This window comes from Cricetulus griseus, chromosome 2 (assembly GCF_003668045.3).
Source record: "Cricetulus griseus strain 17A/GY chromosome 2, alternate assembly CriGri-PICRH-1.0, whole genome shotgun sequence".
Lineage (NCBI taxonomy): Eukaryota > Metazoa > Chordata > Mammalia > Rodentia > Cricetidae > Cricetulus > Cricetulus griseus.
In genome coordinates, this window is record NC_048595.1 from 408,743,626 (window position 1) to 408,875,164 (window position 131,539).

Below are 131,539 nucleotides of genomic sequence, written 5' to 3' on the forward strand. Positions count from 1 at the left end.
AGCTACATAAACCAGGACAACCTCAAATTCCCAGAGGTCTGTTGACACTGCCTCCCAAGTGCCACCATAGCCAGCTAACCTCTGGTTTCTCTATTTACTTTCTACCTTATTTGAGACAAGATCTGGCCTCTCTATACTCCAGGCAGGTGGCCCCAGATCTTCTAGGGATTCTCCTGTCTCTGTCTCCCATTTCCCAGTAGAGCCAGAGGGATGACAGAGTCCCCTGCTTTTGTCATAGCAGCTATGATTAACTTACCACAATTCACAGATGCCTGAAAGAGACTAGGTATGAGTGGTTTTGCTCCTAAACTACAGCCTCAGGCCACAATAACTTTCTGTTAGTCAAATAGCTAGGTTTTTCAAACATGGTCTTGTTATCTATCACCAACCAACCTCGAACTTGTATTGATCCTCACTACCTCTGCCTCCTGAGTGCTAAGATTACATATATGTGCCACCACACCCACCCGTGCTGCCTTAAAAGTAATTTTCCTTACCTGAAGACTGTTTTGTTTTTAATGCATTATTTTTATAAACTTCATTCATTTGTTTATTCAAACAAGTTAAGCATCTCAGGGCCTCCCTCAAAGACATGAATGCACTGTGAATAAATTTGTTATTCCATTGGAAAGGCATCATCACTACCAAGGCTTCTGTGGGTGTGGTACTTTGTGTTGTGCCTGTTTCTAATTCGAACTTTCCTTTTTGTTAATAAGAGATCTTTAATCTAAAAGAAAAGCCAAATTAGTGAAATTAATTCAATTGTTTAAAGAGATTTTTGAAATTAATTCTCAATTCCTTTCATTTTAAAATCCTCAGATTTCTACATTTTTCTCCCGACTCTAAGCTAACAGAGGTGACCGCTGAGATTATGTGGCAGCAGCTGTTTTGCTATCCCCAGATGGCCCTGGTAACCTCCAGCATACCTTCTCCATGGTGGGGGTGGCCATCTGGGCCACCTAAATGGAAGAAACTCAGCTGGTTCCACCTCTGGACATTCCTTCATGAAGCCTGTGGCTGTTGAGATTCATCCTCGGAGTTCCCAGCTTGCAAGAGGTTCAGCGTTGTTCCTGGCTTGTCTGGCATCGTCTCAATTGCCACTGTTGGTCCAGACTCCTCTGAACTTCATTCATCTGGGCTAGGTTCATATTCCATGGCTTAGCTCAGCAAATCTAAGCACAGAGGTTCTCATCAGCTGGTTCCCAACACAGTACCTCTTGGATTTGCCTTGAGGCAGCTGACCTCAAGGATATGCCTGTGACACCCCTTACTAATTTTTAGATGTAATCAATGGAAGAATCCCTGCTTTAACATATCCATCCACCCCTCTGGGCCCAACTTAACAAGGGACATATACTTTGAGGACCACATCTGTGGCATTAGAGTCCTCTCCTGTTTCTGCCTGCTTTCTTTGTCTATGATGTGCTCTGTCGGAGATGCTAGTCCTTTCCCTTCCTCTTTCTGTCTCCCTGGGACTTCCTCTAGAAAGCCATCGGGGCATCCCAGTGCTGTAGTAGAATGAAGGGTAGAAGAAGGAGGTCTCAAGGGGGGCCAAATTATAAAAGTTTTAAAAATACCATCATTCTATTAGTGGCAAAATATAGTTGAATTTCTCAATAGGCTCAATATATTACTTCTCTTTTAAAGAACCAGCTTCACAATAGTGGAGAGGCTACCTTAAATGTCCTTCCCCTATAATGAGATTGATGACTACCTTAAATGCCATCCTAGAGCCTTCACCCAGTAGCTGATGGAAGCAGAAGCAGACACCCACAGCTGGAATCCAGTAGTAGAGAGGGAGGAATGACGAACAAAGGGGTCAAGACTATGCTGGGGAAACCCACAAAGACAGCTGACCTGAGTAAGTAGGAGCACACGGAACCAGCATAGGACCAAACCAGGCCCCCTGAACGTGGGTGTCAGTTGGGAGGCCAGGGCAGTCCATGGGACCTCTGGCAGTGGAACCAGTATTCATCCTTAGTGCATGGACTTTGGGATCCCATTCTCTATGGAGGGATACTCTCTCAGCCTAGATATATGGGGGAGGGCCTAACTAAGCACTGCCCCAAATGATGTGACAGACTTTGGTGGTGCCCCATGGGAGGCCTCACCCTCCCTGGGAAGTGGAAGAGGGGTGGAATGGGGAGTTGGTGGGGGACATGGGTGGGCCGGAGGGAGAAGCAACTGGGATTGGTATTAAAATAAGATTCTTTTTAATTTAAATTTTAAAAAAGAACCAGCTTAATAGCTGGGTAATGGTGGCACACACCTTTAATCCCAGCACTCAGGAGGCAGAGACAGGAGGATCTCTGTGAGTTTGAGGCTAGCCAAGTCTATGGATCGAGTTCAAGAACAGCCAAGGCTACAAAGAGAAACCCTGTCTTGAAAAAATAAAAGAATAAGAGGAAAAGAAAGAGGGAGGAGGAGGAGGAGGAAGAGGAGGAGAAGAAGCTGCTTCGATGTTATTACAGCTTAGTGGAGAGAAAAAACGAGACACAGAACAGCTATGTCATTTACCAGGACTATCACTGTGCCTCTTCTGTCTTAGTCACTGTTCTATTGCCGTGAAGAGATGCCATGACCAAGGCAACTCTTATAGAAGGAGACATTTAATTGGGGGCTTGTTTGAAGTTTCAGAGGTGTAGTCTATTAGCATGGCAGGGAGCATGACAGGAACATGGCATCACTCCTGACACTAGAGAAGTAACTGAGAGTTACATCCTGACCTGCAGGCCAAGAGAGAGACTGGGACTGTTATGGGTTTTGAAACCTCAAAGCCCACCCCGCAGTGACACGCTTTCTCCAACTCCTATTCCTTCTCAAATATTATCATTCCCTGATGACTAAGCATTCAAATATATGAGTCTATTCTTACTCAAACCACCACAACTTCAGTGTGCTTTGCATCGTGGTATATTGTCTCTTTGCTAACATAAAATTGCTATTAAATTGCTTTCTAAGTTGTACTTCCTTAAGACACCTAAAGTCAGTCAGCCCCACTCTCATTCAAATCACTCACTTGGATTTCTCTTGCATTTGGTTAGTTTCCTTCTACCAGAGCTGGTAGCACAGGTCTGGAGTCACAGCCTTGAGAACCTGAAGGAGGAGGATTGCAATTCCAGGCCAGAATAGATTGTATAGCAACACCTTGTCTAAAATTTATTTATTTTTTACTTTTAGTCTCAAGAATTATTGTTTTCAGCTTCTTTATGCTACCCCTTTGTACTGGCTGGTTTTATATCAACTTGACACAGCTAGAGTCAAATTAAGAGGAGGGGGCCTCAGATGAGAAAATGCTTCCATAAGATCCAGCTGTAGGCAAGACAGTAGGACATTTTCATAATTAGTGATGAATGGAAGAGGGCACAGGCCATTGTGTGTGGTGCCATTCCTGGGCTGGTAGTCCTGGGTTCTATAAGAAAGCAGGTTGAGCAAGCCATGGAGAACAAGTAAGCAAGCAGCACCCCTCCATGGCCTCTGTATCAGTTCCTGCCCCCTGGTTCCTACCCTGACTTCCTTTGATGATGAAATTCGATGTGAAAGTGTAAGCCAAATAAACCCTTTCCTCCCCAAGTTGCTTTGGTCGTGTTGTTTCATCAAAGCAATAGTAACCCTGACACATTTATAGCATTTTCAGTCATACAGGAAGAGCCTCCACATTCTTGTTGACTGCTTGACTATATTTTCACAGTTCTGAAGATGAGAAGTAGAAGAAATCAAGGTATGGAAAGTTATCACCAAAGATAAAAAGTATTTGCATTATATATCTAAAAATATCATGAATGATTTGCTTATTTTCTTGCTGGTGGACAAATACTTCAGGAAAACCCAACACAAACCTGATTTAAAATTCTAACCCAAGACATGATTCTGTTTACTGAGAAGGCTGTGAGCTATAGGTTTTGGCCAAAAACAAGACAGTTTTTCCCACAAGTTGTGTCATTACTGACAGTTGTGCCAAGAAGTGGTGTTGTGCCTTGGTTCTACGTGACACAGCATTTAGTCTAAGGAGTATTAAAGAGGAATGGGAACATAGAAAGTACATTGTTGCCGGGCGTTGGTGGCGCACGCACTCAGGAGGCAGAGGCAGGCGGATCTCTGTGAGTTCAAGGCAAGCCTGGTCTCCAGAGCAAGTGCCAGGATAGGCTCCAAAGCTACACAGAGAAACCCTGTCTCAAAAAAACAAAACAAAAAAAAGTACATTGTTAAATTAAAAGCAAAGGTGAAATCACAGCAAATATAAGCTTTTTGATTATGGTGCCTTTTAAGTGCTGTCCCCCACTTATGTCCCCAGGCCAATGTGACACTACATGAAACTTACCCTCTGACCCTGGTTTTCTCTGTACTTCAAGCCAATCCTCAGGACTTAGGTCTCAGCATTCTCTGCCCTCCCTTGTGTCCTGGGAGACTTATCCATATAGGCTACACAGTGGCTCCTTCAGTCACTGGCACTGGAGGTCAGAGTGTCCCTCACACCCATCTCTCCCTCATTTCCACTTCAGAAGTCCACCTGCCACTGCTCCGGCCCCTCCTGGACTCCAGAGACATGCCTCTCCGTCCCTCCTTGCTCATGGATGACAGCAACTTTCCATTGCTGCTTGGGTGCCTCAGCAGTCCTGGTTTTCCTAACCCTGACCAGACCTGTGGGAAGGAACTTTTCATGACGGTCCCCACAGCATCCAAACCCAGAAGACTCGTTTTCTGCAGGGTATCCTGGCAACCATTTTCAGGATAGGGATAGTCACACTTTGAGAAATGATGGAGTCATGGAAGTGCATTTGAACTAGAAGTCTTCGTAGTTCAGATCAATAGATTTCAAATCAATGGAACCTTATTCAATTGCCATCAGGTAATCTGAGCTCTAGCTTCATTGAATTTTTACCTGTTTTGATACTGAATTATATGTCCATGTTTCCACTTATTGGCGTGGAATTTTTGCTATTAGAACTTTTAGGTCATTAGGTCATGGTTCTGCCATCCGGTCGAAAATAGCAGAAGATTTTACAGACCAGACGTTGGTTTCATGTTATTATGGTATCACATTCAGAACTAGAGACCTTGGTTATTTTAAGGAATTTAATTTTTTTCATGATTTGCTTTTGTGTTCTTTGGGTGTATTTTTTGTTTTTTAAAAATCAGGAGCAAGGAGGACTTTGATGGCTTGGGGGTTAGAGGCACTTGCTGCCAAACCTGAGAACCTGAGTTCAAGCCCCAGAGCATCCATGGTGAAAGGAGAGAAACAGCTTCTTTGAAGTTCAACATACATATGCTACACACACACACACACACACACACACACACAATCGATTACTTTAATAAATATAAAAATCGCTATTCAAATAGTCAGAATAAGCAAATTACAAACTAAATAACAATATCAGTGATAGCTACAAGCAAGACGTGAATAAAAGACAACACATGCAAAAGGACATATACTGCAGCTTGGGATGCAGTTGGATTGGTAACGTTCTTCCCAAGCATGCACAAAACCCTGAGTTGATCCCCAGCCCCACATATATCAGGCTTGCTGACACACCTGTAATTCCACCCTTGGGAGGATCAGAAGTTCAAAATCATCATTAGCTATAACCTAAGATACACCAGACTTTGTCTCAAAAAACATCATATACTGTGTGGATGTAAAGCCAATCAATGTCATTTGGAAGTCAGAATAGTGGTTCCTTTGGGTAGATGTTATGGGTAGAACAGTGGTCATGAGGGGACTTTCTAGGACACTAGTGATCTCTTCCTTAAGCTGAGTGCTAGCCATGGAGGGGAATCCATTTGTGAAAACTTGTTGGAGCATATTTATTACAGGGTGTGGGTTTTTGTGCTTACATTGTACTAAAATAAAATGTTCTGAAAATAACAACATCACAGCTTGCTCCTATTTTGGACAATGATGTAGAGCCGCTGGCCAATTACCACTCACCTAGAGTTCTCAAATAGGGTACCAGTCAACAATACCAAAAGCTTACATTATATCATCTCAAGTACAAAGATCCCACATCACAGCAGTTTCCCATCAGCATCTAATACTTGTTGGATGTTTTCCAGATGAAATACAACACTCTCGAATAATAGCATTCTGCTCCCATTCAAAGTAAACACTGAGAAACATTTATTCCTTTTTTTAAAAAGTTCCATTGATGTCTTTTAAACTTTTAAAACACCATTTCCTTCTTGGTACATCAGCACAGTGATTTGTAACTGGATATATGCTTTGGAATTTCCTTCTGCACTTACCAGCTGAAAACCTCACTATCCATGGAGTTTCTGCTATGATTTCAATGTTTGTACCTTTTCCATTAATATGTTAAATCCTGATTCCCAGTGAGTTATATTATAAGACCAGCCCATGAAGGCAATCAGAGCATAAGTGAAGAATCTTATAAAAACAGAATGGCCCTTAGAAGCTTTTTTACTTTTTCACTATGTGAAGATGCAGTTAAAAAGGAGATAGTCCTTCATCGGGTACCCAATTTGCTAGCATCTTCATCCTTGACTTTTCAGCCTCCAGAAATGTGAAAACTAAATCTATATTGTCTACTAGCTACCCAGATTATGTTATTTTGTTATAGCACTCCTAACAAGCTAAGAGAGCCTGCTGATATCCCGTCATCCAAATGTGGGACCATGTCCATGCCCTCGTTAACTTGTATTTGAACAGACATATGCACCAGTGGCATAGCAGTTTTATTCACAATAGCCAAATGTGCCAACAATTCACTTCTGGAAATGATGAAACAGATAAACAAACAAATATAGTATATAAAATAAATGTGTTGAATATTATGCAGTCGTAAAAAGGACAAACCTTGAAGACATCAGGCTACAATAAGACAGACACAACAGAACAAATATGAGGTCCTTTAGGTGATCAGAATCAAAGATAGTAAGTGGAATAATTGTTTCCATAGCTGCTGGAGAGGGAGACATGGGAAGTTGTTGGTTAACAGGAACAGAGTTTTAGATTGTAAAGATAAAAAGATTCTGAAAATGGATGGCTAAGCTGGCAAAATTTTATGTTTTCTCAACTCTTAGTCACCTCTTTATATAAAAATAAGCTAAAGATTCATGTTATTAAGTGAAGAACAAAAAAATCAAACCCAAAACCCTCCAAAAATCATGATGCCTGTAGATGCTAGTAGCCCCCAATGTAGAATTTTCCTCACTTTTACATTTGGAGATGGAGTTCATTGAGCTCCTTATTGGTCCTTATTTACTGTGTCTGAATAGAGACATGAAACCAAACTGTATATGCTCACCCTAGAGGCCACACAGGGTGCCTCAGCTTATTGAATCAAAGCCTCTTCCCTGTGAACACCTTAGGAAGCTGGGCCCTACCTGGCAACAGTTGCCATGCCAGAGAGACTGTGTTTAAATGGCACTCAGATACATCACTAATGAACACTAAAGAAACCGTGCAATAAATAATCAGGGGGGATTTTATTCTATTTTGCCTTAACTATACTAAAAGGAAATATTGTTTTTCTCCAAATAGTATCATGGAATTGTTTCTCATAATGATTAGAGTTTATTAGTTTAGACATTTGATTGTTTTGGTTTAGTTTGTTTATAATAAACAAGATTTCTATTATGACCTAGCTATCACGAGAAGCAGAAACGCCATGTAGATTTCTTTGTTTAAGGAAGAATTCTAGTTATGATTTCTTTCATGGATATTCAACACAGAAAAATTCCCAAAATATTTAGTGTCAACATTACAAAATTAGAAAATTACACTGTGATTAAGACTGTCCAAATATCCTCTTTGCAACCATTTATTCATGGCAATCAGGCTTTTAGTGCTAAGCTTTCTAATACAACTAAAAGGTCTCTGATCTACACTTTGATATCTAATTACAAATACATTTTCCCTTTGTTAGCTGAAGCTGTTATTATTACATCCTAATACCACTCTGCGACCACTACCCAGAGATTATCTTCTCTGGGAACTGATGAAATGACATACTATGTCCTTCCCAGCTAATTAGAGTTTAAATTTAAAGTGCATTCATTTAAGACAAGTCTCTTCTTGGGTGAACTATACCTCTATGATTGAAAGAAAGTAATGGTGTTGGTCTTGGAAACTGACTGTCCCCAAGCAACAAGAGGTCTGAAGAACATATGCTATTCTGGATGTCAGTTTCCTTCCACTGCATAAGAAACCAACAGAGCTATTTCTGTGGTCAGAAAAAAAATTCACCTGACATACTTTATTAGTTTCTCATCACCACAGGGACAAAGTGCCACAGATCTAGTTGCTTTTTAACAAAAGCGTTTTATCTTCCAGTAGTGGAGGACAAGTGTGAAGTCAGTTTCAATGAACTTGTCAAGTGAGGGTTCATCATGCCTGTCCTCTGTAGATGTTATTGGGGGGGGGCGGGGAGATTAATCATTTATTATTCTCTTGTCTTTTCCAAACCTTCTAGAGGTTACCTATATTCTGTGGCTTGTGACTCTTTCATTTTCAAAACTATTGGTGCCATCTACATCAGCAAAACCCCTTTTGACATATAGTGTAACATTCTCAGGCATCAGGAATTCGGTCAGTCATTAGATTATCTGCTATAGGTGGCTACTTCTCCAGAAAAAGATACATTTATAAGATGGCACCAGATATAGTTGTAACGTTTTTTACCACTTCCCAATAATGTCATTGAGTTGTGAATCCACCAGTGGATTCATATGTGGACTTGGCCAGAGCTTTTGTGATTCAGTCGCCTCTCCCTGAATCTAGAAGCCTTAAAGACACTAAACATGTCTGGCGTTGGTGGCGCACGCCTTTAATCCCAGCACTGGAGAGACAGAGACAAGCAGATCTCTGTGAGTTCGAGGCCAGCCTGGTCTCCAGATCGAGTGCCAGGATAGGCTCCAAAAGCTACACAGAGAAACCCTATCTCGAAAAAAAAAAAAAAAGACACTAATCATTTTATATCTACATGCACATAACCTGATCAGAACCATTGCAACCTTAGAAGACCTTGCAGGCACTTCAGAAGAGAGATTTTCCTCCTTATTTCTCTATACTTAAGAAAACTGGATATAAGGAAGGTGGTGTTGCTATAATCATCTTGCTCATCTGATGATAAAGCCCAAAGGCTAAAGTCAGGGTATGCTTGATATAGGTTTCAGTAACAGGAGGCCACCCAACCCCTGCTAAATCTACCCCCATACCACAAGTAATACAGAGAGGCATATAGTGTACTGTGAATCTCACCCAACAGTCTCAGAGCTCCTGGTGTGTAGCATTGCCAAGCAAAGTTGTCAGTTTCAGTTAGGTGAGGACTGTTTTGGCTTATAGTAACATAGATGAGAACAGCGGCTTTTGTCCCAGACTTTATTTAGTCGTGTATAATAAATCTAGAGTTTGGCGGTTTAGGTTTGTACCATGGTTTGCAAAGTGCACTTTTTGCTTCACTACTTTAGACATGGGTTACACTCCTCGGGTACCTATACTCCTCAGGTATGGTTACTAGACTGTTACATCTGTTCTGATGCAGAAGTGCTTGAAGAAAGGGGAAAACAGAAGAAGGACTCTTAGCTCTATTCATGTTTTGAAACTACTCTTCCCAGAAGAGTCTCTCCATACCACCCCTGCCACTTAACAAATCATTGACCAAGTTTTTTTTAATGTTTTATGTTTTTAAAAGTTATTTTTTTTTATTTTACATACCAACTACAGTTCCTTCTCCCTCCCTTCCTCCTGACCCCTCTCACCATTCCCCAACACAACCCACCATCCACTCCTCAGTAAGGGTAAGGCCTCCCATGGGGAGTCAACAAAGCCTGGCACATCAAGTTGAGGCAGGATCAAGCCCCTCCCCTGTATCAAGGTTGAACAAGGTATCTCGCCATAGGGAATGGGCTCTAAAAAGCCAGTTCATGCACTAGGGTTAGATCCTGGTCCCACTGCTAGGGACACTACAGACTACCCAACCCATAGCACTGTCACCCCCATTCAGAAGGTCTATTTCAATCCTATGCAGGTTCCCCAGCTATCAGTCCAGAGTCAGCGAGCTCCCACTAACTCAGGTCAGCTGTCTCTGTGGGTTTCCCCATCATGATCTTGACCCCATTGCTCATATAATCCCTCCTCCCTCTCTTCTACTGGACTCTGGGAGCTCAGCCCAGTGCTTAGATGTGGATCTCTGCATCTGAGTGTTGATGGATTGGTGAGAACTGGAGTTATGATCCACAGCACCCACATAAAAGTGAGATAACCTCAGTGACATCTGCTGGGTTGGGGACAGAGACAAGTGGGTCCCTAGAACCCACTGGCTAGACAGTCTAGCTTGTCAACAAGCTCCAAGTTCAATGAAGGACCTTGTATCCGACAGTAATATGGAGAGTGAGTGAAAAAGGTGCCTGACATTGACCTTTGATGCCCATGTTCACACATTTATGTGTTCTCGCATTTACAAACACACACATACAATACATACATAAATAAAATAAAAATTTTGATACTATTCTTTTCCCTTTCCCAACTCTTCCCAACTCCTCTCAAACTCCCTATCCAGCAGCATAGGTTTCTCATTTAACCCTCAAACACGGTATATTATATTTCATTTCTTAATATTTCAGAAATGCAGGAGACATCCATATGTTTATGACTGATATTAAATGAGTAATAACTACTTGCTATGCATGTTTTAGAGCTTGTCTTTTTGAGGTTAAGTATTAGTCTCAAACAGTATAGACTAAATCTACTTAATATGTTTAAAAATCCTCAAAGCACAAGTTAAATCTCTCTCCAAGACTTTTTTTCTTACCTGGTTAAAAAGCACACTAAGGTCAACTAGTAATGCATTTCCTCCCAAGCACTCCCCTAGTCACAGGCCTCAGGAAAGGTCACATATACAGTGGTGAAAGCTAGAAGGGCATGGAATATAAACTAGTCATAATGAAATCAAAATAATTTTTTGATCATTTATGTTTTCTATTATTTCCAGGGTTGGGGCACTTACTGAACTTCACAAAATCAAGATTAATCACAGCCCCAGTGTTTCCCATTTGAGACCTGCATATCTTTCCTTCCAAAACTCAAAAAAAGCAAAAACAGCTAATGATTAGGGTCCATTAGAAGATCATACAGAGTGTTTGACTTGCCTTTTTGCTCATTATGGATAACATTCTCTAACACCATCTCAAACCCTTGGTTGTATTGGTTGGCAGAAGAATTGAGACTATTTAGTTTCCAGCTGGTTCTTGTTTTACTCTTTCTCAGAAAGAACCACTACTTGGAAGTAGTTGTGTAGCATTCCCACCCTGTGTGGATTTGTTGTGCTTTATTTTGTCAGAGTTTTTTTTTTTCATTTATATAGGCAGATACAAGACATATTATGGTTTAATCAAGTAAGTTCCCAGGGGATCAAAAATATACTGTACACTCAAGGTGGAAATCAGGGAGAGGGATAAAACAGAGTAATAAAGGGACTGATAAGAATGGGTACTTTCAAAGAACAAAAAAATGGGATGCCCTTTCCTTCTCAACTTGAAAAGTCAAGGGGAGGGGGTAATGTTTCTGACCCTACTGTGAGGTTATCTATGGGAGGAGGACCTGATGACCTCCAGAAGAGGAGTTAAGGGATCTTGGTTGTGACCCAAACCAAGACATGAGAGAAAACAATGCCCAAACTCTCTTCCTGTCTCCTCTCTGTGCTTCCATTAGTCTAAACCAAGCCTGGAGAGCCTGGATAAAAATTTAAAGAAAGAAAATGATGAAAATGTCCATAAGAAGTTCCATGTGATACAGTCAGGGAAAGATGAATAGAAAATGGATCTAAAAGACAAGCAGATAATGGTCAAGGCAATAGTTGGGTAAATTCAGAATTACCTTGTTGTGGAATATTATTTTGTTTATGCAGTGGAATATTTATTTAATGATGCAAAGATGTGTTTTATGTTGTTTTTGTTTATCTCTGTAAAGATATGTTATTTTGCCTGCCTAAAACACCTGATTGGCCTAATAACTATCTGAATGGCTAGGCAGGAGAGGGATAGGTGGGGCTGCCAAGCAGAGAGAATAAAAAGGAGAGAGAAGAAAGAGGAGGAGCTAGAAAAGGAGGAGAGGAGGATGACAGGGTCCAGCCACACAGCAAGTCATGGAGAAAGAAGTAAAGGAAGATATGCAGAAAATGGAAAAATGTAAAAGCCCAGAGGCAAAAGGCAGATGGGACAATTTAAGTTAAGAAAAAGATGGCTAGAAACAAGCCAAACCAAGGCCGGACATCTATAAGAAATAATAAGATTCCATGTATTTATTTGAGAGCTTCAAATCAGGCCCCCAAAAGAGCTAAGAGTAAAAGAGAAAAAAAGGAACTATATTACCTTGTTTTAAGGAAGCTTAATTTTATAGGCATATATGAACGTTTCCAACCTTAAATTAAAAATTTCAAGTTATTAAATTAGAAGTTGTTGGAGGGAGGAAGAGAGAGAGCAAGAGAGAGAGAGATCATAGTTTGAAGAAAGGTGTGTGTGGCGGGGGGTGTGTGTTTACATTTGTTCCTCTGATATCTTAACACTAAGAATAGAAGCTTCCACCTTCTGTCAATAGATCAACTTCAGGATTGCTTCCCTTTCAGCAATACCTGTCACCTTGCCCTAGTGAAGGACGATGCTATGGCAGCTGAAACACATGCGATTAGCAATTACATTATTTTAGCGGGGGTTTCAAGACAGGGTTTCTCTGTGGCTTTGGAGGCTGTCCTGGAACTAGCTCTTGTAGACCAGGCTGGTCTCAAACTCACAGAGATCCGCCTGCCTCTGCCTCCCGAGTGCTGGCCTGCCCGGCAGCAATTACATATTTTGATCCCCTTTTCACTTTTTAATGGTTTTATTGAAATATAATTTAAATACTATACAATTCACTCCTAAAATGTACAAGTTTGTGTTTTTTAGTATATCCATACCATCATCTAACCATCACCACAATCCGTGTAGGACACTTCTATTAACTCCAAAAGAAATTCCATACCTTTAGCCATTACCCCAATACCCTTCTTGTTCAACTTTTTCATCACTGCTCTAGTAAAAACTAACATTGCCACATAATTTTTATAATTCACAAGTTATATGGTGTATAATTTTCTTATAAATTTAGCTGTCAACTTGACTACATCTGGAATTAATTAAGACCCAAGTGGCTGGGTTCATCTCTGAGAGATTTTCCTCTTAATTAGGTGGGAAGATCCGCTTTAATCCAGATCTTTTGAGTGGGACGATCCACCTATAATCTGGCCACACCTTCTGCTGGAAGCCTATATAAAGGACATGAGAGAAGGAAGCTTGCTCTCTTTACCTGCTAGCTCTCACTCTCACTGGCAAGTCTATTCCTTTACTGGCATTAGTCTACTTCTTTGGGATTCTGGCCTATATTGAAGACCAGGTGAGGCATCTGGCCTCATGAACTAAACATGGACCTACCAACTTGGACCTTCCATTGGTAGACAGCAAATGTTAGAGTAGCTGGACCATCAGCTGTAAGCCATACTGATAAATCCCATATACATTAAAAGTTCTGTTCCTCTAGAGAACCCTGACTAATATACCCATTTAAGCACTCATGAAAAATCTGATTTTATAATCCCAAAATCCTCAGGACGAATGTTCAGACATTTTCTTTACTTCATACTGGAAGTTGTCCAAAGGAAACAGATTGGACTTAGCAAAGTTCACCTGAGACTGAACTGCTACTGAATCCAGCATATTGGTGTTTACATACAGGTGTGGTGATATATTGTTTATGATATAATAAAGCCATTGAAGATCAGAATACAAAGCTAGCCCCAACCACAGAAGCTGGACAGTGGTGGCACACATCTTTAATCCCAGGACTCAGGAGACAGAGGCAGATGGATCTCTGTGAGTTCAAGGCAACCCAGGGCTACATGAGAGTGAATCAGTCTAAAAGAGAACGGAGCTCATGCCTTTAATCCCAGCACTAGAGAGGTATATAAGACAGTAGTGGGGCATTCAGTATTCAATCTCGGTTTAGTCTCCATCCATATTGAGGTCAGGATCTCCCTAGGCCTGGTAAAGGTAAGAACTGTCTGGTGGCTTGCCTCCTTTGCTTCTCTGATCTTCAGCTTGAACCCCAGTATCTGTCTCTGGGTTTTGTTATTCATGCTACATACAGGTTTGAAGGGTAACAAGTATCTTGTCTTTCTTTTCTAGTATTGGTTACAATTTTACAACTATTTGGCATGCAAGTCCTACATTGGTGTTGGATACTGTGCTCTAAGATGTCATGTTGACATTATAAAGGACATGGCTATCTTCACAGTCTAGTCCTGGAACTAGCTCTTGTAGACCAGGCTGGTCTCGAACTCACAGAGATCTGCCTGCCTCTGCCTCCCGAGTGCTGGGATTAAAGGTGTGCGCCACCACCGCCCGGCCATATCTTTATATACATATATATCTCTCTTACATGGCCATACATCTCTATATACAGTTACACTCTTCATGAATTCTCCACATAGTTACATACCTTCACATTTCTTTTTACATCTCCCTTTCAGCATACACACACTGCACAGCTCTTTTCCAAGCAGCTCCCTACATAGCTCAACACAGCTTCCTAACCTCACAGCCAAACTCTGGACAATTACATGTCACATTTTCAGGGTCCAGCCCATTCTCATAATACAAGGTAAGTCACACAGTTTTTCTCAGGCTTGGGAGGTTACATTGACCAGCCAGGGAGTAACACTTGGCCAGGAACATAGCTCTAAGTTGTCGAGGGTTCCCAGACAGAAAATGACATTGGAATTCAATACTTAACAATAACAATAAATTAGTAGAACCTTGAGTGCAGAAAGTCCACTACTGCATGAAGTTTATTTCATGCAGTAATAAAGTGGCCTTAAGCCTGACCTTGAATCCACACCATGGGAATCCATCCTTGTGTATTCTCTAGCAGCTAGTCTGTTTTGAATTTATTCTAAAATATAAAATAAGCTGTCTCTGTGATTGAAAAAAATAACTATTAATTTTCTATGTCAGTCTGAATAATGAAAAATATCTTAGTACTATTTCTATTCATCAAATTTATACAGTTAGGCATAAATTATCTTCCTGACTATCCACAACTATATGTGTGAGCAGTAGATGGGATATTTTCACAAGATAAACACACAAGCAGTGAGAATAATACCCATAGCTACTTTTAGGAATGGAATGTGTTAGCACACGAGAGAATTAGAGCCAGAAGCAACTTGTCATTTCCAGTCAGTAACTCCACACACCTTCACATTTCTTTTTACATCTGGCTGCAGGGTCTTGGGGGAGCAGGTGCACAGGCAGGAAGCCCTGGCCACAGCTTTGCCAGTGGGGCTGCCCAACAGAGAGTGGATGGTCATTCATCTGGTGGGTCAATCTGCTGAACACTAGTCACCTGCTGTATATTCCCATTGGCTCTAAGCACTGGGGAAAAAAAACAACAACTTAAATGAGGGAAAGCTCACAATTTCAGGGCACAGGTCATTGTGGCAGGAAGTCCTGACAGCTGGAGCCTGGGGAACAGGTGCACAGGTGGGAAGCCCTGGCTTCAGGGTCTTGGGGAGCAGGTGCATAGGCAGGAAGCAGAATATATTGAATATTTGTGCTCCGCTCACTTCCTTCTTTATCTCCAGTTCAGGATCGAGACCCATGGAATTACCCCAATTAACTTAATCTAGATAACTCAAAACCATTCCCAGTAGCCAAATAACCAGTCATAGATGTCTAGAGGATCATTCCCCAGGTAATTCCAGGGTCTGTGGAGTTGACAATGACCACTGCCCAGCACATTCCTAACACTGTCTCAGACTCAATTCTGAGCGATGTGTACATGGGATAAATGTAAAGCAGCATAGCAAAACTTACTGACAACTGAAACACTAGAACCTTCTCACAGACTCTGAGATACAGCACTTGGTGTGAACCTACTTCTAGTTTATTGTTAAAATAATTGACCAACATTTTTTAAATGACTTTAATAGGTTCCAAAGTCCCATCAAATAATATCCAAAATGCCCTAGATGAATCCAAAATCAGTCAACATACAAATTACCAGAAAAATGTGATCAGTTCCTAAGGCAAAAGGCACCAACAGGTGCAAAGTCTGTGATAACCCAGATGCAGAGGAAAACATTTCTGTAAACAGCCAAATGGAAGGAATATTTTAGGGTATAAGGGACATGTGCTCTCTGTCACAATGACTTAATTGCTACTGTAGTTCAAAATGTTATAGATTACATGTAGATAAACAATCATGGTTATATTTTAATAAAATTTATTTATAGAAACAAAGTTTGAAATTCATGCATCAAAAATATTCGATTTTTTTTCCAACTGCTTTAACTATGGGGAAATCACTATTTTTTTTACAGGCTATATAAAAACAGCCAGCAGGTTGGATTTGGCTCATAGGCTTTGTAGTTTTTAATCTCATGGCTGAAAAACTATAAATCAACAATTATAGTCATACACCATTAAATAAAGGTACACATTCTTGGACTGACTAGAACAATAGAAGTTGTCAAATGAGTGAGACAGAGAAACTACTAAAAATAACAGAGTGGGAATTTTGTTTTGCTGAGATGGGGTCTCACATAGTCCAGATGGCCAAAATCACCTTGTAGCTAAGGAGGATTTGAACTCTTGATTCTCCTGTCCCCACCACCTCCCAGGTGCTCAGATTATAGGCGTAGGCCACCACACCTAAACACAAAGAAGAAAACCACCATATCTGAAAATCTATGCTAAGAAACCAGAAAATATCAAATATAGGTGAAATGCTTTCCTAGCCAACATGGACAGGACTAGGCTTTTGCCTGTGGTTCAGTCTGTGGGGAAAGGTCACTTGTGAAACAGAATGAAGCTCTGAAGGGGCAGATCTTGAACCTAAACTTGTAGATCTTACTTTATTTTACCCTTATGTATGCTGTGGGAGAGAGTCATGAACTAACTATACAATGCCTGGAGGATAAACACAGCATTGTTAGTTTCTATTATTTGTTATAGATTTTAAATGATTTATTTTCCTTTATTTCCTTGAAATTTTAATATATTTTTAATAATAATGTAATAAATATTACATTATTTCTCCCTTTCCTTTCATCATGCTAAACCTTCCTATATACCATTCTTTGCTCTCTATCAAATTCATGGCCTCCTTTTTCATTAATTGTCAGTGTATATATGTATATGCAGATGCATATAGATTCCTAAAAAATATAAATACAACCAGCTCAGTCTATATGTTACTTATATGTATGTTTTCATGGCAGACGATTTGATATTGAATAACCAATCAGTGTGTGATGGGGCAAGTCCTTTTGTGTATGTTTGTCTTACTGGTTGATAAATAAAGTACTGTTGGTCAATAGGGAAGCAAGTTAGGCAGGACTAGGTGTAGAGGAGGATTCTGGGAAATGTAGTAAAGAGAAGTCTTGGGATCCAGGCAGGAAGTGACATAGCAGGCAGACTCAGAATATAAACAGGGACAAGCAGGAAATCACTCTCTTCCTCTTCCTCCTACTCTCTTCTCTGGAGCCGCCACGTGAGCCCAACAGGACAGGCTGCATGCCGCCATCGTCCTTAATCAGATAAGTCTTTATAAAATAATGGGTTAATAATTATGGTTGATAATTAAGACAGAGATAGCAGATAAAAAATCCTAGTCATTGGCCAGCAGCATTGTACCTAATATTAATCTTTGTGTGTTATTTTGGGTACCCACATGGCAGTGGGACTCGGGTAGCTTGGTGAAAAGATTTATCATTATGAGTGTGCTCTTCCCTGGGAAGACTATTTCTCCTGCTATCAGCATTCCTTAGTTGCCTGTAGTTTTTATGTAGAGTTGAAGACTCCTGAATTTCCCCATCCAGGTTAACTTGTCCATTGTTGTTGTCCATCTTTGGCTCATGTTTAGACAGTCATATTGGTGAGACTTAATGGGTGTAGTTTCTGACATTTCTAGGAGACATAGTCTCACAGAAAACTTCATATAACTCTGGCTCTTACAATCTTTCCTTCCCCTCTTCCATCCTGAGTCTTAGGTATAGAAGTTGTCTTGTAGGTGTATCAGTTAGGACTGTTGCTCCACAGCTCTGCATTTTGGTTGGTTGTGGTTTTCTGTAATGCTCTCCAACTGTTGCAAAGAGAATATTCTCTTCCTTGCAGGGGTAGGGAGTGAGTGAGAATAGGCAGTAGAATAGCAGGGTCCAAGTGATATGAAAGAGGAAATGGGAAAAATGAGAGAGAAAGGCTCTAACTAGGGAGCAGGCAAGAAGATAAATACAGAAGGAGGATAAAATAACAGTAAGGATATTTAAAAGTCAGGGTACATGTAATACTATAAACTATCCACCTAAAATAAATCAGTTTATAAATATACACATATAGTTTAAATTAAAATTGCCCATCTGATCTGACAATGCTCCCTCCAAGAGCCATGGGCATCAAATAAAAAAATGCACAAGGCATGAGAAGCCCTCTTTTGAGCTGTTGGTCATGGTTTCCAAGAGACTCCCAAGACATTACAGGCTATCACTGTTGTCCTTGGTTAACCCCTTGAAATGGAAGGTAAGTTCCTATTGCTGAAGATCCCATCCACTACAGATGCAGAGCTCAGAGGTTCCTGAGCTGGACCAGACCTAAAAGCCTGAGGACTAGCTTTTATGATTCCAGAAGGCACCATGCAAGTTTCCAAAGGAGGGAGTCAAATACAAGTTGACTATGAGCCACAGCATGACCAGGATGGCACAATAACCCCAAGAGTACAAACATAATATGGTGGTCACTGAAGGTGTTAAACTCTCCCACTTTTACCACTGAATTTAAGTTTCAGTTCTCTGAGAGGGGCAAACAGGTGTCTCTCCCAACAAAGGGCCATTTATCAACAAATTATATTCATAGCCAGGGGAGAGAATATGAACAAGTCCTACAGTCAGCCCCACAATGTTTTAAGGACAAGTCCTACAGCCCCACTTCTGGGTCATGTCTGGACTTGCCCAAGGTCACACAAATGTGTCCAAAGTAAAGCCAAGTCAATTAAAAGCATACTAATGTAACTGATGTTTGCTTAACCATCTCAAAAGTTTGAGATGACCTCATTGTCCCTGAAACGGCCATTTAACGATGCTTAAAAGAAGCCTGTGTGGTCTTTTCAGGGTTGCCATTTTGTCATGTGGTTGAGCCCTGCACACTAGAATTTTTACTCTCAAGAAAGAAATGCTCTTGTTGATTGCATGTGTGAAATGTGGTCTTTTGTGAGTCATCCCACATGACTCTCAGACCCTAACAGTAACCAGCTCTTTATTTGGACGTAAGACCAGTTCCATGAGAGGAGAATCAGGTCACAGATCTTGGAGGAGAACTTCAGCTGCCACATGACTAAACCAGCATAATCCCTAATTACATCATAGATGCTTGTTCTTATACCCTTCCTTCATTAAGGAAATTTCTCTTTATAATCTGTTTAAACCATAGAAGTGATGTGTCTACATGAAACAAGTCTTTTGTCTCTGCCATTTCATGTCTTTAAATAACAATGTCAGGGCACATTGTTAGCTTGCTAGTAGGTTAAAATAGACCATTTATAGTTCTTGTTGTATATAAAAGACACAAAGTCTGGATATAGATGATGCTTATGAAATATTATTTTCTATGGCCATCCACATTATTTCCTTCTTTATCTGCTGATTATAATTCCCCAATAATACAAAGCACATAATGTGTGAGATGGCAGTTATTACACAAGTCCAGTCCTGGAAGACACTCTCAACAGTTTACATATTTATCTTTGCCCTGCCTGTCTAAAATGCATGTACTCAAATGTTTTTCTTTTCGATGAAGTAGATGATAATGTATGTCCTATCACTAGTTCTTTCGTTTGATGATGTGCTGTAAACATTATTTTTAGAATATCAGGCACTTCTTTTTGATGGCTGCTTAGTGTGAATTATAGTTGGCTAAACAGCTTCTTACATTTACAGTAGATTGGATTCATTTTTTCTAATTTATCAATCTCCCATAATATATCTTGCCACAGTTTATGTGTGATCTCAATATTATTATTCTGTGCTCTATGACAAAGGACATCTCATTAGATGTGATACAAACAGGTTTGGATTGTGCTTTGAGCTCTCACTTGTCTTGCTGCTTTTCTATTGCTGCTAAGAGAATCATGCCTCATGAAAGTCACTGCCTGCTTTTGACTGGACACAGAGAGGATACATGTGTTATATGACAAAACTTTTCCAGTGGAGAAACAACACATGTTACTCATCACAGATAGGGAGCCCACAACAGACCAAAGTATGGATACCACCAAAGTCCAGTTTGGCAAACCAATGAGTTTTATTGGGATAGCTTATAGGAATATGGGTAAGGGGTTACTTATAGGAGCAGAATGACTCAAAGACAGCCGCATCACCAAAGCCCACCAAGTATGGGTGACAGCTCCCAAAGCTGGGAACCTGGAGCACACTGCACAGGCTGCAGGCAGCTCATCAGGCTTGAGAGTATCCTATCCAGGTGCCTCAGTTGTTCTAAACCTCTCCCAGGCAGCTGGTCTCGTATCAGAGTCTTCTTTGTAGCTTGTCTTCTCTGAAAGGAATGCCAGTTTTTATTACTTACTCTGGCAGGGAGGACCCTAGTGAATCTGATCAGTTTCAGGGACTTCCTGGAGCTGTTTTGAGTTATTTACCTTCCTGCTTAAGGAGCTTCCCAGAAGGATGGAATGTTTTAATCTCAGACAAAACTGTTATATATATACAACAACACCCAACAGGGAAAGTCCATCCTATCCCACCTGTAGACATTTTATAAGAATAAATACTATATATGGTACTGTTTGAGTAAATTTGCTAGTATTATTATGAAGATTAATGTCATAGTCATTTTTATTGATTCCAATTTTTATTATAAACATTTGTTCAATTATTAGTCATCCTTTTCCACAAATTTTGCAATTTTTAGTCAGATATATTCCTAGAAGCATAATTAATTTTTGAAGCTAAATAGATAATGTTGATGGTGATAGAAATACTAATATATAGCAAGAATTTTCCATATCCGGACTTTGTGTTTTTTTATATGACAAAAACTGTAAAAGTTTTAAGATTTTTACCCTATCTTCAAGGTAACAACTTATTCTGACATCATTATATGGAGATATGGAACACCCATGTTAGGAACAAAAGGCTTTGTTTTCCACAGCACAGCAACTCTTTGCTTTTCTGATTTTCTACTTGAACCTCAATATCTGTCTCTGGGTTTTTATTATTTGTGTCACACAGTTCTCTCCTTCCAGCATGTGGGGTCTGGGGGTTGAACTTGGGTCATCAGAGTTGGCAAAAGACATCTTTACTTGCTCAACCATTTCACAGGCCCGTTTTTTCCTTTAATGACTATGTCAATATACCGGAACTAAGGAGGTACTTCAATCTTCAAAATGTAAAACAGCTGTAGCAATGTTGCTATAACATGGCTTTACTTATAAAAACAAAAGAAAAATCTACGTGACCATAAAACTTAATTGGTGGAGCTAAGGGACAAAACCCTCATAAGGACCACTATAACTGTTGGACAATTCAACTCACAGGTCTATATTTGAAGCCTGGGGTTGATTTGCTGGTTCATTAACAGTCAAAGATTCCTCCAAGTCCTAATGTCTACATCCAATGCCAATACTCACCAAAAGATCTGGATAGCCTACATAAAGTGAGGAACTGGCACAAGAGATGAATTATTTGATTTCTGTGTTTGCATTTCTTTGTCCAAAGAATACAATTCAATCTGAGGGAAAGTGTTGGAGGGAGCTTTGCTGCCATTTTGTGATTATAACACTGCCAAATCAGTGACATCTCTGGAAGAAAGCAGATGACTTTTCCCAGCCTAAAGTCAAAGAATAGGTAGTCAAAAGAACAAAACAATAGTTTCTTCTAATAAAAGCATTTAAAACTCAGTAGGTTACCCACTCTAAAGAACTTTCTGTGCTTACACGGGTTTTTCTCATAGAGAAGTCAAAGGTCAACCCAGTTTTCTCCTTCAACCATAAGGGCCTTGGGAATTGAACTCCCCTGTACTTGTAATTAGGCTTTGTAGCCAAGATGCTGACCCATCTGCTATATGTAAGCACAGACACACACACACACACACACACACACACACACACACACACACACGAGACAGACAGGAGAGACAGAGAAAGGGAGAGAATGATAATTTAAAAAAATTATAAGACTATCCGGGCATTGGTGGCGCATGCCTTTAATCCCAGCACTCGGGAGGCAGAGGCAGGCGGATCTCTGTGAGTTCGAGACCAGCCTGGTCTACAAGAGCTAGTTCCAGGACAGCCTCCAAAGCCACAGAGAAACCCTGTCTCAAAAAAACCAAAATAATATATATATATAATATATATATATATATATTCAAATAGTTTAAGTCTACTTAAGAGGAGACTGTGGTGATATCTTGCTTGTATAAATAAAGCCTGTCTAAAGGTCAGAGAATGGAGCTTTCCAGTAGCTAACCAGAGGCCTGGAGGTCTATACAGACAGACAGGAAGTGAGGTAGCAGGGCAGAAACAGGATATAAGTAGGAAGAACAGGAACTTGCTCTCTTGTCTGCTGAGACGCTACAGAGGTAAAGTGTGGCTGTGGCTTGCTCCTTCTCTCTGCTCTCTCAGGATTTTCCTCTATATTTGACTCTGGTTTGTTATTATCTAGACTAATTAAGAACTCCATTTACAAGAGACAAAATGCACTGCAATTAACAATGGGTAGAGAATATCATCTTAGGAGAAGTAAGTCTCAAAGGCAGGCTGTGCTCAAAGGCCTGAGTTCTGGGAATAGGGACAGAGGGGTGAGTGGGTGAGGTTGAAACCATAAGCAGTTTAAGCTTCATCCTGTTTAGTGGGAAAGTATTAGTTCAATGAATGGAACTATTAAATGGTGTCAAGTGGAGACTGAGATGACCAGACTTACTTAAAAAAAAAGAATCACCCAAGTAACTCTATGAAAGGTACATTGAAAAGCCAGGTAGGAGGCAATTTCAGTGTTGTGACGAGATAGTCTGTGGTCCGAAAGGAATGCCCATGGCTTCCATGAATAAAATGACCTTGTTTTATGAATGGAATTAGCATTTTAAAAATTAGTTGAGAATCAGGAAGGAAACCAGAAAGAAAAAAGTATGTCCAATTGCTTCAAACATAAAACCAGAAGCTAAGTTTGGTAGCACATGTTTTAAATACTATTATTTAGGAAGCTGAGACAGCAGAATTTTGAGTTCAAGGCAAACCCGAACTATATTATCATGACTCTGAAAAACAAAACAAAACAAAAATACTCATCAAACCCACAAAATTAGATGGATAAGTCACAGTCTTATGAATATGTCTTAACAGCTGTGGCTTGATGGGAAGTCATTGTTCCCAGCTCAGGCGGTCCCAGTCATCACAAGAATCAAGAATCAGAATAGCAAAATTAATTCTGTCACGACACCTACTAAGTAAAAGAGACAGCATCTAGGATTTGACTAGGTTTATTGGAGAGCTGATTTATCAGCTAGAATGAAGAAGGGCTTTAATTGCCCTGTGGGTGTTACCAAGTGCCCCGAAGCTCGAGTGAAGTTGAATATCACGTTCTTTCACTATAGGTTTTTTACAGAGTGTAAACACTTACACAGCAAAACTGAGAAACGTGATTTTTATTCTCATTCCCTCTCATTCCCTCTCTTCTTCTCCCTCCCTCTCTCCTCCCTCTTTCTCTCTTCATTTACCTGTCAACAGGTGTCATAATTTCTGTTGAAGAGACAGAAAATTAGAGAATAGCTTTTGTGTGGTTTACTGTCCACCTGATCATCATCAAAGAGGGCTGAGTGGGATTCCTTTTACAAGAACAGCTGTTTGGTTTTTTTTTTTTTTTCATTTTTATTGTCCTTAGCAAAGATCTGTTCATTTCCCATCGCTCAGAAGTTATTTGAGCCTTTGGTCCTCCTACAACTGAAAACATCTGATCTTGGGCTCTAGCTTCCTGCAGAGTGAGCCTAGAGATTCTCGGTAAATCGGACACAGAACTCGTCCACGTGGGAAGAGGACAGCAACTACGTTTCCCAGCATGCCCTGATGGGCGCACAATGGAGTATGGCGTCATCTTGGTCACGTGGCGGCGCGTTTCCCGGCGCGCTGAGGGATTCCGGCTAGGGTCCCTCCCCAGGCGGAGGGCCCTGCTGGGCCGGGAAAACTACAATTCCCGGCATGCCTCACCTCGGGTGCGCCTGCGTACGGGAGCAACCCTGCTGGCGAGCGGGTTGGTTTAAAACGCTGTTCTAGTCCCATGGAAACAAACCTGCTGGCCCCGAGACGGAGCTACAGGCTGGTGGATGGATTAGGGGCGAGGCTGCCCGGCCAGGTAAGTAAACGGAGGTGGGCGGTGCAGGAGCGAGACCACGCCTCAGAACAAGGCCTGGAGTCCCTTTCCCTCCCAAGCCGAGTCCAGTCCCTCCCTCCAGACCTCCAGGTCCTTGGTTTAACCATGCTTCAGCACTCTGTCTGGCTGTGAAAAGCACCTCAAGCTATGTTGGCTTTGGTTGGAACATAGCTGCCGGAGGGTGGCCAGTCGCTGAGACCTCTACTTTAGCCGCCGTTCCCTTTTCATACAGTTAGTTGGAGGTTCCTGGGAAGGCCTTTCGGCATTAACATTGGTTTTCTACCACTGGTTGTCCTCCCCGGCTTGCTTCCTAGACAAGAGTTTTCATTTGTGCATTGTTTCCTGCCCGTGCTGGAATAGATCTTGTTAACTATTGTCATGTTTGTTTGGCACCCACAGCAGCCAAGGCACTGTGATACTAGGCTCTACAAAACAAACAATTAAAAAAAAAAAAAAAAAACTCACAGAAACCTAAGGACTGCAATCCTACTTGAAGACATATTAATCAACACGGGGCACGCACAGACGTCTGGGTTTTCGTGGACTCCCCCAGTGAGAGGGAATGATAGGCAGGGAGGAGGAGGATAAAGGTCATTTCACACCAGCTGCTCTCCAAGCACTGTTGGTAGTAGTGTTTTGGGTTTTTCGAGACACAGTTTCTCTGTGTAGCCCTGGCTGTCCTGGAACTCTCTGTAGATCAGGCTGCCCTAGAATTCAGAGATCCACCTGCCTCTGCCTCCAGAGTGCTGGAATTAAAGGCATGCGACACCACCGACTGGCTCCAGACACTATTTGGGACATAACACTTATTTTTTAGTTTTCTCTGATAAAAATTGCATGCTTGTGGTCAGTAAGATCCTTTCTAATACGGAGAGCAGATTTCTACCAAAGTTGGAGACCCTTTTGAGACTTGAATAGAAATGTGTTGTCGATGCTACAAATACCATGGCAACCCCTTTACAATGACTTAGTCAATAGTTTGATGAAGACAGCAGTAACTTCACCTGCACAAACCAGGTTAAGACCTCCCATGCTTAGGAAAATTTATTTTGCAACCTGAAGAGAAGAACCTGGAGCCAGGAGGCAGAAAGAAACAGAAGACCTAAAGTGGGAGGAACCTGGGGTGTAGCACAGTAGGGTGCTTGCCAAGCCCATTTTTCTGTGCCTTTAATTCTAGCATTGCAAGATAGAGACCTGAGGATGGGAAGTTCAAAGTCATCCTCAGTGCACAGTGAATTTGAGGGCAGCTTGGGTTACACAAGACCCTACCTCCAAGTATAACTAAATAACTAAATAGCTAAATAACTGCCTTTATGAAATGTATTCATCTCTCCCTACCTTAGCAGACTCTTAGTGGTAAGCTTCCATGTTTCCTGAGGTCTCAAGAAGGTAGCTTTTTCCTTTTGCTGCCTCCTTTCTTTCTTCCTTTCTTTCTTCCTTCCTTCCTTCCTTCCTTCCTTCCTTCCTTCCTTCCTTTCTTTCTTTCTTTCTTTCTTTCTTTCTTTCTTTGATATGGACACCAGCCAAGAAAATCTGCCCTTAACCTGGTAGACATTCTCACAGTCTCTAAAAAGGCCCTACCTCTGTACCTTGTATAACTCCTTTTACTAGTCCATGGCTGGGCTTCTGCCTTTTCTTTTGACTCAGAAGCATAAAAGGCTAACACAAGTGTAAGCATCTCAAGATACTGGGCTCGATATTGAATAGATGGTTCAGCAGTTAAGAGCACTGGCCACTCTTCTGTATCTATCTACTGGGTGATAGATACAGGCCTAATGTCGTTCTTCTGCATGTGGACATCCAGTTATCCCAGCACCATTTGTTGAAGATGTTTTCTTTTCTCCAGTATATGTTTTTGGTATCTTTGTAAAATATTAAGTGGCTGAAATTATGTGTACTTAATGTTTGGTTCTTCTATGTTGGTTTTGATAGCAGTACCATAATGATTTAAAGTTTTCATTGTAGAGGTCCTTTACTTCCTTGGTTAGGTTTATTCCTAGGTATTTTATTTTCTTTGAGTATATTGTGAATGAGAATGTGTCCATGATCATCTCTGTATGCTGGTGGAGTATACAAAAGCTATTCATTTGTAGAAGTTGACGTTGTATCCTGCCATGTTTCTGAATTTATTTATTGTTTCTAGGTTTCTCTTAGAATGTTTGGGATCTCTATAGTATCATGTCGTCTGCAAATAGGGATAGTTTAAGGACTTCTTTCCCTATTTATTTTCCTTTAATTGCTTTCTCTTGCCTTTTTGCTCAAGCTAGTACTTTGAGCACAGTGTGGGGATGGTGGGTATCTCTGTATCTTTCATTCCTGACTTCAGTGTGATTTTTTTTCAAGATTTTAGAATGATGTTGGCTGTGGGTGTCTTGTATGTAGCTTTTATTGTATATTGTATAGATCCAACACAATTATATGTAGTATGTATGTATGTATGTTTCTAGCCCTACATTCTCTAGAACTTTTATCATGATAGCATTTTGGATTTTGTCAAAGGCTTTTGCTGTATCTATTGAGGTCATGTGATTTTTGTGTTTAAGTCCACTTATGTAGTTTATTGCATTTATTGACTTATTTATATTGAACCATCCCTGCATTTCAGGGATAAAGCCAACTTGGTAATGATGTATAGTCTTTTTGATGCATGTTCATATTCTGTTTAAAGTATTTTATTGTATATTTTTGAGTCTATGTTCATCAGGGATATTGGTCTTTAGTCTGTCTCCCTCCCTTCTCATCCTCTTCCTCTTCCTCCTTCACTGTTTTATCTTTATCTGCTTTGGTTAATAAAATGTTACTGGCTTTGTAGAAGGAGTGTTCTCTGTCTCTCTGTCTTTCTTTCTGTCTTTATTTCTTTCTGAATAGTTTAAGAAGGACTGACTGTATGTTCTTTGAGACTGTTCTTTGAATGTCTGCTAGAATTCTGCTGAAAATCTGTCTGGCTCTGAACTTTTTTTGGCTGAAAGACTTTTTATTATTGTTTTAATTTCCTCATTTGTTATGGGTCCATTTAAGTTGTTTACTTCTTAGCTTAATTTGGATGACTTGCCTGAATCTAGAAATTCATCTGTTTCTTTTGGTTTTCAAAGCTTAATGAAGTGCAGGTTTTAAAAATATTATGATATGAATTTCGTGTTGTCATTTGTAATGTTTCCCTATTAATTTTTTTTTATTTTGTTAATTTGGGTCCTTGCTTTCTTTTGGTTATGTGGGTTAAAAGTCTGTCAATATTGTTTACTTTTTCAAAAATAACCAACTCTGATTAGTTGATTCTTTGTATTGGTTTGTTGTTTCTATTTTGTTGATTTCTGTTCAGATTTTTATTATTTCTTGCCATTGGCTGTGTTTGGATTTGGTTTATTTTTGTTTTTCCAACTTCTTGGGTTGCATCATTAGTCATTTAGTTGCGCTCCTGATTTTCTTTAGTGTAGGCACTTAGAGCTATAAATTTCCTCATAGGACTTATTGCTTTCATTGTGTCCCAGAGGTTTTATTGTCTTTTGTTGTATTTTCATTTAGTTCCAGTAAGTGTCTCTTTCTTGATTTTTTTTTTCTGTTTCATCATTATTTAATAAGTTGTTTAATCCCTATGAGTTTATATATTTACTAGAGTTTTTTTTCTGTCAGTTTAAAATTTTATTGCATTATAGTCAGATAGGATACAGAGTGGTTTGTTTGTTTATTTATTTATTTATTTATTTATTTATTTGAGTTTGTAAAGATCTGTTATCCTATCCCAGGATGTCATCTATTTTTAGAGAAGCTTCTGTGTGCCACTGAGTAAAATGTGTATTCGTTGGCATTTGGGTGTAATATTCTGTAGATTTTTAGTCCATTTGATAGATGATATCAGTTAATTCTGATGTTTCTCTGTTTATTTTTTGTTCAGATGGCCTATCTTTTGGTGAATGTAGGGCATTTAAATTACCTGCTGTTAATGGGTTGAAGTTAATCTGTTTCTTTAAATCCAGAACTAGATTTTTTAAAAAATGAAACTGGGCACCCTGGAGTTTGGTGTATATGTTTAGGATTGTAATGTATTCCTGGTTAACTCTTTTGGTTAATTTCAGTTGAAGTCTATTTTATCAGAGATTAGGATGGCAGTGCTTGCTTCCTAGTCTACTTTGATTGGAGTACTTGTGTACATCCTTTTCCTCTAAGATAGTATCTGTCTTTAAACTAAGATGTATTTCTTGTAGGCAACAGATGGATTTTATTTCTTGATCCATTTAGTCAGTTTGTATCTTTTAGTTGGAGAGTTGAGGCCATTGTTTTTTAAAGTTATTACTGAAGTGTGTGCATGGGTGCATGTGTTTTGTTGTTTTCTGAAAGACCCCCGAAGAGGTACTTTCGTAGAAGGAGACCCGCACCCAGGAATCAGCGAAACCACGAACTTTGGATGCAAAAGCAAGAGGCTTTATTAGTAGCACGGGTACCTGGGGACTTAGCTTCTGTTCGGCCAAGCCCCGAGCCCCGGAAGGGGGGTCCTTTTATAGGGGAAAAAGGCACAGTACAGAAGCGAAAAGCATCAAATCAGCATTTTCTCAAGGTCTAATAGTCAGGTGAAACGGCCTTTATCTTCTGCCGCGTCCAGATGGCTGACCTTGGGACGGAGCGATCCGGCGGGGGCCGGCCTTGCGCGGCGGGGAAGTGGGAGCCGGCAGCTGTGGGGATCAAGGGTCAGGGAGTGCAGGGGAGGGGAGGATGTATTCGCGCGCGCCCAACCAGCTGCCGACCAGAGGAGGAGGCAAACTTAAAAGAAAAAGCTAAGGCCTGGGGGGTGGGGGGTGGGGGGTGGGGTGGTGTCTTTCATTTCGAGATAGGATTTCTCTGTGTAGCCCTGCTTGGCTGTTATGGAACTTGCCCTGTAGACTAGGCTTGCCTTGAACTTAGAGATCTTCCTGTCAGCCTCTGCCTCCCAAGAGCTGGAGTTAAAAGCATGTGCCACTGCTGCCTGGCATTTGAAATGCATGCATTGATAGTAGTCACTGTATTGTTTTTGATGGCATTTTTTTTGTATTTTGTGGTTTAATAATAATAGCTTTGTATTTCTTTCCACAGTCTCTTTGATGTGCTTGTTCTACTCTTCAACCTGAAATAATGCTTTCTGTATTTTCTTTGGTTGATTTGCTGGATATACATTTTGTTTAGGTTGTTTATGTCTTGGTAAGTTTTTCTTTCTCTTTCAATCATGACAGACAGTTTTGCTAGGTATATTATTCTAGTTTAGCTATAATAGTCTTTTACATTGCTCCAGGGGCTTCTGGCTTTCAAAGTTTCCACTGGAAAATCAATTGTTATTCTAATGGCTTTTCTTTTATATGTGACTTGTGTTTTTTTGCCTTACAGCTTTCAATACACATTCTTTGTTATGTATGCTTAGTATTGTAACTGTGGAATGCCATGGCAGTTTTCTTTTCTGGCCTTGCCTCTTTGATATTCTGTGTGTTTCTTGTATCTGTATGAGTATGTCTTTCCTTAGCTTGGGGAAGTTTTTCTTCTATGATGTTGAAGAGCTGGTCTATGCTACTGATTTGGAATTCTTTCCCTTGTTTATGCCTATAATTCAAAGATTTGTTTTTTTCCATGGTGTCCCATATGCCCTATATGTCTTCTTCTTCTTCTTCTTCTTCTTCTTCTTCTTCTTCTTCTTCTTCTTCTTCTTCTTCTTCTTCTTCTTCTTCTTTTCTTTCTCCTCCTCCTCCTCTTTCTTTTCCTCCTCCTCCTCTTCTCTTTCTCTCTCCTCTCTCTGCCTGTCTTTTTAATTTTTCAGATTCATGGCTTATTTGGTCTAGATCCTCTAGTTTATTTTTGAGTCCTGATATCCTCTCTTCTGCTTGATTCATCTCACGTGCAAGGCTTTTCTTTGAGTTTCTCATTGAGTTATTGGATTTTTTAATTCCATCTTCATGTCAAGGCCTCATCAGTGTTCCTACTCCTAGTTGAATTCCATTCTCATGTCATGGATTGTCTTTCTTATTCCATTAGCTTATGTTTGTATTTTTGGGGGGCATCATTCAGACATTTATTCTCCTTAAATTCTTTCACCTTAATTTCACTGATCTGTTTCTTTGTGTCTTGTTGTATGATGTTTTCATTGTGTTCTGACAAATAAAACTTGCTTGGGAGTTAGAGGGTGGAGCTAGCCTCTAGGTGACCACAGAGGTTTAGAGAACTGTAGAGAGGACAGGAAGTGGTAAGGTGGGGCTGAGACAGGATCTCAGCCTGTTACAATAAGTCTATACTGCATCCACTGGAGCCCCGCTACCACCTGGGCGCCCAGAGTAACACAGTCTTTTATTAGTTTACAATGCTGCTGGTCAATTGACTAGGATTTCTTATATGCTAGCTCAGTCTTAATTACCATAAATCTATATATTTTATAAGACTTATCTTAGAGGATGCTGGCAGCAATGTCCTGTCTTCCTGGGTTCACATGGTGACTGTGGAGCAGAGAGCAGGAGGAAGAGCAAGAGGAAGACTTCCTGTTTGTCCCTGCTTATATATGAGTCTGCCTGCTATGTCACTTCCTGCCTGTATGACAAGACTTCTTTTTACTACATTTCCCAGAATCCTCCTCGACTCCTAGTCCCACCTATCTTGCTTTCCTATTGGCCAACAATATTTATCAACCAATAAGACAAACATATACAGAAGGACATTCCCCATCATCAGCCCTTTTGGTCAGATGAACCACAGAGGTAGGAAGTCACTGGTGGCTACTCTTCTTCTTCTCTGATCTTTCAGGTTTTTACCCTGATATCTGACTCCTGTATTTTATTGATAAGATTAATTAGATTAATCTTTATATCTTCTTTAAATTCCTTGAATTCTTCAATGTTCTTTTAAATTCTGTATCCTGGAGTTCATCCAGGTGATTTGTAGAGAAGATACTGGCTTGATCTTTCCCATTGTCTGTATTTCTGTGAGATCTGGGCATGTGGATTGTTCTGTGTAATGAGTCTATTTCTGTCCTGTCAGCCAGCTTCCAAATAATAACATGGAGAGTTCTTATTAATCATGAAAGCTCAGCCTATAGAGTAGGCTTGTTCCTAACTAACTTAACCCATTTATGTTAATCTAAATTCTATCATGTGGCATTACCTCTCTTCCATCTTGTACCCCCTGCTGCCTCAGAGGTCTCCTGGCATCTTTTGTGTGCCTAGATTTTCCTCCTCTTCCTTTCTCTCCCCACCCCCCACTTCAACCTCCTGCTTAGCTATTAGCCATTTAGCTTTTTATTACACCAGTCACGCAAATGCATCTTCACATAGTATACAAATATTCTACAACATTTCTACCTTTTTAAATTAAAAAAAAAGGTTTTAACTCTAACATAGTAAAATTATATACATTAAGAACCGGGCATTGGTGGCACACGTCTTTAATCCCAGCACTCGGGAGGCAGAGGTAGTTGGATCTCTGTGAGTTCAAGGCCAGCCTGGTCTGCAGAGTGAGTGCCAGGACAGGCTCCAAGGCTACACAGAGAAACCCTGTCTCGAAAACCAAAAAAAAAAAAAAAAAAAAAAAGAACAATTATAAGGTAAGAATTACATTTACAATGTACAGTCCATTTTTATTTGGCAAATTTGGAGAAAGTACTCTATTATCTATCCTATCTTAGTGAGTCTAAAATTTTGTAACTAAACCACTTTCTATCCTAGCTTTTATCACTAACTCAAAACTATCTTTTTAGACCTCAAAACATTTTCTTAGATGAACAATTTAAGCTTTTATGTCTCTCAACCTTATATACTTTAGATCTCTTATGTAATATTTTTCTGAATTTGTTAACAAGGAAAACTGTATAACTATCTTGTCTTCAAATCCATCAGAGACCCAAGAAGTATATAATATTGCTGGAGTAAACAGGAAGTGCATAACAAACAACTTGCAAAATTATAAGAGTAACAGAGACAGCTTACTGTCTGGACAGTCACGCAAAGTTCCTCTGCAGCATTGGGGCATCTATCTTTGGCCTATAGGCCTAGAATATCTGACAGTTTTTTTTGAAGCAGGAATTTTGAAGGACTATCCTACCTTGTCTTGGCAAAGTTCAGCAATTGCCTTCTTTTGTGTCCTTCTTGTCCAATTTGGACAGCATTCTGTTAGCAGTCGAGGCAAGGGCAGGTTCATTTCCTAATGGCTAACTTTGTAATGAAGAAAGTAAACTCCATATGGAGGTTCTTCTACTTTTGAAAAGATTGGTGCTGCTAGTAGCAGATGTGTCTCATTGTCATGAAAAGTCCTATGTTATTGAAACATCTTAAGTGCTGTATTCTGTAGGTGTCTGAAGTGCTTGAAGACCATCTATGTATCTAAAATATATCTCTGTATGGCGGTGAAAACATACCTAACATGTTTGTTATAGGTGACTGACGACTAACCTGCATTTCTTAATTATCTTAAATGGTTCATAATAATAGCTTTCAAGGACTAGAACTTTATATTACACTTTTTTCCTTTGCAGATTTTTTTATTTGAATTAGAAACAAGATTGTTTTACATGACAATCCTAGTTTCCTTCTCCCTCCTGTCCTCCCCTACCACCCCCGAACTAAAATCCTACCTATCACATATCCTTTCTGCTCCCCCTGGATGGTGAGGCCTTCCATAGGGTGTCATCGGAGTCTATCAAATTTTTGGGATAGAGCCTAGGCCCAGCCCCGTGTGTCTTGACTCAGTATTCCTCTAAGTAGAATGGTCTCCCAAAGTCCACACCTATGCTAGGGATAACTACTGAACTACTACAGGAGGTCCTGTAGATTTCTGAGGTTTCCTCACTGAAACCCATGTTCCTGGGGTCTGGATCAGTCCCATGCTGGTATCCCAGCTATCAGTCTGGGGAACAAGAGTTCTCAGATGTTCAGGTCAGCTGTTTCTGTAGGTTTCACCAGCCTGGTCTGGACCCCTTTGCTCTTCACTCATCCTTCTCTGCATCTGGATTCCAGTTCAGTTCAGTGATTAGTTGTGGGTGTCTGCTTCTACTTCCACCAGCTGCTGGATGAAGGCTATTAGGTGGCATATAAGTCAGTCATCAATCTCATTATCAGGGGAGGGCATTTAAGGTAGCCTCTCTGTTGCTTAGATTGTTAGCTGGTGTCATCTTTGTAGATCTCCAGACATTTCACCAGTGCTTGATTTCTCTGTAAACCTAAAATGTCTCCCTCTATTATGGTATCTCCATTCTTGTTATCTTCTCTTCTTCCCCTGACTCAACCTTTCTGCTCCCTCATGTCCTATGCATCCCTTCTCTTTTCCCCTTCTCATTCTCCTAGCTCCCTCCCCACTCTTCCTGTGCTCCCAATTTGCTCAGGGGTTCTTGACCTTTTCCCCTTCTCCAGGGGACCATGTATGTCTCTCTTAGGGTCCTCCTTGTTTCCTAGCTTCTCTGGCATTGTGGATTGTAGGCTGGTAATCCTTTACTGTATGTCTAAATTCCGTGTATGAGTGAGTACATACCATGTTTGTCTTTTTGTGATTGGGTTACCTGGCTCAGAATGGTTTCTTTGAGTTCCATCCATTTTCCTGAAAATTTCAAGATTTCATTGTTTTTGTTTTTTGTTTTCCGCTGTGTAAATGTACCACATTTTCTCTATCCATTCTTCGGTAGAGGGGCATCTAGGCTGCTTCCAGTTTCTGGCTATTACAAATAGTGTTGCTGTGAACATCGTTGAACAGATATCCTTGTATGAATGTGCTTCTTTTCGGTATATGCCTAAAAGTGGAATTGCTGGATCTTGTGGTAGACTGATTCCCATTTTCTTGAGGAGTCGCCATACTGATTTCAAAAGTGACTGCACAAGTTGGCACTCCCACCAGCAGTGGAGAAATGTTCCCCTTTCTCCACATCCTCTCCAGAATAAACTGTCATTGGTGTTTTTGACATTTTAGCCATTCTGACAGGAGTAAGATGGTATCTCAGAGTTGTTTTGATTTGCATTTCCCTGATGGCTAAGGATTTTGAAAACTTTCTTATGTGTCTTTTAGCCATTTTAGATTCCTCTTGAGAATTGTCTATTTAGTTCTGTACCCCACTTTTTAACTGGATTGTTTGGTGTTTTGGAGACTAGCTTCTTGAGTTCTTTATATTTTGGAGATCAGCCCTTTGTCAGATGTGGGGTTGGTGAATATCTTTTCCCAGTCTCTGGGCTGTCGTTTTGTCTTGCTGACTATGTCCTTTTCCTTACAGAAGCTTCTCAGTTTCAGGAAGTCCCACTTATCAATTGTTGATCTCAGTGTCTGTGCTACTGGTGTAATGTTCAGGAAGTGGTCTCCTGTACAAATTAATTCAAGGGTATTTCCCACTTTATCTTCTAATAGGTTCAGTGTGGCTAGATTTATGTTGAGATCTTTGATCCATTTTGACTTAAGTTTTGTGCATGGTGATAGACTTGGGTCTATCTGCAGTCTTCTACATGTTGGCATCCAGTTATGCCAGCACCATTTGTTGAAGATGTTCTCTTTGTTCCATCGTATAGATTTGGATTGTTTGTCAAAAATCAGGTGTTCGTAGGTGTGTGGGTTAATATCAGGGTTTTCAACTCTATTCATTGGTCTACCTGTCTATTTTTGTGCCAATACCAAGCTGTTTTCAGGACTATAGCTCTGTAATAGAGCTTGAAATTAGGGATGGTGATGCCTCTGAAAGTTCCTTTATTGTACAGGTTTGTTTTGGCTATCCTGGGTCTTTTGTTTCCCCATATAAAGTTGAGAATTGTTCTTTCAAGATCTATCAAGAATTGTGTTGGGATTTTGATGGGGATTGCATTGAATTTGTAGATTGTTTTTGGCAAGATTGCCATTTTTACTATGTTGATCCTGCCTATCTAAGAGCATGGGAGATCCTTCCATTTTCTGGTATCTTCTTTAATTTCTTCCTTTAAAGACACAAAATTATTACGGTACACGACTTTCACTTTTTTTGGGTGGTGTTACCCCAAGGTATTTTATGTTGTTTGTGGCAATTGTAAAGGGTCATGTTTCTCTGATTTCTTTCTCCACCAATGTGTCATTAGTATATAGTAGGGATACAGATTTTTTTGAGTTAATCTTGTATCCTGCCACTTTGCTGAAGGTGTTTATCAGCTGTAAGAGTTCCCTGGTAGAGTTTTTTGGGTCACTTATGTAGACTATCATATCATCTGCAAATAGTTAGAGTTTGACTTTTTCCTTTCCGATTTGTATTCCCTTGATCTCTTTTTGTTGTCTTTTTTTATTTTTGTAATTTTTTTATTAGTTCAAATTAGGAACAAGCTTGTTTCACACGTCAATCCCTTCTCCCTCCCCTCCCCCTACCCTACTTCCAGCCTAACCCCCACCCCATCCACCCTCCACTCCCCAGGCAGGGTAGGGCCCTGGAAGGAGGCTCCCCAAAGCCCACCACATCATTCTGGGCCAGGCCAAGGCCCTCTCTCATGTGTCCAGGCTGAGAGTGCATCCCTTCACATGGGATGGGCTCTCAAAGCCCTTCTTACACCAGGGAAAAATACTAATCCACTACCAGGGGCCCCTATCATGCAGAGGCCTCCTAATTATTTGACATCCATGTTCAGGGGTCTGGATCAGTCCTGTACTGCCCTCCCAGACAGCAGTCTGGGGTCCATGTGCTCCCCCTTGAACAGGCCAACTCTTTCTGTGGGTTTCACCAGCCTGGTACCGACCCCTTTGATTTTCATTCCTCCCTCTCTGCAACTAAGTTCCAGAGTTCAGTTCAGTGTATAGCTGTTGGTGTCTGCCTCTGCTTCCATCAGCCACTGGATGAGGGCTCTGACTCCTTTTGTTGTCTTATTGCTCTAGCTAGAACTTCAAGGACAATATTGAATAGGTACGGCGAGAGTGGACAGCCTTGTCTTGTCCCTGATTTTAGAAGAATTGCATTGAGTTTCTCTCCATTTAATTTCATGTTTGCTGTCAGCTTGCTTATATTGCTTTTATTATGTTGAGGTATGTTCCTGTTATCCCTGATTTCTCCAAGATCTTTATCATGAAGGGATGTTGGATCTTCTCAAAGGCTTTTTCGGCATCTAGTGAGATAATCATGTGGGTTTTTTTTCCCTCAGTCTGTTTATATGGTGGATTACATTGATGGATTTTCGTATGGTGAACCATCTTTGCATCCCTGGGATGAAGCCTACTTGATCATGGTGGATAATTTCTCTGATGTGTTCTTAGATTCGATTTGCCAGTATTTTATTGAGAATTTTTGCATCACTGTTCATGAGGGATATTGGTCTGTAGTTCTCTTTAGTAGTTGTGTCTTTGTGTGGCTTGAGTATCAATTTTATTGAAGCCTCACAAAAAGAGTTTGGCAATGACCCTTCTGCTTCTATTGTGTGGAATACTTTGAGGAGAATTGGTATTAGCTGTTCCTTGAATTTCTGGTAAAATTCTGCACTGAAGCCATCTGGCCCCGGGCTTTTTTTGGTTGGGAGACTTCTGATGACTGCTTCTATTTTATTAGGGGTTATAGGTCTATTTAAGTTGCTTATCTATTCTTGATTTAATTTTGGTAAGTAAAATCTGTCCAGAAAATTGTCCATTTCCTTTAGATTTTTGAATTTTCAGGAATATAGGTTTTCAAAGTATGACCTGATAATTCTCTGGATTTTCTCTGTGTCTGTTGTTATGTACCCTTTTTCATTCCTGATTTTATTAATTTGCATGTTCACTCTCTGCTGTTTGGTAAGTTTGAATAAAGTTTTGTGTATCTTGTTGATTTTCTCGAAGAACCAACTCTTTGTTATATTGATTCTTTGTATTGTTCTCCTAGTTTCCATTTTATTGATTTCAGCCCTCAATTTGATTATTTCCTGGAGTCTGCTCCTCTGGGGTGTATTGGCTTCTTTGTGTTCTAAAGGTTTCAGTTGTGCTGTTAATTATCTAATGTGATTATTCTCCTGTTTCTTCATGTGGGCACTTAGCACTATGAACTTTCCTCTTAGCACTGCTTTCAAAGTGTCCCATAAGTTTGGGTATGTTGTGTCTGCATTCTCATTGAATTCTAGGAAATCTTTCATTTTTTTTTTTTCATTTCTTCCTCAACCCAGGAATTGTGAAATTGGGTGTTACTTAATTTCCATGAGTTTGTAGCTTTTCTGTAATTTGTGTTGTGGTTGAATTCTAACTTTAAAGCATGGTGGTCTGATAAGATACAGGGGGTTATTTCAATTTTTTGGTACCTGTTGAGTTTTGCTGTGTTGCCAAGTATGTGGTTGATTTTAGAGAAGGTTCCATGTGGCACTGAGAAGAAGGTAAATTGTTTTGTATTTGGATGGAATGTACTATAGATTTCTGTTAAGTCCAATTGCGCCATAACTTCTATTAGTTCCTTTGTTTCTTTGTTAAGTTTCTGTCTGCTGTTCCTGTCCAGTGACGAGAGTGGGGTGTTGAAGTCTCCCACTATAAATGTGTGTGGTTTTATGTGTGATTTGAATCCTAGTAATGTTTCTTTTATAAACGTGGATGCCTTTGTATTTGGGACATAAATGTTCAGAATTGAGACTTCATCCTGATGGATTTCTCCTGTAATGAGTAGGAAGTGACCTCCTTCATCTCTTTTGATTGATTTTAGTTTAAAGTCCAATTTGTTGGATATTAAGATTGCTACCCCAACTTGTTTCTTGGGTCCATTTGATTGGAAAATCATCTCCCAAGCTTTAATTCTTAGGTACCGTCTGTCTTTGAAGTTGAGGTGTGTTTCTTGTATGCAGCAATAGGATGGATTCTGTCTTATCCATTCTGCTAATCTGTGTCGTTTTATAGGGGAGTTAAGACCATTAATGTTGAGGGATATTAATGACCATTGATTGTTCATTCTTTTTATTTTTGATCTGGTGATGGTGGTGAAATTATGTGTGGGATTCTATCCCTTTTTCCTTTTGGCTGTTGGTAAAGTGGTATTATCTATTGCCTATATTTTTCTGGTTGTAGTTAACTTCCTTGGGTTGCAGTTTTCCTTCCAGAACTTTCTGTAGGGCTGGATTGGTGGATATGTATTGTTTGAATCTGCTTTTGTCATGGAATATCTTGTTTTCTCCATCTATATTGATTGAAAACTTTGCTGGGTATAGTAGTCTGGGCTGGCATCCGTGGTCTCAGTGTAGGTAGAATATCTATCCAGGACCTTCTGGCTTTCAGAGTTTCCATGGAAATGTCAGGTGTAATTCTGATAGGTTTGCCTTTATATGTTACTTGACCTTTTTCCTTTGCTGCTCTTAATATTTTCTCATTATTCTGTTTGTTTGGTATTTTGATTATTATGTGGTGAGGAGACCTTTTTTTGGTTCAGTCTATTTGGTGTTCTGTAGGCTTCTTGTATTTTCATTGGCATGTCTTCCTTTAGGTTGGGAAATTTTTCTTCTATGATTTTGTTGAATGTTTTCTGTGCCTTTGAGTTGGATTTTTTCACCTTCTTCTATACCTATTATTCTCAGGTTTGGTCTTTTCACGGTATTCCATATTTCCTGGATATTTGGAGTTAGGGATTTGTTGGACTTAAGATTTTCTTTGGTTGATGAGTCTACTTCTCCTAGTGCATCTTCAACTCCTGAGATTCTCTCTCCCATTTCTTGTATTCTGTTGGTTATGCTTGCGTCTGTGGTTCCTGATCATTTACCTAGCTTTTCTATTTCCAGCATTCTCTGATTGTGCTTTCTTTATTGTTTCTATTTCAGTTTTTAGATCTTAAACTGTTTCCTTGAGAGATTTGTTGATATCTTGTATTTTTTGATTTGTTTTTTCTTCCATTTCTTTAAGGGATTTTCTCATGTCCTCTTTGAGGTCCTCTATCATTTTCATGAAGATGTTTTTAAGGTCATTTTCTTCTGCTTCATCTGCATTGTGATGTTCAGGTCTTGCTGGTGTATGGTTCCTAGTCTACGGTGGTGTCATATTGGGTTTTCTGTTGTTGAATGAATGTACTTTTACATTGTCCTCTTCTCATCTTTCTTCTGGTTGGTGTAACAGGAGCCTCTTCCTCTCCTGGTGGGTATGGGAAGGGAACCTTCTGGTGGATGCAAACAGTTCCAATACTCTGATGTCTGTCCTCTTGTGGTGGATGGAGGTGGCACTGTTACTGGGGCCTTGTCAGTGTCTGGGTGTGTTGGATCCCACCGCTGAGTTCAGATCCAGTGAGCAGGCCCCTGGTGTCAGATGTTTCTGAGCAGGGTCGCTTAAGGGAAACCAGAAACAGCCCCTGGCCTATCTGGGCCAGTGGATGGAGGTGGAACTGTCACCGGGGCCTTGGCAGTGTCCAGGTGCACTGGATCCCACTGCCAAGTTCAGATCTGGTGAGCAGGCCCCTGGCATGAGATGTTTCCAAGCAGGGTTGCTCAACTGGCGGGAAATTAATATTGTCAAATCCTCCTAAGTGTCTCAGCAGAGAAGAGCTATATTACATTTTTAATGTGCTATATAGTTACAATAACATAAACAAGACTAGAAATGTATATACAGCATACAAAAATGACCTTATACAAATTTATCTTAATCAGCAGTATATATAGTATCTTCTAACAAAAATAACCTTAAATTTGTATCAGTATACAAAAATCTATACCAATGTAAAATATTTGAGACTAGTGGTTTAAAGGTAGTCTCAATAATCCATCCTTTTATCCCATCATTTCAATACTTTATCCCTTTTTCCCTTCAGAAAGAGATCCCTGAATATAATTTCCTGTATTTAACTTTTTCTCTGACCATTACCAATAACCACTTGTAACCACCCCCCTAAACAATAACAAACATCCATAACCCACCAAATGACCAAAAACTACCCATCCCACCCCTGGAATGTGGGTGTCATGTTCTTTAGACTGCTTCCTGTTGTCTAGGGGCTATGGCATCTTTAGGGGACCCTGAGAAAATTGGGATAATGGTCAAGTTGTGGAAGAACTAGCTGTATTATTTTTTATTTAGTTTCTGTGTTATGGTAAAGTGTAGAACTTATCTGAAACTGGCTGGATAGTCTGTGAGGCTAAACCATCTCAGCTAGCAGCTTTGAAGTTGTTCTTGATGCAGAATTTTGAGGAAATAACAACAGAGGAATTCTGAGAGTCTGGATCAACTGGGCTATTTGTCATTATTGGTGTCTGGTCCTTTTGTTCTGAAAACATATACTTTTACTATGTAGGGAGAGACCCTAGATACCTGTACCACTGTACCAAATGGGCGTGGTCACAGGTGCCTAGAGGGGTTTGGGCATGGTCAGTGGTACAGGTATCCAGGGTCTCTCCCTACATTACTATTTTGTCTTATTTATTTATTTATTTATTTATTTATTTATTTATTTATTTATTTTGGAGCTGAGGACCAAACCCAGTGCCTTGCACTTGGTAGGCAAGCACTCTGAATTGAGCTAAATCCCCAACCACAACACACACACACACACACACACACACACACACACACACACACACACACATATATGTATGTATGTATATATATATATATGTATATATATGTATGTGTATTGTATATATTAGCGCAATTATGTAATATGCAGTGTACATAGGTCAGTTAAAGATGATTCTTTTGTTTTATGTTTGAGAAGGTACAAGGCATCTGTTAATTTTGTAAGTTTGTTTGGACTGTGTAACCAAACCTCTATCCATGTTATATGAAAGGATGGCATGTACTAATAATTCATGAGGATTCTGTAACCAGCAAGATTTACCATGTCTCATCAAGTCTCAGAGCTGTTTCCTTGTAGAGGGATCAATATATATATATTTTCTTGGTTTCTTTTTTCATGTCTGTAGCCAAGATTTTTAGGAGGTCTCCCTGAATCAAATTTGATCCTCATTAATTTTGAAGAGAACCATAATGCTTTGTTTCCTATGGAAACAAAAAGGCATAACCTCTCCCACATTGTAGCATATTTTCTGACTTCCATTTTGAAGTAAGACATTTTAAAAATATATAGGTTAGTTCAATTTAGCAGTTTCTATTATCCAATGTCTCTCAGCAGCTATTGTATTTTGTACATTAGCATTTAAAAAATTCAAAGTTAACAAAGCACCATACAGGATCCAGACACGCTATATATTTTCCATCTTTATTCTTTACATTATTTTTTATTTAAAGATGTTATTATTTTTAAACTACTTATTTTTTTCTATGACTGTCTATACCTATTTTCTTTTCTTTAGCATCTAAGCACACTTTAAAGCTTACTCTCCCTATTCAGAGGTTTTCTTGGTCTGAACCTGACTTTCTGTGCATCTGCAACATTCTCTGACCCTGAGACAAACCTTACATGGCCATACCAGGCTGGCTGTCTCCCTGAGAGCCTAGCCTCGTGTCTGACGCATTACTGCCCCAGCCTTGGAAAGGTGCTGTATCCACAATGTGGCAGGCATTTTTACCTAGCACGCTGGCTGCTCTCTCTATTGAACAACAGGACCTCTTAGCTGCTCCTTTATAGGCCAAACCTACCCAAGAGACCACTTTCTCAGGCCCTATATGGATATGCCAGCCTCCATGTTGAATGCCATATGTAGTTTTTCTGTGGGCTTAGTGACGGCACATGAATCTACTGAAATTTTAATTATCTCGTCTGCCACCCCCACAGCCTCTCGGTCAGTGCCCTGCCAGTGGCTACTCAGGCCATGCCTCGTCCTGCAGTCCCAGCTCCGCCGTTGTCATGTTATGTAGGTTTAAATTAAGTCTGTTTTGTTCTATTTATCAATAAGCCTCAGAAGTCAAAGGCTGGGGTAATAATGTGCTAGCTCAGAAAGGCTGAGTAGCATCTAGCTGACCTTGTGTTTTGACCAGAGACATAGCAAGAGACAAATCTTTTCCCTCATTCCAGAAACAAGAGGAAGCTCTAAGTCCCTGCCCTTTCCTTCTTGTGCATCTTCTCTGTCCAAATTGCTGGCATTTCTATTGCCAATTTGGGTAAGCTAGTTACTGGCCCCACCGCCGCCGGTTCAGGGTATAATTTTATTGGGCAGTCTTGGGAGTGTCAGAGTGTGAGAGTCCTGTTGTTTTGGGATCATGGGCCAGTATAGAACTGCTTTGCAGTGAAGTCTCATTTAAGCTGGTGCACTGTGGGACCTAGGCTGTGGTAAGTGGTCAGATTAGGTTGGACAAAGTAGGTAGGACCCAGGGTAGACCCAGGATGAGAATGTGGGAAGTCCGGGTACTGAGTCTAGTTTTATCATATACACAGAAGTTAATATGTGACTAAACATGTTTAATTTTTCCTAATTTTCAGTTTTCTAGCATAGAATCCTGAATATATCTATATATTATGTATATTTTTACCACCCTTTACTCAATATTGTTTGTGATTTGATAATGATGTAGTGTATTTTTTACTGTTATATGGTATTCTTTTGCATAATCCTGAATGGACTCTTGAGTAATTATAGTTTTGAACTATTATAAAAAATGTTTATCAACATGCTTATACCAATACCTTGGTATGCATATGAAAAGTGAATGAATTGTTGTTTTTAATAAAATATTGTGCCAGTATTTATGATTGCTACTGTCAAGCATGCAAATTTAGGATTAAAGCAGCACTCATTCTTGGCAGAAACAATGAGACATGGGTGTTCTAAGGTATTATCTTTTAATTAGAATGTTAGCAATTAAAGACAGATTCTTTGCTTTTAAGGTCCCATTTCTTAGCCTGAGCTTCAGAGCTGTGACTAAGAGGATCAGCCACAAGGCAGTGGGACTGTGGGAGTGTGTGTAGCATTTTGCTGCCCCTGTTTTGGGCTTATCAGGTCCAGAGGATGGGAATGAATAACTGCAACAAAAATGAGAAACACTGACTTTTAAGCTTCACTTCAGCTCTTACATTTATTATATTCCAAGTCTGTATCTCACACCTCCTTTAGCATTCCCCTAGTTACTGAGGGGATCTCCTTGGTGACTGCCAAGGCTGTCCTCTCATTGCTCAGCCATCCCTATGCTACAGTTGCTCCCAAGGGCTCCAAAGCTTGCCATTGAATTTTGTTTCCCCTTGGTGGGGTGAGTCATGTTTCATGGGGGTGGAAGATAGGAGGTGGTTGTTGGGCAAAAGAGTTTTCAGATACCCCTATAAATTCTTATTAATAAACTCATAAAAATGAATTTATTTGAGAGTGTATCTCTTATAGTGGCCCCTTGGTCACTGTCCACTCTCACCTGTTCTGTTTCACTCTACCTGCCTTTTACATTATGTTCCCTGTGTTTCCTCTGAACTCCCCCTTCTCCACCATGTCCTGTGTGTTTCCTCTGAACTCGTCCTGCCTTTTACACTATGTTCTCTGGCTCCTCTGAATTCTTTGATGGAGATCACAAGTACTATGGAGCTGAGGGGAAGCCTGGGAGGGATTCTGGGCATGCATCTTGTTGTTTTGTTTACCTCTTTGTCTATAACCAGAACACTAGAGTTGGTGATGCCTGTCACCGGGGATGCCAGTGAGTAGGGGTAAGAATTTATTCAGAGAGTCAGCAGTCTGGGAGGATAGAGGATTAAAATTGCCCCCAAATCTACTTTCCTGCTTTCATCTGCAACTAGAACCTTCTGTAGGAATGGAAGACAGAGACAATAATTCCAAAGTTGAGTGTTTCCTGTGTGGTGAGTGGTGATCCTTGCCTCTGACAGAAGGCTTGTACTTCTTTTCTTTGGTTTCCTTCACATTTCCCTCATTGCCCCTGTGCAATAGGATTTTCATACTTTGAGGCCACTGAGTCTCACCTTCCTGAGGCACTCCAAACTGTTAAAGGTATACATGCAGATTCTACAGATGTTCCCTTATAAAGAATACAAAAGTGACACTATTGCTCCCTCCTGTCCTTCACTCTTCTCTCTGTTTTCCCATTAGCTATTGACTGAGATATAGCAATATCGAGTGGAACTGACAGACCAAGAAAGTCTCGATATGTGCTGAATGCAACAGAACAAGTAGACCGGAGCTACCTAAGCCTCTTGGAACTCTGTTGATTCTATAGGAAGCCCCAACTGCAAGGCTTAGAGTGTAGAATTCATTTGCCTTGGAGTTTGGCTTTAGTCTGGTTTAATTGTTTTTGCCATACCCCAGTTGTTCCCATTTTGGAATAGGAATATTTACTCTGTGCTGTTCTGTGTTTGAATTTTGCACCTTTTGATGCTGTAGGAACTCACAGTTAAGATAAGAGCCTTTGGATTTTTAAAGTTATACTGAATGAATGCTAACTATAAAATGGTCATGAGCCTTTGGAGACAAGGGTCAAGTTGACAAGGAATGGAATTATGATGCTTAGTGCTACTAACTTGACAGAATCTAGAATAACCTAGAAGATGGACCTCTGAGCCATGTTCATGGGTCATTTTCTAAATTAAGACAGGGTGGCACCATCCCATGAGAAGAGATTTGTATTCTATAAAATAGAGAAAAAGAACTTACCAATAGCTGGATTACCAGGTGTTTTGAGCTGCCACTGTCTTGACTTCCCTGCCACAGTGGACTGTATCCTGTGCTGTGGAAGAAAGTAAACCCCTCCTCCCTAAGTTGTTTGTGTCTTAGTGTTTTATCATAGCAGCAGGAACAGAGACTAAGATGCTGGCGAACCATGTCTCTGTTTTTATGTAAGTACTACATGGCCATGTTACTTTTCAACTGCTGCAACAAAACACCATGACCAACAATAGAAAAGGAGGTATTTAACTTGGTAGTTAGAATCCATGACCATTATGTTGGAGAGCATGATAGGCAAGCAGGCATGACGCTTGAGCTGTAGTTGAGAGCTCACATATCCATCTACTGGCAGGAGACAGAGACAGCTAACTGGGAAAGATTCTTGAAACCTCAAAGCCCACCCCAGTGACACAACTCATCTAACAAGGCTACACCTCCTAATATTTCCTAAATAGTCCCACCAGCTGGGAACCAAGCATTCCAGCTTAGGAGCCTGTGGGGGACATTCTCATTCAAACCAGCACAATTGCTGACTGCAGGAGAGCTTTGAAAACTTGGCCTCATAGGGGAGAAAGAAGTAACAGGGCTATAATTTCTGTTCTTTTAGTCAGAAAACCAAAAGTCTTCCCAGAACCTTTGTTCATTTCTGCTTGAAGTCATATTGGCTGGCATGCATCACCTGGATGTGCCAGCTGCAGAGGGTGCTGGCCATGTCGCCTTGCCAGTGTCTTTTGGAGAGAAGACAAAGGAGTCAGTGGTATCTGTACAAGCCTCATGAAACTCCCTTTCTATATTTGCTCTGCCCCTACCTCCCACTTTGTAAACAAACACAAGATCAGCAGTTGGCATAAAATAGAGTGGCAGTAACTATGTGTTATTTCTCCACTGCACTGCTCTGTTTTCTCTCCATGTGGCTTAGACTGCTCCAGACCTGCAGCCAGTTCTGTAGGGCTACTTTGAGGGCCTGCTTTCCTGCTACACAAGAAACACCATCTGGCTAATGTAGTAGGATGACGAAGAGTCTCCATATCCTATGTTTTTTGTTTGTTTGTTTTTTGTTTTTTGTTTTTTTCTTTCAGGAAATGTCAGTTGTGGTCTGAATGAGAATGGTTCTCATAGGCTCATATATTTGAATGCTTGGATCTCAGTTGGTGGAACTGTTTGGGAATGATCAAGGGGTGTGACCTTATTTGGGGAGGTGTATCACTGAGGGCAGGCTTTGAGATTTCAAAAGCTCACACCATCCCCAGTTAGCTTTGTCTCTCTGCCTCATGGTTGTTATCTCATCATGTAAGTTCTCAGCTACTGCTCAAATGCCGTGCCTTCCTGCCTACTGTCACACTATCATGATGGTTATGGATTTTAACCCTGTGAAACTGTAAGCCCCTTCTATAAGTTGTCTTGGTCCTGGTGTCTTATCACAGCAATAGAAAAGTCAGACGTATGTCCAGACACTCCATTAACATCTGCCTGTGTCTTTGTCTTCTGCTTTACAAATTGAAGACATGAAAAAGAGTTAGTAGATGTGAGCTTTCATTCATGCCCATAAGCTGAAGACACTGGACAATAGATATGATGTGATTAATTATCTTCCTTATAAAGTCATGATGTTCTGTGTGCTTTGTAGTTACTCTGCCACATCTCCATTGGTGACCTTCCTCAAACATTTAAGTGGGGTTTTGTTGTTATTGTTGTCTGTCTGTTGTGACAGGGTCTCGTGTAGGACAGACTGGCCTTAGATGTATTATCTAGCCAAGAATGCCTTGAACTTGTGATTACCCTGCCTTTACCTTCCAACTCCTGGCATGGCATGTACTACCAAGTCATGTTTATGTAGTGCTCATGCCAAACAGGGCTACATTGCAAAATACTCTACCAATAAACTACATCTCCTTCCCCATCAAACATTCTAGTAGTACAATAGTATTTTTTTCTTTGTTTTGTTCTTTTTTTTGCCATGCATAAGTGTATTAGGTACTCTTAAATGAACATCTTGCTAAAACATATCCTACTTCCCCTTAGTTTCACTGATACTAAGGAGATCAGACTAGGGAAATTTGCCTATAAAGAGTTTTTGCTCCTCTTATGAAAATAAGTTTGTAAGGTGTCTTTGAACACTGCTGTTTCAGTGTAGACAAACAGTAAGCTAATAATTGTATGCAGTGTGTCTATTTGGAAAGTGTGTGCATTTGGAGGCCATAGGTTAGCATCAGGTCACATTGTCTGTTAAGACAGATTCTCTCATTTGCCCTGAAATTTACCAATTAGATTAGGCTGGCTGACCAGCAAGTCTTGTCTCTACTTCCCCAGTGCTGTGCTTATAAATGCAAGGCCACCATATCCAGATTTTTTTTATTTTTATGATTTTTTAAGTAAATTTTATTTAAATTAGAAACAATCTTATTTGATATATCAATCTCAGTTCCCTCTCCCTCCCAATGCTCCCCACCAATCCCCATCCCATCCCTCTTCTGCTCCATAGAAAGGGTGAGGCCTTCCATGGGGAGGTGGTCATCCTGGGGGATCATCAGTCTGTCACATCATTTGGGACAGGGCCTAGGCCCTCCCCCATATGTCTAGGCTGAGAGAGTATCCCTCTATGGGGAATGGGCTCCCAATGTCCATTTGTACACTAGGGATAAATACTGTTCCACTACCAGAGGCCCCATAGATTGCCCAGGTCTCTTAACTGATACCCATATTCAGGGGGCCTGTTTTGGTCCTATGCTGATTTCTGAGCTGTCAGTCTGGGGTCCATGAGCTCCCCCTTGTTCAGGTAAACTGTTTCTGTGGATTTCTCCAGCCTGTTCTTGACTCCTTTTGCTCATCACATCTCCCTCTCTACAACTGGATTCCAGGAATTTGGCTTAGTGTTTAGCTGTGGGTCTCTGCTTCTGCTTCTATCAGCTACTGAATGAAGGCTCTAGGATGGCATATAAGGGTTAGGGTATCCAGCTTTTTACATGGGTTTCGGAGCTTGAACTCAGGTCAAGGGAGGAAAACAGAAAGCCTGCTAGTGCAGACATTCTCTTTCCCTACTTCCTGGCCACTGTGTTATGAGCTGCTCTGCTCTGCTACACCCTTCTCGTGATGCTGGGCTGAAGCCTCTTAGTTTGTGAACTAAAGTAGGTCCTCCTTTTAATTTTTCCTCAGTTATTTGTCATAGTAACAGAAAGTCTAATACATAAACTTAAGGGAGAGAAGGATTTATCAAAGCTCATGTTTTCACAGTTTTGGGTCTGTGATCACTTGACCCCATCGCTGTAGTCCTGTAACAAGGCAGAGAGAGCATCATGACAGGATATCAGAGCACCGCTACTCTCTGGGAGGCAAAGGGAAGAGATGAGTGGGAATCTAGGCAAGTGGGCCTCTTGACGGACATGTGCCTAGTGTGCTACTTCTACCTCTAATGAGGTTTAAGTTCCTTATAGCTTATTTAGTGTAAAGTAATCAAGGGGTTAGCTCTGTGATGAAGTTTGTGTCCTCAAGACCAACCTTCCCCAACTGGATCCACAATGCTGGATACCAAGGCTTCAGTATCAGCCTTTTGGAGGATACCTAATAAACTATGATGTTACAATAGGAATAAGTGGTAACAATAGAGAAATGTCCCTCAAATGTCTTAGGTCCCTAGTATGTGACTACTAACAGCAAATAGAGTAGACTAGATTATGATGTGATAGCAAAGTACTCAACAGTCTCAATCACTTACCACAGCTATGTAGGTCTACTGTTTACTCATTGTATGTCTGGATGTTTCATGTCATTGTCACTCTGAGACCCTGGCCCATGGAACAAATCTATCTGGGATGTTGCTTTTCTCTTGAAGGGGGGAGAAAAAAGATGGTGAATGAAAAGTTGGTTTTTAAAACTTCTCTTCATATTTGAGCAAAACAGACCCACATCCATTCCCTAGTAAATAAGGAAGAGCCAGTGACTGTTTCCAACAGTAAGAGAACCTCCTGTGCTAACATTGTAACCATGTGACCCTAGATGCGTATGGAAACTACAGTGCGCAGACCAGTCCTGTCTCCAACCCATATCAATGCTACAGCTTCTGAGACATTCACAGTACTTCAGGAGAAGATGAGAATTGTTGAGGAACAGACCAGTTCTCTGAGAGATGACCTAATAATGCTGGGCTATGGTGACAAACGGTAATGGACAAATTAGCTAGATTGCTTCAGTTTGAAGAATTTTAATTTGATGCTTAGTAAAAAGCAGACAAGGTAGATGCTTTTGGAAAATGTTTCCATATGAACTTTGATGCAAACATATTTTTAGATAGAGTTGCCATCTATGATAGAGATGTGATTTTAACATTTTCTGTTGTTGTGATAAAACACCTTGACCAAGACAACTTACAGAAGAAATGGCTTATTTGGGGCCTAGTGTTCCTCAGGGCTGTGAGTCCATGATGGTAGACTGGAGTTAGAAAGCAGAAGGCAGCTGGAGCAGCAGCTGGGAGCTCACTTCTTGAAAAACCAGGAAACAGTGGGGATGACAGGAGCCTTTTGAAACCTCAAAGTCCACCCTCAGTGACATGCTTCCTGCAACAAGTCCACACTCCTAACCCACCAGTACTCAAATGCCTGAGACTTGTGGGCAAATCTCATTCAGAACACCACCAGATGTTAGTCAGGTCTTTGTTGCTATAACATAATGCCCTTGAGGACATCCTAAGGGAGGAAGGATTTTTCTTTTGGCTCACCACTTCAGAAGTTTGAGTTCTTGGTGCTTGGCCCTATCACTGTGGACCTAAGGTAAGACAAAGTGTCATGGCAGAGAAGACTTAATCAGAGCAGACCTAGTACCTCATGGCAGCCACAAAGGGTAGGATTAGGCGAGTGGAAGAAGACACAGATTTCCTTTAGCAGTCCCCCAGCTCCTAATGGCGTCTTCAGTGTGAACTCACCTATGTTAACTCTCAGTTCTGTTACTTTTGCATTGTTGGGTCCACCAGCTGGGTACCTATGCCTTTAACATTTGAGCCCATGGGGATCACTTTATATACAAATCATAACATACAGCCACAAACACTATTTTAGATTTTATTTGGATATCAGTTTAAAGAAGAACCAAAATGATTCATGCCATTGATTTGGTCTTCATTTTTTCTATCATATTTATTATAAATTAAAAGGCACATTTGAAATCCTTAACCTGTTTCATGCTTTATAATGAGAAACTATTACAGAACTGTTTTTCCCCCATATTGCTAAAGAATTTTTTGTTGTTGTTTTAAAGTTAGTTGCCTTGCTAATAGGGATATACATATTTATGCAGCCAATACAGAATTTATTGGTGTGATTTGTTTTAGAGAGGTCATATGCATTTTCTGTGTGTCTCACATTAAAACATAATAGTAGTATAGTTGCTATTGTAGGACCCATAAATTACTTTTATCATTTAAAGATTAAATTTAGTATAAATTCTGAGTATTTTGATAAAACAACAGGAAATTTCATTATTTTATGTAATATTTTTAAAAATGAATATATTGCTTCTATACTAACTTTAATTCCTAAGTTACCATTATAAAATTAATATTTACCATGTCTTATGTATCACATGTTTTGTGTTGATTTATATAGAATGTTTTTTTAACTTCAGATAAAATAAAGAACCAAAGGGATGGAAAAATGGCTTAGTGTAAATTGCTTGCTGAGGACCTGAGTTCAGATCCCCAGCACCCACACCCACACCCATGCTCCCCATCCCATCCCCCACTTCAGAGCTGGGCATATCAGTGCTTGTAATCCTAGTGCTGGGGTGGTGGAGACAGGAGGATTACTAGCCAGTGAGGCTAGCTTAATTGGTGAGTTATAATTTCAGTGAGAGACCTGGTCTCAAAACAAGGTAGAGATTGAGGAAGTCACTCAGTGTCAACCCTTAACCCCTGGCCTGTGCACATATGCATGGCCAGTTTCCCTCCATGCCTGGGATCCAAACTCAGGGTGTGGGTGTGGGTGCTGGGGATCTGAACTCAGGACATGGGTTTTACTGCTTACAAGGCAGCACTTGGCTGAGCCACCTCCCCAGACCCCTCTTTAATGTCTTCTAATCATGGTTATCTATAGTAGAATGGGACAGTTTAATTCCTTTTCTGATTCAATATCTTTAATTTTTGTTGCTTCCTAATTGCTCTGCTAGGGCTTCTCCAACTCTCTGCTGAATACTTGTGAAATTAGACATCCTAGTCTTAGAGGAACGCCTTCAACTTTTTACAATTGTGGTATTAACTTCGGACCTCTCATTTATGACCTTTACTGTGTTGAGAAACACTCTTCTTATGTGTAGTTTGGTGACAGCTTTTAATGAAAGGGTGTTGTATTTGTCAATTTATTCTGTGTTTATTGAAACAGTCATATGGTTTTTGCAGTAGATAAGAAAAAGGGCAGGCCATTTAGCTGCAGCTAGATTCATGTTCCAGTTCCTCCATCCTCAGGGTGAAGCTGAGAGCAGACATGTATTGCCTATTGTCTGCACTAACTTGCAAGAACATCTTTGTTGAATGTCTGTTGTCATTTACACTGCACCTTCCATCCTGGGAAATAGCTGTTGGAAGTGGGCTCATATGTCCACCTCTTTATTTTTTGGTGGTCTAGGGAGATTCAGAAATTCAGAGCCTAATCAAGTCCCAGAGCTAGGTGGTTAAAGATATAGTTCTTTGTGTAGAATCTATAGAAGTGGAGACACTCAGCCTTAGAATCATTTCAGAAGGATATGTAGAACTGTAGTTGTCACCACAGTGAGACTGGGAAAGGCCCAGGAAATATTGTGCTTCCTTCAGGCAATTGGAGTTCCATTATTTGTTTGCTTTGTACTTCCTGATTTAGTTAGGGTTTCTGTTTTTGTGAAGATACACCATGGCCATGACAATTCTTATAAAGAAAAACATTTAATTGGTACTGCCTTACGATTTCACAGGGTTAGCACCATTATCATCATGGCTGGAAACAAGGCAGCACACAGGCAGACATGGTACTGGAAAAAGGAGCTTAGAGTTCTACATCTTAATCTGCAGGCAGTAGGGAGTGAACTGACTCCCACACTGGGTATAGCTTGAGCATTTGAGACCTCATAGACTCATGAGTCTATGGGGTCATACTTATTCAAACCACCATACTTCTGCATACAAGTTAGCTGCCTCCATAGAGACACACCTATTCCAACAAGGCCACCTCTCCTAATAGTGCCACTCCATGTAACACAATGAATAAAAGACCCAGAGACTGATATTGGAGTTCAAGTTTCAAGCTGAATATCAGAAAAGTAAAGCAGCTGGCCACTAGCTTCTTACCTTTACCTCAGGCTGAATGGGCTGATCCTGTCTCCACAAGCTCTCACCAAGCCTCAGACTGTAACTTTTCCTCAGCATGGCTGGAGAATGAATTCCTGTCTGAGACCTTGTTTCTGTCTTATATACTTCTCTAATGTTGGAATTAAAGGTGTGAGCTATAATTCTCTTTTAGACTGATTGACTCTTGTGTAGATCTGTGACCTTGGACTCATAGAAATCTGTCTCTTAATACTGAGTCCTATGGATTAAAGGTATGTACCATCATCTCCTAGCTTCTGGCTGCTGGGATTAAAGGTGTGTGCCTGGCTTCTATGGCTTATGGCTGACTTTGCTTTTCTGAATCCTCAGTTAAGCTTTAATAAATCATAAATAATATATCACTACAACTCCTTATAGGTCAGGCATTCAAACACATGAGTCTATGGGGGGATCATACTTATTCAAACCAACACATTTCTGCATGCAAGTTAGCTAGAAGCCAGCTCACTGCAAGCATATACAGAGAAATCCTTTCAATGCAGAAACTAGGAGCTGTGTGTTCTAGCTCCTTGTTAGCAAGGATCCCTAGGAGTAGAGACTCTGATTGTGCTTGTACTCCTGTTTACAACTGCTGAGCTTCTCTAGGCTTTGGAGCTCCCAAACTTTGGTCTACTTAACTCACTTGTCAGCAGCAGGAGGAGAGAACACTGGCAAACCCCTTTTAGGATCTTCTTCCTTGGGGAATCAAGACCCCTTGGCAGTGTGCATATCTATAGAACTGTCATTTTGTTCTATGCTCTAGAGGCATGCATACTCTTAATCCCTTTGTTCATATGTCCAGGAGAATTCAGGGCCCAAAGCACTGAGAATGTAAGAGCTAGGATGGGCATATTCTACCTGATTCTGTCCTTAGGGAAATTGGAAAGTTGGAGATTTTGTTCTAGTTGTCCAGCCCTGAGTAGGGGTTGAATCTAACTGTACCTCAGCCTTTTCTTTTTCCCTTTTCTTTTCTTTTCTTTTCTTTTCTTTTCTTTTCTTTTCTTTTCCTTCCTTTCCTTTCCCTTTCTTTCTCTCTCTCTCTTTCTTTCTTTCTTTCTTTTTTTGAGACAGAGTTTCTCTGTATTGCTTTGGAGGTTGTCCTGGAACTTGCTCTGTAGACCAGGCTGGCCTCGAACTCACAGAGATCTGCCTGCGTCTACCTCTCGAGTGCTGGGATTAAAGGTGTGCGCCACTAACACCCAGCACCTCAGTCTTTTCTATACCTCCAGTGTGGATATTTATAATTGCCCAGTGTGGAAGAGGCTTATCTTGTTTCTGACACTCTTAGAAGGAACTGATCTGTTAGATGCTTACTAGGTGCATTCTTGTCTAAGGGAGTCAGGAGCCTCATATTCAACCAGGTTGCTGATGTCACTGCAATTCTAATTAGAAAGGCTACATTGGCTTATGTGACTGGTTTCACCAAGGAGAAACTGCATTATGTAATATTGTTTTGTGGTGCTTTTCCAGAGGTCAGTTGGAAACTTCACACTATTTCGAAGACCCTGCCAGCCAGAAAGTCATTAGTCCTATCCGAAGTGAAGTAATTTGTCCAGATAAAACAGATATTTTATGGAAGAACTGTGAGTTTCTGGTAAATCGAATGTGCCATTTGGAAAACCTCATCCAGTCATTGAAGATGAGCATCTGTCGCCTACAAACTGAACAGGAATTGAATCCACAGAAAACAGGTATAGGTAGAAGAGGATTCCAGAGATTGCAGAGAATTTGGTTCTGTGTAGGTGCTTGATATTTTTGTGATTCTGTGCTTTTGTTCACCCTTCTCCTCTGTCCTGTCTTTCTGTGCCTTTGTTCACCTTTCTGCTCTATCCTGTGCTATACATAGCTTTTCTAAAGGATCAGCTGAATACAATACAGGAAGAACATTCCACAGACCTGAATCTGTTGCACCTTGAAGTGATGAATTTGCGCCAGCAACTGAAAAATGTCAAGGAGGAAGAAGACAAGGCACAAGATGAAGTGCAAAGATTGACTGCCACTCTGGAAATCGCCTCTGAGACAAAGGTTTGTATTGAGTGTTCTGAAGTGCAGTTTCCCTGAAAAAGGCAACAGCTCCTTAAGACTGAGTTACAAATGGTTGATGTTGATGTTAAATTCTTAGCATTTGAAATTTGTCTGCACTGATAATCTCCATTAGTGTGTGTTTTCAGTGGTTATTCATACATCACCTTGCTGTGTATAAAAGATTGTATCCAGGCTCTGTCCTCTTTAAGAGCTACCTGTAGCTGGGAGGTTACAAATTAAATAGGAAAAAGTCAAAATAGTAAACAGAACAGTGAGTGAACATTGCACCGAAAGACTGTGTTTAGGCATGTTTGAGAGGAGGAGAATCTGTGGCCAATATAGATCAGGTCAACTTCAGAAAAGATACACTTGATCTCAAGGCAAAGTGCCTAAGGGCATGTCAGGGAACACATTCACAGGCAGCAAAGAGGACTACTGCTTAGAAAGGAAACCAGCAACGTTGTTCTCTTCCCATCAACTAGACAGGGTAATAAATCAGATTATTATTTTGAAAGGCCTTAAGAAAGAGCACATTATTAAATAAAAGTCTGTTTCATTTAATAGTAGTAGTAGGCCTGAGAGAGGTCTCCTGGCCACAATCATCCTGTGCTTGTCCTCTTCCTGTTACTCAGACTTTTCTGCTGGGTACCATTGGGTAAAAATGTGTAAACTGCAGGTTGAGTGGAGTGAGAATTTGTGGCAAGTAAGCTGAGTACTAGCTAATTTCACATTTCAGAGTATCTAAAAATCATGAATAATTCTTTGGAAAACCCAGTGGGGACTGATTAAGAATTTTGATGCAGAACCATGCACGGACAAGAAGAAAAACGAACTAGATGTTATTGTATCCTGACTATGGAGAGAGGAGAGATTGACAGCAAAGAAACCAAGTAGGCATCTTTTGTGTTGAGTTATGAGTCTCCATAGGTCAGAACTAGAATTATGACATTTTGAAAGCAAAGGATATTTTATGAAAGATATTCTAGAATCAGGTACAAGATAGAAACTGGAGGTAGGAAAGAAGGCAACCACTACTTAAGTCTTTATATCTAGGATGGTGTTGCCATTGATAATGATTGAAAACGCATTTTTCATTCTGAATTCCTAAGTATGAATAGTATTTGAAACTGATAATGGTGTTATATGCCTTCTAAAGTACATTCTAGCACTTAAAAAGCAGCCATATCTCTATGAGTTCTAAGCCAGCCTGGTCTATACATAGTAAGTCTCTCTCTGTGTCTCTTCTCTGTGTCTCTGTTCTCTCTCTCTCTCTCTCTCTCTCTCTCTCTCTCTCTCTCTCTCTCTCTCTCTCTCTCTCTCTGTCTGTCTCTCCATTTACTGGGTTAAGGGCACTTTTTGCTTTTGTGGAGGACCCAGGTTTGATTCCCAGAACTCAATGTTTGATTCCTACAAATGTCTGTAACTCCAGTTCTAGGGGATCCAACACCCTCTTCTGGCCTCTGGGACACCAGACATGTACATGGTACATATATCTACATGCAGGCCAAACACTCACACACATAAAAATAAATCTCAAAAAGAAATGAAGGTTATCTAATTGAGAGGAATGGAGTTTGAATCCCCATGACATATATGAATTGTAAGCAGGCAAGGCAGCTCTAATGTTCAGAAGGCAGGAACAAGATCCCTGTAAGAGGCCCTTACTCAATATGTAGGACAGAAGGTAATCCAGGGATACACCCATTGTCAACTTCTGACCGCCACATGCGCTTGTATATATGTGCACATGTGTACCCATATACACATGCACATGCACATACATACATGTACACCCACATACACACATGTATATGCACACATGTACACAAATGTGTATTCATATGCACATGCACATATATGTACCCATATACATACATGTACACACACACACATACACATATGCACATGCACACATGTGTACCCATATTCACATACACATTCACATACACACATGTAGATACATGTATCCACACATGTAAACATGCATATACACACATGTATACACATGTACCCACAATATGTACACATGTATATGCATACATGCATACACACATGTACCTACACATACATATGCACACATGTACACACATAGGCACGTGCAAAAACTAAATAATAGCACTTATAAGCTGCCAAGAGAAAAGAAGACTGAATTTGACCTGATACAACTAGAGACAGTTTCTTCCTGTCATTTCAGGTTATTAGATCTTTCCTCCTTCTCTTTTTAGAAGAATGCAGCTGTTATTGAGGAGGAGCTAAAGACCACAAAGCGCAAAATGAACCTTAAGATTCAAGAGGTAAGAGAAAAGACAGGAGATGTTGAGGTGGTGTTGGAATTGCAAAGGGAAATCAAGAAAGTGCAAGAATTAAAGAATCCTTTGAGAAAGAAAGCATGTAATTGAAATATGCCACATATAACTGAAGCAAGAGTATCTACCCTCAGTTGCTTAAAGATAATCATATGTGTTAAAACTGCCATAAAACTGGAACTAAACCAAAACAAAACAAAACAAAAAGTTGATCCTGTAGAGGAACAGTTACTAAACTTGGTGGCTCATTGACTGTTGTTAAGTAAACACCTTCACCTTTGTGTGACATTTAATATAAAGTTGTGTTAAAATGGAAAACACTACACTTTTTATTTTACCTTGAAACCTTCATGTCAGCTTACATGTTTGGAATTCAGAAGGAGTGGCTGCTAAAAGCTATTAGTTGTGGGTCTCTGTGTTAGTTGTCATCTATTCAAAAGGAAGCTCCACTGATGAGGCTTTAGAAACATGCTGATGTGTGGGTATAAGGATAAGTCATGGGATCCAGTTTTCATTCTGTCCCTTTAGCAGTGTAGTAGTAATAGGTCCTTCACTATAATGTAACTAGCCCCAGGTTCTTGGTCCCAGTGACGTTGCCTGTACTGCATGGGGTTTTGTGTGTCAACTTGACACTAGCTAGTGTCATCAGAGAGGAAGGAGCCCCAGTTCAGGAAATGCCTTCATGAGATCCTGTGGTAAGGCATTTTTTTTCTATTAGTGGTCAGTGGAGGAGGGCCCAGCCCATGGTGGGTGGTGCCATCCCTGGGCTTCAGATCAGATCCTGGGTTCTATAAGAAAGCAGCCTGAGCAATCCAGGAGAGCAAGACAGCAAGCAGCACCCCTCCATAGCCTCTGCAGCAGCTTGAGTTCTTGTCTAACTTCCTCCATGGAGGGACTATAATCTGCAAGTGTAAGCCAAATAAACACTCCTTAACTTGCTCTTTGATCATGGCTTTTGTCACAGTAACAGCAATCCTAACCAAAACAAGCCTATGTTTTTATTTCATTGGATCAGTTCTATTCTGCTAGAGAACTCTGACTGAGTTGGCCTTTTTTAGATATCTTAGTATAAACTTCAATGGTTTTTCTTTATAGGAAAATTATATAATTATGTACCAGCTCTCTAAACTCCCAGTTTTTTTCTACCATTACATTAGTGAGGTATTTTGGCCACAATTTATGAAAATGATAATGATGTGTCACTAAAGTACATAGTTTACACTACAGAATTTCACTGTAGTACTGTAGAGTTCTAGGAATTTTAGCAAATCTGTCATGCCATGTATCTGCTATTTCACAATCCAGCACAATAGTTTCCTGCCCTAAAAATGCCTTGTACTCCACACACAAACTCATCCCTTCTGCTAGCCCCTTGATGAGCACTGATCTTTGCATTGTTTATGGTTTCAGTATAGTTGAGATAATCCTTTTGGACTGTACATTTAAGTTTCACGTCTCCCCAAGGCCAATAGTTCAAACCTTAGAATTGCCAAACAATGATGTACTATGTTAGCACATTTTCTTCATCCATTCACTGATCAGAGAACATCCTGGTGTCTTACAGGTTTGTGTGAACATACAATTTCCACTTGTTGGCTTGTACTGCCCTCTGGGTCCATGGTGCCATCTGGGTCCAGGCTGCTTTTGAGGACCATGTCTAAGTCTGTGGTCTTACAGAGGCCGGAGTCTGTGGTGATGACTTTGTTGCCACTAAAGGGTTCTGGGTTACCACCTGTGGCCATGGAGTTTGAGGGACATGTCACTGCTGGGACCATCCCAACCTCAGTGGCCTGTCCCTCACCTGAGAATAGTAGTCCCAGTGGCCTGGACTGACCAACTCAGTTGCCACCCTGGCATACTTCCAGGACTTGTAGTGGACACACCCCAATATCTACCCCATCTGTGAGCTGCTGGAATGTGTGAAGGGACTGATCCTGGGGAACCATAGCTGCAGGATCTCTACAACTAGGGCCAACAGCAGGATATCAGAGAGGAATGTCAGTGGGGGTCAAGTATTGAAGGTGTACCAAAGCCATAGGCCTTGAACCTGACCAACAAACTTAATACACAGTGAACATTTGCAAGTGAAGCTGTTTGGACAGAAGTATAGACTGAATGATACAATCTACAGCAGCTCCTAATGCCACTATGATGAATGAAGAAGCAATGGGGAGATGGGAAAGATGGAGGAGTGAAATGTTTTCCTTTTTATTATTATTGTTTATTTTCCTTTTGGGGGACACTACAAGAAGGAGAGGTGGATATAGAGGGACTGGGAGATGAGTAGGATTGGAGTACATGCTGTGAAATTCTCTCAGAATAAAAAAAGAAAAGATTTCCACTCATTTGGGTAAATAACCTCAGAGTATAATTACTGGTTGTAATGCAAGCCATATTTAGCTTGTTAAGACCCACCAACTCATCTTACAATCTAGTGAGACCATTTGTATTTCTGCCACAGAAGAATGAGAATCTTTGTTGCTGCACATTCTCCTCAGCATTTGGTGTCAGGGTCTTGAATTTTTGACATTCTAATAGATGTATGGATTATCTTGTTCTAATTTGAATACCCCAATGTTACATGATATGAGAATCTTTTTGTATACTTATTTTTCTTGTATATATTTACATTGGTGAAGTGTATTTTAGATTGTTGTCTCATATCGAGGTGACTTAGTTTTGAGTTTGTTACTTGGTATATTTGGGGTCTGATTTGAAGGTTCCCTGTGAAGACTCATATGCTAACAGCTGGATCCCAGTGGTCTTGGACAATGGTCAGACCTTTAAGAGATTCTGCCTAGTGGAAAGTGCTAATTAATTGAGAATAATCATCCTTGGAGGGGATTCATGTAGTTTCCATAGAGCCCCGGTTAGTTCCTATGAAAGTGGAGTTACTAGAGAAATAAGTAAGTCAAATGTGGTGGCTTCTCTTGCCTGTGTGATATCACTATGTGTTGCTTCTGTCATGAGGCCCTCACCAGAGCTGAACTTGTGTGGTTGTCCAGTCTTGAACTTTAGCTCCTAAAACATTGAGGTAGGGGCTAGAGAGATGGCTCAGAGGTTAAGAGCACTGGCTGCTCTTCCAGAGGTCCAGAGTTCAATTCCCAACAACCACATGGTGGCTCACAACCATCTATAGTGGGATCTGATGCCCTCTTCTGGCGTAAAGGCGTACGTGCAGGTAGAGCACTCAAATCTTTAAAAACAATTAAAAACTATGAGCTAAATAGGCCTTAATTCTTCAAACATTATCTAGCCTCAGATATTTCGCTACAGTAATGTGCAAAAGACTAAGAGGGTATATAAATCCTCTGTCAAAATATGTCAGATTTAAACATTTTCTGCCAGCCTATAGTTTTCTTTTTCATTTTCTTAGTAATATCTTTCAGAGAATGAAAACCCTTCATGAGGTCTAATTAGAAAATGTCTTTTCTGAACAAGGGGGAGCTCTTGGTCCTCAGCCTGATTGCTGGGAAACCAGCATGGAACTGATCCAGACCCCATGAACGTGGGGTGTCAGTGAGGAAGCCTTGGAAATCTATGGGGCCTCTTGTAGTAGATCAGTACTTATCCCTAGCATAGGAATGGACTTTGGGAGCCCATCCCACATAGAGGTATACTGTCTCAGCCTATATTCACGGGAAGGGCCTAGGCCTTATTCCAAAGGATATGACAGACTCTGAAGACCCCCGCCCCCATGGAAGGCCTCACCCTCCCTGGGGAGCAGAAATGGTATGGGATAGGTAGGGTGTTAGTGGGGGACAGGGGAGGAGGAGAGGGAGAGGGAACTGGGATGGACATGTAAAACAATCTTGTTTCTAATTTAATAAAAAAATAGAGAAAAAATGTCTTTCACAGATAGTGATCTTGGTATCACTTAGGCATTAGCATGATGCTTGCTTGTCCTCAGGACTTGCTGTGTACCGTCATTTCTATTACCTTCCTTTTCTATATGCTGCTTGAAAGTTACTAGTGGGTCTTGACCCCCAATTTTCAACAACAGAAAGATGAGGGCAGCAAGCTTGACTTGATTTTTAAAGAGGAATGAGCATGCTTCAAAGTAATGTGAAAGTGTGGGAATGAGAACGTATCTTGTAAACTGCTGTGGCATTTGCATCTTTGTTGAACTGGAGTGATGCTCATTGGTCTCTAACTGCAGAGTTGCTCTTTAGCTAAGGAAACAACTGGCTCAGGAGAAGCACTTCAGGGAATCTATTGAGAAATCTGCATCATCCATGCTACTCAAAATACAAGAAATGGGCTCAACGGTGGAGGCAGAACGGAAGCAGGTAGAGATTTACTTCCCTTGTTTGTTAGAGAAGTGAAACACAGAAGGGAGAGCTGGCATTCTTGCCTACAGGCTCATCAGTTTGTTTATTTCCTCTAGATTTATTGAGGTCCTTTTCCTTAGTGACCTGTTAATGTTCTTACTATATACAGTCTTCAAAATATAGTGCAAAATAAGAAACACTCTGCTATCTAACACAACAGTCTTTCATGAATGAGAAAGCCAAGGTCTAAAGAAGTGAGTCTCTCTCAGGTTTTATAGAGGTGAATTATGTTGGTACAGTAGCCTTCTGTACCATATAATCTCTGCTATGGGCATTGATTGTGGAAGCTGTTACCCTAGCTAATGTTATATGTATCTGATCTGCTTAGAAAAGAAAGACTGAATGGTACTAACCTTTGAAGCAAATAAGTAAAATAACCAGGAACATATTTATGTTGCTGTTTCCATGTATCATATTCATATTAACATGATATTTTGCCTTCATTGTCTTTATTATTTGAAGTATTTGTGTGTTTAAGGTACTTTAAATTTGCATTTTAGTATTTATTGAGTGCATAATCTTTAACATTTTTTCCAATGACTATACTTCACAGCTGAATTATAAAAATGAGTCTATTATGCTTAAGGAATTTATGAAAGATCCTATTTAAATCAAAATTAGTTAAATGTAAATAAAACTAAAGTTGCAATTCTTCTCTTGCTCTGCTACCCTCATGTGCTCAGCAGTCTGCTGTGGCTGGCGACTGTTGTGTTTAAGTGTACATAGGATGCTCCATTGGACAGTACTTCAAGTAAGAAACTGTGGTCTGCTGAGATTTCAGCTGGGACATACAGGCACGTCCCTTTGCTCCCAGTGACACTAAGGTTGAAAATTCCGCATTCTGTGTGTTCTGTCAGACCATGCATTCATTATCTTACAGAGATAGTTTTTCTTAACACAATTTCAGGTGCACACTTTGCAGCAGAACTGCACTGCCCTACATGACTCTATACAAACCACCCAAGAACTGTTGGCACAGGAGCAGCAAAAGAATGGAGAGTTGGAGATGATTACCTCACAGCTCAAGTCTGATCTAAGTATGCAAAAACTCCTAAGAGCCTGAATTCTTTAATTGACCAGCATTGATGGAAAAAAAATGCTGGGCTTCTTTCTATACGGTACAAAAAGAAAGATAAATATTGGTAATAAAATTTGATGTTAATTTTCTGTGTGTGTGTGGTACAAGGTTGGGTAGGGCCTTACCTATACTAGGCAAACTCTTCACTGAGCTTGCTCCATGGCCTTCTTTGGGTTTAGTTTGTTGGTGTGTTTATTTGCTGAGATGGGGTCTTACTAAGTTGCCCAGGTTTGCATTAGATGTGTAATCTTCTTATCTAAGCCTTACACATCTAAGATTACAGGTCTGTGCCACTAGGCCTGGCTGAGCCCCTTCTTCTTCTTCTTCTTCTTCTTCTTCTTCTTCTTCTTCTTCTTCTTCTTCTTCTTCTTCTTCTTCTTCTTCTTCTTCTTCTCTTCTTCTTCCTCTCTCTCTCTCTCTCTCTCTCTCTCTCTCTCTTCTCTCTCTCTCTCTCTCTCTCTCTCTCTCTCTCGATTTATTTATTTTGAATACAACGTTAGGCCAGAAGAGGGCACCAGATCTCATTACAGATAGTTATGAGCCACCATGCAGTTGCTGGGAACTAAACTCAGGATCTCTTCAAGAGCATCCAGTGCTGTTAACCGCTGAGCCATCTCTCAAACCCAAGCCTCTTATTTATAAGCCATTCTCTTTAAGTTTTCCCTTCTGTGTGTAACATTAGACACTGGATACAAAGGTGTCAATAAACTATTAATAAGGAAATGAGGCTTCTCTTAGTGTAGCTAGATTCACCATTCTTCCACTTGTCGATCTGTTTGGGTGAACCTGTATTCATAGAGATGGGTTTTTGTAATGCACCAGTAAGAAGAGCTTAGAGTAATTCCCTTCTTTTACAGATTAGTTCTCAAAGGGACAGAGTAGTGAATGGAAGAGTCTTGACCCCAAGTCTAGGTGCACAGTCATGCTGTTTCAAGCCCATCAACCCTTTTGGCTCTACTGTTGTCAGTATGCCACTGTAAAGCAGCATTAGACAATCTCCACTGCAGAGACCATGAGTTCCCACATGAACAATAGCATACATAGAGCTTTCACATAGATTGTATCATTGAATGCTCAAAGCTGTCTATAGCCATTCAAAGTTCCAAAAGAAATGGAGAAGAAAAACTTAATCCTGGGTCTTCTCTAGTGTGCTACCTGCAATGAAAGATAAAGTACCAACGGAAGAATAAAGATGACAAAAAAGTGTAGAGGAAAGAATAAACCAATGCCTTTCTACAATTTTCTTGGGGCTGCTGAGTGAGTCACTGTGTCCTGCAGGTTTTCACTAGCAGTGCCCTGAGATAGCCTTCTGTCTTCTATTGTACACCTACACACATTTGTGTTACATTTCATGTTTCTTCCCTTTGTTAGAAAGTAAGAAGACATACCCATTGCATACAGTAAAAAGATCTGGATTCCCTGCCTGAGGACTGGCTCCACATAGATCATCCTGTCTATGAGCACTCTGTTCAGTGGGTTTGCTGTTACTTAGATTAATGATTTATTTAGCATTTGGATTTTGTAAAGCATATGTGGAAGACCACTAGATGAAGATTAAACGCAGTAATTTAAGATAGCATGAGGGAAAGGAAGCCTTACTGAATACCAACTGTATGCTCAATATTATTGACTCTTTATGTACAGTTTTATTGCTTTAAGGTGCAAATAGCTATATGGCTATGTTAAGAAAAAGAAATGCCTTTAAAATTTTTTTCAATGTATTAAAAACAAGCATATTAACAGTAAACAGCACATAGCTTAAAGTAATTGTTCTCCGAAGATAGACATTTTCCCTTAGCTCATACTTTGAGTATAACTTTAGAACAGATCACAACATTTATCTCTTTACATTTTCACACATTTTAAATTAGACTTCAGTGAGTCATTGATTCACATCTTTATAAAACAGTTTCTTTACAATATAGCCTATGCAAAATAAGTTTTTAACATGTTTTGTAATTGCCTGGCTTTAAATTTTAAGTATAACAGCACTAATATAGTTCTAAATTTTTCTATAAAGTCAAAACATTAATTTCAAATGTTATACAATGCCAAACTATTGCCCCATTTTCCTTCCTGCATGTGTGTGACAAATGCTTTAACATGGAATCACAGCTCAGCTCTGTTCCCTAGTTTTCTGTCTTCAGTTATAGCCTGAGAATGGTTTCACATCTAACTCTGAAGTCACCCTTCAAAGCTCTAGATCACTGTCCTGCTGTCAAATCAACACCTGCAGTTGGATGCCAGGCAGATACATCAGAACATTAAGAAAATGACAGTGTCTGTTCATTCATTTTGTTCTGTTTCTGAAGTCTGCTCGTTCCATGCAGTCCTTCTGTAGCTGGAGTCCAGCATCTACCCTGCTGCCCCTGTCTGCATTCTGCATGCTCACCCGGGTCCCAACAATCTGCTGCTCTTCTTTTTTTTTTTTTTTTTTTTTTTTGTTTTTTTCGAGACAGGATTTCTCTGTGTAGCTTTGGAGCCTATCCTGGCACTCGCTCTGGAGACTCGGCTGGTCTCAAACTCAGAGATCCACCTGCCTCTGCCTACCGATTGCTGGGATTAAAGGCATGCACCACCAACGTCCAGCCCGCTCTTCTTTTTCATCAGTTTGTTTTCCCTCCTCTGTTTTCATTGTCATTGCCAGGAGGAAAATAGCCCTTATTGTTTTATGTGTGTGTCCCTGCTTTTATTAAATCTTGGTTAGAATATTTAACAAAAATATTTTAATTATTATCCCTCCCAGAATAATCTATGCATTGAATAAAATATAAAATATAAAATTAAAAATATTTTAATTATATCCCTCCCAGAATAATCTATGCATTGAATAAAATATGACTTTATTATTAAAGTAACAGTGGATCAGGTTCTTTTTAAGTTTACTTTTTGTCCAATTGATTTTAGCCTTTAAAGACAAGTTTTCCATGTAGCCCAGGCTGGCCCTGAACTCATGATCCTGCTGCTGCAGTCTCTAAATGCTGAGATTACAGACATGATGTGTTGATAATTGTGTATATTCTTGTCTAGCCTATGAAAAATGATAAAAAATACATGTGCTATTATTTCCACAAAACATTGACTAAAACAACCAAAGTTTCTAGGAAAAGTGCTGTGTGGTTTCTGTGTGCTAAGTCACCATCATCATCATGTGGACTTTTTGTTTTTAGTGTCCAGAGATAACTTCATCTGCAAGTTGGTTGAAGAAAATAAGGTATGTGTTCCTGTGACAGAATACAGAGATGGTTTCTCTCTTTATTATGTCATAGCCTTCACTAGTGCTAGTATATAGACTTCAGATTCTTCAAAAAGCTTTAGGAACAAAAGGATCACATAAATAAGCTGAACTTCATTTTAACTAAATTCAGAGGAAAAAAAAAACCCTTTATATCTTGTTCACTTTTAAGTTAGTCTCTGTACTCCCATCTAGAATAGATTTTCTGTTACCATCTCACATGTTGTGTGGTATTCATCTTCCTACTTCTGGGGAAATTGAGAAGTAGTTTTCTCGGTGGAGGAAAAAGCGACAGTCTGCCCATCCCTCTTCTACCAAGAAGCTCTTAAGGGATCTCCAGTCACACCTCACTTGTCTCTCCCTCTCTCCGAATCCCAGAGAGAACTTAGTTCTGTTCCTGAGAGCTCAGGTGCTTGCTTGTCCACCACGAGGTCCTTACTGGTGAAAACATCTTGTAACTTTTAAAGGGTTTGAATGTGTTCCCTGGGAATCACAAAATCTTACTGGTAGTCAAAATGTGTATAAAAGTATTTATTCTTGGAGAGAACTGACTCAGTGTAAGAATATAAGTGAGTAATTATGGAATGGTTTTAGTCATTTTTTTCTAGTCAGAATCCTAACATGAAACTCTATTTAGTGAAGTCTTTAAAAATAAGCCATAAACTTTTAGAGAGATTTTACATTGACCACCACACAGAACATAAAGTATATAGATTTCCTATGTACCCCCTGCCTCACATGCTTGGCCTCCCTGGCTGTCAACATCTCCCACTGGACTAACAGGATTACTCTAGATGAATCAATATTATTGTATCATTTTAATCAAGTCAGTAGTACACATTAAGGTTCATTCTTGGAGATTTATTCATTCCTTAGATTTAATGTATAACAACATATTATCAAATATTATTGTATATGGAGTGATTCACTTCCCTAAAGTCCTCTGTGCTCTGTATACTCATCCCTCTTTTTCCCTACCCTTGGTAACCATTGATATGCCCTTCCCAGGACATCATATGGCTGGGATTATATATGTAACATTTTAGATTGGCTTCTTCTGTTTAATAAATATTTAAATTTCCTTTGTATGTTTTTATGGCTTGGTAGCTTATTTTTAGTGTTAAATAATATTACATTATCTGTATGTACCATAGTTTGTTAACATAGCACAGACATTTTAAAACAAAAGGATATATGTATATAAACACACACATATGCATGTAACAATAATTAATCAGAAAAAGAGGCCATAAATTGGAAAACAAATGAGGGGTATATAAGCAGGTTTGAAAGGAGGAAAAGGGAAGGGAAATGATGTAATTATAATCTCAAAAAATAAAATAATTTTAAGAAACAAAAGGGTATTTCTCTTAATAGAGTAATTTTTCCTTCTCATACATTTTCTGATTGAATTATTGTATTTCATGATCAGTTTCACTTGGGTGAACACTCCCCTAATCTGTGCTATAGGGACTAGAATGCAAAAGTCTCAGTATTCTGCTGAAAAAAAAAACAATAAAAATATGTGGGCCAGGGAAAGTTAAGTAGTTTTGAGTTGAGCAAGATTCTGAAGGACATCTTGGTTGCCTTTAAGTTCAGCAAAGTAAGAACCGAGATGATGCTAATACCTACATGAAGGCTTTTGCATGAGCATGAGCTGTTCAATCCATGAGAAGAAACCTAGGAGCAAGGCTGCTGGATGAGTGCAGTTTTAGTTTTGTAAGAATTTTCAAACTGTCTTCTGAAGTGCTCCATCATCTCATTTCCACCAGCAGCCAATGAGAGTGCTCTGCATCTGTATCAGCTTTGTATAAGCCCTTTGGTGACTGAAAAATAAAGGATGTTTGGAAGTCAAAGATACTAAGACTCTGTCTGCACCTAGAGATGTGCATGATATCTTGCCCGTGTGAAAAAGAAAACAACCCTTTCTTTTTTCTTCAATAGAGTACAAAAATGTCTTTCAGCAAGGAACATGAAGACAATACATATTTGAAATCTGAAATAATATCCCTTCGAGACATATCGGAAAAAACAAAGGTAAATCTTTGCCTCTCTCTCTCTCTCTCTCTCTCTCTCTTTCTCTCTCTCTCTCTCTCTCTCTCTCTGTCTCTCTCTGTCTCTCTCTCTCTCTCTCTCTCAAGAGATTAGTTTCATTAAAGAACCAAGAGTACTCTTGGTTATATGAATTCATATCGTTTTTTTCCTCTAGCTCTTTATTTCTGTAAGATCAACTCCATCTATGAACTATTATCAAATTAACTACATTTTGGATTTCCCCCATCAAATTCCTTTGATATTGAAACAAAGTACATGACTAAATCAGTCACAAGTACACTTTGCTTTCTAATTTAGTCCTTCTATTAGGCCTTTTTTTCTATGATAAAATACTTGCCAAGCAATTTAGGGAGGTATTTATTGTGGCTCACACTTTAGGATGAGTAGGTCATAGCATCTGCCATGGAGGAGGAGAATGAGCAATGTTTGTCCTCAGCTTGCCTTCCCCTTTTTATCCAGTGTGGAACCTCAGCTTGTGGAATGGTGTCACCCACACTTTTTTTTTTTTTTTTTTTTTTTTTTGGTTTTTCGAGACAGGGTTTTTCTGTGTAGCTTTGGAGCCTATCCTAGCACTTGCTCTGGAGACCAGGCTGGCCTCGAACTCACAGAGATCCTCCTGCCTCTGCCTCCCGATTGCTGGGATTAAAGGCGTGCGCCACCAACGCCCGGCCTTTTTTTGTTTTTGTTTTTGTCACCCACACTTAATGTGGGTCTCAGCTTCATCTAGAAAATCTCCCACTTATATGTTTAGAGTTTTGTTCCCATGGTGATTCTAAAGCCTATCAGGTTAACAAGATTAATCACTGGGATTTCTTTTCCTTTTCCCAGTGCATTTCTAGGGAGCTCCATCGCAAGGGCTATCTACTAAACTTTTTTGGTGTGATCTGTATCAAATAGTACAGTAGGAACATAAGAAATGCTTGTTAGATTTGGGATTTATGTATGATCATTTTCTGTAAGGTGTTGCATCCAAATTTAACTTATATTTTATATTAACATATGAATGTATATTGAAAACAGTAACTGAACACACAGGCACACTATTTCACAGAACCCAGTGAAGTGTTTATCCTTAAAATAACTTTTCTTTTGGCACAATTTGATTGATATAGTGTTAGTGTCATTGTACCACTGTGCTTTATAGTAAAATTAAATAAAATGAAAAGAATATCCTTTTACAAAACAGTCACCACTCTTTCTATACCAATGGTTAACATTAGGTGAACCCTTTCACATTCTGGGTACAACTCTTAAGCACCTCACATTACTAACATTATAAATAACCCTTGCCAATGCACTAAGGACTAGAAACTGTCACTCATGATTTGAAGCTAAGGAAGCTTGTACACAGAAGGTTTGCCAACTCAACCAGCAAAGTGGCAGAGGACATTTTGCTTTTTGTTCGGGTTTATGTAATCTGGTTATAAACACATTAGCTATGTTTTTTTTTTTCAAGAATGTGCCCTTACTAGTAAACTTTTTCACCAAAGTCCACAATCTACAGTGAGTTGTGGCAGCATTTACCAGTGAGCCCCATACTCTACTCTACCCATTTTACTTTAAAAAAAAAATTGTGTTTATCTGCTACAAGAATATGGATTTCTGGAGCTGAGGACAGGGGTATAGTACAGTGTTGGGACAAGTTATTTACAAGGTTAAAGCCCCAAGTTTAATTCAGAACCTCAAAAAAAAAAGTAAATTTTGATGTCAGAGAATCATTAACTACTGGTATGATTGGGGAGATTTTTTTTTTGTTCTGAAGGATTAATCTTGTGGGATTAAAATCTGTATTTTGCTTTTGTAAATACTATCTTTGATGGTAAAAGAACATGGATATTTGTGTTACTGAGTAATTGTCAATGATGATGATAAAATTTGGGGAACGGATTTTTTTTATATTATTAGCTAGACACTTTTATTGAAATTCTATTTAGAATTCTTGCTTTTGACTTGTATTCAAAATTTTGAAATGAATAAAATACCAAATGCCTCAGGAGCTCTAGAAATAAAATCAGTCAATTGATATTGATCACTTCTGCTCTCCCTTTTTACCCCACCTCCTTTTATGGTCACTTGGTATTGATTACTTCCTCTCCCTCCATAGTGACCCTCTTCTGGCTGTAGAATCCAAACTCCCGATTTTTTTAAAATAATTGTTGGAAGTTTGAGTCATTTGTGGAAAGTACATTGATCACATCCATCTACCACTACCTCCCGCCACTTCTCCTTGTGTTCCCTCCCCACCTCCCTCGTAGTTTCATTTTCTCTTTCTTTATTCTTATCACCATGAACCCAGTTAGTGCTGCCCATATGTGCATGGGTGTGTGGCAAACCCCTGGAGTGTAGGTAACCTACCGGCAGCCACATCCCCCAAAGAAGTCACTGCCCTGCTTCAGTGACCGTCAACCTGCAGTAGCTCCTGACTGGCTTTATCTTGTGCAGGTTATGTGCAGATGAGCACCACTACTGACAGTTGTGTAACAGTTATGCCACGTCCTGAAGTTGCATTTCACACCTTTCCTCCACATCTGCTGCTTCCCCTTAAGTTCTCCCTTCTGCTCTTCTGTAAAGCTCTGTGAGCTGTGGGTGGTGGGAGGCTGATACAGGTGCACCACAGAGCCCTTGAAGTTACTACACTTTGCATTGTATGTTATAATTCTCTTCGTTAACCACTGTCAGCTGCAAAACACACTTCCCTGACCAAGGTTGAGAGCCGCACAAACCGGTGGGTATAAACATAAATATTTAGAATAAATTTGATTGCAAGAGCATTTAGCAAAACAGTAACAGTGGGTTTCCTCCTAAGGCCTGTTATTCCCCCAGTCAGGAGCTTTAAACCAGGTTTGTAGTTCCAGGCATGAAATCCCTCCTGTGGAACAGACATATGCAATCAAAACGGTTGGTTACTTCTAAAACAGTCATGCATCAGTGGACATATCTAGCAGGTCAGTATTGTAGCATTCAAGATTCAGTGCCTTGTACCTTCTGGCACTGTGAAAGCTAGCTGGTAGGGAGAGTTTCCTTCTCAATTCAGGTTGATTTAGCTATGTCCTACATCCAGAGTGAGCAGTGTCTTTAGCAATAGGGTACTGTTTAGTTATGCTGGGCAACTAAGAACAGAGGCAATAGCCTGTGTTGTTTTGGTTATATCTGGAGATCCCATTACTCATAGGAGAGTATTTGAAAGTAGTTTTCAAACTAATGAAATATTGATGATATGTTAGCTAAATAGGCTTACTAAATAGGCTTAGTATGTTACTGTGAAATCACTAAAAATAATATAAATACAGTAATTATTAGAAGGACTTATGACTTGCTGTGTATGTTATCTTAGGTTCTGAATGAACAGCTCTCCACAAAGTGTTCAGAGCTAACCAACATGCTTCGGATTGTTAAAATGGAAAATGCCAGGGTTATTGCCGAACACAATGCTATTCTGCAGGTATTTGCTTGGCACTCAGACTTCTTTTATTTGCTTACTAGTCTTTCTTTCTCTCTCTCTCTCTCTCTCTCTCTCTCTCTCTCTCTCTCTCTCTCTCTCTCTCTCTCTCTTTTTTAAGACAGTCTCATTTATCCCGTGCTGGCCTCAAATTCAGTATGAGTAAGAGTGACCTTGATTTGTGATCCTGCTGGCTCAACCTCCAGAATGCTAGAATTATAGGCGTCTACCAGTACTCCTTTCCTTTTTATTTGATTGTTTGTTTCAGCAGGATCTTACTTTGTAGCTCAAAGGCTGGTCTGAAATTCACAGTCCTTCTGCCTCAGCCTACAGAGTTCTAGGGTTACAGGCTCTTATGACCCAGTTGTTCTTTTTTTCATTAGTAGTTTCCTCCTTTTTTGCAAAGAGGTGATTTGGCCTTACAACTCAATGGTTTTTAATGCTTTCTTCACAAATATCACGACTTTTAGGAAAATTAATATCACAAAATATTGTCAAGGCTGGTAAGTAATATGTCTTCATTTTTGTGTAGTAGAGCTATAAAATGACAGAATTGAGCCAACAAGAAGGCTGGTTCCTTAAACTACTTTATCACAGACTTTATTTGTGAAAATTAAGTTTTGGAATGAGCATAGTGTCTTTAAACAGTTACTCTGCCTATTACCCTGTCAAATGGCATCTCAGCTTTTACTACTCTAACTCTCAGGTGGAGCAGAAAATGATAACAGAGACATTTCAAGAGCAAAATTTATTGTTAGATGCAGCTCATGCCAGCATCACCAGCGAACTCCAAACCGTTCAGAATGATAGAGCCCAACTCCAGACACACCTGTAAGCAAGCCAGTGCCACGAGCAGCTTTTATTCTCTTTGTGTTTCCTGCCCTTAATGAAAGTACCTAGTTTCCTATTTATGAGCCAACCACAGGGATAAAGAATTCTGTCCTGAGGGTCCATTTTCCTAGAACATTGTGATAACTATTGTCAGGCAAGAGTCATGTTCCATTAAGAAAATTTATCCAGCCTGGCAGTGGGTGGTGCCCTCCTTAACCCCAGCATTCGGGAGGCAAAAACAGGCGGATCTCTCTCTATGAGTTTAAGGCCAGCCTGGTCTACAGAGTGAGTTTCAAGACAGCCAGTTCTGTTACACAGAGAAACCCTTTCTCTGAAAACAAACAATAATAATAATAAATAATAATAATAATAATAATAATAATAATAAAAAACAGGGAGAGAGAACATTTATCATCTGGGCCAGCAGGACTTGTTTAACTGGTTGACTCTTTGTTCTCTTCTTCCAGAGACCATTTAATCCTTGAGCATAGTCAGTGTCTCCAGAAAGCACAGGATGCTGAAAAGAAGACAATGGTGCAAAAAGAACTTCTGGAATCAACTATTGCTCGACTGCGAGGTGAACTGGAAGCATCATTGCAAGAGAAGTCGTCTCTGCTAGAGGAGAAAGAGAGGTTTCAGCAGGAGGTAGGAGCAGCTGTCCCTCCTAGTTGAGGCAAAGCTGAACTTCAATAAAGACGTGTCTGTTCTTGAGCATGTAGAAATACTACAGCATACTCTTGCTATAGCATTAGTGTCAACTGATACCTCACACACCCTCCTGTTAGTTATGGGGTCAGATGTAAAACACTCGTGTTTCTAAAGGAAGCTGGGGAGTGAGAGTGTGAGAGTTAAAGGACAGAGCCTATCTTTGAGTTAGGAGGGAGGTGGCAGGATCTGATATGCAGGCCCCATGTCTCCTGTGAAGTCTGTTCTGCCTCATAGAAGCCCTGCTGACCCCTTTTCTGAGGGGCTGTGTTACTTCTGCAGTGTAGGTATTAACTGATGGTGTCACCCGCTCTTGTAAACCTGTGTCTTCTAAACATTGATCCATTTCTTTTCCCTACCTGCACAGGTTAGCAAAACAGAAAAAGAAGTCCAAGAAAAATGCAATTTGGAAAAGGAATTAGCTAAAAGCAAGGTATTTGGGTTTGATTTTTGATGTTTCATTCTGACCCTCTGTATTGCTGGCAACTGTGTTAGTAGTGTATTTAATAAATAGGGTAATTTTACTGATTGTCAGGATAGGGGGAGGGGCACAAAGCCAATGTCACTTAGGGCCTTCTAGTGCTCTGTGAGGGGAGGAGTGTTGCTTGTTGAACATTTGGAGCATTTGCCCCTGTAAGCCATCACTGCCTCTGTTCCTACTGGTCACTGAGTACTTCAGGCAGAAGTCCCCTGAGACTTAGTTAGCTAATGGGTCTAGAGAAAGCAAAGGGTGACCACTGATACTGCTTGCTGTTAGATGTAAAAGCAAGCTTGGCTTTTATATCTTAAGTATCTATGAGTACATGCCACTTGATCTTTGAGTTGTCCTTGTATTTTTCTTTAGTTGATATGTTATATTTGTACATCCTTATGGAGTAGCTTATGGGTAATTTGGTCCAGGCAGTGTATAGTAAATAAGAATCGATCACGAGCACTTCCACATCCTCACCTTAGTGACTTTTTGTAGGTTGTAGATTTCATACTCTAGACAGTTTGAAGAGTATCACAGATCATATTACCCAGTGATTGCCCTATTGTGCTGTCGAAACCAGGATTAACCCTTCCTACCCACACAACTTTGTTTTAGTAACTCTTACTTAACTTCATTCCATTAATGATTTGCCCTCTAGTCTTTAATGATCATTGTTCCACTCAGCTCTTCTAGGAGATTGATTCTAGTTTTTATGAATGAGTGAAAACAAGTAATTTGTGTCTGGCTGATTTCAATTAACATTATGACTTGCATTGACTACTTGCTTATCCTTATGATAGTTTTGTTTGGACATTGCTATGAATGAGTCTAACTTTTAGATAGTTTTGGTTGTTTTTAGTCTATATGTTTCCAGGTGAACTTTTAAGATCAGCTTTTCCAGTTTTGTAAGAAAGGAAAAACTGCAATTTTGGTAGGTTGTACACTAATTTTATACATTAATTTGGAGAGCATTACAATTTTAATACTACATATTATTTAATTAATATATAATACTATATATATAATTTAATTAATTTCTTTCTGTCTTTGCTTTGTCTTGTATAAGCTGACTTAGAACTTGTGCTGTAGTGTTGACTAGAAATGGTGAAGGTAGGCAATCTTGTGCTATTAGTTTGTCACACTGTCATGTGAGCTATAGGACTCTGGTAATTTTACCTCATTAAAGTGAGAAAATTCCTTTCTATGCCTTAGAGTTTGGGAGAAATTTTAGTTGTTTTATTCTGAATTTTGTCAAATGTTTTATCTGGAAGTATTGAAATAATCTTAGGGATTGTGTTCTTGATTTTACTATTATATATATTACATTCATTGATTTCAAATGCTTTTTTTTTTTTTTTTCAAAAGTTAGCTTGTATTCCTTAGCCAGGCTAACAGTCACCTGGTCATGTTATATACACCTTTTGAATGTTGTGGCCTGATTTGTTGAGGTTTTGAAGTATGTATTCATAATTGATACTGTTTTTTTATTTTATTTTTCTTGTATTAACTTTGGTTTTGGTGTCAAGATAATATTACTCTCTTAAAATGATTTGCAAATGTTTCTTCTCTTCATATTTTTGGCTAGGTTTTTTGAGGGTCTCATAACAGTTCTTCATTAAGTGTTCTTGTATTTACTAGTGAAGACATCTTGTCATAGACTTTGCTTTGTGGGGAGTTTTTTCCTGTTTTACATTATTGCTGATTAAACCTTCTATTGAAGGTCTCTTGAATTTCTGAGCCCTTTCTCTTCTCCTTTTGGGGGTTTTGTTTTCCTTTTGAATACATTTCAATAGATTGGTTCACCTAGGGTGTTGAACTTAGCATACAGTTGTTCTGAGTAGTCATAGTCATATACATTTATTTCTATATGATCAGAAGTAATGTTCTCTATTTCACTATTGTCTAGTAATTTGTATCTTCTTTGATTTTCCTTGGTTAGTCCAACTATCTATTTTTTGTTTTCTGTTATTTTCCTATCCTTTATTTCATTTGTGCTCTAATATTTATTATTGTCTTCTGTTTGCTTAACTTGTTTTTTGATTTCTAGTGTTAAGATAAGCTTGGGTCATTAATTTAAGAAATATTTCTTTTGGACTGGGGTGATGGCTCAGCCACTAAAGGCTAGGCTCACAACCACTAGATCCTCCTTTTTAGGAATATAGCTGTTAGCAGGAATGAATGTCCCTTTCTAAACCTTCACTGCATTCAGAAGTTCATGTTCTTGCGATGTTCTTTCATTTTCAGTCATCTCAAATTATTCCTTAAGTTCCCCTTACATTTCAGTTTTATTTAAAAAAAACATTGGTTGTTTAGAAATATGTTGATCTCCTCATATATATGAACTTTCCCAAATGGTTTTTGCTTTCATTTTAATGCTGTTATATTTTGGATGAGAACATACTCAGCATGATTTTAGCCCTTTCTAATTTATTGATAGTTGCTTTATGACCTAACATATGATCTATCCTGCAGATTATTGCATTTGTATTTGAGAAAAATCTGTAGTCTGCCTTATGGGGGAATTGTTCTCTTAGGTCTTATTAGTTAATAGTGTTGCTTAAGTTTTCTGTTTGCTCATGAGTCTTTTGTCTTCTCCTATTTAGCATTACATGTGGGAGATGTGAAATCTCTGTCTACTGTTTTCTTACTTCTCTATTTGATTTTGTTCTTTTTTTGGCTTCATATATAATGTTTTGGTGTTCTCTTTTTATAAATAATTACATTTTGATGGTTAATACTATTTTCCATATGTAGTGTGGAAAATAGTTAATAGTGTTGCTCAAGTTTTCTATTTGCTCATGGATCTTGTTTTTTTATCTATTTTTAACCTAATATTAATGTAGCTAACTAAGCTATTTCAGATTGTTGTTTATATGGCAGATATTTTCCCATCCGCTAACTTGCCCTTTCTGTGTGAATCTAAAGTCCATCTTTCAAAAATTGTTGGATGATTAAAATTTTTCATTCTGCCTCTCTCTGCTTTTTAAAAAATTACATGTTTTTATATGTATTGGTATTTTGCCTGTGTGTATGTAAGTGTGCCACATGTATGCAGTGCTGAAGAGGCCAGAAGAGGGTGTCATATCTTTATGAACTGGAGTTATAGATGCTTGTGAGCCACCATGTGGATGCTTGGAATCTAACTTGGGTTCTCTGGAAAAGCAGCTAGTGCTTTTAACTGCTGAGCCTTCTCTTCATCCCAATATTTCTGCTACTTAAATGACATGATTTATAGTCTAAATAATTACTGATAGGAACTAGTTTACATCAGCAGTTTACTTTTTGCTTTTGTGTTTTGTTACTGTTTCTTAATTATTGTTTTGTTTTGTGAGTGTTTATATTGCATTATTTTAACTCTCTTATTGCTTCCTTTATTATCCTTTTTGGCTTTGTAGGTAAGAAAAAATTACAAACAAAAAAATATGGGGCTTGGAGGTATGGCTCAGTCATTAAGAGCATGCCTTCCTCTTGCAGAGGACCAGGTTGAGTTCCCAACACCCACATGGTGGCTCAGAACCATCCATAACTCCAGTTCCAGGGGGTCTGATTCCCTGGCGGGCCTCTGTGGGCACCAAACATGCATGTAGTGCATTTTACCCTTTACTTCTTATGTAGATTCCAGCTGTCATCCACTGCCCATTTATTTCAGCCTGAAGAATTCCCTTTACTTATCCATGTAGAGTTTGTTGTCTAGCCCCAAAATCTGTACACACAACAGAGGTGGGGACTTTGGTAAATCACTTTAATTTCAGTGAGATTTGAATGTGCCACAGCCTCAGAATTATGTTTAAGCCAGAAAAGTCCTTTGTATGAATTATTACAATTTTTGTTCATCTGGGAATACTCCAATATTTTTATTATTGTTAAGGGCTAGTTTTTCTGGATTTGTAATTCATAGTTGAGGATTTTTTCCTCCTTAAAATTTTAATACCTTACACCTCTCCCTTCTACCCATGAAAGTGTGATGCTCAGTCAGCTGTCATCCTACTGGTTATACCTGGTATCTGGTGAGCCCTGGTATGGCAGCTTTCGGGACTTTCTGAATTTGGCTTTCAGCAATTTGATGATGTGGCAATGTACTACATTTTAGAGCATGCCTTCAAGTCTTAGAGTATTGACTTATCTAATTTTGATAGAGCCTTAGAGTCTGTCAAAAGTGGGCTTTGGAAGCCTTCTCACATCAGACCATGCATACAGTTCTGCCCATGTTGAGACCGTATGCATATACATGATTTTGTAGAGCTTTAGCGATTTGTCAATATTCTTCAAAGCTTCTAATGGCTGTTTCATTCCCTATCTTTATCTTTTGGATTTTCAGGTTAGCCTATTTTTTTTTGTCTAATTCTTAACAATTATCCCAGGCAACTGCAAACTTAGCCAATTGCCTCTAATCATTCCTGTCTAGAAGAAAGATTTTTGTATTGAGTAAATTGCAAGTCAGCCCAAATTAAGACAGTCTTGTTAAGAAGTCATCCAGAGAAGCACCAGACAGATTGTCCTGACTAGTTATATGTCAGCTTTACACAACTAGTGCCATCTGAGAAGAGGAAACCTCAATTGAGAAAATGCCTCCTATAAAAAGTTGGCTGTAGGCAAGCCAGTAGAGTATTTTCTTAATTAGTGATTGATAGGGAGTCTCCAGCCCGTTGTTGGTTGAGAAACTGTTGGGCCTGGGTTTTACATGAAATCACATTGAGCCATAAGCAGCATCCCTCCATGGCCTCTGTGTCAGCCCCTGCCTCCAGGTTCTTGCCCTGTTTGAGTTTCTGTCCTGACTTCCTTTGATGATGGATGAACAATGTTGTAGAAGTGTAAGCAAAATAAATCAGTTGGGGGGTAGAGGGGCTCTTCCCTATAGGAGACCATTTATCCCAGTTTTAGCTCTCCTTTAGTTATAGAAACTATGATACCAGAAGGTGCCATGCAGATTTCCAAGGAAGGAAAAGCAACCACTAGTTCTACCTTGCTGTAACACACAATGAGCCACAACAACAGTTAGCACGGCACAATCATTTTAAGGGTATAACGGAGGCATAGAAATTCTGGTAGTAGCCAACAGCTCTCTAAATGGACTTAAGGCCTGTGGGAAAGCATGCCTCATATTAAAAAATTAGCCTGTGGGAAATTTTTAGGTACAGTTGTATCAAGTAGAGGTGGTTATTTCTCATAAATTTTAGTTGAGATTTTTTTAAAGTCATAGATAAATGTTGAGTTTTTAAAATGTATATTTTTATTGGCATGTTTTACATGGTTTATCTAATGTAGTTTATTGATGTGGTAAATTATACCTGCAGTAAATAGTATATACGACTATGACAATATTTTGTGGAAGATTTTTGCATCTATACACACAAGCTTGAATTGATAAACAAATACCAAATGCTAGAAAGGGCATAACTACTAGTAAAGATGAATTACTTAGTTCTTCCAGTAACAACTAGAGAAGTAACAGGTAGATTGTAAGAGCCAGAGGATAGGATCTCACAGGTTTAAGCCAGACAGCTTCCTAGCACTAAGGGGGTAAGTGGACATGGAGTCAGGCCCTTAACGAAGAAGCTCTCTGCAATTGATATCTCCTGGCAAAGGAAAAGTTAGTTTTCTCCAAAGGAGTCTCACTGGGTGTTTATCAACTACACTTTTTGATGGGGGCCCATGCCCAGAGTAGATGGCCAGCACAAAATGCACTCAATGGTATTTCTGTAAACTTTTTGTCTCGTTATGCTTTGTTTGGTTATTTACTGTCTTACTGGTTTTCTGCTTATTTATTTTGGCTTGTGTTTTGTGGGGGATTGTTGTGTGCTTCTTGGCTTTCGTTTGTTTTCTAAAGAGAGAAAGGGCATGGGGTTGAGTGGGAGGGGAGGTGGGGAAGATCTGGGAGAAGTAGGGGGAGGGAAAAGCATGATCAGAATATAACATGTTAAGAGATTCTTTTCAATAAAAACAGTGAAAGTTGAAAGAAAATAAAAACTTGTCTTAATCATCCAAGAGCTATCAGACAGATTCATCATAATCCCACTCTATGAGAAGGGAAATGTGCATAGGCTACCTTCCAATTTTCAGTTCAGCTCCTATTTTAAAATAAGATCTTTTCATTTAAAATAACTTTTCTCCTTTTCTTTTCAAAGGTAGACATAAATGCATTGAACCAAAACCTGCAGAGTCTTGTGGAAGAAAATAAGCACCTGACAGATAAAATTGCTTCCCTTGAACACCACAGAGCCACTTCTGACTACCATGGGGTGGGTATAAAAAGGTCAGTCTACAGGAGGAAATTAAGACAGCTATCCATGACTGTCACAAGTGATCTGTAATACTGAAAAGCACTAACGTACCTGATGTATTAGAATGTATCCTTTTACATACACTGAGGAAAAACTTGTAATTTTTACCTGTTCTTTCACTCCTTTAAGCAGTCAGAAATAAGTGTGATTTCTAAAAGCTGTTTGATAAGGCCATTGCAGTATAAGAGTCTCCAGGTGAAGAGGACTACACAGATTCTGCTAATTCTAGTGTATTTGACTGTCAGAAAAATGATTAGCTGCTATGTAAGAGCATGCAAAGAAGTCCTTAGATTTCACAGAAATCCAGTGTCCTTTTCAGTCTGAGATTATTTTTTCCAAAGCCTGTCATCACCTGCGTATTACTTCAACTCTGAAGAATCACAGGGACTAAACCTAAACCTTTTTTGTTTTCATGGCTTCTGAGCCAGGCTATCTTGCTATCAGTTTTTCTTATGCCTGAGATAAGCCTCAGCGTCTTAATCTATCAAAATGAGGATAATCATACCATTGCTATAAAAGGTGTTTGGGGATTAAGTTGATAAATGTAAAGCATGTAGCAGATAGTTTCAGCATATTTGAAATTCTTAGTTCTGGGCTACTGTGGGCAGTAGGAAGTCTGTCAGTGCCTGTCAGGGTAATGAGACCCATTATTTGAGATTCTCTTGTTCAGGATTAAGTATTCAGTCATGCCCTGTGCTTACTGTCTAGCCCACATCTGCCTGCCTAATTTCCTGAACCCATTGCCATGACCAGTTCTGTGACCTCTTCCTACTAGTGATTTTGGTAGACTTATCAGTTTTTGGTCAGTATTGATTCTTTCCTGTTCTTCATGCTCTTGTTGCTTAAAGGTCTCAATGATGACTTTCATTTCAGTTATGGCTTGAGTTCTGTCTCTACCTAGAAGCTTTTCTATCAAACCATAAGAGAAGTGTTTTAGTGGAAGATACGAGTCTGAGCTATGAAACTGAGATGTTATGATTTGTTTTATCAGTTTTGTGACTGGGTTACCTCACTCAGAATGGTTTCTTCTAGTTCCATCCATTTGCCTTTGAATTTCAAGATTCCATAGTTTTTTTGTTTTTTGTTTTTGCTGAGTAGTACTCCATTGTGTAAATGTACCACATTTTCTCTATCCATTCTTCAGTTGAGGGGCTTCTAGGTTGCTTCCAGGTTCTGGCTATTACAAATAGAAAAAAAAGCAGACTTCTAAGAGATATTAAAATACAACAAAATAATATATGAGATAAAACAGAATTATCACATCAAAGTTGGACAATACAAACCCGAAGAAGGAAAAAGAGCCCAATAGAAAGTACAAGAATCAGAGACCTACTTGTTTTTACACTTAGGAATCCCATAAAAACATTAAAGTTGATTAACAGTATACACACAGAGAACTTGGTATGGGCCCTGTGCATGCTGCTCCGGTCTCTGTGAGTTCATTAGAGCTTTGATCATGCTGACTTAGAGGGCCTTGTTTTCATAGTGTCCTCCATTTCCTCCAGCTCTTCTACTCTCTCCACCTCCTCTTCAGCAGGATTCCCTGGTCTCTGAGATGAGGGATTTGATGAAGAGATCCCATTTAGGGCTGGATGTTCTGAGGTCTCTTACTGTCTGTGTGGGTCTCTGAATTTGTTCCCATCTGCTACAGGGGAGGCTTCAAGGATGCTATCCAGCCTGTGTGTAACTTAATGTCAAAGTTAATTCAATCTGGTATCTTATTTTCAATCTGTATCATGTTTTAAGTAAATGTATACTCACTGGTTTTGTTTATTCTTCTAACAGCTTCTGTTAACTTCCTAGCATGTACCCTTAAGGATCTTGGTTTTGTTTCCAAAACTGCAAGAAAATACCTTAGAAAACAATTTTCTGGGTATTTGTCTCAGCTTTCTCAGTCAACATAGAGTTATTTGGGTTCATAATTAGGCTGTTTCAGTCCATGGTTAGTTGGATCGTTGCTTTTGGGCCTTTGTAAGGCAGAACATCTTTATGGGGCATGTGTGGCAGAGGAGGTGCTCTCCTCTGAAAAGAGAGAGAGGCCCCAGTACCTTGTTCAAATGATACATCCCAGTGGACTAACATCATCCCACCCTGCCTCACTTGTTTTTTTCCTTTGAGAATTATATAATATATTAATATTCATACATACATACACACACATATATATCCTATATTGTGCTGAGAAATTTTTCCTTTTTTATTTAAATTAGAAACAATATTGTTTTACATGTCAATCCCAGTTCCTTCTCCCTCCCCTCCTCCTCTGCCCCCCACTAACACCCTACCTATCCTATACCCTTTCTACTCCCCAGGGAGGGTGAGGCCTTCCATAGGGAGTCTTCAGAGTCTGTCATATCCTTTGGGATAGGGCCTAGGCCCTTCCCCCCTGTGTCTAGGCTCAGGGAGTATCCCTCTATGCGGAATGGACTCCCAAAGTCCATTCCTATGCTAGGGATAAGTACTGATCTACTACAAGAGGTCCCATAGATTTCCAAGGCCTCCTCACTGACTCCCACATTCATGGGCTGAATTAGTCCCATGCTGGTTCCCCAGTGATCAGTCTGGGGACCAAAAGCTCCCCCTTGTTCAGATCAGCTGTTTCTGTGGGTTTCACCAGCCTGGTCTTGACCCCTTTGCTCATCACTCCTCCTTCTCTGCAACTAGATTCCAGTTCAGTTCAGTGTTTAGCTGTGGGTATCTAATTCTACTTCCATCAGCTGCTGGATGAAGGCTCTAGGATGGCATATAAGTTAGTCATCAATCTCATTATAGAGGAAGGGCATTTAAGGTAGCCTCTCCTCTGTTGCTTAGATTGTTAGTTGGTATCCTCCTTGTAGATCTTCGGACATTTCCCTAGTGCCTGATTTCTCTTTAAACCTATAATGGCTCCCTCTTTTATGGTATCTCTTACCTTGCTCTCCTCTATTCTTCCCCTGACTCAACCTGCTCCCTCATGTCCTCCTCACCCCTCCTCTTCTTCCATTCCCAGTCTCCTAGTTCCCTCTCCCCTCCCCCCATGCTTCCAATTTGCTCAGGAGATCTTGTCCCTTTCCTCTTCTCCAGTGGACCATGTATGTCTCTCTTAAGGTCTTCCTTGTTTCCTAGCTTCTCTGGTGGTGTGGATTGTAGACTGGTAATCCTTTGCTCTATGTGTAAAATCCATATATGAGTGAGTGCATACCATGTTTGTCTTTTTGTGACTGGGTTACCTTGCTCAGAATGGTTTCTTCTAGTTCCATCCATTTGCCTGTGAATTTGCTGCCTCCCAGGGGTACCCATGGCTAGTAACCATACACTAAAAACAGCCTTTGTGGGGCACATTTCAGTTCTGAGCTATGGTAATGTTCATCCTTGCTAACTTATCTATCTGAAGATAATCTTTTTATAATTCCATCTTGGTTTTCTAAGCACTGTTGTTTCTGTGTGCCAAAAACTATATATCCTAACAGACTAAAAATTCTAATAGTCTAAAAACTTTTATGAGTAAAAAGCTATATTCTAACAGATACTATGATTTTCCTTTGTATGCTGTTTGTCAAGTAATTCTCCAGTTTTTGCTTTGCTCTCTGTTGTTAATAGTCTTTATGATAGTACCAAGGTTATCTAAGCAAACACTAATCTCATTTGTGTTCTCCACAAATCTGAGGTGTTCATTTATTTGCGTAATGTTAATTTATGTCCTTCCATTATTTAAAGTACAGGGACTATCTAATAACCTGTAAACAGTAATTTAAATAAGTACCTAACATTCTTATTAATTTTTAAAATTAAAATATAATTACATCATTCCTTCCCCTCCAACCTCTTCATGTGCCCTCCCTCAAACCCCTCCCATCCCACCTTAACACCCTCTCAAATGGATGGCTTCTTTTTTCTTTATTAGTTTCATATATATCCGTAAATATGAAAACATAACCCACTGCATATTTTTTAGTGTGTCTGTGTGTATTTGATTTTAGGGCTGACTACCATGTGTTGGATGACCAATTAGGGGGTTCATTTCTGGTAATACTCCCTTTCTCAGCAGTCATTGTCTGCAGTTCTTTGTTTAGGGGTGGAGCTCCATGAGATTTCCCCCTTCTGAGTTAACGTCTCCATTGATACTGTCATTGTTCTGATCTTATTTAGGCAACCATATTGTTGAGGTATTATGGGAATAGCTTCTGTGTCATTTCTAGGAAACATAATCTAAAACAGACCACCATGTTCTCTGACTCTTACAACCTTTCTACTCCCCAATTCTGTGATGTTCTCTGAGCCTTAAGGTGTAGGAATTGTGTTGTAGATGTATCCATTGTGTCTGGGATCCCCCAAATCCATTGACCTCTACTTATAGCCAATTGTAGTTTTCTGTGACAGTTTCTGTTGACTGTAAAAAGAAGCTTCTTTTATTAAGGGTGAGAACTGTTCTTATTTGTGGCTCTAAGGATAAGTTTGAGAATGTGATTAGGAATTACGCTTGTCTAGTAAAGTAGTGGCAATGCTTCTAAGATCCATGACCTCTCTAGGTCTGTTGGCTGGCTAGGTTCCAAGTACCAGGCATAATTTTCCTCCCCTTAGTGGGCTTTGAATCAAATAGACTGTTGTTGGTTACCACCATGATATGGGTGCCACTATTATGCCTTTAATATACCTTGCCATGCTTTTTGTTATTATAGTTCATAGGCATCACCTATGGATATGACTGTTTATTGCTTCCCTTTCTTGGTAGCTTATATAGTGCTTTTTTGTTAAGTTCATAAAGTACCAAAGATTCAGCTCAAATCTCTCCAGTTGTGTGTCTGGAGTATGTGGTGTCGTCAGCAATAGGTACTTATCTTCAACTTCTGAGACAGTTTCTTTAAGCTGTGATAACTAAAGGCTGCTCTTCTGTCAGAGGTATGGTCATTGTCCCTAAAAACTTTTATGGTCCTCTTCAGACAGCTTATAATCACCAGATCTGGGTTGGCACCTGCCTACAAAGGATTAACTAACAAATCAGAAACAAACAGACAAAGGAATGTAGTACAAAGGACAACACACTCTGGGAATCTTATGACTTTATGTCTTCATCAGCTGGCTCTGGATATGTTGCCTATCAGCAAAATGATGTATTGTCTAGGGAAGATCTTCAAGGCAGAGTAAGTTGGAAGTAAATGTAAAAGTATTTCTGTAGAAATAGCAAGGGTATTAATAACTTTTAAAAGAGAAATGCTAATGACTTTGTATGTCAAAGGTAATAATATGTGTGCTTGCTTTGTCAGTTTGCTCAGAAGAAAGTGGAAAAAGCCTTGGAAAAAATTACTGATAGTAAAAATAAACTGGCCTATGAGAAGGGGAAACTTCAGGTATGAGATTTATCTTCAGATTTTTGTCTGATGTTTAAAATAGTTAATTGTTGGATTAAATATTGTTGAACTTAAGAAAATGTAATTCTGTCATTTACTAACTCTGTAGCCTCTGAACCCCCCCCCCCCCGCCCAAGTTTATTTCTTCATTATCATCCAAATGACTTCTGTTCATAGACCAGTAGTCTAATGATGAAACCACAACCACTTCTGTGACTGTCTGAAGCCTTAGTACAGCCATTTTCTGCATGGCCATTTTGTGAGAAGATGGAGAACCTAGGTGTTGTGGGTCTAGTAAATGTTTGTAGCACACTCTTTGAAAACAACTGAAGGTTGGCCTTGCAAGGCCACAGGATTGAGTCTATTATACTGAGTAGTGTGATGGGATGTGAGTGACTATGAAGGTACTAAGCTTTTGTTTTGTCCCCATGATACCCACACACCAGGAAGCTTGCTACTGATGTTGCTGAGCCTGACTTAGACCAATCCCATTGGAAACACTAAGCACTAATTGTGAGTTCTAAGTCTTAGATACACATTAGAATCAGATGGGATTTAAAAAAAAAATCCTAGCAGTAGGAAATGTATATTTACTATTCTTTTGAAATACATCCAATTACAAAAAGTAGATTGGAGGACCCATAAAATATGTGATAAGATAAATAAATAAATAAATAAATAAATAAATAAATAAAGGTAGAACCTAGGGTGGTAGTCAGATTCGTATTCACAGAAAGATCTTTCAAGTTTTCTGCATGGTTAATTTTTTTCATAATACATAAGAAAAATTCTCTGACTGTAATACCAACAAAAGCAATTAAATCAGAATTTACGTCCTAGACCTAATACTTTGTAAAGCTCCCCAGTTGAATCCAGGCATGATGGAGTACACCTCTAATCCAAGCACTCAATGGGGAAGAGGTAGGAGAATGATGAGGTCAGCCTGGGCTATATGATCCTCTCTCAACAATAATGAAAGATGCCATAGATGAGGATAACTGGACTAAACAGTGTGAAATGAGGCCCACTTAAGCTTAGGACTGGACCCCTGACATGTTAAGTAATCTCACTATAGGTTTGCCGAACATCATCATTCATCCTTCCCTCATATTAAAGGTAGCAGACAAGATGAGGCACAGAGCTGGAAGGAGGCAAACTGAAAGGTTGTTGATATGAGTTACGCTTACGGAATGGTCCTGGCTTCAGTTTTCAGTGCCACAAACCAAACTGGAATCAAAAAATTGGCTATTTCTAACTCCAAAGCTCATTTCAAATTATAAATGAACTACCACTATAGATATGTCCTAGTTTATTTCAATTTTACAATACATATTAAAAAATCTAGGAAATATAATGAATGGATATTTATGTTACAGTGTAAACAGGTTAAAACAGAGCTCTTAATTTTTGGCTGTCTCAATTTATATAGTATTAACAGTATTAGAGCTATAGGTGGCCATATACATACATACATACATACATACATACATACATACATACATACATGCACATATAACATATAAAAAATTATATGTTATATGTAGTATATATTCAGAGCAATTGAAATAGTATGAGCACCTGACCATGGCCTAAAATGCTGATGTCCCCAGATTTACCAATAAGCTGGTCATAGAGTGGTTTTAAGTCTCATGAAATTTCCAGACCTGAGGAAGCAGTGTTCATTTGCTTCTGGCCAGTGCTTCTGTATTCTTTACAATTTTAAATATTCTGAGTAAGAATTTCTGCCAAATGAGAAACTCAAAAGATGAAGTACCTTTGATGACAGTATGCTACCAGTAAATTTCAGGGATTTCATTGTTTCTCAGTAGCTACAATACAATGAGTCCTAAGGAAGGAGTATAAATTGTTTTTATTCCATAAAATAGTCATTTGATTTAAGAACTCACAGTAATCCTTCTGCCTCTGGCTCCTAAGGACTGAAGATAACAGGTATGTACCACTTTACCTGGGTTTAGGAGTTAATTTTCAAATACAGCTTAACATGTAAGAATTCTACCTGTTCAACTTTTCTAGTTTTCTTTGAGCAAAACATAAGCCTGCTCATAGCAATGATTTAAGACAGAATTGTTTGCACGATTAGGAAAGTGTGGGTTTTTTTTTTTTCAAGTTTCAAGTGTCCTCTAATTTTTTTAAATTTATGACATCTTCTTTCCATCAGAGATTAGGTTTACTCATTATTGTTCTGTTTTTCTTATAGACAAAAATTAAACAGTTAGAAGAACAGCTCCATTCATTTACTGAAACCAAGTTGCAGAATGACCATCTGCACAAACTCAACAAGGTTTTACAGGTCAAACATGCTCAGGTATGATATGTCTGCAGAAAGTGGATTGCAATCAGGTGCTGTTACAGTGCTGCAGTTTTTAAGGCATTGCTTGGTGCCTTTCTTCCCACCTCCCCAAATAATCCTAGGAAGATGAATGCTTTCTCTTAATTCAGTTTAAGCTTCTGGTGAGACAGAAGGGGAATTCATAAAGATGTCTTCCACAAAATTAGACTGTTCAATATGCTAGGTGTTTTTGAATATAGCATTCATTGAAATTTGTTGCAGAATAGAAAGCTATGTCTTTCAGAAGAAAATAGGTTGTTCCATGATCACTCATAGAAGCATTGCTATGAAATACGTTCATGGGTTCTAAAATCTCTAGCTTTGTTTTTAATTCAAACCTTAACTTTTTTTTTTTTTTTTTTTGCAAATGTGAGGAACAAGTATCGTTGTTTTTTGAATTGTAGGCAAACTCAGAACTGAGTGTCAGCAAGGCATATCTGCAACAGACAGAAGCTCACCTGAAAGAGGTATGATAGTGGAGAGGTTTCCTTGTCAGCATGTGCCTGTAAAGGCTGACATCTGTTGTAGGTCACATAACATTTCTATAAAAGAGTAAAGTTAAAAGCAAAATATAGAAACTGCTTAGTAAATATAGAAAATGAATATTTTACTTAAAGTAACTCAGTTCAGTGATTACAAGTCTACTATATATGTAAATTAGATCATTGTAAATGTCTTTAACTCTTAGTATACATGGAAAGCTCTGTGTCTATGGTGTTTGTGTACATATACTCCCAGAAACCATAGTACTAGAATGTCTTCAAATGGAATCCCCATGGGGTTCTAACCAGCTGACTTTATTGATGCATGGTGAGGTCACAAAGTTCTAAAGAGGCCCTCTTTAGACTCTTCTGAGGAAGCTCGGGCTACAGCCTGTTTCTTCATTGGGTCATAGAGAACGGTGTGATCTTTTCATTCTTTCAGCCAAGGAATACATTTTCCAGTTTCTTCTGGAACATTCTGCCATTTGCCTTACTAAAAGTGGGTACTCCTTGAAACATAAGTCTTAGGTTTACTTAATTCTGGAACCTGTAACTGGTGATGCCTCCAAGAAGAAGGAGATCTCCAGAGAGGCCCATGTCTTCTAAATCCCTTGATGGCTCGAGAATTTATGTCAGTAATACTAAGGAAAGAGCTCAAGCAGTTGCCTTGCCCAATGTCATTCCAAATTCAGTACGCCGAGTGAGCTTTGCACCTACCTTGCCTTCTATGAGAATGTCTCAGGAGATTAAAGACTCCAGAATCTCTCTAAAGACTCTTTTAAATGCTATTAAAACCATGGAGGGAAGGCTGGAAGGCAAAATAGACATTCTTGCCTCAAGACCCTTCCTAAGTGAGGACTCATCAACTTTTCTTAAACGAGATTCGGTAAGTAATGAACATACATTGAATCTTAGGGAAATTTCAGATTTACTTAATAATTTAGAATGAGTATCAATCTAGAAACCTGTTTGACTAGAGTAACAGGGAAATTTGATATTTCACCGTAATAAAAACTGACTGCCACAGAATTTTGTTTGAGTCATAGGAAAGTTGGTTTGATAACAACTGAATTTTCCAAATCAAATTGATATTCCAAAATTCAAAATTTATGCATAATCATAAAATTTGAATTGAAATGCTTTGACTAAAGATTGCTATTAAAACAGATATATTAATCTTTTAAGTTCCAATATATTGAACATTTGGAAATATTTTTAGAGAAAATGTGTTAGAACCTCAACTTTTGCTTGATATTTAAAAACAACTACCATACCCTAGTTTCCAAAGGAGATTTATTTCTATATTCTCAGTAAATATTTTTGCTAGTGAAATAGAGAAATACAAATAAAACCAGAGTGAAGTACTACCAAATATCTATTAGAAATATTCAGTTTTTGTAGTGGGTTAAGGGTGTTTGCTAATGCCAGAAGCTATCAGTTTGTACACTTTATGTTTATGCAACTTGCTGTGTATCACTTACACTTTAGTAAAGAATTGTAGAAAGAATTATATGAATTACTACAATAAAAGTGTTGCCCTAGGAAGATGTTCACCATTTTTAAAAGGAAAGAAGCAGAAAGGCAGCAGATGAGTGTATGTCAAGGAAAGGCTGGGATTAGAGGGAGCAAATATAGGTGTTAATTCTGGTGGAAGAGCTCTGCAGGCAGCTTATCCAGTTGCTCACGTAGGATCAAACCACACAGAACTCTGTATGCACCCACACACACACACACACACACACACACAGAACTCTGTATGCACCCACCCACCCCTGCCCCCCCCACACATAAATGAAGGTTGAAAATAAGCCAGTTGATACAGATTACTGGCTTGCTCCCCAGGACTTGCTCAGCCTGCTTTCTTATAGAACCCAGGACCAACAGTGCAGGGATGGCACCACTCACAATGAGCTGGACCCTCCTCATCAATTACTAGTTAAGAAAATGCCTTATAGGCTTGCTTATAGCTCAATCTTATGGAGGCATTTTCTCAATAAAGGTTTCCTTCGCTCAGATAACTATAGCATGTGCCAAGTTGACATAAAATTAGCTAGATAACTAATTCCTTGTCAACTTGACACATAAACACATCACTGTTAAGCTACAACCTTTCCTTTCTTGTTCATCTGTAAGATCACACATTAATAAAGACATCACAAATTAAAACATCTTACAAACTTTAAAAGTGCCATAGTCTTACAAGTTTAAACACTTTAAAAATACCCAGTATCTTAAAATCCAAAGTCTATGTAAAACTCCAAAATTTATGTCCTAAAAATTTAAAGGCTTTTAACTATGGGATCCTGTAAAAATAAATGAATAAATAAATGAAAAAAAAAGAAAAGAAAAGAAGCCAGTTGAATTCTGTAACCTGGGTGGTAGCCATGTGACAGTGTACTGTGTTGAACAGGGGGACATTCTTTGTACTATTTTGTAACATTATGGGAACCTACAGTTATTTTGAGAAAGTTTTAGAAAGAGTAGCATGTAAAATTGTATGTTTAACTGAATTTTTTATGCAGATATATGAAAACTCTCATACTTAAAAATTCTAGTATTTATACTTTTTGAATTTTATTATATCAGTTATACATTTATGCTTTTTCTCTTCTGTCTTATCCTTCCTTCTTCCACTTTCCCATTTTTAGACCCCTTCCTTCCATATACTACTATTTATAAATTAATTTTACATGTATTTAAGTTTAAATTTCACATATAACAGGAAATGTAATATTTTCCTTTCTCAGTGTAGCTTATTTCATTTAATATGATGATATCCACTCCCATCTGTTTTATGACTAATAGTGCAATTCCATTTTTATGGCTGAATAACAATGCATATGCATATATACCACATTTCCTTTACCCTTTCATCTGTTATAGGACATGGGCTGGTTACACATCTTTGCTATTGTGAATACTGCTTCAGTATTGTGGATGTATAGGTATCTCTGTGGTTTTCTTAGATTCCTTCATGTATACACTCAGGAGTGTTGTAGAGTTTTAGTTTAACTGGGCAAAAATGTGTTATATTTGTTTATGCTGTGGAATATTAATTTAACTATGTGAAGGTATGTTATATTTTTATGCTGCCTTTGTTAATGATATAAAGATGTGCTACATTTGTTAACTATGTAAAGATATGTTGCTGTTTCAGCTTGCCTGCCTAAGACACCTGATTGGTCTAATAAAGAGCTGAACAGACAATAGCTAGGCAAAGAAAGAATAGGTAGGGCTGGTGGGCAGAGAGAATAAGTTGGAGGTGAAATCCAGACTCGAGAGAGAAGGAGAGAATGAGGGAGAAAGTTGGGACATGCCAGCCAGACATGAGGCAGCAGCAATATGAGATATACAAAAAGGTAAAAATCAGTGAGGCAAAATGTAGATGAAGAGAAACAGGTTAAGTTATAAGAGCTAGGAAGAAACAAGCCTAAGCTAAGGCCAAGCATTCAAAATGAAGAGTAAGTCTCTGTGTCATGTTTTGGGAGCAGCTTGGTGGCCCAAAAGAAAAAGCCTGCTGCACAGGAGTGGTAGAGCAGGATTCATTTTTTTCAGAACATCCATGCTGCTTTCCATAGTGAGTGTACAAGCTTTCATTGCCACTAGCAGTATGAAAGGGCACCATGTTGCTGCATCCTCACCTACTGCTTGCTGCCATTTTCTCTTGGTGATGGCCATTCTGACTGGGCTGATACATTCTTAAGGAAGCTTCAGCTTGCCTTTCTCTGATGACTGAGGGTGTTGAACAGTTTTTCACATACTTATTGCCATTTTTATTTTCTTTTTTGAGAACTGTATGTTCATTAAATTTGTCTATATATTGACCAAATGGTTTAGCATTTTCTTTTTTAATTGTTTTGAATCTCTTACAAATTCTAAATATTAACCCCTGTCATTGCTATAGTTGGCAAGGATTTTCTCTCATTTTGTGTGCTGTCACTTCATCACTCCAGTGACAGTTCCTTTCCTGTACAGAAAAGCATGCTGTAATTCCTTACAGCTCCATTTGTCAATTCTTGGGATTATTTCTGAGCTATTAGAGTGAGCCCTGTTCATAAAGTTCTTGCCTGTGGCTATATCTTTTTATCATCCGGATTTATTGTGTGGGGCAGAAGGGGGGAGAGTGCATTTGCCATGATACACATATGAAGGTCAGAGGACAAATTACAGGAGTGGGTCTCTTCTACCATGCAGGTCCTACCTAGGGTCTCACACAACTCAAAGGCTTGTTACAAAGTACTTTTACCAGCTCTATTCCCATGCTGTGTGTGTGCTTTAGTTTTGAAAATTTGTACCGAGTACTGCTGACATTGTTTTGTCCCTTCTCTGTCTCCTTCTGACTCTTCCCATGCCTCCACTACCACTTCCTCCCAAATTCATGACCTCTTTAATTATCATTATTACATATTCTTCCATAGACACAGCTTTCTGAGTCCATTTAGTGTTGCTTGTATGTACATGTGTTTAGGACTGACTGCTTAGGATTACATAACTTTTCAGGGGGTTCTTCTCTTGAGAAGACCAATTCTCTCCTCCTCAGTAGCCACAAATTGCCCCCCTCTTTGTTTAGGAGTGGTTGAAGTGAGATTACCCCCCCCATACACTTTGGCATGTCGACTGGTATTGTCATTGTGCAATTCTTCTTCAGGTGACCACATTGTTCAGGTTCAGTGTCATATAGAAGGTACTATATGTGGCTCTTGGGGTCCTTCTGTGTCTTCTGTGATGTTCCCAGGGCATTAGGTATAGAAGTTGTGTTATAGGTGTATCAATCGGGATTGGCACCCCACAGTCAATTGTTACCACCAGATGTGGGTTTCTGTAGTGGTCTCTATCTACTTTAAAAATAGTATTTCTTGATGAGAGCTGAGGTCTACACTTGTGAGATAAGTATTTACAATGCAAAGGAAACTATTCTGATTGATGAAAATGGCAGTGGTGGTTTCTCTCTAGGATCCATGTCCTCATCAGCCACAAGGAGTCAGCTGTCTTGATGTGCTTTCCCCCATGTTTTCCTCTAGCGGTTCCAAAGTTTTAGTTTTAAACTAAAGCCCTTTGAATTGGTCTCTGTACCAATGGACTGGTTTGGATCTACTTTCGTTCTTCAGCATTTGTAAATCATCCTAGCTTCATTGGTTGAAGACTCTCGTATTTTCATCAATGTATGTTTCTGTCACCTTTGTCAAAAATCAGGTGATTATTTGTGTTAATTTCTTGATCTTCTTTTGTTTCATTGATCTGTATCTGTTTTTGTGACACCAGCATGCAATTTATTTTACTGTAGCTCTGTAGTATAATTTGTAAAGAGGTATCGAGATACCTCTGGGTATCTTTATTTTCTTCAGTACTACCTTGCTATCTGGGATCTCGGGGATTACATATGAATTTTATATTGTGTTTTCTAGTTCTATGGAAAATGCCTTAGAATGCTGATGGATAAATATCACAGGAATCTGTAGATTGCCTTTGATTAGATAACTGTTTTTATAATATTGATCTTGAGCATGACAACTTTTCTGTCTTCTAGTGTATTCTTCTAGTTCTTTTTAAAAATGTAACCTTTTAATTTTATTGATTGATTGACTTTGTGTGGGGGGGGGTATGGTCTTAGCCAGGTAGCCCTGGCTGGCCTGGAACTATGCAGACCAGACTGATCTTGAACTCACAGAGATCTGCTAGTCTCTGCCTCTGTGTACTGGGATTGCAGGCATGGACCACTGCACCCAGCTCAGTTTCTTTCCTTAGTTTAAGTTTTCATTTTTGAAGTCTTTCTTCCTTGGTTACATTTATTCCTAGGTATTATTTTTAAACTATTCTAAATAGGACTTTTTTTCCTGATTTTTTTTTCCTCAGGGAGTGTGTTTATTATTGACACATAGGAAAGTCAGTTCTGTGTCCAGGTATCATGTAGATGGCTGTAAGATCTGAAAGTTTTCTGGTGGGATCTTTATGGTCTTTAGTGTAGAGGACCTTTATTAGTTTCTCTCATTGCTGTTAAGAAGCAGCTGCTAAAATAAAGGTTTTGTTTTGGTGCAGAGGGTCAGGGAAAGTTTCTTCTGGTAGGGAAGGTGTGGCTGAGTCCTCACAGCAGGACACAGCGAGGAGTCCTGGGAGACCAGGAAGCAGAGAGCTGTTGATGCTGGTCCATTCTTTTTCATGCAGTCTAGCTCACTAGCCCTTAGGGTTGTGCTGTTCATATTCAGGGTGGATCTTCCCTCAGCCAATTTCCCTCCTAACACCCTCAAAGATATGCCCAAGCTATATAAGTGGTGTGTGTGTGTGTGTGTGTGTGTGTGTGTGTGTGTGTGTGTGTGTGTGTGTGTGTGTGTGTGTTTGCAGAAGTGCATGTGTGGCAAGCTCCTGCACCTGTTTGTGCACATGCATGTAGAGACCAGAGATATTGATGTCTGGTATCTTCCTTAATCTTTCCCCATCATAGTCTTCGAGAGAGAATTTCATGAGACTGAGAGTTCATGGATAGGCAAGGTAGCCAGCTAAGTCCAAGGGATTCTTTAGTCTCCCCAGCCCCAAAACTAAATTCAGCCAAGTTAAAAATGAAGGTTAATTATGTCATAGGATTGATCATATCATCTGTAAGCAGGAATTATTTGACTGCTTCCTTTCCTATTTGTATCTCTTTTATTTTCTTCTCTTGATTATTACTCTAGCTAAAACTTCAAACACCATCTTAAATAAGAATGGAGTGTGTTCACTTTTATGTCATTATTTTTCAAGAAATTATACCATTTCCCTCATTTAATGTAATATTCACTACAAACTTATATGATATGTTGATATATATTCTTTCTATACCTAGCTTTTCAGTAGTTTGATCATGTAGGAATATTGAACCATGTCCAAGGCCTTTACTCCATCTATTTGAATGATCATGTAATGTCTGTCTCTAGGTCTGTGTACTGTGTTCCATTTATTGATTATGTATGTTTAACCATTCTTGTAACCCTGTAGTAGAAACCAACTTCATTTTAGTGTATGGGATTTTTCATGTCTTACTGAATTTGATTTGCAAGTGTTTTATTAAGAACTTCTGAATCTGTGTTATCAGGGAAATTGGTGTATCCCTTTGCTTTTTTGTTATGTTAGGTTTTTTGACTACTTTTTGAGACAGTCTGTTGTTATGTAGAACAGGCTGGCCTCAAGTTCACAGAGCCTCTGCCTCATAAGTGCTGAGATTAAGGGCATGGGCCACCATGCCCAGTTTTTGGTGATTCTTAGCCAGTTTTGAATGACGGTAATACTGGCATTGTAGAATGGTATTGCTCCTTCCATTTTTGTTCTGTGGAGTAATTTGAAGAGCACTGATATTTCTTCTTAAAGATGTAGTAGATTTTGGCATTCCTTCCCTTGTGTATTTCTCTTTGTTGGGAGAATCTGTATTACTGCTTCAGTCTCCTTGTTCATTAGAGATCTATTTAATTTTTCATGTCATCTTGAATTAATTTATATGTGTCTCGAAGGTTGTCCATTTGTTTATACCTAGTTTATTTATTTTTGTTGTTGTTTTTAAGACAGGATTTCTCTGTGTAGACCTGGCTATCCTGGAACTCACTTTGTAGACCAGGCTGTCTTTGAACTCACAGAGACCCACTTGTCTCTGCCTCCCAAGTGCTAAGATTAAAAGAATTCGTCACCATCACCTGCCTTATCCATAATTTCTTTATTCAGCTTTTTGAAATGTAAATTTCCCAAATATTCCCTAATGGTCCTTAGTATTTTTTGCAATGTCTCCCTTTTAACTCCTTATTTTAATAATTTTGGATTTTGATTAAGGGTTTGTACATTTTATCATCTCCCAAGAATTAACTGTTTCATTGATTCTTTGCATTGTTGTTTTATTTTAGTGTTCCATTTAATTCATTTATTATTTCTTTTCATCTGTTGCTTCTGGGCTTGGCTCATTTTTATTTTGAGTGTGTCATTAATTTGTGAGCACTCTGATTTCTTACCGTTAGTACTCACACTGTACATTTACGATAAAAACTGCCTTCATTCTATCCTTACTTAGATAGGTTGTCTGCATTTGATTATTGGGTTTAAAAATATTTCCTCCCTAGTTTCTTTAATGGCCCATTGGTTATTAAAGGGTGACTGTTCAATCTCAAATATATTTGGAGTTTTCATAGTGTCACTGGCTATTGATTTCTAGTTTTATTATAGTGTGATATATTAAAATACAAAAATTATTTTGATATTCTGTTAAGACTTGTATTATCACCTCAAATGTTACTGATTTTGGAGTGGGTTGCAAAGGATTCTGTTATAGTAAAGATCTTTCCTTGGCACGTAACGTGACTATCCTATCCCCATCCTGGAACAAAGATACCTTTCCTTGGCAGTCATACCAATGAAACAAGCAGAAAAGTACAGGGACAGCTGGTGCCCATGATGATGGAACTATTACTGTTGTCCAGTAGAAGAGGCAGGGAGGGTTGGAAGACTCATACCTGCTAACACAGCCACTACTCCTTTCTGCTTCCCAACTGCATGTGATCTTGGAAAGGTTCTAGACTAGAGTTCATGGGAGGTTGAAGATTAACTGAAGACAGAACTCTGGTGCTGATTCAATACAGTTATAATCATCCCTACACTTTAAAGTAATACCTCACCTATGTTCCTGTAAGCCAGCTAAACTCAGTGATTCCAAGTTGGACTTAGGTAGAGTAATTGCTTTGGTTTCCATTGATTTCCTATCTGGAACTAATGGACATGTGTACACATATCTCCAATAAAAGCCATGCACCAACTGCCGAGATGAACATGCACTACACTGCTGATGACGGGAATGTTCTGTATGTGTCTTTTCAGTGTGTGAGGTCTGTGGTTCATTTTAACTCTGATTTCTCTTTTCATCTCAGTCTACATGATCTATATATTGATCAAAGTGAGATATTAAAGTCTGGACCTGTCTGTTCCTCTATGTTCAGTAATGTTTGTTTTATAAAATCATTTCAATGTTTGGTGCATGTATATTTATAATTGTTATATCTTCTCGATGGCCTGCTTCCTGTATTAATACCTCCAGACCTTCTTTCTTCTATTTTGACTTGAAGTCTACTTTATATATGAAGAGCTACACCAGTTTATTTTCTCTTTTATTTGCTTGGTGCATTGATTTCCATTGTTTACTTTGAGTCTGTGTGTTTCCTAGTAGATATGTTTCTTATTTACAACAAGCACTTGCATCTAATTTTTTATTCAATCAGCTGGGTCACACATTTTAACTGTAGAGTGAACATGACTTGCAATTATTTTTTGTTTATTTTTGAGAGGCTTACTGATTACTATGATTTTGTTGATTGTTTTTCTAGTTGGTTTAATTATTGTTTATTCTTTTGTTCCTTTTTCATCTTAGGGTATTGCTGGCTTATTGATTTAGACATGGTTGATTCTGTTTTACTTCATTTTTGTTTATTCCTCATGCAGAACTTATTTTTTCCTGTGCTGTTGTGATTGAGACTTTTTTCAAATTCCCTATGTTTAGGATTCCTTTAGATATTATTTGCATTGCTGACTTGGTGGACACGAACTGTTTTACTTTGATCTTGTCTTGGAATATCTTTATTTCCTTCACCAATTTTAAAATACAGCTTTATCGGATATAGCAGTCTTGGTTGGCAGTTACATACTTTTCAAGTCCTGAAATTTCTCATTTCATGCTTTCCAGGGCTTTAGGGCTTTGAGAGGTCTGACTGTATATTTACCTCTGTAAATGAATTGGTGTTTTGATTTGCAACTTTTAATATTCTTTGTCTTATACTTTTGATATATAAACTATAGTATGTCATGAGAAGGTTGTTCCCTGGAGATACACACATACACACACACACACACACACACACACACACACACACACACACACACACACGAAGATTTCAGCTATAAGTTTTATTTTTATCATCTTTAATTTGGGGAAAATCCCAGGATACTTTTTTCCTTTTAAGTAAAAATTTTATTTCATACAATATATTTTAACCATGTTTTACCCTCCCCAACTTCTCCTAGACCCTCTACACCGTTATACCTACTCAACTTTATATTCCTTCTCTCTAACTTCAAAAAAAGTACAAAAAATGAAAGTTAAAAAAATCAATAAGACAAAAAATTCTCAAAACAAAGGTAAATGAAACGCATCCCCCCTCAAAAAAAAAAAAAAAAAAACATAGAGTTAACCTTGTGTTGAACAGCTAATCCTGTGCATGGGGCCTGCCCTACTATGTGGTCGATGTGCCCCATGACTCTTCATTGGATCAGCTAGAATTTTTTAATAGATTTTCTATGCTGTTAGTTTTTATTCCAGCTCCTTCTTTTAATCCAATAGATTCTTACATTTGATCTTGTGATGATGTCCCAAGAGCTTTTGAAAGTTGTGATCATGCTTGTTTTCCTTACTGGTATCCAGATGCAGTATTTATTCACCTTCCATCATCAATATTGTTTTTTCTTTTGTTGTGTTGTACATTGCATGTGTGGTATAGTGTGTGTGTGTGTGTGTGTGTGTGTGTGTGTGTGTGTGTGTGTGTACATGTATGGGGACATATGTATGCCCATATATGTACATGCAGAAGTCAGAGAAGTACATGGAGCATCTTCCTCTATACTCTCTATTCTATTCCCATTAGGCAAGGCCTCTGTCTGAACCTGAAGCTCTCCCTTTCAGCTATGCCAGTTGGCTAGCATGCTTGCTTCTCCCCACCAGGGCTGGAGCTACAGGCATATATAACCATGCCTGACTTTCACATAGATAATGGAATTGAAACTCTGGTCCTCATGCTTGCATGGCAGGTGTTCTTACCCACTGAGTTCTCTATCTAGCCCACTAATATTCTTTCAGTTGTTTGATCAAACCTATGGCTTATGCTTTCTTTGGTGGTTTTTATTTGAGTTTTTCATTTCTAACACTGTTCAGCATTGTGAACAGTGCTGAACCAGGACCCGTCAGGCTGCATTGGTATCAGAGTTGTCTTCACTTTAGGACTGCCCATCCCCTGTGTACCAGAGTCCATGCTTTGAATCCTGTCCCAGCAGATTTCCCTATACCCTAAAGACTCTAGTTCATCTGTCCTTAGGTTGCTAGTGTTGCAGCCAAAGGAAGACTGCTGAGTGAGTTTTAGAGTGTGGCAGGCTAGCAAAGCACTAAGATCTGCATAAGGACCGCTTTCCTGCTTTCAAAACCCTATTCAGGGTTAACCCGCAGTGTTACGATAAATCTTTACACCAAAAGCCACCGAGCCCCACCGTCACATGTGTGCTCTATGCCAGCTGCCTGCCTGAGGTAGGGCCCCAGTTAATGCACAGAGAGACTTGTATTAGGTACAAAGCTGCTTGGCCAATGACTAGGATTCTCATCTGTTAGCTCAGTCTCAATTATCATAAATCTATATATTTTATAAGACTTATCTTATTGGACGCCCTCGTAACACCGCAGCTAGAAGGGTGAGGCTGAAGAAGTGCAGGACTCCACAGAGCAGTTGGTATTACCATCAGGGAACCCCCACCTCAGACGAATGACTCTAAAGGATGCGTCCACCTTGACATCAAGCTCAGGGCTATGAGACTTCATTCATGCTCAAGTGATGGGCTAAGGTCCCAGCACTCAACACTGTCATTCACTGTACCCTTCACTGCCTTGGGGGCGGGGAGAGCCTCCTGTTACTTGAACTCCTCTCCAGGTCCCTTGGCTTCTGATTGGTCCTTTTATTAGGCCCTGGGTGGGGGAAGAGGGTAGCACAATCTTAACCAATAGTTTCCCTCTCTAAATGGCTCATAGTCAAGACACTCTGAGGTTTGAGGAGCTGTTTACCACTCTAGTTAGTGGCCTGAAGCGGGGAGAGAAGGGCCTAAAAATAAGACAGATTAAAGTCTCATCCAATAGCCAACTTTAGTCAGAACATCAGATGGTTTATACTCTGAGGGTTAAGAATTACATGGTATGGTGTTGAATCACAAAGACAAACCACACATGGTAAAAACATGTTTTTTCATAGAGGTATATAAACAAATAAGTCGTCTATAATGAAGAAAATGATCTCACAAATCACATTCCAAGAATACTTCCAAATTTTGAAGAAACTGAGGTCACTAGAGACTTTTGTCTGTTTTCTTAGAGTAATCTCACAAGCACTCAAAGTTCCCGGTGAACAGCTCCATTCTTAGAATGTATTCTGATGGGGAGTAGCAAAATAGAGACAGTCACTATCACAGCAGAGGTCTCAGTGGGTCAGAGGCTTGTCCTGTGCTTCGGTACAGGCCTGCTCTGCTGGCTTCCCATTTGGACAGTGCTTCTGATTCCCCTATGCTAACCAGGATGTCAGACTGAAGGCCTGTGCTGCTTGCTTCTTTTTGGTTGTCAGTATTCTGTTTCCTGCACTTAACCCCTGTCCTCTTAATCCCTGTGAGTCCACTCCTCTTTCTATCTTTATTTCTGTTCTTCTGACTTTTCTCATTTGCCAGGACTTACCAAGGAAGCTTCTTATGTCTATCTTAGTCTAGAATTGTTTGTATTTTCAAAAGTTGTAAAACTTTTAGCTCCATTGTCTTACTCTTGTGTGTATGTATTTTCACTGAATTTAGTTACATAAGTAAACCCTTAGGGTGTTTATTTAAGTGGATAAGCATGTTTAATTATTCATGTTTGTTCTCTAAATTTTGGTGCCTTGTTACAATCAATGATTGGTTGTGTTTTAGAAAGTTATGCATTATTTCTTTTTTCCTTCCAAGATGAAATCCATTCTTGGGAAAAATGAGGAGGAGCTGGCCCAAGCTGTGAAGTGTCGAGATGCTGCCTTGAAAGAGAGCCAGAAGTTGAGAGGAGACCTGGAAACTCTGGAGGACAGGGAAAGCAAGAAGGCAAGGTGTCCTCTCTGAACGCCCTTTCCAACAGGGGCCATGAGAAGCCTGGCAGCCACATCCCCTAACTTCCTTTTTCACCCATGAAAAGGGGAACTGTGATCAAGGAAGGGCTAACATTGTTTAAAATTTTTCCATAATGATGAACTATGACTACAAGAAAAAGTCTGATTGTTTTCTGTTACATTCTGTCTGATTTGGGGGGTAATCACCTTCTGTGGGTGTTTACTTATCTAATTCCTGTGGATTTTTAACATGTAGCCCAGGTTCGTCTGAGAGTGTCTATCTTAGTTCCTTGTCATCCCTGACCTGGGGCTAGAATTACAGGCAGTCTGCATTCTGTCAAGCCTCCTCTTTGTGTGTAGAGTCATATGACACCACAGTGCTGCTTCTCCTTGATGTTCCTGTGCTCCTGTGAGACTTAGCAGGAGCAGAAGTCCTCTCCCAAACAGCTTTTTTAGACTTTGGCATTCATACATTGTAATTGTGTGTTTATTAGATATTATATGGCATTTTAATGCATCTATACAACTTGAATCATACCAGAATACTCAGCATACCTGTCACCTCAAATGTATCATTCTTTTGTGTTAGGAACACTCCATAAATCCCTTGCTAGCTACTTATATTGTTTATATGTGAAACATTCAACTAATTCTTGGTAGCTATGTTGTCTTACTGACTTTAAAAGGCATTAGGAGGTTGCCTCCTATCCAGTGGCACCACTGTAGCCACCCTGTGTCCATCCTCCACCGCCTTTCCTAAGTCTAGCAGACACTATTTTCTACTTCTTTGAGGTCAGGGTTTTAACTTCCACATTTAAGTGACCATATATGATATGTATCTTTCTGTGCCTGAATTAGTTCAGTCTAATGTCTGCCACTTCCATCCATGTTACTACAAATGACAGAATTGTTATTCTTATGTGTGAATACATACATACATATATATATATATATATATATATATCATATACAATTTGTTTTTATGTGGATGTATGTGGGCGCACTGTAGAGGTCAGAGGGAAATTGCAGGAGTTAGTTCTCTCCTTCCATCATATAGGTCCCAGAGAGGGAACTCATGTCATCAGGCTTACTGGCCAGTGCTCTATACTCTGAACCATTTTTTGCTGGCCCATCACAAACTTCTTGACAGCCAGTGATAAGTGTTATGCCTTTGAAGAGGGACACATCATTCTTTAGCAGCTTCTGCTTTCTCCCCTAGTCTTTATCCTCAGATAATTTCACTAATATCTCCTTTTCTGAGCCCATCAGAAGACAGCTGAGCATACTTACCAAGATTGCCTCTGAATCAAAGAAGTTGTTGGCCCAGTATGTCCACGTAATTGTGAGCTGCTCTGTGGCAGCAGACAGGAGGCTGCCACATTTCCCACAGACTGTAGGGTCTGTTTCTCTTTTTCTGAAAGCAGAATAACTTAAGAACCAAAAGTGAAATATACTTTTCTATCTTGTCTCATTTTCTTTTAGGTGGGAAACTTTCAGCGGCAGTTAGCAGAGGCTAAAGAAGACAACTGCAAAGTCACAATCATGCTGGAAAATGTGTTGGCTTCTCATAGTAAGATGCAGGGAGCTCTGGAGAAAGTCCAGATAGAGCTCGGGCGGAGGGATTCAGAGATCGCAGGCCTCAAAAAGGAAAGGTACCACATTTATGTTTCTGCTATGGCTAGGAAGGACATGAAGCCTCTTTATTGTCATTAATTTGAAAAACTATTAGAATGGTATTTAAAGAATTAGCAGGTTAGGGGATATAACCCTGCACTTAAAAAGCTTTCTAAAAAGTCCAAGTGGCATGAAGGAAAGCATGTCCTTGAACTTCATGGACTATTTTAACCTTGCTACTTTCTGCACCACTTAATCCCAATTCTGTCCTTGGCTCTACAGAATAATGTCAAGAAAACTAAGTCGGGCTAGAGATCTAGAGAGCATGCTCAGTGACTGAACACTTGTGGAGCATGTGCTAGAGCCCAGACTCAATCCCTCACCTGCCCCCCCATCAAACTTGAAGCTAAGCAACTTATTAATTTATTACTTTATTATTTGAAGATTAATAATGATTTTAGGTTAATCATCTTGAGAATTAACTGTAGCTTTGCTTTATTAGTGGACATCAATGTTTCAAAATTACATAAAATGAAAATCAATAATTAAAAAATTACAAAAATTGCCTGAGGCTGATGGTGCCTCTGGAATGTATTATGTATATTACTGGTTCATATTGCTTCTATGTTATGAGAAAACAAGTGAATTGTATTTTCTTTACTGTGCTTATCTTTATTTTTTGCATATTATAATATACTACCTTAAATTTTTAAAAAGGCAAGAGAATAGCATGTAAAATAGTTTACTTGTCACAATACATTTCAAAGTAGCTATTTAGAAGCAAAAATTTCAACAGCGGGCCAAACCTTACCCAACTGGTAAAGCATTGGGTAAATTGCCCTCCCAGAAGTCAGTCAAAAATGTGGATTCATACCCCAATGATTAAGCCCGAAGTGAGTCACACATGGAACAAGATTTTTATAGCCTTTCGGGCCTTTCTTTTTTGCCCTGAAGATGAAGGAACAATTGTTACTCATCAATTTTCTGATATTTTTAGCAGGTGTAGGTACTACTACTAATGCTATCTGAGCTTCTAAGAGAAAGGTGTCCTGGTACTTTCAAGTAGCGTCATCATTCCTGTATCCTTCCTTACAATCATTTCTTATGCTTTCTATTTTCAGGTCTCTAAATCAACAAAGAGTACAGAAGCTGGAAGCAGAGGTGGACCAGTGGCAGGCCAGGTTGCTGATTGTGGAGGCCCAGCACAACAGCGAGGTAGAGGCCAGCTGTCAGAGCTGGCCACACTGAACTGCTCAGTTTTGTTGTGACATTACTATTTTAGAAAATTGAAATGAAATAGAGAAAGTTCCTTTTCATTCAGTTAAGAGTCTTGGACAGTAACATTTATGAATAGGAAATAGGTAATGAATCATAACTTTTATTTGTTTTTCATTGTCCACATTATTTTCATTTACCAATGCACGGGTTATTTCAGGAGTTAAATGTCTTAGAAAACAACCTATAATCTCACAGCTAGATGATGACTTAATGAGCTGACATGTGCATGTCATGTGTATGGATATATCCATACAAACATGCATTATATATATCAAACCTGAATAAACCTTTTGATGTTTACTTATTTGGAGGCCAGCACACATGTGCCATGTGCAGAGGTCATATGGCAGCTTGTGGGAATCCATCCCCTCTTGTAGGTACAAGTGATTGAACTCAAGATGGTTAGCTGGGTGGCAGGTGACTTCCCCTACTGAGCCATTACAATAGCCCTCAAATAAGCCTGGTTTGGGAAGAATATACAAGGAATAGTTGCCAGTTTTTTACCTCCTAGAGAATGAGACCAGACGGGGATAGAATCAGTGAGACTAATTTAACTGGTTAAACTCTTGAAAATCAAGACAATGTAAGCTAGCTCTATTTTCCAGTGCTCTTAGATCTCCGGGGGAATTGCCTTCTGAGAGTCTCTTAAGCAATGATGGTTGTAATTTTCTGTGTGTGTATTATATATTTTACCTAGAGAATTTGTTTCTAGTTCCAACTGATCATTTCCATGCCACTTACAGAGAAAGTGGAAGGAGCAAAAACTGTTGTACTGACTGCCATGAACTGACAGGTGCTCTTCTCCCTTTCAGATGGAGCCACTCCAGAAGTCTCTAGATATAACCAGAGAGGACAACAGGAAACTGGCCTTGAGCCTAGAGCAAGCTCTCCAGACAAATGGCCATCTGCAGTCTAAGCTAGATCACATCCAAGAAAAACTGGAAAACAAAGAAGTTGAGCGGCAGAATTTAGAAGCCTTCAAGTAAGAGTCATGAATTCACAGTGAAATTGGGGAAGAGCCTCTGGAGGAGTATGTGGCTTGTTCAGATAAGGTAGTGAAGCCTTTCTCTTTCATGGTAAGCAAGCAAGCAAGCACAGTTGAACAGCAGCAGGTAACAGGTGCTGGAGCATGCCTGTGTGGGTCTCCTTTCCAGTTTTCCTCACCCATTATCAAGATGATTCTTTGTGAAGTTAACACAAAATGTAAAGACTACTTCGGGGAACACTCACATGTTATGCCTAGCTTAAGTCATCCTTTAAAAGCATTATTTGAGCCAGGTGTGGGAGGCACACTGAAAGTTTCCATACTTAGAAGGCTGAGGCAGGAAGGTCATGAGCTTGAGGCCATCATGAGCTATAGTAAGATCCTGTCTCAAGATAGCCAAAGTAAGGGCTGAAAGAGATAGCTTAATAGGTAGTGGCACTTGTGTGGAAGATGACCTGAGATCAATCCCCAGGCTTACAAGAACCAACTCCCAAGAGTTGTCCTCTGACATGTGTGTGTGTCCAATAAAAATTAAGGAAACCAAAATAAGCAATACAGATTTGGGCAAGGAGTCACAGTAATGTGAGTGGATCTACTCATCCAGGACTGGAATGACCTCATCTAAGGAGATGATAGCCCATTATATTAATTTTTTGCCTGAAATTGGTTCTGTCAAACCATGAAAGTTTTGTTACAAACAGTATGTCAGTAAATACGATCTAGACACTAATATTATTCTATGGACATTTATGCTTAGGGACACACATATAGGACCTCATTCTTGTCACTGGTTTTACCTGTCAATGCAGGATCAGGGCAGACGCTTAGGCAGAGAAGGTACTTTCCGTACATGAAATCTGTGCAGTTTATTTTCTGGTCAGATGTTACTGTCACAAAGCTGTGCAGTATTGGCTAAAACAACACTGTGTATGGTGGCTGGCAGAATCATTAAAAAAACCCATCAAAGTCAGATTGTTTGTTTTCCTAGTGAGTCATTCCTATCCCTGATATCCTGAAAATTCTTCAGGTACTCTGTTTTTTTTTTTTTTTTTTTTTTTTTCTGTTCATTTGTTTTGTCCTATTCAGGTTTGTTTTTATTTTATTTTATTTTACAATTATTTTCTTACTGTTTTCTAATAAGAGAGCAAGAAAGGATGTAGATTTGGGGAAGTGGGTGAAAGTGACAGAGGGGAACCATAATCAGAATAAATTATATGAAAAAACTGTTTCAATTTAAAAAGCAACAGAATAATCCCTGTTCTCACTTTTGCTAAAATGGTTATTGCAAGGTCAGTGACAGGAGAGTAAGGTGAGACTGAGGCCATGTGGCATTTGCTTCAAATGTGTCTACCTACCACTTATCACTCCATTGCCATCAAAGAATCTTACCTATCACTTGAGACTTGTCAACTCTTGATACTATGCAGATTTCTACTAATCTGTGTACACACTTAGAAAGATCAAGCGTGGGAAGTTATGTTTTAGACACATTGGTCTTGAGATAGAATTATGAGATGAAGAAATGCAAGAGGTGACGACTGGAATTCATCTTTACAAGGATGAAGTGTGTTGTCTTCCTGGGAAAGGACAGGTAGAAAGGAGGTCAGAGTGTGGCAGCGGCGCTGATTTCAAGAAGGAAGATGCCAGAGAAGGAGCGATTGAGCTTACAGGTGCTATCTACTGAGCATCCTCACATGACCATTTCAGTAGCTCTAGAAGATTACACAGAATAAGAATCTCCTAGATCTGGAAAATTCCTGATCTTAAAGAAGCAAAACTCAGATGGTGGGGAAAAGCAGGCAAGAGGGCAGTGAGAGGGTGAAGGCTCGGGCTGTATGTGAAGAAGAGCACTCCTGCTACATTCCTTCCTTTCTGGGTCTACACAGAGAGCTTGGACTCTGATCAGAAGCACTCCACTGAACTCTGGGAAATTCAAAAGTTGAACAGTTGTCAGTGAGTTTGAGATTAGGCAAGTATGTCTCACCGAAACCAGAAAACTGTTCCAGGAACTAACTGTGAGATGATGGTCTGATGGCTGCCTCAGAAGAAAAGAAGAGCAGGATTCAAATATGTTCTAAAGACTTTTCCATGAGGTCCATATTTAACAGCACTATATGTACTGAATAGATGTCACACCTTTAATCCCAGCAGCCAGAAGCTAGGAGTTGGTGGTACATACCTTTAATCCTAGGACTCGGGATTAAGAGGTAGGTAGATCTGAGTTCAAGGCCACCCAGGGATACATGAAATTGAATCAGTCTAAAAGAGTAATGGATCACATGCTTTTAATCCCAGTACTAGAGGTGTTATAAATGATAGAAGCAGGGTCTTCAGTATTCAGTAGGAGGCGGCAGAATCAGCCCATTCACCTGAGGTAAAGGTAAGAGCTAGTGGCTGGCTACTTTGCTTTTCTGAACTTCAGCTTGAAGCTTGAACCCCAATATCAGTCTGTGGGCCTTTTATTTTTTGTGTTACAGATGAGTATGGTGTGGGAGGAGTGTAGCGACGTAGTAACAAAACAATATCTCACCAATGATTTCAGATTGTCCCATTCCTTTATGTGGTGTCATGGGAAATGTATCAGTGGGGAAGTGAGATGGTTCAGTGGGTAAAAGGGTTTGCCATGGAGCCTGAGAGGACCTGAGAATCAATTCCTACAGGTTGTCCTTTGACACCACATGTGTACACGCACACACACACACACACACACAAGTTTATAAGTAAATGTAATTTTTGAAAGAAAAGGTATCAGTAGGCATTGAGATAACAGTAAAGTTCCCTGTTAGGAACCTTGTGAGGGCCAGGAAATGACAGTGGAATGGAGTCACAGTTCTGCCTTCAGTTGCCTCATCAGCACACCAAGGCAGTGCTGCCAAGTGGAAAAATGGAATCCATTAGCAGAGGCTTTCACAATCTAACACACAGAAGACATGCTCAGAAGGAAAAGATCACAGGCAAGGCAGCCACCTGCTCCGAGAAACACTGGTACCTCAGGAGAGTCACATGCTGGGTCAGTCCTAAGGATGGAAGGAATCATTGATCATGTCCATGGGTGTTAACTTTTCATGTGTCATTATAGGGGTAAAAAGTGTAGACAGCACACACATTTTACTTGCCATTTCAGGGGATTTCAGCATTTTCAGATGCCTAATCATGGGTCTTTTCCAAAGAACCCAAACTAAGAATGCTGATCAGTTAGATATAATTAGCAGCTTAAACCTAAAACAGTGGTTCTCAACCTGTGGGTCACAACCCCATTTGGGGTTTCAGGTGACCTTTTCTCAAGGGTTGCCTAAGACCATTGGAAAAAACAGACATTTTACATTGTGATTCTTAACAGTAGTGAAATTACAGTTATGAAGTAACAATGAAAATAATTTCATGGTTGGGGCTCGCCACAACATGAATAACTGTATTAAAGGGTCACAGTAGTAGGAAGGTTGAGAACCACTGGCCTGGAGAATAAATAATAAATAATGACAAAACAAAGCAATCCTCTCTCATTTTGATTGTACCTCTGCTGTTTCTCTGAATGTTTCCCACTTTGGGCTTAATCCTTCATGCAGAGTTTGGTCAACACCACATGGCCCCTTTCTCTGGCTCTTAGCTGCTGCTCATGAGGTTGCACTGATGGCTGATGCTGCTCATTTGTAAATCACACATCTTTTAGCGGGTTGCACATTCCCCAGGAAACCTTTCTCAACTTTTAAGATGATATTTAAAATGAGTTTATCATTTTTCTTTCAAAACAGAGCTCGGGTGGCTGAGGAGTCGAAAGTAGAAGCAGAACTGCATGCAGAGCGCATTGAAGCGCTGAGAAAGCAGTTTCAGACTGAGAGAGAGACTTCGAAGAAAGCCGCACAGAGGGAAGTTTCTGAGGTGAGGGGGAGCACCTCTTAGGGTCACCAGCAGAGCTGGTGCAGTGTCTGCTGTTGTCTGAGCCAGATGTGCTTTGACCACCTCTGTTTGCCCCCCCACAACACTTCCAAGAAAGCTGTTTCTGATATCGCAGTTCCCTGCCTGGCCAAGGGGTGCCTTAAGAACGTTCCTGTCAGAGGCCTGAGAAGACTGCCATCTATCTAGTCACCATCTTCTCAGCCCATCTGCCCATCTGCCTCCCCAGCCACTGTGTATCTGCACTTAGAACAGCAGTAGAGGGCTGGGGATGTAGCTTAGTCTGTACAATGCTTGCTCACCCGAACAAAGCTCTGGCTTCCATCTTCAGCAGCACACTGCAGTGCACAATTGCAACCTCGACACCTGGGAAGAAAAGATAGGAGAACCAGAAGTTCAAGGTTATTCTCAGCTATATACTGAGTTCAACACCAGTCTAGACTACATGAGACCTTGTATAAAACAAACAACAACAACAAAAGAGCTATAAAAGATGTGACACATGCTGTATGCATGAGCCAATATCCCTGTTTAGTTGTGATGGCCACTCTGGACATGAGAAAAATAACAAGACATCAGAGAGCTTTTCTTGGGTAACTAGAAGTAGTGTACAGCTTTGAAGGAATTCAAAGTAAGAGAAAATTTATTTTAGGCTGGTTGACAGCTAGAAGGCAGGAAGCAATGAAGGCATAGCTTTGAGTCTCATAGGCATGCAGGGTGAGGCCCTCTTATAAGAGCCTGGGCAAAGCTTAGCCACAAAAACGCAAATCAGGGTAAGACAAGTTACCTTAGATGGGCCACCTGGTCCCACAGCCTTGCCTTCTAGACCACTGGATGGGAACTGTCAGGTGAAACGTGAGCACTATGGGAACAGCTTTACGTTATTGTGATGACAGTAGAAAGTAGGGGAGAATAAAGAAACTAGATGGGGGCATAAGAAAACCATAGTAGCTTTTGGTAATTGATAATCAGGATCAAGTAAAAGGGTTAATTGTTGAAAAAGGGAACAATTAAATCAAATGCTATTTTAATAGAGGGAAAAACACGTTAACTGTGTATACTGAGCATGGAAGAAGGAGAACCAAATTTTTGCGTACTTATATTTATTTAGTTGGCTAGGTTTTTTTTTTTTGGTATAGTTTTGTTTTCTTGGTTTTGAGGGGGTTTTGTTGTGTTGGGGTTTTGTTTGTTTACTGAAAAAGAATTTAAAGTTGAGTGGGTAGGGAAGGAGATAGGATCTGGAAGGACTTGGGTGAGAAGAATACGATCAAAATGTATTTAAATTTAAAAAATGTTTTAAATAGTAAAACGTATACTAAAAAGCAGTAAACACACTTAAGACTTGAGAATTTTTTTACGAAATGTGCTACATTTAGTCATTGAAATTGACAGATACAGTTAGTGATATTTTTTAAAGTGACCTGCAAACCACTGTATACATATGTTAGAAAAAGCAATTATGTGGGAGGCAAATAGGTGTCCTGCATGTAAAAGTACACTATTGCTCAGAACACACAGAAAACTGGAACCTGGGGTTGGAGAGATGGCTCAGAAGTTAAGAGTACTTGTTGGTCTTGCAGGACACCAGGAATGGGTTCCTGGCACACATATGGCTCAGAGCCTCCCATAATTCCCATTTCAGGGGATCCAGTGCCCTCTCTGACCTTATTGGGAATGAGGCACATGTGGCATACATACACACAGGCAGGTAGAACACTCAGATACATAAGTAGATCTAAATTTGAAACCCTAAAACCCTAAAGGAAGCATCAGTGAAAATGGTGAACAAGTGAGGGAACCTAGCAACAGTGTGCCATTGGTGTGATGCCCAGACTGAGTTCAGAGCATTGCTGAGTCCTAGCCCTGCTAGTGAATATTAGCTACATATTCATTTCCTCTGTCATAAAATCAAGGCCATCACAACTCCTTTTCAGATTTGTTTAAAGAATTAAATTGGAAAATATCTGTGCCATATGGGCAAACATAACTAGTGGTATAAGTCTGCCTTGAGATAGCAGTGGAGTATGTCATAGATGGTTAGTGCTGGCAGCAGAAGAGTGTGCAGGACCATAACTTGAAAAGACAGAACTACTGCGGTGAGAGCAGGGACAGAAAGCACTGACTACATGTGTTGGCAGACGCTTCCCAACCTTGAGTAGCCTTCCCTCTGTTCATTTCCCTTCAGCCACCTCTTTAATTTAAAGGAACATTGTAAGGACCAGGACAATGTAAAATCATTCATGATATTACTTTTCCATGAGACAAAAGTACTAAAGCACTATCAAATGCATGAAGTATTAGTGAACATCTGCCAAGTGTGTCCAACTATTCTAAATTTATTTTCATTTCTTGAGCCATGAGGCAACAAGAAAATAATTACAGTATGGAAGTAATCACTGTGTAGTGGGTGTTATTGAATGACTTTTACTCTTTTGGCTCTTACTCTTTGCTTGTGGGGAACTGCCACCCCACTTCCAAGTAAACACCAGAGGCTTATTTTTACTTATGAATGCCCAGCCTTAGCTTGGCTTGTTTCTTGGCAGCTTTTCTTAACTTAAATTACCCTGTCTATCTTCTGTCTGTGGGCTTTTACCATTCTCTATTTTGTATACTTTCTTTCCTTCTTTCTCTGTGACTTGTTGTATAACTGGGGGGCTGGCCCCTGATGTCCTCCTCCTCTTCTTGTACCTCAATCTTCTCCCAGATTTCTCTCCCCATTTGTGCTCGCTGCCTGCCAGCCACACCTGTCCTCGTTATTGGCCATTCAGCTCTTTATTAGACAGGCACAGTAACACAGCTTCACAGAGTGAAACAAATGCAACATAACAGAATGCAACACATCTTTGCATCATTAAACAAATATTCCACAGCATAAATAAATGTAACACATCTTAAAATAATATTCTACAACTGTGTTCTGTTTTCTTTCTTGACTTGTTTTACTGAACTCTAATGTATCCCCTTAATAGGCAATCCACTCATTTTTCAGTTGATGAACCTGAGGCTTGAAAGTTAATTACACAAACCTATTCATAGGTAATGCAACTGAGACAGGAACTTAGGTCTCTCTATAGCAATGCTCAGCATTCACAGTCTTTATCTAGTTTAAAGAGTGTTATAGTCTCAAATGGTGAAAATTGCTCCATAAATCTGTATAATCAGACATCATGCATTGTATCATTTTCTTATTTTTTTATATGTATAAGTCTTTGCCTGCATGTAGGTCTGTGTTCCATGTGCATGCCTAGTACCCTCAGAAGTCAGAAGAAGGCATCACATCCCCTGGAACTGAAGTTACAGATGGTTGTGAGCCACCATGTGGGTGCTGAGACTGAATCCGGGACCTCTGCAAGAGCAGCAGTGCTCTTAACGTCTGAGCTGTTTCTCCTGCCAGCAGTCTCCTTTGGAAATGTAGGAACAAAGTGTAGCTTCTCTTACCAAATAGTAAAAGGCACTCCTTCTCTTTTGTTCTTTTGTCTTCTAAGCTGAAGAAAGCTCTTGACGAAGCCAACATCAGATCAGTGGAAGTGTCCCGGACAAACCGAGAGCTACGACAGAAACTTATGGAGCTAGAAAAAGTAGTGAACAGTAACAAGGAGAAACTAAAGAATCAAAAGGCCCAAATAAAGCTGCACTTGTCAGCCAAGGCAAATAATGTGCAGAATTTGGAGAGGATGAAGGTTGTATGAGATGCCCAGCCCTCTCCATACTGCTTCAGTGGGTTGGGAGGGTCCTCTGGCTTCAGGATCTGGGATGTTGTTTCAGAGCCCTGGCCACAGTGTATATTCTTGGGGAAGTGGGCAGGTCACTTTTGTGGGATCATCTGTGCTTTGGTGGAGGTACTGCTGTGTAATGTGGGTCTCCTTGTGCTTCTGTAGTGTGTCTGTCTCCCATCCATCTTTCCTAAGGTGGGCAGTCCTCATATACAGAATGTATATAGAAGACTACCCATCTGGCTCTTTTGGGGTCAGTGGGCTAGGTAGGAAATAGAACCAGCAGAAACTGAAAAGTTAGCATTCAGCCAGACTAAAAGCTAAAGTTAATCTACTGGCATTTGTTTTTTTTTTTTTATGTTATTTGAACATTTACTTTCAGCAAATAGAAACAGAATTGAGGCAGATGGAGATAATTAAGGATCAATATCAGAAAAAGAACTACGAACAGGTAAAATATGATTCCCACAAACTTGGTGTTTACTATTCATTGAGAGTCTAACTTGCATTTCTGTTTCCTTTCCTCTTCCCCACCAGTCATTGAGTATCCAGAGATTTGTATCTGAAATGAATAACCTGCAGAAAGAGATGGAGCTGTTAGCCAAGAGCCAATATGAAACCTCTGCACGGAATAAACAGCAGGAGCTGAGACTAATAGCTGAGCGGAAAATGAGACAGGAGCTAGAAAATCGGTGTGCGGTAAGGATGTCTTAAGTTTCCTCTCAATGGTTATTAGCAAGTGTACATGCCTAAATCTGGTGAAATGACACTTAGATTTTCCTAGATTCTATACAACCAAAAACTACATGTTTTGGTTTGAATAGGTATGGCCCCCATAGACTCATGTTTGAATACTTGGTTCATAGAAACTGGCACTTTTAGGAGGTGGGGCTTTGCTGGAGGACGTGTGTCACTGTGGGGGTGGGCTTTGAGGTCTCAGAAACTCATTCGTTCACTCCTGCTGCCTGTGGTTCATGATGTAGGACTCTCAGCTCCTTCCCCAACACCATATCTGCCTGCATCCGGCCATGTTTCCCTGCCATGATGATAATGAACTAAGTCTCTGAAACTGTAAGCCAGCACCAATTAAATATTTTCCTTTATAAGAGTTGCTATGGTCATGGTATCTCTTCACAGCAATAAAAAACTAAGACACATGTTTAGAAAGATGGTAGGTATATTAGTTACTTTCCTTTTGTAGTGACAATAGTGGCAAGAATACTTGACACATACAACTAAAAGGAGGATTTACATCAGGTCATAGTTTCAAAGATTTTAGTCTCTAGATACTGGCTCTGTTAATTCAGGATCCCAGGTGAGGCAGGACATCATGAGAACAGGGGCATGTATAGAAGGAGACTGCCCACCTCATGGTGTACACCTCATGGTGTACAGAAGAGGCAACTGGGACTGGGTATATCCTTCAAATACCCCCAGTGACCAGCTAGCCCCCACTTCCTAAAGTTTCTGCCACCTTCCAAAGTAAAGCCACCAGCTGGAGTCAGCATTCAGCACATGAGCCTTTTGAAGGACATTTCGTACTGAAATTGTGGTAGTTTGGAATGTGGAAACTTCATTCTCAGTTTGCTTTTACAAAAAAGCTAGAGCTCATATAAACAAAACACCAGCACGGGGCCTTTGGAGCTGATGCCTTGGTCTTCTGGGAACTTTACAGCTCTTTATTCTTCTCTACAAAAAGAATGGACTTGGTGCTGCCACAGGAATCCAGCTGTTCCTAATGAATAAAAACTGTAATAACCAAAAACAAACTTCAAGAGATTATTGAGTTCCTGTCTTCCAATAGCCACGAAAGGTTCTTTTTAATTCTAAAAACAGAGACTTTAATTTCTCTTGGCAGAATCCATAAACCAAACTCAAACTGTTTAGATAAACTATAGATTAAATTGTATTAAAATACAAAATAGAAGTTCAAAAGTGCTCTGGCTTATTTTCATGATATAATTGCCAATGTTATAAATTTGAAGTATTTTGGTTCTATATGGTACATTAGAAGTTTATTAAAATCTATCACATTTTCAGGAATTTGAAGAAACTATCAGACACCTGAAGAGGTGTAAAGAAGCAACAGAGAATAAACTAAAAGAAGCCAGTGTGGAGTCAGAGCAGGTGAGCCAGACGCGGCACTTAAGAGAAATAGAGCAGCCCTACACATAAGAGTACTATGGAGTCTGCCATTGACACAGTTGTCAGGATATCAGCAGGCAGAGGACAACAGTTTACTAAGTATTATGTTGATTGTGAAGAATTTTAGATAAGATTCTATGTCCTGATAATGAATGCTAGGATATTAATGAAATCTGAAGCCTAAATACATACCACTAAACTCAAGGGAAGGGCAGCTAGGTGTGGATCTAATGCACATTGCTGCTCGACACCTGTGAGTTCCCTGGCCACAGGTTCTTGGCTAGATTTACAGTAAGAGACATGAGTTTTCCTTCTGTAGAACAGGCCTCAAATCTAATCAGAAAGTGGTTGGTTATTCCCATATTCACACCACTGCTTTCACCCATGTAGAACCCTGGGAGCTACAGTAATGACCACCCTGGCACAATATGTCCATGGGTGTTACAGTGGCATGCAAAGGAAATTTTAAAGTATCACAATAACATAACTGTCCATTTATCATTGGCTCCTAAATGACCATTAAGTTACACAGCAGACTAACTTGCCAACTAATATATTAGAAAGAAAAGGACTCTTGATCCAAGTTTGAGTGCCAGTTATGAAGCTTTTTCTGTGCCCTTTATAAAGTTACATTTACTCTCATTTTTTTTTAGTGTATGTATGCACATAACATATTTGTTTATGTATGGGGGTGCATGTGTATGAGTGTTATCACGCATGTGGAGGCCAGAGGACAACCTTGGGTATCCTCAGGTACCATCCACCCTTTTTTTTGAGACAGGGTCTGTTATTGGACTGGAACTCAGCAACTAGACTAGGCCGGCTATCCAGCAAGTCCCAGGGATCTGCCTGTCTCTGGGATTACAAGTACATGCCACCACACACAGCTTATCTTCTAATGTGGGCTCTGGAAATCAAACTGAGGTCCTCATACACAGCCAGCACTTTATGCAATGAGTTGCCTTCTCAGCCCATGTTTACTTTCTATGAACTATTCATTACTGCGTTTACAAGATAATTCAATTAGCTAACACCCACTACTGTCTTATTCTGATAGACTTTTCAGTGAGTTCCCTTCCATTTGCCATACTTATTTCAGTGTCTTTCACTGTACTTCTGGGGGGAAAACAAAACAAAACACTTGGAGGAAGGGTTGGGCTGGGTTTAGAAAGTGAAGTTGTTGCTGTTACCAGGTTGTACCAACAGACCTGAAAATATTTTTGTAGCTCCTAAAAGTCAAATTGCATTATGGCAAAGAAGTCCAGGGCTTTTATCTTAATATAGTGTGCCCACATGATGGCCTTGCTAATGTCAGAAAGTGTTTGGCAGCACATGTCTGCTAGACCTACTCTGTCAATGCTTCACTAGGTGTAGGCTATGCAGGGAGTACTGACAGAATGTGTGGGAAGCAGGAGCCTGCATGTGAGCACCCTTTAATTGCCTTGCTCAGTGTGTTTTCTCAGCTTAATGGTTGTTCAGTGTACTATACAGACTCGATGCAAGGATCCCATGTGAGGATTTGAGTCTTCTGATAGCTAGGTATAAATCTCCCATACACATACACAAAAGAATTTGTTGCCATTTCTGTGTTCAGATAACAGCTAATCTGGAAGAAGCTCACCGATGGTTTAAATGCAGGTTCGATGGCCTACAACTTGAGCTGACAAAAAACCGGTTGCAGAGGCTTCCCCGGGAAGACAGGTGGCCAGAAGAGGTGAGACTGACCTGGTTGTTGTAAACCTTCTCCATTTCTCACTACAGAAGCCCTCTTAATCATCTAGCTGTTCATCTATAGGTTTCTTTCAACTACTGTTAGGAAACCAATGGACTAGGTTTTTGTAGAAGTTTACCTTTCTCAAACTATCTAGATCAAAATTACCTATCTGAATGTATACATGGCATATGGAGGGCAATAGGCTGTAAACTATTGGTTCTCAGCAGACAAGAGTTGGGTGTATTTTTTTTTCCCTACAGAATCAAGATAGGAGTCGTGACATTGCATCCAGCCAGTCTGTTCTACATCGATGGGAAACTAAGCAAAACCTCGGGCTTATGTCTAAGAAGTACCATTCTGACACAGAGAGGAAGAAATGTCCTTGACAAAGGAATCCTTGTGAGAAGTTATGCCTCTATCATTCTGCTGGCCAGCAAGCAGGGCTGGCCTGTTTCTATGTTGTAAAAACATGCTGTGTGCTGAAGATTTTGGACTTTGTCCTTTATGAACTCTTTTATATTACTGCAGAACCAACCCATCTTTTTTGTCCTTTCCCAATTTTCCACACAATAAATTTACATTAGTTTGTTTTATGATAGTAGATGCTGTCATATATTTGCCTTTTTTTATTCAGAAAGAATGTAGTAAAGTGTTAAGGTAAATAATACACTGCTGTCAATGAGATGTCTAAATGAAAATGAATTCTGTATGATCAAATAGTTGTAAACAGCACTACTCTTGGACCAATCAAGGATACTGTCGGGAAATGAAATTATCTGTAAAGACAGTAGACATTCTTCTGTACCTTCTAACCATACACACTTGTGGGTGGTTAAAGTATCTTTAGTGAGACTTGTATACAGCACATGTCAAAGACTTTCAAAGAGCTGTTTTCTGAATACAGGAGTTGCTCTGCTCCTCCTTACACTAGTATGTAGCAAACTGAGCTTTATATTTGTTATTTAAGTGGTGGGTTGAAGCCTTAGAGGATGTTGATTGTAGCATAAGAGCCTTTAGGAATGGATTCATGCCTTTAAAGAGGGCTGGGGCAACTGCCGCCTTTGGCCCTGCTTACTGAAGACAAAGCATTTAGCTCTTCCAGAGGACACCTGGAAGTGGAGATCCGAGTCTTATTACTCTTAAACATTCCTTAGAGTCTCAAAAATGTATTAGGATTCTCTCTCTCTCTCTCTCTCTCTCTCTCTCTCTCTCTCTCTCCTCTCTCTCTCTCTGTGTGTGTGTGTGTGTGTGTACTGTCTTCATATAACAGCTTTTTCTCTAGAATAGCCAATTTAATGTGCTGATTTGCCTGACTCTTATTTTGTGGCTGCCTAGATACTCCTCAGCCTTCCACCCCACCTCACCCCCAATACCTACATCTGCCTTGGTAACACTTTTGGAACTGTTTGTGACTATCAACCATAATAATTAATGTTCACACAAACTAAAACATAAAAATAAAATAACTAGAAATATAAATCAATGCCATGTAGTATATTGGAAATACTGCTAAGCTCTGTATATTGGAAATACTGCTAAGCTCTGCAAAAAGAGAGATTTTACAAGGCTATTCAAACACCTGCTCCCCCAGCACTGATGTGATTGTGGCTTTTGTAATTAAAAACCCTATACTCCTGAGCTTCAGCACCATGAGACATTATGGAGGTGTTAGCCTACCCATTACTAAAGGGTTCTTAAACAATTAGTTGGCTAGTGTTTTTAACTATCTTTTGTGTATCTAAAGTGGGCCTCTATGTTTTTGACATCAGTATCAAAGTGCTATCAGGGCATCACACCAGCTCACTTTGAATTTTTAAAAAATGCCTTTCCATCAGGGACACTGACTTGCAGTTTTCATTTCATGTGTCTTTACCTAGTTTTGGTATTCACATAACACTGGCTTCGTAAAATGAGCTTGGAAGTCCTCCCTCCTTTTCCTTTCCTTCTCTTCCCTCCTTCCTTCCAAAAAGAGTATTGGTTGTAGATCTCTGAAAGTTGGTGGAAATCTGCTGTGAATCTATCTGGAGCCTAGGTTTGGTTGTGGGTCATAGGAGGTTCAGAAGGCTTATTATAAACATTTGAATTTCTTTCTAAATCATGAGTATTTGGTTTGTTGATCTCTTCCTAGTTTAACTTTGGTGGTTTGGTTGAATCTAGAAATCCATCCTTTTTTTTTTTTTCCTTATATTGGGGTTTTTGTTTTGTTTGAGAAAAGGTCTCATTATGTATCTCTGGATGACTAGAATTATACGGACCAGGGAGCCCTCTAACTCACAGAAATCCACCTGCCCCTGCATCTTGAATGCTGGGTTCAAAGTATACTATAGTATTCTCTTATCAGATTGGGCCAGGGGGTTGGGAAGGGTGCAAGCCAGCTAGGGTTCAGGGAACTTTCCTAATTAGACTTGGATTTGGGCTCTCAGACTCAGAATAGGCCTAAAAATTGGATGTGGTGCAGTAAGCTAGGATCAGGAAGTCTGATTAGACTCAGCTGGTCCACTGGGTATGTGATGTGGCCAAGGCTCAAGGTTGAGAATGGTGCAGGCAAGACTGGTCAGACTACACACTCTGGACTACACACTCTGATTAATTTTTGAGAGTACTAATTGTTCTGAAGAAAGGGGTATAAGGCCTGATTCAGTTGATCAATGGCCAGGCAATGGGTCTTCTACATTGCCTATATTGTTAGAACATGACCTAACCTTTTCATGTGTGTAAAACTCTAGGAGGACTCTACATGAACTTTGCTTCCAAATTTCACTCTTGGTGGATTCTGAGATCATATTTCTCTAGTAATTTCTTGGTTATTTCATGAGATTAATGTAGCTATTTGTCTTAGTTAGGGTTTCTATTGCTCTGAAGAGACACCATGACCAACCACAATGTAGTTTTTGAGGGGCCCAGCACCCAGCTCCCAAATAAATCACACATGAAGGCTTATTCTTAGTTATGAATGCCTGGCCTTTTCTTGGCTTCTTTCTTGCCAGCTTTTTATCTTTCTCTATTTCTGTATACTTTCCTTCTTACTCTGTATCTGGCTGTGTAGCTGGATGGCTGGCCCCTGAAGTCGTCCTCCTCTCTTGTTCCTGGATCACTTTCTCCCAGATTTCCCCTCATATTTCTCTTCTCTGCCTGCCAGCCCTGACTGTTTCTCTCTCCTGCCTTGCTATTGGCCATTCAACTCTTAGACCATCAGGTGTCTTAGGCACAGTAACACAGCTTCACAGACTTAAACAAATGTAACATAAACAAAAGTAACACACAAATGTAACATAAACAAAAGTAACTGGGGGCTTACAGTTTCAGAGGTTCAGTCCATTGTCATCATGGTGTGCCAGGAAGACATGGTGCTAGATAGGTAGCTGAGAGAGTTCTACATCTTAGAGGCAACAGGAAGTAGACTAAAACACTGTGCATGGCTTGAGCATATATGCCTTCCCCTGTAACCCCCCCCCCCAGACTACATCTGTTTTTCCACCTGTGCTTAAGAATACATTCAACAGCCAGGCAATGGTGGCACATGCTTTTAACCCCAGCACTTGAGAGGCGGAGACAGGCAGATCACTGTGAGCTGGAGGCCAGCCTGGTCTACAGAGCAAATTCCAGGACAAGTTCCAAAGCTACAGAGAAACCCTGTCTCAAAAACAAAAACAAAAAACACATTCAACAACCAAAAAAGAGCAATTTGGCCTCACCACAACCCGGTAATCTTACAACAGCAAAACCTGAATGTTCCAATGTGGCTGAAACACAAGAAAATGACCTTAAAAATAACTTTACAAAGAGCCCTTAAAGAGGAAATGAAAAATTGACTTACAGAAATAAATTCCTTAAAGAAAGCCAAGAAAAACCAATCAAACAAGTGAAGGAAATGGTTCAAAACTTGAAAATTGAAATAGAAACAATAAAGAAAACACAAACTGAGAGAATTCTGTAAATGGACTATAGATGCAAGCATCACCAACAGAGTACAAGAGATGAAAAAAGACTTACAGCATTGAAGATATGATAGAGGAAGATTCATCAGTCAAAGAATGTTAAATCCAATAAATTCCAACATCAGGAGAGAAACTCAAAGCAATCCCAAGGCAAGGCTGTCCACTCTCTCCATATCTATTCAATAAAGCACTTGAAGTCCTAGCTAGAGCAATAAGACAACAAAAGGAGATCAAGGGGATACAAACTGGAAAGGAAGAAGTCAAACTTTCAATGTTTACAGTTGATATGACAGTTTACATAAGTGACCCCCAAAATTCTAGCAGGTAACTCCTACAGCTGATAAACACCTTCAGTAAATGTGGCTGGATACAACATTAACTCAAAAAAAAAATCAGTAACCCTCTTATATACAGATGATAAATGGAAATCAGAGAAACAGCACCCTTTACATTAGCCATAAATAAAATATCTTGGAGTAACTCTAACCAAAGAAGTAAAAGACCTGTATAACAAGAACATTAAGTCTTTGAAGAAAGAAATTGGAAGAAGATATCAGAATATGGAAAAATCTCCCATACTTATATTAATCCTATGGCAGCAATGTTACCAAAAGTAATCTACAGATTCAATACAACCCCCATCAAAATCCCAGCACAATTCTTTCCAAAACTTGAAAGAACAATACTTAACTTCATGTGGTAAAACAAAAAGCCCAGGATACTAAAACAATCCTGTACAATAAAGGAACTTCCAGAGGCATCACCATACCTAACTTCAAGCTCTACTATAAAGCTATAATAATGAAAACAGCTTGGTATTGGCATTAAAAACAGCTTGGTGGATTACGGAATAGAACTGAAGACCTTGATATTAATCCACACACCTATGAACACCTGAGTTTTGACAAAGAAGCCAAAATTATACAATAAAAAAGAAAGCATCTTCAACAAATGGTGCTGGCATAACTAGATATTTGCATGTAAAAGAATGCAAATCGATCAATATCTATCACCTTGCACAAAACTGAAGTCCAAGTACATCAAAGACCTCAACATAAATCCAGTTACACTGAACCTGGTAGAAGAGAAAATGGGAGGTAGCCCTGAGTGCACCGGCATAGAAAACAATTTCCTGAACAGAACACCCATAGCACAGGCACTAGTTAATAAATCAACACTTAATAAATGGGACCTCATGAAACTGAGAAGCTTCTGTAAGGCAAAGAATAGTCAATAAGACAAAACAGTAGCCTAGACAATAGGAAAAGATTTTCACCAACCCTACATCTGACAGAGGGCTGTCAAAATACCATCAAAATACCAAGTAATCCAATTAAAAAATGGGGTACATATTTAAACCAAGAATTCTCAACAGAAGACTCTCAAATGGCCAAGATACACTTAAATAATTGTTCAGTATCCTTAGCTATCAGGAAACTTCAAGTCCTAACAACTCTGAGATACCATCTTACACCTGTCAGAATGGCTAAGATCAAAAATGCTCATGGCAGCCTATACTGGAGAGGATGTGGAGTAAGAGGAATACTCTCCTCCACTGTTGGTTGGAGTGCAAACTTGTACAGCCACTTTGGAAATCAGTATAGCAGTTTCTCAGAAAACTGGGAATCAATCTACCTAAAGACCCAACTATACCAATCTTGGGCATATACCCAAAGGATCCCACCACAAGGACACTTGCTCAGCTATGTTCATAGCAGCATTATTCATAGTAGCCAGGCCCTGGAAACAACCTAGAATGGATAAAGAAAGAATGGATAAGTATTACTCAGTGTAAAAAAAAAAAAAATAGAACATCATGAAATTTGCAGGCAAAAGAATGGAACTAGAAAAAAAAAATCCTGAGTGAGATAACCCAGACCCAGAAAGACAAACACAGTATGTACTCACTCATAAGTTGATACTAGATGTAAAGCAAAGGATAATCAGGCTACAGGGCACATCCTTAGAGAAGCTAAGAAACAAAGAGGACCCTAAGAGGGATGCATGGATTTCCCTGAAAAGGGGAAGTAGATGAGATCTGGGTAAACTGGGGGAGGTGGGTGGGGTATGGAAACGTGAGGGATCAGGTTGGTTGGGTAAGGAGTAGGATGGAAGGGGAGAGTAATGAAAGAGATATCTGGATGGAGGAGGCCATTTTGGGGTTAGGGAGAAACCTGGTACCAGGGAAAGTCCACAAGGATGACACCAGCTAATATTGGAGAGGATGCCTGAACTGGTCTTCTCCTGTAATCAGATTGGTGACTACTCTAATTGTCAACAGAAAGCCTTTATCCAGTACCTGATGGAAGCAGATGCAGAGATCCACAGCCAAGCACTTGGCTGGGCTTGATCTTCGGGAGTCCAGTTGATGATAGGGAGGAGGGATTGTATGAGTAAGGGAGTCAAGATCATGATGGGAGAAACCCACAGAGACAGCTGACCTAAATTAATGGGAACTCAAGGACTCTGGACTAACAGGTAGGGAGCCAGAATGAGACCAATCTAGGCTCTTTGCATGTGGGTAACAGTTGTGTAGCTTGGTCCGTTTGTGGAACATCTAACAGTAGGATCAGGACCTGTCCCTGATGCATGAGCTGGCTTGGAAGAACCTATTCCCCATGCAGGGATGCCTCACCCAGCCTTGATGGGGGGGGGGGGGAATGGGAGGCTTGGTCCCGCCTCAACATCTAACATGCTTTTTTGACTCCCTGGGAGGCTGCCTCTTTCTGAGGAAGAGTGGATGGGGGGATAGACAGGAGGTGGAGGCAGAGGGAGGGAACAGGAAAAGAGGAGGGAGGGGAAACTGGTTAGTATGTAAAATAAATGAAAAAAAATTAATAAAATCTCCAGGCCAGTATTAGACATGATGTAAAAACAATAACATTTTAATAAATAGACAGTGTATCTTGTTTACCATGAATGTGGCTTCAGGTTTGATTTCCAGCACCATAAAAGAAAAAAAAATATATGATCCCTACATATGTGAAAAGCCTTTAATAAAAATTAATTTTTAAGACACAAAATTCAACACTCACTAAAAATAAGAAAAAAAGAGCCAGGAAGATGCCATAGTGGGTAACAGAGAGTCATGGAAATCCTGATGACCAAAGTTTGATACCCGGATCCATTTGGTAGAGAGAGACCCATCCCTGACAACTAACTCTCACAAGTTGTCACCAGACTTCCACATGTATTCCATGACATGCATACACACACTTATCTTGAAACGCAATAAATGCAGATCACTAAGGCATCAGAGCAAGTTTGATGAGCAGATGTTTATTAGGAAAGTACTCACGCGCTGGAGTCAGTCTTGTACAGCCAAGCAGGTCAGGGAACAGAGAGAGCCACATTCTTGCGACCCTCTTATTTAAAGTCTTGCTATGTCATTCTGACCATGTCCAAATGTGCCAGCCCCCAAGAGGGCATGGCTAGCATTTCCCCTACAATTCCCCTTTTAGTCTAAAAGAGGATTAAAACTTAACAGGGTAAATTATCTATCATTAACAATCATAAAAGTGAATTACAAGAAGTTACAATAATCTGCTAATGTCACATCTTCACTATAACTATTCCAACTAAACCTTAAAATCATCTGAAAGAGATGTCCAAACTTGAGCACCTCCTTCTAAACCCAACCTTAAACAATAGGAAACTAGCCCTAACTAGGTGTCAACAGTGGGGAAATGGGGCATAGTATTCTCCATGCTACTTCCTGCTGAACTGGAATGACGACAGCCTCATGGGGTCCTGTGAGAAGAAATGTTAGTGTAATTAGAGTCCTGAATGGGTTATATCCAGTCCATGTCAGCTGCCTAAAGGGCGTAGCTAGCATTTCCCCTATACATACTAACTAAAAACTGTTAATAAAAAGACAAAATGGAACTGAGAGTTACTGCTTAACATGGTCAAGTGTATATGCATGGGAAGTGTATAGGCCTACCTAATACCTATTGCTGAAACCAGGGGAGGACAGCACACTCTCCTTTCAAAACATGTCATTGCAATTATCAAGGTCAATTAAGAACAACAGTTAAGAAAGGGGAAAGCAAAAGCATTTGAATATGAGGCTAACATATCTGGGAAACTCCAAAGGAATGACCATACAACTAAAATAGTAAAAGTTAAGTTAGAAGTGCACAGAGTAAATGCAAAAATCAATAGCCTTGTGAGGGGCAGTACTGGGAACTGTGAAGTGCTGCCCCTGTCTCTGGGGGAGTCTAGGAGGTCAGCACAGTCCTGCTACCTGCACAGGAGAACAAAGGTAGCTAGTAAAATTCCATGGAGAGCTTCCTAGTGTGGTGGTCAGTTTGAGTATGGTCTACTTTTGGGTACCTGAGGAAAAATCAGCATACAGGAAAAAAGGAGTAAAACAAGCCACCGACAACTGCATTTGTTGTTGCAGTTGTAACAAGTAAAACAAGCCACATCAACTCCATAATCATCACACAGTAATGACTACTACCGCACATCTACCCTCCAAATCCCATGCAGGTTCTCCAGGTCATCTCTAGCATGGAAAGCGCACTGAGAGGGATTCTTGGAGACACAATTGCAGCTAAATCAAACTGGCATAATTCAGAGCACATGGGTGTGAGCATCTGCAACCCACAGGGACACTAATGATGTCCCATTTCTTGTTTAGGATGGTAATAATACACATACACACACACCCTCGTGTATATAACAATTATGGAAAAACATGAATTTAAGAGAGCAAGGAGGAGTATATGGTAGGGTTTTGAGGAAGGAAAGGGAATGGTGTAAATGATGTAATTATATTATTGTAGTCTCAAAAAATAAAAAATATATTTTTTTAAAAAATGCAACCCCATCTGTACACCTGACAGGTAGTCTGGGTGCACTTGGAAAGGTCTATGGATCCCATTCTCCCTCTAGTGGTCGTCACTTCCTTGTCTACTTTTTTTGTTCGGTAAACCGGCACTTAAAATGAAGAAAATTCACTAAGTAACCAGCATCTTCGTGCAAACGGTGCAGAACTTGCTCTGTAAAGTATGGCATCAGAAAATGTTTTAACCCTCTGAAAGTATGCTTAAATAATCAATTTTCTCCGCCCAGATCTCTCTTTTTCTAAATAATAACTTTTTAAAACATTTATGTGAATGGGTGGTTTTGCCTGAATGTATATCTGCATCATGTACATGCAGTGCCTGAGAAGGCCAGAAGACCACACTGGATTCCAGGGAACTGGAATTAGAGATGGTTGTGAGCCACCATGCAGGTGCTATGATCCAAACCCAGGTGCTCTGGAAACACTGACTAGTGCTCTTAACTGCTAAGCCACCTCTCCTGCCCCATATGTTTTTTTTTTATTTTTTTTATTTTTATTCTTTTCTCATATAGACTACATCCCTACCAAGTTTCCTGTCCCCCAACTCCTCCCTCTCTATTCTCCCCAGATCTGTTCCTCTTCGGTTTCCCTTAAAGAGTGATGGGGGAGGAGAGAGAAAGCAAGCCTTTCACTGATATCCAACGAACATGTAAGACTAGGGACAAACCCTCATATTAAGTCTGGACTAGGCAACCCATTAATAGGAAAAGGGTCCCAAGAGCAGGTAGAAGACTCAGAGATACTCCCTCCCACTATCAGAAGTCCCACAAGACCACCAAGCTGCACAACCATATTGCAGAGGACCAGGCTCAGACTCCTACAGGGTTCGTGTTTGTCACATCAGTCTCTGTGAACTCCTATGAGTCTTGCTTAGTTGATTCTGTGGGCTGTGTTCTCATAGTGTCCTCTACCCCTCTGGCTCCTACAATCCTTCCTCTCCATCTTTGTGCAGGGTTCCCCTGGCCCTGCCTAATGTTTGGCTGTGGGGTTCTGCATCTTCTCTCAGCAGTTGCTGGATGATGCCCCTCTAATGACAATTGGGCTAGACACCTATCTATGAGTATAGCACGATAATTAGGAATAATTTCATTGACTTTTTTGCCAGTCATGTTTAGTTTTATCCTGGAGCTCTGAGCTGTCCTACCTCTGATTCCTGGCTATCTAGGCAGGAAGTTATGTGTGAGGCATGGGCCTCAGTCATTGGTTGGCAATTCCCACAAAATATGCACAGTTACTCCAGTACATCTTGCAGGCAGAACAAATTGCAGGGCAGAGATTTTGTGATGAGGCTGATTTCTCAGTTCCACTGCTGGATTTGCCTGGAGGAAGAATACAGCCAGTTCTGGCTCTGTTTCCCCCATTAATAGGAATTTCCACTATAGGGTCACTCTTGTAGATTCTGTGAGTTTCCACTACACTAGGTTTCTACATCACCTCCCCAATGACCCCCCAGTTCCAGTAGTTTCTCCCAGTACTGTCTCTTTCTGTCTCACACACACACACACACACACACACACACACACACACACCCGCCTGATCCCTCTTTTTCTCATTCCCACTTGACCCAAGTCCATCCAGGAAATCTATTATTTTCCCTTCCCAGGGAGATCCATGCACTCTCACCTTGAGCCCTCCTTGTTCCCTAGCCTCTCTGGGTCTGCAGATTGTAGCATGGTTATCCTTAACTTTAGAGCTAATATCCACTTACAAGTGAGTGCATACCATGTTTGTCTTTCTGAGTCTGGCTTACCACACGCACTCTAGTTTCATTTGCCTCCAAATTTCATGAGGTCCTTTTTGTGTAAATTTATCCCGTTTTCTTTATCTATAATTGAGGGGTATCTAGGTAGTTTCCAATTTCTGGCTATTATGAATAAAGCTGTTATAAACTTAGTTGAGGTGTTCTTTTAGTATGATGGAGCATCCCTTAAGTATATGCCCAAGAGTGGTATATCTAGGTTTAGAGGTAGGTCAATTCCCAATTTTCTGAGGAACTTCCATATTGATTTCCATAGTGTGTGTTCAAGTTGGCACTCCCACCAGCAATGGAGAAGTGTTCTCCTCACTCCACATCCTCTCCAGCATGAGCTTTCACTTGTGTCTTTGATCTTAGCCATTCTGAAGTGTAAGATGGAATCTTAGAGTTGTTTGATTTACATTTTCCTGACAGCCAAGGATGTTGTGCATTTAAGTGTTTCTCAGCCATTTGAGATTTCCTCTGTTGAGAGTTCTATGTTTACATCTATAGCCCATTTTTAATTGAATTATTTGGTTTGTTGATGTCTAGTTTCTTGAGTTCTTTATCATTTTCCATTCTGTAGACTGCCATTTTGTCCTATTGACAGTATCCTTTGCCTTATAGGAATTTTAATTTCATGAGGTTCCATTTATTAATTGTCATTCTTAGCACCTGTGCTGTTGATGTTCTGTTCAGCTAGTTGTCTCCTGTGACAGTGCATTTGAGATTATCTCCCACTTTCTCTTCCATCAGGTTCTGGGTATCTATATGTTGAGGTCTTTGTTCCACTTGGACTTGAGTTTTGTGCAGGGTGATAGATACAAATCTGTTTGCATTCTTCTACATGCTGATTATGAATTAGACCAGCAACATTGGTTGAAGTGGCTTTCTTTTTTCGAACGTATACTTTTGGCTTCTTTGTCAAAAAACAAGCATCCATATATGTGTGGTTTTACATCTGTGTCTTTGCTTCAATTCCATTGATCCACACATCTGCTTTTATGCCAATGTCTTGCAGATTTTATTACTTAGCTCAGTAGTAGAGTTTCAAATCAAGGATGGTGGTACCCCCAGAAGTTTTTATTGTACAGGATTGTTTGATCTATCCTGGGTTTATGTTTTTCCATATGAAGTTGAGTATTGTTCTTTCAAGGTCTGTGAAGAATTGTGTTGGGATCTGAATGGGGGATTCCACTGAATCTGTAGATTGCTTTTGGTAGGATGGCCATTTTTACTATTAATCCTACCAACGCATAAGCCTGGGTGAGCTTTCCATTTCTGATACTTCAATTTCTTTCTTCAAATACTTGAAGTTTTTGTCATACAGGTCTTTCATTTGCTTGGTTAGAGTTACAAGATATTTTAAATTGTTTGTGGCTATTGTGAAGGGTGCTGTTTTCCTGATTTCTTTCCCAACCTGTTTGGCATTTGTGTATAGTAGGGCTGCTGGTGTTGTTGAGTTAATGTTGTATCTGGCTACTTCACTAAAGGTATTTATCAGCTGTAGCAGTCCCTGGTAGAATTTTTGGGTTCTCTTATGTAAATTATCACATCTACAAATAATGACACTTTGACTTCTTTCTTTCCAATTTGTCTCCTTCAGTTGATATGGATAGAGTGGACGGCCTGTCTTGTTCCTGATTTTAGTGGAATTGCTCTGAGTTTCTTTCCATCTAGTTTGATGTTGGCTATTAGCTTGGAGTAAGTTGCCTTTATTAAGTTTAGATATGTCCCCTGTATCCCTATTCTCTCCAAGGTATTTATCATGAAGGGGAGTTGGATTTTGGCAAAGGCTTTTTCAGCATCTAATTAGATGGTCATGTAGGATTTTTTTTTCTTTCAGTTTGTTAATATGGTGGGTTACATTGACAGAATTTCATATGTTGAATCATCCTTGCATCTCTAGGATAAAGCTTACTTGATTATGGTGAATGATCTCCTTGGATTTGGTTTATTATTGCTGTGAAGAAACAGTATGACCATGGCAACTCTCATAAAGAAAACATTTAATTGCAGGTGGCTCACTTACAGTTTCAGAGGTTCAGTCCATTATCATCATCAAGGGAAGCATGGCAGCATGCAAGCAGATGTAGTGCTGGTGCTGAGAGTGCTACATCTTTCAGGCAACAGGAGGAAGTTAACTGTCAACCAAGGGAAGCTTGAGAAAGAGAGACCTCAAAGCCCGCCCCCACAGTGACACACTTCCTCCAACAAGGCACACCTTCTAATAGTGCCACTCCCTTTGGGGGCCATTTTCTTTCAAACCACCACATGTGGTCCCTGTCAGATTGGGGGTTTTGGGTTTTGGTTTTTATAGACACTGTAAAGTGGATAGCAAGAACCATGCAGAAGGGCTCCAGGCTGTCCCATGGTGTTGAGACATGCAGAGGATAGCTGAAGATGTGGAGCTGATACTCTGAACTTTTTTCTTTTCTTCAAAAAGTTTAATTTGTTTTAAATAATATTAAAAGTCGATGTAAAAAAAAAACAACAAAATTGTTAATTGTAATTATAAATAGGCAGAAATGTACTGCCATGTAATGAATATAAGAAAATCCTTGCAAGAGTAGGTTTCTCCTGGAATTATTTATAAACATAATAAAATATAAATTATAAATGAAATGTAAGAATTAATAACTGCCTCCAAAAAAAAAAAAAATGACATGTCAGAGTGGTAGGTGGTGTTTCTGAAATTTTTTCATCCCTTTTGTCTTTTGAATTATTTCCCCTATTTCCTCATTGGATGAATTCTGGCAATTAAATGTAACCCTGTAAGCCTTGTATTCTCTTATCCATCTGCCTGAGCCCTGCCACCATGTGGGCGCTTTCCGCCAGGCTGCCAGAGTTCCACCCACTGCCACGTTAAGGTCCCAAGTAACACAGAGAGACTTATATTAGGTACAATGCTGCTGGCCAGTCCCTAGGATTTCTTACTTGCTAGCTCAATCTTAATTATCAACCATAAAGACATATCTTATCGGACACCAGTTGCAAGCGTCTTCTCTTGCCAGGATCACATGGCGGCTCCATAGAGAACAGAGCAGGAGGAAAAGAGGAGCAAGAGGAAAAAGGACGACTTCTTGTTTGTCCCTGCTTATATATGTTTGCCTACTATGTCACTTCCTGCCTGTATCACAAGACTTCTTTTTACTACATTTCCAAAAATCCTGCTCTACTCCTAGTCCCGCCTATCTTGCTTTCCTACTGGCCAACAGTACTTTATTTATCAACCAATAAGACAAACATACACAGAAGGACATTCCCCATCAGTAGTGCCCTATATTACACTATTTTCTCATTCAAAGATATTACTTTGCATTGTCTTAGTTGGAACCCCTAGGCAATTACCAAGCAAGACCAGGATACAGACCTCACTATGCCAACCATCTTTGGATTCCTCCAAGCAAGCATCTTGTTCCAGCTTAGTCATAGAACCGGAAGTCTTCTGTCCCAAGCCACCACCTCTTTTCACCAGTGCTACTCACCAGTACCCTGTTGTACTTCTGTGGAACCCGGGTGAGTGTCCTGGAACATGGAATTCTGAAGAATCAAATTTATTCCTGTGAGGAGTATCCATAGGAATCTAATCTCAGTACTAAAACACTTTCCTGGCATGTGAGGGCCTGGCTTGCATCCTCAAAGGGTCCTCCTGTGAAAGAGTGTGTTAAAGTACTGTGGTTAGTATAACTTAGTTCCAAAGGCAGAAAACTTCATCATCTCTCTATGCCACCCTTCAAAATATAAGAATATGATTGGCTAAGCTTGAGCTAGGTTCAGATATAGCTATGAACATCTACTGGGGACCACGCCCAGAAAAGGGAAAAGTGTGAGCTAGTTACCACCTAAATACATTAGTGCAAAGCAGAATTGCTAGGGTGATAGGAATGATAAAAATGAGTCAATTGGGGGGCATAGGCTATAAGATCTAGATTAGAAATGGGTAGAGCCTGGGGGATGGCTGGGGTGGGGTAAAGTGCTTGCTGTGGGAGCATGAGGACCCGAGTTTAGATCTCTAGCACCATGTCAAAACAAAACAATGCACATTTATAACAATGACAAGGTAGAGGAAGAAGGAAGATAGGTTCCAGAGGCTCAAGGACCAGCCATTCTAGCTGAACCAGTGAGCCAGAGGTTCAGTGAGAGTCAACCCACCCCCCAAAAAACCATAGGATGGTGTTGACACCTCCTGCCCCAACATAGGATGATGTAAAGAACAAGAGAAGACAGGGAGAAAGGCTGAGAAATGCCACCTCAGGACAGAAAACAGCTATTCCATTCACATACTCAGCAGCTGTGGACACCAAACACTGAGTATGCACAGAATGGGCTTGTCGACAGGCAAACAAGGTTGGAGAAAGAACTCCAGAAGCCCTATGCCTCACCCTGGAACTATTTGCTACTGATAAATTGGAGGTAAGGGGTTATTGCCTTCAGGTATTGGCAATAATTAGCAACAGTTGCAGTATCTTAATCAATTGGCATGATTGTTGTCAACTGAAAACTTTCCTGTTATGTACCCACTGGTACTGCACCAAGCTCCAGTGGATAGTCCCAATTCAATGGTTGCACAAATAGCCCTGGTTTAACTAAATGGGCAACAAAATAAAACCAAACTACTGGGAAAGGAACTGGTTGGACAGGGACAGGGTTGCAAGAATGGGAGGGAGATAGGAGAAGATGGGGGAGAAATTAATCAGAATGCATTATATACATGGATGAAACAACTGATTTCATTTTTAAAAGTGGAAAGCAATAAAGACATCAATTTCTACCCTCCACATGCATCCAGATGTATATATATGCATATGTACACACACACACGCACACCATTTATTCTGGGAGATACTATTTATTCTGACCACTCAACCAGAAGAGTGGCCCCTCTCCCGCACACCTTCCCTTGACTGTTTGAGAACATTTCTTCCTTAGGGATTCTATTTTCTAGACTGAGCATCTTGATTTCCTTCTAGAATACTGATTTTTGTGGGGGTTTTGTTGTTGTTGTTTTTAAGAACTCTTCTCCCTAACTGGTAGCTTTTTTCTAGAGATTATCATTAGGGATCAGCTCAAAATGGAGAGACTGATTTTCCTGTCTTTGTGACAGCTGCCTAATATTAGATTTGATTAAAAACAAAACAAACAAACAAACAAAAAACCCAGTCAAGACATACTGAAATGGCTGACATAAAAACTCCCAAAGCTTTAATTTCCAATAAATGACTGGTAAGCTAACTATAATTTATGTTTTTACAATTAATTCTTAGGCTCAAGTGCAAATTTCTAAGTCATATTTTTAGTTTACTTTCAAACCTTCTCACTCTTGACTCATTAGTATTTATAACTATTACTATTGTTGTAGTTCTAGTACTTGAACCTAGGGCCTCCCACAGTGTAGGCAAGTACTCTAGCTCAGCTGTTCCCAGTCTATGAGTTTTCTTGTGTGCAGATCTGACATCTCCGAATGTGGATGTTAATGACAGTGGTGGCCTTATCATCTCAAGTTTCTCTCCAACAGCGCTGAATAAGCCACACTGCTAACACTATCAAGTGGTACATTCTCATGGCTCTGACTGCTATACACTCCTCTTGTGAAAATAAAACAACAGTGTTAAATGAAAAGGTGGAGTTCAGTTAGATTTTTGGTATAATCTACAGAAAAATTCAAGCTTACTGTGGAAGCCACTGTGGTGTTTTGAATGTAATTGGCCCCCATAGTCTTATAGGTAGTGGCACTATT

At 39.7% G+C, this 131,539-nt stretch overlaps 1 protein-coding gene across 9 annotated transcripts; it reads left to right on the forward strand.

Moving 5' to 3' along the window:
* The first annotated feature begins 23,953 nt into the window (after positions 1 to 23,953).
* On the forward strand, positions 23,954 to 115,875 carry LOC100763560 (coiled-coil domain-containing protein 150). 9 transcript variants are annotated; one of them, XR_003481492.2, is made up of 28 exons: positions 23,954 to 24,404; positions 48,815 to 48,978; positions 53,613 to 53,833; positions 53,989 to 54,167; positions 56,393 to 56,461; positions 60,646 to 60,762; positions 61,712 to 61,841; positions 65,053 to 65,096; positions 67,062 to 67,154; positions 70,507 to 70,614; positions 71,318 to 71,442; positions 71,910 to 72,087; positions 72,515 to 72,580; positions 78,745 to 78,858; positions 84,144 to 84,227; positions 86,446 to 86,553; positions 86,982 to 87,044; positions 99,798 to 99,926; positions 101,414 to 101,583; positions 102,667 to 102,760; positions 103,636 to 103,805; positions 107,561 to 107,687; positions 111,188 to 111,382; positions 111,798 to 111,866; positions 111,953 to 112,114; positions 113,456 to 113,542; positions 115,199 to 115,274; positions 115,535 to 115,875. XR_003481492.2 is itself a non-coding variant. In XM_027396883.2 (28 exons), exons 1-28 carry the CDS (start codon positions 24,330 to 24,332, stop codon positions 115,658 to 115,660), a joined length of 3,384 nt encoding a protein of 1,127 aa, XP_027252684.1. In that variant the 5' UTR covers positions 23,955 to 24,329; the 3' UTR covers positions 115,661 to 115,875. The 9 variants fall into 9 exon arrangements, 8 of the variants coding, with proteins under 8 accessions (XP_027252684.1, XP_027252688.1, XP_027252683.1 ...); XM_027396883.2 differs by having other exon boundaries at positions 23,955 to 24,404; positions 56,396 to 56,461; positions 115,155 to 115,274; XM_027396882.2 differs by having other exon boundaries at positions 23,956 to 24,404; positions 115,155 to 115,274.
* The last annotated feature ends 15,664 nt before the right edge of the window (positions 115,876 to 131,539 follow it).

What these genes read in the sequence shown, in the direction of transcription:
- LOC100763560 (XM_027396882.2), top strand. Translation starts at nt 24,330, where the DNA reads ATGGAAACAAACCTGCTGGCCCCGAGACGGAGCTACAGGCTGGTGGAT. An exon ending in CACAGAGGGAAGTTTCTGAG is followed by an intron (nt 107,688 to 111,187) that starts GTGAGGGGGAGC and finishes TTGTCTTCTAAG; the next exon opens with CTGAAGAAAGCTCTTGACGA. An exon ending in AGCTAGAAAATCGGTGTGCG is followed by an intron (nt 112,115 to 113,455) that starts GTAAGGATGTCT and finishes TCACATTTTCAG; the next exon opens with GAATTTGAAGAAACTATCAG.